General features: G+C 60.9%; 2 protein-coding genes across 16 annotated transcripts in view; both read left to right on the plus strand.

The window, feature by feature from the left end:
- Nucleotides 1–32,413: 32,413 nt before the first annotated feature.
- ANO1 (anoctamin 1) lies at nucleotides 32,414–117,061 on the plus strand. Of its 14 annotated transcripts, XR_006714345.1 has the most exons (28): nucleotides 32,416–32,606; nucleotides 39,762–40,094; nucleotides 51,525–51,623; nucleotides 52,414–52,565; nucleotides 54,102–54,156; nucleotides 57,058–57,109; nucleotides 59,411–59,476; nucleotides 59,966–60,021; nucleotides 63,240–63,281; nucleotides 69,678–69,742; nucleotides 70,354–70,488; nucleotides 73,202–73,362; nucleotides 84,166–84,248; nucleotides 86,104–86,115; nucleotides 86,698–86,769; nucleotides 88,749–88,826; nucleotides 89,828–89,902; nucleotides 95,137–95,338; nucleotides 95,467–95,578; nucleotides 96,891–96,948; nucleotides 99,086–99,186; nucleotides 99,895–100,040; nucleotides 102,774–102,926; nucleotides 107,218–107,270; nucleotides 109,147–109,331; nucleotides 113,617–113,722; nucleotides 115,337–116,054; nucleotides 116,572–116,684. XR_006714345.1 is itself a non-coding variant. In XM_045486236.1 (27 exons), the coding sequence occupies exons 1-27, from the start codon at nucleotides 32,499–32,501 to the stop codon at nucleotides 115,577–115,579; spliced, it is 3,003 nt and encodes a 1,000-aa protein (XP_045342192.1). In that variant the 5' UTR covers nucleotides 32,414–32,498; the 3' UTR covers nucleotides 115,580–116,546. The 14 variants fall into 14 exon arrangements, 13 of the variants coding, with proteins under 13 accessions (XP_045342192.1, XP_045342182.1, XP_045342189.1 ...); XM_045486236.1 differs by lacking the exon at nucleotides 116,572–116,684 and having other exon boundaries at nucleotides 32,414–32,606; nucleotides 115,337–116,546; XM_045486233.1 differs by lacking the exon at nucleotides 115,337–116,054 and having other exon boundaries at nucleotides 116,572–117,061.
- Nucleotides 117,062–129,843: 12,782 nt separating this feature from the next.
- The window catches only part of FADD (Fas associated via death domain), a 14,190-nt gene continuing 6,204 nt past the window's right edge, over nucleotides 129,844–137,829 (plus strand). The window contains exons 1-2 of one of the 2 annotated variants that reach the window (XM_045486253.1): nucleotides 129,844–130,273; nucleotides 132,181–133,401. In XM_045486253.1, the coding sequence (XP_045342209.1) occupies nucleotides 129,988–130,273; nucleotides 132,181–132,542 (648 nt within the window). In that variant the 5' untranslated portion in view covers nucleotides 129,844–129,987 and the 3' untranslated portion in view covers nucleotides 132,543–133,401. Of the gene's footprint in view, nucleotides 130,274–132,180; nucleotides 133,402–137,829 lie in introns of those variants that run through there. The other variant, XR_006714349.1, reaches the window with a different exon arrangement.

Here is a 137,829-nt window from a genome sequence, read left to right on the forward strand (position 1 = left end):
GAATCGAGGGGGTCAAGGCCCAGCCCGGGCTGGCTGCGCCCTGGACACCGAGGGCAGCGGAGGGATGGAACGAGGCAGCTTCTGGCGTGTCCTCTCAGCCATCGGGCCATCTCCGGGCCTCCCCCGCCCACGGCCGCCCTCCGCCCCCACGCCCCCACCCTGCAGTGTGACTGCTCCTCCCACCTTACGCCTCGTTTCCGCACCTTTCTTCCCCTCGGGGAGGCAGGCCGCTGCGGGCCGGGATTTTTGTCTGTTTTGTTCACTGCCCGTTTCCCCAGGAAGATGCCAGGCTGGGGGGACTGTTCCTCGGGTCCTCATCCGGCGAATGAGCCAACACGTCGTGTGCGTCGTAGGTCCTGATGCGGGTGGATGGGGGGCTCGCCGGCCGCACCACCGTGTTCTCTGGGCTGCGCCTCCTCCCCCCACCCCCCTGCGGCCGCACCACATCACCTACGCGGTGAATCGTAAAGGCAAACTCTTGGGGGGCAGGTGGGAGTCTTTGAAAGCCGGAGTCGGTGTCCCCGAAGGCTTCTCTGTGCAGGAGCGCGTGGCCGCGCCCAGCCTCTCTGGGTGCTTCACGTCCCTCGTGAGACGCCAGCTCCAGAACCCACGCCACCCGGGTCACGCTGTGCGAGCGCCTCCGGCCCGTGCGTGGGCTCGAACCCGCCGCTCTGCCTGCGTCAGGAACAAGCGAGGGCGGCCCGTGACGCCGCTCACCGACCACTTCCGGGTCCCCCTCCTTCCAGGGACACGCGTGGATGGCGCCACCCGGCTCCCCGCGGGCTTCCCGGAGGAGGTGTGCCCGTCACGCATTTCTTCATTCGTTTGGCAAACACCGAGAGCCTGTTTGGAGACGGGCCTGTGCAGGCTTGTGCCGCGGAGGTTAAGCGGTGGTCGACACGGTGTGCCTGTTCTGCACCAGGAGGCTCAGAGGACGACGGAAGAGGCACACACGTGTGCAAATGTGAGGAGAGTGCTCCCAAGGACACTACGGCAGGGAAACCGTCACGTTAAAGAAGCCGAACTCCAGAGGTTCACCCACCCACCCCTGGAGCGGGTGCCTCCCAGCCCCGGGGTGCTTCCAGAGCAGGCCCTGTGACTTTCGGGTCACTGTCGTGATAAAAGCTTCCCCAGCCGCGTTCGGTCACAAAATCTGGTCTCGTCTACTCCCACGTAAGACTTCGCTGCAGCCGCCGTTTCCCTTCTCCAGCCCAGCCAGCCTCGGGCTGGAGGCCTGGGTGTGGGAGTGGCGGTGCTCCTTCCCGCCCTTCCCCTGCCCTGCTTCTCGCCCTCTCCCCGCCCCGCTCCGAGGCCCCGGGGCCCTCCAGGGCTGGGGTGAGTGGGGCGGGCGGGCTTGTATCCCCAGGCCAGCGCGCACGCTTGAAGCTGACTGTTTCGAGGATGCTTTTGCGGGTTTTTTAGACCCTGCTGTGACGAAAACATCCCACCCGGACCCCCACCCCCTCCCCGAGCCTCCGAGGCTGACGGGAACCCACAGGATCCCTTTGGTCTGCGTGGGGCCCCTCCCGAAGGCCCACTTCCTGCCCACGGGAACCTGGCACCCTTGTCCCCTCTGCGCCCGTGTTCCCACTGCTGGTGGAGGACAGTCCCCCCTCAGCAAAGCCAATTTCAAAGCGCAAGTTGGTCTCTGGTCCGCTGTCACCCCAGGCCCCCCGAGACTCCTTGAGTCTCCCCCTGGGCCTTGGGCGAGGAGAGGCACCCCTCACTCAGAGCACTTTCTCCCAAGAAACGTTCTCTCTTTGTCCAATGTGACCTCATCCCCGTTGCGATCTTGAGGATGGTGTCCAGCTCAGGGTCACCGAAACGGTGCTGGCCACCTTCTCGGCAAGTGGATCAGAACTAGCCAGCAAAAGAAATCACCACCTTAACCACCTACGAGCGTACGAGTTCAGTGGCACCAAGCACGTTCACGGTGTTGGGTAACTATCACCGCTATCTGCCTCTAGAACTTTTTCATCATCCCAAACAGAAACTCTGTACTCATTAAGCAATGACTCTCCATTCCCCTCCCCCCGCCCCTGGCGACCTCGACCCAACTTTCCATCTCTATGAATTTGCCTGTTCTAGACACGGTGGAATCTAAGTAGAACCACACAATACGTGTCCTTGCATTTCTCATTTCAGTCATCTGTTCTTTTTGTTGCCTTAATCTGGCTGAATGTCTGCAATTCTGTCGATCTTTCAAAGAGCCTATTCCTGGTTTCATGGATTTCCTCCATTGTGCTCCCCTCTGTTCTAATCCTTACTACGTCCCTTTCTTCTGCTGGCTTTGGGCTTGCTTTTCTCTTCTTTTTCTAGTTCTTTAAGGCCTATGGCTAGTTTACTGATTGGAGATCCTTCTTCCTTTTTTTTTTTTTTTTTCAACGTTTATTTATTTTTGGGACCCTTCTTCCTTTTTTGATACAGTCATTTACTGCTGTGGATGTCCCTCCTGGGACATCACCTGGGATGTCACCTCCTGGTGCCCATCTCTGATTTCCCTTGTGATGGCTTCTTTGTCCGATTGATTGTTTAAGAGTGCATTGTTTGGGGGGCGCCTGGGTGGCTCGGTTGGTTAAGCGTCCGACTCCTGATTTCAATTCAGGTCACGACCTCACGGTTTCCTGGGTTCAAGCCCCGCATCAGGCTCTAAGCTGACAGCTTGGAGCCTGCTTGGGATTCTCTCTCTGTCTCTCTCTCTCTCTCCTCCTCTCTCTCTGCCCACCCCCCCCCCCAACCCCGCTTGTTCTCTCTGTCTCTCAAAATAGACTTCAGAAAAAAATTCAAAGAAAAACAAAGACAATGGAACTTTTAAATGTGCCAATGCTGTTGTCCCCCTCGGGGCCGGGGCTCTGGACATTTTGAGTGTCTGTTTGCCCTGTCAGACCCGACCGTGGCAAGGCCCCGTGGTCCTCGCAGGGCGCTGTTTTGACCTATATTTTAGCCCCCCCCCATTTCTTTTTTAAGATCTGTATAAATTTCAGTTTTTAGAATAAGGAGGGCTATTTTTTTTTTTTTTTTAGCTCTATCAGAAGAGATTAAGCAGAGGCAGAATGGAAAATAAAGTATATTTTAAAATAAACCAACAGCTTGGTTCACATTCTCCCTCGGAACCTCTGTCCATTTAAAGCAGCCTCGTTATTTTTAATGCGTCTGTTTCCTCGGCCCCCGTCCTCGGTTTTCCCATGTTATTCGGCCGAGAAACCCCAGCGGTGAGATCCATCCCATGTGGGCCAGGCTCTTGCCCGGAAGGCCCCAGGGACGCCAAGTGAGAGCCCGTGAATCCGTGACCCTGAGCCCCGCAGACCGTCCAGCCCCGGTCGCTGTCGGAGCCCCGCTGCATCCCACCGCGGTGACCTGGAAAGTCAGGAGCGTGTGAACTGAATCTCGAAAAGCACTCAGAGTATTTTAAAACCGAGCCGCCATCACATGACAGCTTGTTGTCCCAAAGACGCGAGCGTCAGAAAAACAAAACGGGGAGACGGAACTGAGAACAGGCGTGCTGCTGTGTGTTCTTATCAACCCAACCTGAGAGATCCTGCTTCTCCCCAGAAAACTCCCCTCCCCCTCCTCCTCCTCCTCCTCCCCCTCCTCCCCCTCCTCCTCCTCCTCCCCTCTCTCTGCTTCCTGGCCCTTTGACATTCCCCTTTGCAGCAGAACTCCCAGAGAAAAACAAGGTTTTCCGAGACGGGTGGGTGTGTGGCCTGGGGAGGGGGTGGGGAGACACCAGCTCACCCTCTGGGACCCACTCAGACCGGCTCATCACCTCCCTCAGCCTCTCTGTTTTCACTAACAGACTATCTTCAGTTAAAAAACAAAAAGAAGGGGCACCTGGGGGGCTCAGTCGGTGAAGCGTCCGACTTCGGCTCAGGTCACGATCTCGAAGTTCACGAGTTCGAGCCCCGCGTCGGGCTCTGTGCTGACAGCTCAGAGCCCGGAGCCTGCTTTGGATTCTGTGTCTCTCTCTCTCTCTCTCTGCCCCTCCTCCGCTCAGACACACACACACACACACACACACACACACACTCCCTCCCTCTCTGAAAAATAAAAGCATTTAAAAAATTAAAAACAAAACCAAAAAAGACCCCCTGAAGGTAGGGACTTGGTCTGGCCTCCTGGATGCTGTTTCCCCAGCAGCCGTAACAGAGCCTGGTACACAGTAGGTGCTCAATAAACATCAGTGAACCGGCGCCCGGGTGGCTCAGTCAGTTAAGCGTCCGACTTTGGCTCAGGTCATGATCTCGCTCGTGGTCCGTGAGTTCGAGTCCCGCGTCAGGCTCTGTGCCGACCGCCGGCTCAGAGCCCTGGAGCCTGCCTCGGATTCTGTGTCTCCCTCTCTCTCTCTGACCCTCCCCCACTCACGCTCTGTCTCTCTCTGTCTCTCAAAAATAAACACGTGTTAAAACAAAATTTTTTTTTTTTAAATATCAGTGACTGCACGAGCGCATGAGTGGCAGGTTAGGTGCTTTTCTCCAGTTCCTCTCCCCCCACGCTGGGACCCGTTCACACCCAGGGTGCAGCAGGGCAGAGTGATGGCCTCCCCAAGAGGCCCACGTCCTGACCCCTAGGACCTGTGAAAATCTTACGTTACGAGTCAAGGAGAAATTAAGTTTGCAGGTGGAACGAAGGCTACTGAGCAGCTGACCTCGAGAGGGGAGATTATTCTGGGTGATGCGGGTGGCTTCGCGGGGTCGCTGAACTTGGAAGAGGGAGGCAGGGAGGCCAGAGGAGACGGGAGGCAGAGGTCACGGCGATGGGCTGCTGGCTGTGACGATGGGGTAGGAGCCCCGAGTGGAGAGGAAAGCTGTTCCAGTGCCCCGTGGTTCTGTGCCTTTCGGGGCGGATTTCCTGCCCTGGGGGTCCATCAGTGCCAGCCCCTGCCCTCTGGAGCCGACCAGCTCGGGGGAGCCTGGGTTAAACCAAGTGGAGTCGATTTCTCCCAACCCGTCTTCTCGGATGCGGCCGTGCGCGGGGGATGCCCAGAGGAAGGGGCGGGGTACAGCTTTCCCGAGGCTTCAGGTCGGGGGAGGGATCGTTCAGTCTGCCTCCAGGGGTGGGACTGGACCCGGCACTGAGATGGCCCGGCCACCAGCAACGGCAAGGCTTAGGGAGGCTGGCTTCTGTTCTGTTCTGATTTCGGACTCCCAGACTCGCGCCCAGACTGCAAGACGACCCATGTGAGAAGATCTGTTTATTTTAAGAAATGCCAAATATTCAAACCATCGCTAAATGGCTTGAGATAATAGAGGCTCTGTTAATGAACTCACGGAGAAGTTTCCTTCCCAGAGTGGGCCTAGGAGCGTGTGCCTATCCCAGGCCGTCTGGGAGCGTCTGAGAGGAAGACAAAGGAAGGACACCGGCTTTCAGTTACCGGTGGTGCTTTAAATCTGGGAGAGCTCACCACATAGACGCGGAGTGAGAATTCAGGCGGTTCAGCACAACCCCTCCATTTGACTCAGGAGCATCCGGGTTGCAAGTGACAGAAAACACCATCCAGCTTCCGTCATAGCTGGACCCGGGGACTCAAGGTCTGCAGAGTTCCGTCTTCCTCCGTCTCGTGGCTCTACTGTCGTTCGAGCGGGGCCCACCCTCAGGAGAGTTCTTTCTTGGTGGCCAGGTGACAGGTGTGCCTCCTACTCTGCACCCTATGCAGCCTCCGGGGACAGAGAGCACTCGTCCCCTGGGCCCTGCAAACAAGAGTTCCAAGGTCAGCTCTGATTGTCCTGACGTGGGTCCGTGAGCGTCTCTAAAAGTGAGTCACCGTGGCCCGGGGAAGGCTAAGCTGGGACTGACCAGAAGCAGCCCCCGCGGCCGCTGTTAGAGCCGGGGGGTGGGGTGGGTGGGCATCCACTGCTTCTGAACCGTGTGGGCTAAGACAGGACGCTGGTCGGTCCTCCAGGTAAACCGGAGTGCCGAGAACAAACGTCGGGAACGGAAGCTGGGCAGAGGACTCCACGCTGTGGGCTCCCCCACCCCCTAGAGAGTATCTCCTCTTCAAGGGGTTCCTCAGACGTCGTGAAGAAGACTGTAATGGTCCAGGTTTCTCATACCCGGCGGGTCTGGCACCGTGGCCGAAGCATCATCTGCTTTCGTTCCTGGAACATCGCTGGGAGGTCAGGGCTGACGGTCCTCTTCTCCGTTCGTAGAGGAGGAAACTGAGGCTTAGGAGCCACAGCCCCTTGTGGGAGGTGCGTCTGTCCAGGGTGATGCGCGGAAACCCGGGCGGAGCTCAGGGTCTCCTGATGCACCTCTGGAGGGACTCGTCTGGTCCTGCCGCCAGCCGTGAGCTCTGGAGGCAGAGGCCACGAGGGGCCAGCAGCGACCTTCACAGGCACGCAGGGGTCAGCAGGCAGGGGACGGCCAGCTCCAAGGACTCGGCGCTGACATGCTGGGCTCCCGTGACAGCGGGAGGCCATCGGATGGTCTTCGCGGAGGGAAAGACAGGCAGCGAAAATAAAGGCTTCTCCAGGGCCGCTCAGGGAACCGTAGAATCACAGCTGGTGAAAAGTTACCAGCCGTCACCATTGCTGTGCCTGGGAGTAACCCCGAAGACAGAGCCGGGCAGGATACACCTGCAGGGGTCGGGCCAGTCCCAGGGATGCTTTGGGTGCAGGCGGACTTCTCCTTCGGGGAAGATGCGGGCTCCTGCTCAACTTTCGTTCAAAGCGGCTAACCCACCACCGTTGATGGCACAGCGGGAAAACCCTCGTCTCTGTTGTTCTGGCATTCTTGTTGTCTCGGGTCATCTGTGGTTGAACCTCGGTGTTTTTCCTTTGTATTTAAAATAATTAAGTTAGGGGCGCCCGGGTGGCTCAGTCGGTTCAGCGTCCGACTTCGGCTCAGGTCCTGATCTCACCGTTCGTGAGTTCGAGCCCCGAGTCGGGCTCTGTGCTGACGGCTCGGAGCCTGGAGCCTGCTTCGGATTCTGTGTCTCCTTCTCCCTCTCTGACCCTCCCCTACTCGCGCTCTGCGTCTCTCTCTCTCTCTCTCTCAAAAGTCAACATCAAAAAACAAAATAATTAAGTGAAATTCACCCATGGGGTTTTAAAAAGAAAGGTAGGCAGTATTTCTGTCTTCTTAAAAAATAGATTTTTTCGTTATCAGTTAGGTACCACGGGTTCCCCCCAGAAGAAACGCGTCTGAAGAAACAGCAACCCTGTTCCCCAAGGGCAGATGGGTAGGTTTTAAAACCTGTTGGGTGTAGAAATGAAACGTCTTTAAAGGCAGGTCTGGCTCATTTAAGCCTTAGTAACGTTTGAAAACGAACAGACCGTTGCCTGTGGTTTTAGCGTTTATCTTACAGGTGCCTGTCAGGTCCACTCTCCCTTTCCAGACGTGATCCTTCTCCTTTCTCGTTTCCAAAATGCGGAGCTAAGATCACAGGCAGGCGTGTGTGCATTTCGCGTGCATGTGCAGAAGGTTTCCGTGTTCCGGGACAGCTGGAGCCCATCAGGGTCCCCCCACGGCTTTGCCTTAGTTCGGGTTGTTCCAGAAGTTTGCAAGACTCAATAGGATCCAGAGTTTCATCAAGTCCAAAGTCCTTCATCGGTGCAGTGATGTTTTTTTAAAAAAAAAACAGGTTGGTTGTGAGACCTCTCGTTTTGTGCCCCAACCAGAGGAGCGAAGGCCTTCCTGTCCGCGTAGGGCCCTACGTTTTGCAAAGGCGGGCTGGCGCTGGCCCTCCCGGCAGCCCTGGTGGGTGCCGCGTCACGGGGCTTGAGGCTCGGACTCTGGCGGATGCGTGACCGGGAAGGAGCACCCAAGGTGCCGTCTGCATCCCCCTCCTCCAGAGTCAGAGGGTGGTGCTCCCCTCGCTGTCCGCAGACCGCTGGCTCCTGGTGCTGAGTCAACACCACGACCCGGGCCCGGCTGAAGGTGGGGAGAGGGACCACCCCGCGGCCCGTGCGTATCACGGCCCCCGGCGGCCGCTTCCGTGGCTCATGGCACCCACCGCCCCGGGTCAGGGCTTCGTCGAGCCGAGAAGCCGCAGGACACGAGGTCAGCTCAGGCCGCGCCGTGCCAGGGGGCAGTCAGCTTCTCTCCCGGTCGATGCAGTGTCGGACACGAGCATAAATTCCTCATCGTAAAAGAAAAAGGGAGGCATCGGGTGGCCCCCCCCCCGCCCCATCTGGCGTTCATTTTGCCGTCTCGGCCACAAGGTCGGGGGTGGGGCCGGTCCGCCGCAGGAGGGGGGCTGCTGACACACTAAGGACGTACCTGGACAAAGGTTGCACGTCCGAAGGGGAAGCAACTCGAGAAGATGAGCCGGGGCAGAGAGGCTCTTTCCAAACCATACACAGAACAAGATAGACTTTTGGCAGAAGCAACCGTTTGAAGCGTCGGGGCTTTGGCACCGAACAGGGAGGCAGTTCAAAGAGGTGGGGGCAGCACCAGCGAAGCCCAAGCAGTGGGCGGGGGCCCCGGGGCTCAGCAGGTGGGACTGGCTGAGTTGACAGATGTGAGGTTCTCGCTGCATCCAGGAAGGGGCGGGGCCCCAGGGAGTGTGTCTTCCCAGGTAAAACACCTGTGGGGGGGGTGCACAGCGGTCCTGGGTAGTGTCTGGGGAGCCCTCACGAGCGCCGGGGCTCCGCGTGTCATAACCCGACACTCAGGTCCACCCCGAGATGAGCACGGTCCCGCCCACGGGCCCCGGAGGAAACTGGGCAGTCGTGAGTGGTTAAGCCACTCGTCTGCCGTCACAGAGCTCATTCTGTGGCTGTGTCTCGGATTCCAGCCCCGGGAGAAAGCAGGGAACCCCTCTCGTGTTGCAAAAGCAGAGGCGGGGAGACTAGGATCTGAATGTGCCTGCCCGGGGCAGCCGCCCAGAGCCCGGCTGGATGACAGCGGGACGTGCGAGGTGGACGCAGAACCGTGTTCCGGGGAGACCCGTCAGGAGAAGCGAGCGGAGCAGATCGAAGCCGCGTGGAGAACAGAGGCTCCGAGGGAGTCATGAGACTCCGTGGCCTCAGCATCATGCAGTGGAGCCGGTGAGAGCTTTAAGAAGCGTCAGCAAATATTTGAACGGAGAAAAGCGCTTTCTAAACGTCCCAATGCGGGGGGCTCCGTCGGGGGAGCGGGGGGCCGGGGGGACGTCTGCAGAATACACACGCGTCTCTGGCCAAGCGCTGAGACGTGTCTGCCCAGACACGAGACAAAACTACCCAAGGCTGGGGCACGAGCCACCAGAACGCACGCACTTCTGAGGACGCACAGATGTGTGGCAACAGCTTGTGTGCCCACGGGCGGAGGTGGGGGGTCCCGTGATACGTGGGGCATCACGTCGCAGGGTCCCCTGAAGCGTGTCGGACTGCTGTCCCTGCGCCCGCACTGTCAAAGCACGAGAGGGCCCTTGAGGACATTGCGGGGACTCCGGGCAGCTTTCAGCGTGCCAGCGCAGAGCCGAACACTAATCAGAGGAATAAAGAACAAAATCCAGCATCCGGCATCAGGGAACGTCTGACATCCCTTCAGAAGGTACCAGGCGAGGGCGCCCGGGTGGCTCAGTCGGTCCGGTGTCCGACTTGGACTCGGGTCACGATCTCAGTCCCTGAGTTCGAGCCTCGCATCGGGTGAGCTCCATTTGTCTCTCTCCCTGTCTGTCTGACCCTCGCTCACTTGTGCCCTGTCTCTCAAAAAATAAATAAGCAAAAATAAAATGAAAAGCAAAGAATAAAGAACTTTTTTTTAAAAAAAAGTTACCAGGCAAACAAGGAAGCAGGAAAATGTGACCCGTAACTAGGGGGAAAGTCAATCAATAAAAACAGACCCAGAAATGGTAAGATGACGAGGTCAGAGGATTCGAATGTTGAAGCAATAATTAACGATATGCTCTGTGTGCCCAAGATGGGACAGGGCATCATGAAAGATAAGGGATGCAGAAGAGAGAAAAAAAAAAGCCCCCGATGGGATGTCTGTGGTTGGAAAACACACAGAATGGGGTTAACGACAAATCAAACGGCCCAGAAGAAAAGATCAGTGAACTTGAAGACGCCCCAATAGAAACTTTAAGGCACAGAAAAGGAGAAGAGGGAGAAAAAGACAGAACATCCACGTCTTGGGGGGCGACCTCAGGTGGCCCCGCGTACATGTTCTAGAAGCCCAAGAAACGGAGGGAGAGGGGACAGAGAAAACTTTCGAAGAAATAGTGACCAGGAATTTTCCGTTATGAGTGTGAACTATAAGCCCACGGACTTAGAAGGTTAATAAACCCCAAGCAGGAGAAACGTGAAGAAAACACAAAGGCACGTCGTCATCAGACTGCTGAACACAGTGGTGATGAGAGCATCTTAATTTTTTTTTTTTTTCAACGTTTATTTATTTTTGGGACAGAGAGAGACAGAGCATGAACGGGGGAGGGGCAGAGAGAGAGGGAGACACAGAATCGGAAGCAGGCTCCAGGCTCCGAGCCATCAGCCCAGAGCCCGACGCGGGGCTCGAACTCACGGACCGCGAGATCGTGACCTGGCTGAAGTCGGACGCTTAACCGACTGCGCCACCCAGGCGCCCCTGAGAGCATCTTAAATGCAGCCAGAGGGGAGGCCCCGGGTGACACCTAGCAGACTTGCCCCAAAACACACGCGTTCAGGAGACAGAGGGGCGACGTCTTGAGGTATTGGGAGAAATTCCAACCTACGGTTTTCATCCAGCAACAATGTATCTCGGCGTGAAGGTGAAAGACAGACGTTCTCGGAATAACGAAAGCAAACCTGTTCCACGAGGAAGTTCCTCAAGCAGAAGGAAAATGGAGACACGAAATTCAGAAGGACACACAGGGATGGAAAGTATGGTGATTAACAAATAAATAATAACCAGGGGCGCCTGGGGGGCTCCGTCGGTGGGGCGTCCGACTTCGGCTGAGGTCACGATCTCACGGTTCGTGGGTTCGAGCCCCGTGTTGGGCTCTTTGCTGACGGCTCGGAGCCTGGAGCCTGCTTCGGATTCGGTGAAATAAATAAACGTTAAAAAAAAAATAAAAGCAAATAACCAGTACGTGGGTGAACATTGGAGCATTTTCTTATTTTTTACCTCTCCTTACAAGATAATTGACTGTCATCGCAAAAAAGAATAGTAATAGTTGGATAAAGACGCACGGAGAGCGGGAGGAGTGTGTGAAAGTATGTGGCCACGAGGTTCTGAAACGATACGTGAAGCAGAGAGATAGTATCTGAAGGGACACTGGGCGGGGGGCACGTGCGTGAGTGGGGAAGGGGGGACGTAGAGAGAATCCCAAGCAGGCTCCACACTCAGAGTGGACACGGGGCTCGACCTCACAACCATGAGGTCCAGATCCGGCTCCTGGTGCCGGCTGGAAAGGCGTGTTCCTGCAGGAAGAGAGCAAATCTGAAGAATGAGGCTCTTTTAGAGCAAAAGCTTCAGCAGTCTCGCCCTGGCCCCAAAATGTCGTGATGGGGACACCAACGATCACCAGCAAACATTCCAGGCCAGGCTCCCGGGGCAGGTGTTCCAACAGCAGCCAATGGGTGCAGCTTTTTTTTTTGTTTGTTTTAATGTTTATTCATTTTTTGAGAGAGAGAGAGAGAGAGAGCGCGCGCGCATAAGCGGGGGAGGGGCAGAGAGAGAGAGAGAGAGGGAGACCCAGAATCGGAAGCGGGCTCCAGGCTCCAAGCCATCAGCACAGAGCCCGACGCGGGGCTTGAACTCACGGACCGCGAGATCGTGACCTGAGCCGAAGTCGGATGCCCCACCGACGGAGCCCCCCCAGGCGCCCCTCGCGAGTGGGAGTTTTAAGGGAAGCTCTACGCTTTCCGCATCCCTGTCCCCACACCTGTTGATGCTCTAGGCTCGCCCCACAAGGAGCAGAGCTGGGCACGCGCTGGTTCAGACTGGAAAGGGGGCTCCTACAGGTGTGCTGCAGATATCCGGAGGTACAGGGGTGCGAGGCGGTAAGACCTGTTCATTCGGGGACTGGCCCCTGGAGAGAAGGCGGCGCTCCCTCCCCGGCCGTCCCGTCTTTTCTTGCTCTGCACTTTGTGACGTCTCCTCTGACGACCGTTCAGAAGCCAGGTTCAGGAGAGGGATGGGGAGTTCGGTTCCCGGATCACGGCCGATGGCCCACAGGCCAGCTAGCCCGCCAGGCGGAAGAGCCCGAGAGCTAAATGGACGCGAGAGGCGTGACGAATAACCGGGAAGACACGAGAACGACGTGGAAGTCATCGGCTTCCCCGCAAAACAGCCGGTGCGGGCCACCTGCTGTGCCAAACTTCTGTGCTTTGAAACGATGCGAGAGCACCCGTGGGCCCCTGTGACGAGGTTTTGCGAGGCTCTTTTTGTTTGTTCGGGCGTGGGCATGCCAAGCGTAAGCGTGACACAGACAGTAGCTGGTTGTCACCTGACAGGCACCCCAGAGGCCATCCCCGGGAACACTTTTAACAGGGCCTGCAGCCGGGGACCGCTGGATTCCGGAGGGCTTAGCAGAACTTCCCCGGGCAAAACGACACAGAGGAAAGGCTGTGGATGTCACAAAAGCAGGTCAGATGCCAACACAACGTGGCTCGTTGTGATCTCCAGCTTTTCCAGGAGGGCGGCAAATTGAGATAAAGGACCCGCCTGGGGTCCCGTGAGAGCTGGCTGATGCCAGGTCCCAGAGTAGGAAAGGACCATCTCGTTGCGCTGGGCGGGCTGAGCGGAGATGAGGCCACCAGAGCCTCAGAAAAGAATAACGATGTCATGCGATGCCCTCGATGGGATTCTGGAATAGAAAACGGACGTTAAGTGAAAACTAAGACAATCTGAATAAAGTGCGTACTCTGTTCAGTAATAACGTATCGGGGCACCCGCGTGGCTCAGTCGGTTGGGCATCTGACTCCGGCTCAGGTCACGATCTCACGGTTTGTGGGTTCGATCCCCGCGTCGGGCTCCGTGCTGTCAGTGGGGAGGCTGCTTGGGAACTTCTGTCCCCCCCCCACCCCTCCACCCCTCCCCAGCTCGCACTCTCTCTCTCTCTCTCTCTCTCTCAAAAATAAGCATTTAAAATAATAATAATAATAATAGCATATCGAAGTGGGTTCATTAACCAGAGCAAGTGTACCCCCAGGTGTAAGATGTTAGTAAGAGGGGCAACTAGACGCCGGACATTTGGGGAACCCTGTAGCACCTTCTCAATTTTTCTGTAAATCTGAGACTATCCCAGAAGCAACAGCCACAAAAGCAACTATATGAAACACCAGGAATAATGGCCGCAGTCCTGAGGACCCGTCAAAGTTGCAAGAATCCTCGAGTGGTCAGGAGGAGAGAGAACGCCAGCGTGGGAGAGGCCTCGATTTCACAGCGCGCCAAGAAGGCAGAAACCCGGTCAAAAGAGCCCCGGCCCTGCAGTGCGGGCAGAGATAGTAGACCAGAGAAGGACGTTCTACTAAGAATAACTTCTGTTTACTTTTTGGGTCTCTGAAGACTGTCGTCTCAGCCGAAAACAAAGAGAGGAGACAACATTTTCTATGTACTTGTTCGAATTCTAATGACCTTTGTCCTTCGGCATCCCCGCGACCCCCCTGCAAATGACTTTGAGGGTTGCGTGTAAAACCGTCGTCCGCAAAAGCTCCAGAAGACAAAACGTCTCCGCCAGGAAGGCGGGAGGGACTGGACACGATCGGAGGGTCGCCCTAGGTGTGCAGGCTCACAAGGGCTGTGCTTTGTCACCTGACTTGCCGCCAAATAAAAAGAAGCAGGGAATTTCCCCTGGAGCCGCTAGGATTTTACAAGCCTGCGTTTACAGGCAGTTTCTGGCCGGAACGACACTTTTAGAAATAAATTGTATCTCCGTGGAATGAATGTTTTAAATAATAAGCCCAGCCAGTTTCCAGATACTGTAGCTCACAGGATTCAGCTGAGGACCTCCATAGCAGAAGTTACGTTGAATCTAGGTATCCAAATTAAGAATAAAATAACTTTTCCAAATATTTTGGTGAAAATAGAAACTTTCCGTTTTATGAGCTATTATTTTTGTCGTCCATCTGTACTCAAAGTAAAACAAAATATTAACGCTTAATTCCATTTTATTTCAACAGTTTAACTTTGCCCCTGAACTTTGAGATAAACATTTACCCAGTGGATGAACTGGTGATTCGAATTTTTGAAACATAGTAAACATTTTCCTGTTTGATCATCTATCTAGTTTCTATAAACCGTATCAATCTATTAGATGTTTCAGCGTCTTTTAAGGTTGACTAAAGTTTAAGGTTCAGGTGGCGTGTGTTTTTTTTCCTTTAATATTCGTGGATGTTCTTTTCTCCCCCATCTCGTTTCCAAAGCGGTTACGGATGTCCCCTCTGCTCGTGTATAATCAAGTTTTTGAGGTGAGGCAATGAGTGGGGGTGTGGTTTATTGATTAGGTGTGAGAGTGGAGCTCAGGAAATCCAAGCTTTGAAATAAACCTTGTCCTGGGTTCTCGCTCCCTCCCTCCGCTCCACCCCCCCCCCCCCCGCCCCCCACCAGGTGGAAAGAGGGAAACGCAGTTAACCTCTCCGGCCACTAGGTGCTGTGTGGCACCTGCTAGACCTCTCCCAATTGTCACTTGGCTTCTGCTCACCAGGAAATGATCAACCTGGGGCCTCACCGCCACCAGAAAGTGGGCCGATGGGATTCTGGGCTCTGTGCTTGCCAGAGGAAACAGGTTCTACTCGAATGTGCAGGGCTCTGCCTTGTTTCTTCGTGTTTTTGTGTGTGTCCTGGGTGAACACCTGGGCATATGCTTCCCGGACGAGCAGGATGTTTTCTTCCTGGACCGCCACTGCTTTTCACGGCAATTGCCGCTGGCGATGGCCTCTGACCGATTTCTGGTGGCTCAGGTCGGGAGCTGGCCGCGACACCCAGGAGGTGGAGGTCCGAGGTTCAAAAGGGGCCAGAGCCCAGCTCAGCAGAGAAAGCCGTGGCCCGCGTGAAGTAAGACCGAGACCTCAGCCTCCACTGCCTGTGCCTTCCCACCCCTGCCTGTGTCACCAGCGGAAGCAGCAGGTGTCCCGGGGGCCTCTTGGCTTGGAACTCTGGCTCGGCAGTTTTGAGCCCTGACCCGGCTCCTGACAGCCTGGTGCGCTTGGCCAAGTTACCTTGCCTCTCTCTGCCTCGGTCACTCATCCGGCAGGTGGGGGAAACAGTCCCCGCCTAAAGGTTTTCTCGAAGATGACCAACGTAGCGGGTGTGACGTGAAACACCCGCCACCTAGTTGGTGTCAAATAAATGGTGGTTTGTTCATTCCATCAGCCGGTGGTGCGTTGAGCACCTGCTATGTTCCGGGCGTTGTTATGGGCCCTGGGGCTAGATCGTTAAAACATTCGTGTTGCATTTACCTCATCAGACAAAAGCCAAAATGCAACGATAGAACTTGTCCAGGAAGTGAATGGGTGGATGGACGGACGGATGGATGAGTGAACGAATCAACGGATGAGTGAGTGAATGATGTGCCCACCCTAGTCCTCTACAAACGTCCGTCCATCTGTGTTTTAAGGAGCAGATGTGGCCCCTGGGCGCGTTGAGGTGAGATCATGCCATCCCTGCGGAGGACAGACGGCGTTCTGGGGCAGTCTCTTGAGTGTTACCTGGAGATTTTCCTCCTGGACCCAGTCCCTTAACGTGGAAGCCAGTACCCCTCGTGGGTGAGGCCGCACCGTGACAAAGCTAGCCTGATGCGCGAGCCCATAGCTGCTGTGATCAGGCAACTGTTTCTGCGCCTGTGACAGGCAGACGGGGTCTCAACTGTGGAGGCTGCTGACGTAGCAGGGCTGTTGGCATCGGGGGGGCCTCGGCTCCTACTCGCCCCTCACAGACCCCCCCCCCACTCCTCCTCCGGTCCCTCGTCGGCCCCGAGCCCAGCCCCCTGTCTCCTTCCAGAGCCTTCTTTGACTCTCCCCAACCCCGGTGCTCCTCCCCTTTCTCCGCTGACCTCCGCCCCTGCCCCCCACCCACCCCCACTCGGCCCCTGCCCCCACTGAGGCAAGGTGCCTCAGTGCCCACCTGACTCCTTGCGGGGAAGTCGCTGCCCGGCCGCTGTGGGCCTGAGTCCTCTCTCCCGGGACTCTCCTCGGGGCGAGGCCCACGCCTGCACCTTCCCCACACCCGGAACATCGGTCCCATCGGGACCCAAGGGTGCCTTACAGAAGGTTGGTACTCAAATTAATGTACGCCTGGGGGTCACGGCTCTTTGGCCTCCCCTCAGGGTCGGCGAACTTTGGAAAGGCAGAAGGGACGAGGAGTTTGTAGCCGGGAGACCTGGGCTCGAATCTTCGGGTGCGCTCACGGCTGCATGGCCCCCGGCAGTTCCTTCACACCTCTGACCTCGCTCTCCTCATCTGTAAGATGGCGGTGCCAGCGGGGTTCGGGGGAGCCGGAGGGGGGTGTCCAGAAGTGGTCAGGAGGATAGACAAGGCCCACGTGGCTGAGAAGCAGAGAGGACCGTCCACAGCCGCCCCTTCTCCTGCTGAGCCTGTCGGCGTTGTTTCCAGCTGGGGCTGTGATTAGCAACGAGCCGGTCTCCGGGTGAACTTGAGCATGCCCTTGCACGGGGCCCCCGCCTGGGAGAGGTGCCGCAGGGCCGAGGACACGCTCGTGTGCCCCTTCGGTCCTTGCCGCCCGCTTTCCAACGTGGTCGTCCCGGCAGGACTTCCGCGGACAGGCGTGAGCCGCCCCGTCCCCCGCGTGTGGGTTGTGAGGTTTGAGTGCTTTGTTCTGTTTTGCTTTGCCCCCCACGTTCCGGTGAGTACAAAGTGGGGTCTCCCCAGCTTTTAAGTAGCCTTTCTCTGTGGAGCGATGGTGGCAGTCACCACGTCGTGTGCATAATGGGGCCGCTGGGAGTGGCTCTTTTAAGGAAATACTTTTATTTGTGTTAAATCTTTATTTTTGAGAGAGAGAGAGAGACAGACACAAAGTGAGTGGAGGAGGGGCAGAGAGAGCCAGAGACACAGAATCCGAAGCAGCTCCAGGCTCCGAGCCGTCAGCACAGACCCCGACGCGGGGCTCGAACTTGTGATCTGTGAGATCGTGACCTGAGCCGAAGTCGGACGCTCAACCGACTGAGCCCCCCGGGCGCCCCTAGGGTGCATTTTTTTAGCCATGTATTGTTATTGGTCTCTATTTGCTTCCACTGCTCCCAGAGGACGGGAGTTCACTTCAACACGTCTCGAGACTGTCTTTGTGGCCCAGCCCAGCCCAGGCCATTGAGGCGCATGGCCCGGGGGCCCTTGGAAAGTCCGTACTCGGTAGTTCCGATGGAGTCTCCGCTCTGCCGAAAGCCTTAAAAAAATCTCCCGGTGACTGAGGATTGATTTCTTATTTCAGCTCTGTCAGCTCTGGTTTCCCGTAGTGTGAGATTAATTAACGTACTCTACAGTTGCTACATCTTCCTGCTGAGTTGATTTATGGTACGAAACATCCCTTTTGGTCTCTGGGAAGACATCTCGCGTCTCGCTTTGAAATCCAGCCTCTTCCGTATTAGGACAGCGGCACCTGCTTCATTTTGATCGCGCTCGCGTGGCCTGTATTTCTCCCGTGTTTCAACGTGTGAGCATCCGGGGTCTTTATACCAAAGTGCGTCCTCTGTAAATAGTACAGAGCTGAAGTTTTAAAAAATCTAGCCTGACGACGTTGCCATTTGATCGGAGTATTTAGTCCATTTGTACTTAATGTAATCATCGATGCACGTGTCTGGATTTGCACCCACTGCCTTACTCTTTGCTTTCTATTTGTCCTGTTTGGTTTTGGGGGCCTTTTCGTTTTAACCTCCTCTTTGACTAATAAATTCTTATTTAATTCCAGTTGCTTTTTGATTAGCTGCTTAACCGTACATGCCTCTATTTCGCTTCAAGAGGTTTCACCGGAAATTACGAAATGCATCCTGGCATTTTAGAGTCTGCCTCAAAATAGCACTGTTACCCCTCTTGAGCCCAGTAGAAACTTAAATGCCTTTCCCTTCATGTAGCCCTCTTCCCTTTGGTTCGTTTTTGTCACGGATGAACTCTATTTATATCTTAATCCCACGGGACGTTATCATTCTGGCTTCAGCAGTGGTTTGCCCACACGTTTGCCCTTCCCAGCATCCATCCGTTTGCTTGGAGTTATCTCCCTTCCGTCTGAAAAACTCCCTTTGCTGTTTCCCTTAGCGCAGGCCTGGGCAGCGAGTCCCCTTAGATTTCCTTCGTCTGAAAAATCTCTTTCGCCTTCATTTCTGAAAGATCTTTCCCCTCCATACAGAACCCGAAGTGGGTGGTGGTTTTTCCCAGCAATTCAATTGTGCCCTTTTATTGTCCCACCTCTTAACGTCCCACCGTTTTCTGTGGGAAAGTCAGCCATTGGCCGTATGATCGATCTTTCGAACACGGTGCTTCCCCCACCCCCTCTGGCTGTGTGGTCCCCAAAACGTGTGAGTCTCTCACGGTCTTTTCTGTTTCGCGTCCCTTCCTGTCCCTCTGCTCCAAGCTGAGTATTTTCTACTGGCCCACCTCTCCGTTCACGGACCTCGTCCGCTCTCCAGTTTGGTGCTCCACCCCCCTTCTGAATTCTCCTTTGGGGTTTTAGAGTCTCCGATGCCCTTTGCAGATGCCAGCCCTTCTATGACATTCTCCCCGTTTTCTGCAGCAGGTTAACACCCGTGTCTGATGACCCCCAACATCTGGGGCTGCCGTTGGACCATGTCTGTTGTCAAGGGAGTGTGTGTGTGTGTGTGTGTGTGTGTTTTGCTTGAGTTTTAACTATTTGACCCTTCCTCCTGGCACCTGCTGTAATTTTCCTCGGCGACTTGGATGCCGTGTGTGAAAAGGGGGCAGCCCTGGCAGACGCTCGCCTCTTCCAGAGAGGATTTTTGTGTCTTTGGTGGGCATGTCCACTCATTTCTCTCAGGGCTGCCGAGGACTTGCGGCTAGATGTCCTGATTCGGGGAGGCTGGGCTCTGGGAACGTAGATTTTCCAGGCTCGATTGAGAGCCGGTGAGTTTACGAGGACCCCCGCCTCCTGATGGGCCCCGGATTTCGTGTCCCCAGCGTCAGGGGTCCTGCTGGGGTCTCCGACCGGCCGCCTGTTTCTCAGCCCGTTGGTCTGTGCACCTGCAGCTGTCTGACCAGCTGAGCAGAGTGTTGGACCCATTTCTCGGGGGTCCCCTTCTCTCTGGGGTCTCAGCCCCCGAGTCCTGTCTGCCTCGGCCACCCTCCAGGCCCTCCCAACACTCGGGCCCTTCTGTTTCCGTTTTTGCTTCTCTCCAGCTTCTGTGGTTGCTCTTGGCAGAAAGGCTCCTCTGACACGGTCACGCTGTGCCATGGCCGGAAGCGGGCTCCCCGTTATGCATCGTAAAAGCTGGCCCCTACGGGCCCCCGTATGCCTTCGAGGGGTGTAGGCGCAGAGGGGCGGGCGGAGGTGGGACTTCAGACCAACAGCAGAGGAAGAGCCTGCCCCCCAGGTCACGTAGTTAGGGGAGAGACCCCCCTCTCTTGCTTCCAACACCGTGACCTTGAGCAAGCCCCCGCATCTGTGCGCGGGCCTCACTTTTCTTACCTGCGACATGGTCTAACGATGCCCCTGCCGTGTATTTCAGAGACTTTGTGGGAGGAGGAGCCATAGGGAGTGTAGCCACAGGCAGTCTGAGAATAATGACTTCTTTTCTTAATAAAGATGCAGAGATGGGGCGCCTGGGTGGCGCAGTCGGTTAAGCGTCCGACTTCAGCCAGGTCACGATCTCGCAGTCCGTGAGTTCGAGCCCCGCGTCGGGCTCTGGGCTGATGGCTCAGAGCCTGGAGCCTGTTTCCGATTCTGTGTCTCCCTCTCTCTCTGCCCCTCCCCCATTCGTGCTCTGTCTCTCTCTGTCCCAAAAATAAATAAACATTGAAAAAAAAAAAATTTAAAAAGACTTCTTTTCTTAATAAAGATGCAGAGAGCCCCGGTCCAGATGGGACCGTCTCTCGTCAGCCTGGTGCAGCAGCCCCTCCTCGGGGCATCCGTGGGCTCTGTGCCCGATCGATAAGGGGTTACTGGTCCAGCGGCATCATGGTCACCTGTGTGCATGCCCGTCGTCCTGAGATTAGGGGGCGCCCCAACCCCAGCTGCCCTCCGAGCCCCTCGGAGCGGTTGAAATCTCTGCACGTGAAGACTTCCATCTGGCATTTTCTAAAGCAGTGACTACCCAGACCTTCGCTCGGTAAACATTGGCCGAGACGCTGAACTTTGCTGGGGCAGGAAAGTGCCGTCGGCTCCAGGGTGCTGGCACTCGCTCTGTGCTTGTTGAAAGAAGGCAGGGAGGGGAGGGAAGCATTCCCTCGGAGAGCGGGTCCAGCTCCCAGCGCCCAGTCCCCCGTCCCACGGCAGACCCAGCTCCCGGCGTGCTCCGGCGACCAGCCGCCTTGCAACGAGAGCGGGCGTTTTAGCCGAGCGGTTTCTGCCTTTCTTCAAGATGACAGCGCATTTATGCTAACGTGGGTCTTATCACTGAGGCATTACACTTCCCTGGGAGTCCAGCCTTCCCGAGGTCTCAGCGCTGTCTTCTTGGCATCCACGAGGAGAGTGCCGTCACCTCAGAGCACGTTGTGACCCTCAGCCACCCACCGGCCGCCCCAGAGCCCCATTTGTCCCTTCTTTTGGTCATTTTTTGATGAATCAAGACCAGCCCCCCCCACCCCCCCGAGACAAAGGCAGGACCTTGCCTGGCTCTGGGCCGGCGTCTCGGGCTTTCCCCACCAGCCTTTCCTCCCTCCGTGAGCCAGCTGGAGTCGCCCCCCCGCCCCGCCCCTGCCGGTTTCTTTCCCTTCTCTTCTCTTCTTCGATTCCTTTTTTTTTTTTCTCAATGTGGAAGCAAAAAGCTTCACTCTGGCCTCCCCCCCCGACCTGCCCCACTGCAGAGGCTGTTTCCACGGTGGGTACGGCCGAGGGGTTCTCCTGGCACGCTGGCAGGGTCGTGGCTCGTGGAGGGGGGGGGGGCACTGATGAAATACCACCCAGGGTCCTCCCTCCTGCCTCCGGGGCTCCCTGCATCGCGTTGATGGGGCTGGAGCCTCAGCCCGCAGGGGCAGGTCCGTGGGGCCTCGCAGCCTGTGCCCGGGGAGCCGGGGCCCGGGTCTGCACACAGGCGCCGACTATCGGGAAGAACCCCATGCCCCCCTCCCCTCCCCCCCGTGCTGGTTCCCTGGCCTCAGCCCCACAGACGAGAAGGAAAACTTCTCCGAAGGCCAGATGCTTATCTGAAAAACAGGTTTCTCGGTCCCCATGTTGCCCTTTGTTTCTCTGAACCATTTTTTCTCCTTTGTTCTTGGTTCTATTTTTGCAGTGGAGAAACTTTTCAGATGGACACCTTGGACTAGGATGAACTTTAAAATCTCCCCCCTGGGGATCAGGCAGGTGCTGGCCCCTTCCCTGCTTGTGCTGGTGGCCAAAGTCAAGGCACTGGGCAGCGAAGGCCTGAGCTCGTCCAGGCCAGCCCAGCAAGAAACAACAGTTTTCCTTGTCCCTGTTCCTCCTTCCCTGTCCCTTTGCTGTGGAAAGTTCTTTCCCTTTCTTCACATCCCGCATCCCCACGAATCTGTGGGCCTGTGGCCGGTTGCCCTGTTCACCTACTAAAATGATTTGGGAGGGGAAAGTCATTTACACCTTAGTATGAATTTGATTGGTAGTTGGCCCTCTTCTCAGCATGTTTGCTCTCGGGGCCAGTGAAAAGCTTAGTGCCGCAACGTAGACATCTGGGGTGGTTACAGGAAACCGGGGTTAAGGACGGAGGGCCTCCCGCAGAGCCCGGGCACTCATACACGCAAGCCGCTCACCCTGAGTCCCGGCTGAGTCTGCGTACTACCCATGCTGCGGGACAAAGGGGCCCAGGGCGGTCCCAGGGTGCAGGGTGCTTTGTGGCATAACCGAGGAGAGGGTGCGGAGAGAGCGGGGGGCTGCCGGGCTGGGCAAGGAAGGGACGCACGGAGCGCAGGACGGCCGACTCCAGTCTGTGTGGGGCCCACGCGTGGAAGCAGCTGCTTTTGTGGAGCAGACGCCCTCCGAGACAGGCAGGGCTGCCCCGCGGACAATCAGCCGCCTCTGGGATCTTTGAGATCTCGGTTCGCCATCATCAGAGGAGGCCTCACGCGTTGTTGGCGGCCCTTGGCTGAAACTTCAGCACAGCCTGCTGAACCCCTACCTCTAAGCTCCTCTCCAGCCCAGCAGGGTCGGAGCCCCTGCAGCCTGACCCCCCTCTCCCTGCCGGACCCCCTCCCTCGGGGCTGGCTCCTGCTGTGGCCTCTGCTCAGTGGACACCTGCCCAGAGGGGCCGCACGACCATCCCTACGTCCCCGTCGCCACGGCGGCCCGCTGACGCTCCTGCTTGCTCTTTGCCTCCCGCGCTGGGGTGTCGGCCCCGCGGGCGCAGGGGGCACAGCGGCCGGGCACGCGGGGGCGTCCAGTGGGTGGCTGTGACCGGTGGCCGAGAGGCAGGTCCCGGGCGGCTGAGTGCTCTTCCGTTCAGGGCCCTCCGGATCCGAGACAATTGTGACGATCGGCGGCTGTCACGAGCAGACGGCCAGGCGCGGAGCTCCGCCCGCGTCGTCACAGCCCTGACCGGCGGGGTCCGGGCGCGAGGCTTGCGTCACGTGTGGGAACTGTGCTGGGCGTCTTGGGTCCCTTCCCGCCATCCCAACAGCCTGTTATTGGGAGCCAGGGGGAAACAGAGACCCCAGAGCCAAGGGAATTTGCCCAAGGTCGCCCTGAAGGCGGATGGGGACTTGGCGGGATTCTCGGGGAAGTTCCGTCCCAAAGGAGGACTTAAGGCTTCTGGAAGCCTCCTGGGCCAGTGTCTCCCAGGCTCTTGGAGCACCTGCTGTGTGTCAAGTGATTCAGGGCGGGGCTGGCAGGGGCGCCCTGACCTTGGCCTTCGCCCTGGTGGCTGCCGAGCCGGCTGCTCCCCCGAGGACTTTTGAATCCGTCCAGGAGCATGGACGCAGGCCAGGCCACCATTGTGACCTTCCAGGCCACGGAGGGTCGGAGGACCCCAGGGCCACCCCCTTATAGTTCGGCGAGGAAGTGCCCGCCCGCCCCGACGAACGTGCAGAAGGGCCCAGAAGCAAGGAAAGGCCGTCCCGAGGCCCGAGCGAGGCCAGTCTGTGGCCCGTGCCCAGGCTGACAACCAGCACCGCCCATGTCGGTCACCCTCGTCCCCAAGGACATTGCTCTGCAGGGGTCACCCTTGCTGGCGAAAAGAAAGTGCCAACGTACATCATTAAAAATCCTTGTGTTGGGGGCGCCTGGGTGGCTCGGTCGGTTGAGCGTCTGACTTCGGCTCAGGTCGCCATCTCACGGTTCGTGAGTTCGAGCCCCGCGTCGGGCTCTGTGCTGACAGCTCGGAGCCTGGAGCCTGTTTCAGATTCCGTCTCCCTCTCTCTGCCCGTCTCCCGCTCCCACTGTGTCTCTTTCTCTCAAAAATAAATAAACCTTTTATCTATAAACATCCTCGTGTTTGGGGCTCCTGGGTGGCTCAGTGGGTTGAGCATCCGACTCTCGATCTTGGCTCAGGTCATGATCTGACCATTCATGGGATCGAGCCCAGAGTCGAGCTCCGTGCTGAGCACAGACCCTGCTTCGGATTCTTTCTCTCTCCCTCTCTCTCTGCTGCTCCTTCCCCGCTTGTGCATGCTCTCTCTCTCTCTCTCTCTCTCTCGCTCTCTCTCTAAAAAAAAAAAAAAAAAGCCTCCCTTCAAATACTATTTGAAAACTATTGGTCCTGGCGCCTGGTCAGCCGTGTCATGCTGTGTTCCGGGCAGCAGTGAGATGGATGAGCCCACCGTCCTGCCCTCCCCTGCCACCCCTCTGTCTCCCCTGCGCCCTGCCGGCCCCACTCAGGCCTCCTCCGGGCTCCTGCAGGCCTTCCCCCTGCTTTGGAACAACGTCCCCTCCTCTGCCGCTTCCTGTCCCCGGGGAGTTCTTAGGGCTCCGCTGAGAAGCCACGCCCTCGGGAGAACCTTCCTGAACTTTCTTTCCCAGATCTGTCTCTACTTCTGTAGCCCATGGGTTTTTCTTTTTTACTTTCCCGGGCAGCTGTGAGCTGCGTCCTTCTGTGTCCCTTTGTGTCTGTGGCCCGCAGCTCCGAGGCAGCTCTTGGTAGGACCCCAGTAAATCCGCCGATGGCCCCTGCGGGGGGCGGGGGGGGGGGTGCCGTCCTGCCTGGAGAGCCCAGCCCTGCCCCCTCCCCTGGCAGGGGCTTGTCAATGGCGCTTTTGTGGCAGCTGGACCAGTGGCCTCCAGAACGTTCCCTAGCTGCTGCATCAGCTTGAAAATGTTAAGACAACAACCTCGTCCTCCTCGTTCCCGGAAAGAACCCGTTCGTAAAGATCTCCCGGCGTCCCGTGACAGGCAGGCCGCGCAGATGAAAACGGGCCTGTGGGTGCCAGTTCTCGCTCCGCATGGCGCTGGGGTGTGTGGACGCTGATGGAGTGCATGTTATTCGTTCGTTCGTGCTTCGGAAAAAGACCTCTGCAGCCTGCCGAGTGCCAGGCTCCACTGGGTGCTGAGAAGACATCAGACAGCAGGACGGACAGCAGCCCCCTCTCGTAGCACAGAGAGGAAATACTTGGCCAGGGGACAAGTGACAGAGGCCAGATCGGAGCTCGGGAGCGAGGGCCGGGGGACGCGCTCTGGAAAGGCGCTATCTGAGCCTAAGGGGAAGAAGCGAACTCCTGTGAGGGCGTTAGCAAGAGGCTGCTCCTTGGTGAGGGGGTCCCAGGAGTCATTTAAGGGAGAACAGTCCCCTTGCTCTGGTCCCCAAGGCCGTGACCTGGGGCCGTAGGACTGGAAGCACCTGGGCCCCACACGTCCCGGGGCTGCAGACGGCCGTCCAGCACCGAGGGCTGGAGGCCGTGCTGTCCTTTCTGAGGCGCGTTCACAGAGGCGGGGCAGGGCCCGTTCGGTGTCCGCCTGGACAGCGGGATGTCCCCCCAACAGACTTGCCTCACAAAATGGTTTCAGTGCATCTGCTCACACAGGACCCGGCCCACCTCTGGGCACCGTCCAGAGTTTCCCCTTCCCTTTGTTCTCCTTTTGGGAGGAACTGGGCGCTCCGACGTCCTCCCTGAGCACGGATAGGATGGGCTTTCTATCCTTTCGGAAAGGTGGCAGGAAGGAGCCGGGGCCAGCAGGGGACTTGGGCTTTGTACCCAGAGCTGAGGTCAGAGGTCGGGCTCTCCAGCAAACGGGGAAGAAAGCAGGGAGGAGGCGTGATGCTTAAGAAAATCTCAAGGTCTTTGCGCCGAGAATCCAAGCATGAAATAAAAAACCGACACGTTACCTGTCCAAGGGATTCTCTAGCTTCTTAAGGGTGGGTGGGAGGGGCAAGAAAGGGGAAAGAAAGCAGAGACATTTGGTTTTCCAGAGAGTCTGATTTCAGAGGTAACAGTCCACACACAGGGAGTGGGGAGGCCGAGTCGTGCAGGGTCGAGGGGTGCGGGCGCCTCGAAGGGGGCCGCCGATGTCCGCGGACCTGGGCAGTGCTGGGCTGTAGCCGGGCTGAGCTTCTGGATGGATTTCAGGGCCACTAATTATATCGACGGGAGAGGGGAGGTCAGACGCTTTGGGTCCCTTTTGGGCCCCGTAGGGATCAGCTGGTCTCCCCGCATACATGTGTGTGCCCATGTGTGTGCATACGTGCACACGTGTGTGTGCCTTTCTCCTGAGTGCCCACAGCTACTGCCGGTGTCATTTTCAGGCATGAAAATCTAGAGCCAGTGACTCGGGACAAAGTAGCCTGAAGCCGACGTTGTAGCCAAGGGGGAGGGGCAAGACAGCAAACAAGACAAGGGCCCCAAAGTCTGGGGAGGGAAACAAAGCCAGGGGAGGGAGAGGAGGGCAGAGGTGATAGGATGGTGGGAGGGGGAGGGAGCAAATACCAGAACACCTGCCGATAAGCCAGTGCGGTGGGAGGGAATGAACAGGGTAGATGAATGAATGAATGAGTGAGGGAGGGAATGAGTGAGTGAATCCTGGGTAAACAAGTGAATGAGCTCCCCCTCCCCCAACCAGACATCCCTGGTGCAGAAGAGCCTGAGACACCTCCTCCAGGGGGCCCGCCACCTCCTGAGCATCGGCCTGAGGCCAGGGCTCCCCAGGGGAGGCGGTTGGGTCCGACGCCCCCAGCCCTGTGCATGCGGTCGGGCGGTGGTGAGGCTGACACGGAGGACCCGGGGGCCCTCGGGGAGCCCTGGTGGGCTTGCTTTCGGGGCCGGCTGGAGAGCTCCGCCCCCTCCACCCAAAGCCCGTGTGACCTGCTCTGCGTGATCCGTCTCGTGAGTGTCAGAACCTCGAGGAATGTGCTCCGTCGGCTCTGAGGCAAAGGGGGCCTTCTCTCAAGTGGTGCCGGAGAGAGAAAAGTTCAGCAGGTGGGTCACTTTCCCTTAAACGATAAAAGGGCCCAGCGGAAGCCCGTAGACCCCACGGGAGGTCAATGGCGTCCGAAACCGTCACGCGTTTCCTGGTGAAGAAACTAATTCGGGTTCCTTGCGGAAGCTTCCGGAAACGCAGAAGGATACACGGCAGAAAGCTTTGTAGCCAAGCTCTCCGACACCTCGTCCCTGACCCCGCGCGGCCCGAGCCCCGGGAACGTGGCCTGTCTGAGCTGGGACGTACCGTTGGGGCAAAAGGCACCCCAGGTCTCGAACACGCGGTAAGGGAAAGAAACGTAAAATATCTCATTAGTAACTTTTGTATTGATCACCTATGGAAAAGATGTTACTTTTCTGTGAAATTGGCTGCATGAAGTCTTTTATTAACTCCTCCCGATTATTTTACGCTTGGGATGTGGCTACTGGAATATGTCAGGTTACCTGCGCGGCTCACATCACGTTCCCGTCGGCCAGTGCCGTTCACTAGGGTCCAGGAAATCCCTCCTTTCAGAGGAGTTCCTTCCGGAGGATGAGGTCTGCGGTTCATATTCTGATCGCCGGGGTTGGGTCGGGGAGACGGGCTGACTTGTTGCTGAGGCCCCTGCTTTCCGTGCTCGTTCGTATGTCCCGCAAACATCGTGGGCAATTGTGCCCGGCCGGGCCGGCCCCGGGGGATACCCCGGGGTGTCCGCCCGAGAGAGGCTTGTGGCCCAGCAGCTCGGCGCAGGACGGAGACCCTGGCCCGTACCGAAGTCACGTACATGGGAAGGGCGTGACCAAGCGAACGTCAGGGTTTCCAGGGGAAGGCCATTCCGGGCCCCGCGAAAACCTGGAAAGGTCGCTTATTCCTGTCCCTTATTTCCAGTCCCCCAGGAAAGCATCGGAATCATCCCATAAAGATCCCTAAGCCTGGTCATCTGTCCAGGGGGCTCTGGGTCTGCTCGATCCTTGGGGAAACTCTATGAAGCCACCACACACGTCCAAGGGGATTGGCTCCAGCCGTAGCCAGAGCCCGTGACGTCAGGGTCCAGCCTCCCTGGAGATGGGGCCTTAGGGAAATTAAAGGGCAGCGTGGGGCCACTGACCCCAGGGGAACGACCGTGCAGGTGTGATGCATTTACTCTCCCAACACACACGCGCGCACACACATGCACACACGCGTGCCCCCCGACACACGTGGAGGATGCAGGGCTGCGTGGGGCGGGGGGGATGTTCACACGCTCTCAGCAGGGCAGGGGCCCCGGCTCGCCCCCCAGCTCCGCAGCCCGGAGGCCTCCCTGCCCTCACCCCGAGCGAGCACCCCATCCTTGTCTGTCAGAGCCTCCCATCCACCTGGAAGGCAGCACGCGATCGGGAGGCAGGCTCCGCGTGTGCGGAGTGGTTTAGGCTCAGGGGACGGCAGTTCAATTCATGTGGGTGAGACGGGCGTCCTTTGTCTTCGCCGGGAGCTTTGGTGCAAGGGACTCCCCCCTGCCCCGAGCAGGGCAGTCTGAAGCTCTTCTCTTCTTTCAAATCCCGGGGAGAACAGTTAAAGCAGAAAAGGAGCTTCTGAGGCTTTGCTTTTGAGAAGCAGGGGCTGGCGGGCCATGACGCGGAGTTTCCACACCGCTGGGCAGGGGGGTCTGGCGGCTGGCTCGGGCCTCGGCAGGGAGGGGGGCTGTCCCTGTCCCCAAGCCCCCAGAGCGGGGAGGGGGGGCGGGGTTTCTGAGGCCCAGGCATCTGTCGTGAGGATTAACGCTGTGATTCCCAAAGGGGCGCTGGGGAGGAAGGAGACTCAGGCTGGACTTCCCCCGACGCTTCCGAAGGAAGGACCCCGGGGTTGGAGGGTAGGGGACGGCTGTGCCAATCTCCTTGCAGACGGCTGTATTGACCGTAAGAGCTCGAGCTGATGTCTGTAGAGGGCTCAGCATGGTGCGGGCTCACAGCAAGCCCTGTGCCACTGCTTGTTAAATAAATAAACACCAACAGGGAAATCTGTGATGTGCTGAGGACCGGAAGGGGGTGAAGGGTGGAAAGAGAGCAGAAACGAGCCCGAGTGCCGGGACGGAGCTGGGAGCGGGGCCAGGAGAGGAGGGTAGCACCAACCGAGCCGGACCAGAGAGGCTTCCGGGAGGAGGCGGCGGCCGGCTGAGCTGGCCGGGCTCTAACCCAGCCGGGCGTGCTCGCGGGGTTCTTAGGAATTCTCAGAAGGCAGGCACGGGTTAGCAAAACACACGAGGCGTCTGAAAACGCCTGGTCCAGGGATCAGACAGAACTTCATGCCCTGGCCGTGCTCCAGAGCTCGGGCCTGGCGGGGTCTGTGCCCGCGGAGTCTCCCTCGCCGCCGCTCGGGGCTCTGACATCATGCGAGGGAAGGAAGTGACAATAGCCCCGTCTCCTGCCCACCCTATCTCAGCTGTCAGCTCCCGGGCACGTCTTCCCCGGGGGAAATGACACCCCGAGGCGCATTTAGCGCGTGAGGTCATACACCTGTTTGGCGCGTGTCTTTCTGGCGGTCGCCCACCGGACCCTGGAAGGGGCGTGGGGCCGGCGCGGGAGCGGGACGGGGCCGTTGGGCTCACAATAGCCCTGACTCATGAGTGGCTCACTCCTTCCATGCTGTCTTCCCCACCCGGCTGCCTGCGTGAGTCAACAGCATTTATTTAGCACCGCTGAGTGCAGAGACGGGTCCTGGGGCGAGGGCTGTCCTGCTGCGGGGACGGCCAGAGCCAGTACGACCCCCTCCACCGGCTGCGGGCAGCCCGAGGGCCACGTGTGCATTTTGTGAAAACAAACTGAATCTCCTGCTTCATCGGTCTAGTCCCGTGTGTGCGTATTGAATTCACAGAACGAGCCCTGGTTTGCGGGGTCAGGAGACCTAGATGGAAAGGCAGATCTGCCTCCTGGCCGGGGCCTGAAGCCAAGGACATCACCTCTCCTGGCCTCTGCCCTCCCATCCGAGGACGTGGGTGGTAAGATCAGCCTTGCGGGTCTTGAGAGGCAGGCAGGGGCCAACGGGGAGCCTGGGGACAGCGGTTCTCACCTTGGGGGCGGGGGTTGCCCCCCACCCGCCCCGCCCAGGGACATCTGACAATGTCTGGAGACACTTGTTGTTGTCACACTGGGAGGGAGGCTGCTATCGGCATCTAGTGGGCAGAGGCCAGGGATGTCGCTGACCTTCCTACGGGGCACAGCCTGGCCCCCCCGGGACAAACAGCGAGCCAGCCCAGATGTCAGCAGCGCCTCCGAGAAGCCCAGCCCGAGGGCGCCCCGTTAGGAGAGGCCATCGCTCGAATAACCCTTGACCTGGGGCTCACCAGGGCCTGGACGGGTGACCCGGGGCTCACCTGACCTGCCTCACTTTCTAAAGCTTGGCCTGTTTACTTTTTCCGCTAGGCTGCTGACGGCCGGCCGGGGGGGAGTGCCCTGGCAGGTGCAGCTGGGCAGGGACAGAGCAAGGTGTCCCTTCTCGTGGGCAATGGCAAGGAGGGGAAATAAATGTCGCTGGCCGGCCCCCTGAGCCTCTTAAAAGGGAGCTTGTCTTGCAGCTGAACTGCGAGCTCAGCCCCCTGCCCGGCTGCCCTGTCACCCCGTGCTTGTGCTCCTGGCGATCACTCAAATGTCGGCAAAGACGTGACAGCATGACAACAGTGCACATCACAACAGCCCGAGAGGGTAGCGTCGCGGCAAAGTAGGGCGAGCGGTGACGCCCGGAACTTCCCATAATAAAATGCACCATTTAGACTAATGAGGCTGGGTGTTTACTAATTCATGAGCGGGGACTTAATCCGGCTGGCGAGATCTGTCCCTCTGGGTTTTGAACGATGAGAATCCCTGAGGCAAAAGGCAGAAAGTGCGAAACCAACGCACCAGTGTTTCCAGAGGTCCGGTTTACGAGCAGTTGGCGGCTCAGGGTAGAGACCCAGTCCCAGCAGGACAGCCGAGGCGGGAAGCTGGGGAGGGAGGCCTTCCGAGTCCCAACTTGGAGGAGAGCTGTCGGTGGAAGAACCCCGTTGCCCTCCCTGGTTTGGGGGCAGGGGGCGGGGAATGCTGGTTTTCGCTTTGGATCCCCGAGATCCCCAGACCCACAAAGTCCCGGCCCAGGCCACGAGCGGCCCTGGGGACGGAACGAATCCTTGCTGGCCTGTCCTCGCCGCCCTGCACAGAGGCCACCTTGCACGCCCCCCTCCGTCTGCTCGAGCGTTTCCACAGCCCGGGGGTCGGGAGAGGGCGCAGAATGCAAGGCCAGGGGCAGAGCAAGGAAATCGGCCGACGTGTGGCCGAGAAACGTGATGCCCGGCGAGCGCACCCGTGTCCGGACCCGGCCACGTCATCAACCGCGGACACAGGTGAAGCCCAGCTTCTTGGGCAGAGCCACAGAGGGGAGGCGGGCACGGCCTCGCCTGACAGACTGTGCCCCACCCGGCATCTCCCAGAAGCGCCCAGCCGCTGCGCCCCAGAGCGCTCTCGGGCCGCAGTCGGGTGCCACTTCCCAGGCGTTGGGGACTCTCCGTGTACCCAAAATGGAGGCATTCTACTTTTGCTCCTTTCTCCCAAATCATACCTCGTGGACGTTCACCTCTCCGAGTTCAAGAAATTCACAAACCCGAGCCTAAATGGGGGTGAGGGGTGAGGGAGCAGGGACGGGCACGACAGTGGCAAGACCAGCCTCCCCGTGCCAGGTGCTGAGCCGAACACAGCGTCACGCACACGTGACTTTCACGGGACGGAGCCTCTGTGAGGCTGAGGGGGCCTGACGGAGATCACAGGGCCGGAAAGTGCTGGAGCTGGAACCGGACCCCACCCCATCCCCCCACCCCGTCCTCTGTGATTCCAGAATCCACCCTGGGCATCAAAGCGTGCCGGTGACATCACCACCTCGGAGGACAGCTTTCTGGTCACTTCTGTAGGCCCTGGATGTTCCTCGGTGGCCGGCCAGCAGCTGTTGAGCATTGATTGTATGGAATAAACCTGGCGTAAAGTGAGGTGGAGGAAAGGGAGTGCTGTAGTCGAGGTGCAGAGTGGGTCTTAGGCTCGAGCGCTTGGGCGAGGAGCAATCCAGAAGGACTTCCCGGAGGAGGTGGCGCTCGGTACACACACACCCCCCCCCCCCCCCCCGAGGAACTAACAAGACGTGGGGAGGCAGAGGAAAAGGAGACTTCATTCCCCTGGGCAGGGTTGCCAGCATGGCCCCTGGGCCTGGGGGTGGGGGTGGGGGCCGAACCCAAGCACGGCTGCTCCTGGAGACCTGTGTCATCCTCTTGACGGGAGGGAGGATTAGAAACATGTCCTGAGAAGCACCTACCTGCCTGCCTACCTACCGTGTGCGCCCGTCCCGGTCCCTGCTAATCCCCGGATGAGAGCCATCTAAGTCACCGTCCCTCCCTCGGGGAGGCAGCAGAGTGTCATGCAGGGACTCCAGGCCCCTTCCCTGGCCCTGGGAAGCCCTCCCCCCCCCCCCCCCCCCCCCCCCCCCGCTGCAAAGTGAGGACCAGACTGTGCCCGGTCACGGGACACTAAGCCTCCCGTAAATGGGGGCTCAGAGAGATGCTTACCCCGGAGGAGGGAGCCGCAGAGGGAGCCAGGGCCAGCTGGAGAGGGTGGGCCCACAGGAAGCAGGGGAGGCTCCCCGGAGGAGGTGTCTGAGTGGTAGCAAAAGTCCCCCAGGGCGGGCATTCCCGCTTCAACCCCAGGAGCCCCTCCCTCTCCCCCAGGCAAGGCGACCCCGCCGCTGAGCTGGGCGAGGTTTGGAGACTTTTCCTGAAGGTGGGGGCTGTTGGGAGCCTCCCCGCCCCCCCCCCCGGGGGACGAGAGCGCCGCCACCCTCCAAAACTGCACGGGGCGCCCTCGCGGGTGAAAAGAACGCTTGGAGGGGGCCCAGGGACGGAGCGCTTTCTTCCTGTGTTTAAATTTCTTCGGAAACTCTGACCGCGCGGCCGCCGCCCCTGCCCCAGCGCGGCCCCGGCAGCCGCCGCAGCAGCAGCCGCAGCAGCGCGCGGGGCCCGCAGGGGGGCGGCCGCAGCGCACGGGGCGCGGGCAGGGCAGGGCAGGGCGGGCGGCGGGCGGGGCGGGAGGCCCGGCCCCCTGCGAGCGCGCCAACGCTGCCCCGTCCGCCCCGCAGAGGCCGCCGGGGCCGTGGATGCGGAGGGCGCGCCGCCCGGCCGGCCGGGCGCACAGGCGGCCGCGATGAGGGTCAACGAGAAGTACTCGACGCTCCCGGCCGAGGACCGCAGCGTCCACATCATCAACATCTGCGCCATCGAGGACATCGGCTACCTGCCGTCCGAGGGCACGGTGAGTGCGGGCGGCCGCGCCCCAGAGGGAGGGCCGCTCACCTGCGCCGCGTCCGGGGAGGGGGGGGCGCGCCGGGGCTCGTGGGGGGGGGCGGCGGCCCCCCCCCCCCCCGCGGAGCCGGCCTCCCCCGCCCCGCCCCCCCCCCGGGGCACGGCTGGGCCCCCCCTGCCGTGGGGGCCGCCGGGGGCAGCGCCGTGGGGGAGGGGGGGAGCCGCCTCGCCGCGCCGCCGGAGGGTGGCAGCCTCCGGGCCCCCCCGCCCCGGGTGGCGACAGCCGCGCCCTTCTGGGGTTGGACCCTCCGGCGAGTCGCTCACCTGCTGGGGCACGCGGAATCCCCGGGACGCGCCGTGCCCCGCTCGGAGCGCTCAACGCCCGGGCAGCCAGCGAGGGGACGCCGGTGGAACCGGACTTCTTTCCGCGCCGGTCCCGTCCCCGGTCCCGTCCCCGGTCCCGTCCCCAGCCGGCGCCTGGTGGGAGTGGAAGCCGGCCGCGTAGGCTAGCGCCAGCTGGCCACGTGCTTGGGGACCCCTCTCTGGGGCCTGCTACCCCCACCGCTCCCTCTGGGGCCAGATCCAGAGGTCACGGGGACCCCTGGAGGGCAGAACTCGCCAGTGAGGGGGTTTGGTTTAAAGTTAGAAGGAAGTTTGCCCCGAGAGGGGAGGGCTGAGAGGGGCCCTCAGTGAGAGCAGAGGGGACCCCGAGGTGCTCACTCCGGACCAGAGATCAGACTCTCCTTCCCCCGCTCTTCCCTACAGCGGCTGCCGCTGAGGCCCCAGCCTTGTTTCTTGGCTCTGACCTCGCGGGGATGCAGGCCTGCCTCCCTAGTCCCGGACTGGAGAGCCCGGCCGGCGTTCAGGGAGGCGCCTGTGGGATGGGATCCTGGCAGGGCGGCTCTCAGTGTTTCAGGGACTGCAGACACCCTCAGGCCCTGCGCCCTCTCTGCACTGGGGTTTGCACAGAGATGCAGGGGGCATTGGGAGCGGGTGTTGATGGAGAGAGAGGTGTCTGCTTGGGATAAATACCACTGGCCTCAGAAGCTCAGAGCCATCGTTTCGGCAAACACCGTGTGCCCACATCGGGTCGGGCGGCGGGCACCCCCGGGGAATGAGACGGGGAACGGCACCCGTCTGGGGCTCTGTGAGTGGTGACGGAGCGTGGCCCAGGACAGTGGCGGAGGGACCCTTCCGTAGAAGGGGCCGGAGCTGAGAATTAGCCCACTTAATCTTGACGACTCTGGAGGGTAGGCGCTGTTACTACGACCCGTGGGCACACGGGGGCCGGGAGTGGGGTCACCCAGCAGCTGGGAGGAGAGCTAACTGGGACCCAGGCACAGAGGCGGGTGTCATGGACAGCCTGCCAGAGGAACAAACGTCCTGGGGAAGGAGCTGGTTACACCCGTAATGGGGGTCGGGTGGGGCCTTCCAGACAAAGAGGTCTCTCTCCTGTGGCAACACCCAGAGGCGGGAGTGTGTGGGCACCAGTGAGAAGGCACCAGAGATGATGCCAGCCAAAGAGGTGGAGAGGAGTGGACATTCCAGGGGAAGACCGAATTCCCCTTGATGATGGGCTGGGTCTGAAACAGGGAGCAGAGCCCTTAACAATGGCCCTGGGCTCCGGAGTTGTACTTCAGGGGCCTGTTGCTTATCTGGATTCAGAAGCTCTCTGTCTGCCCCCGACCCTGGCGGGGCCACGAAATCTGTAAAGACTTGGCCCTTCGTTAGAGGTCTTCACGGTCTGGGAAGGCGTAGACAAGCCCCAATGAGACTGTCGCCTCTTAATCTGCCCACGGCTCTTCCTATGGGCAGGTTTCGGGGCAGTCCCTGGGCTCGGAGGGCCGTGAATCAGGGGCACCGACCCCACGAGCAGTGTCCTGCCGGTGAAATGTCTACGGGGCGGGCTGGAAGCTCGACGGGGAGAGCCTCCAAGGGCATCCCCAGCACAGCTCAAGCCAGTGATGGTTGCTCGGTGATTACCCTGAGTCATCCGGTGAAGGCCGGAGGGCGTGGGCTGGTCACAGAGTTCCTATCCAGTTCCCAGACGAGCTTGCATACGTGCAGCTGCAGCACGGACGGAGTTTAACTTGGCCGTCGGGACTCCCCTCCCGTGCAGGCTCCACTTCCCAGCCGGAGTCCCCGGGCCTCTACTTTTCCTGCCATTCCCAGGTTCCAGGATAAGAGTCAGCTCGTTGTTTCTGTACCAAGAGGCGCCAGAAACGACTCAAGAGCCAGAGGCCAAGTTGAACGCAGTTTATTTCGCTAAGTTTTCTTTGTGTTTATCTTTGAGAGTTTCTGCTTTCGTCCCGCTGGCTGTCGGCGGCCCCGGATCTGTATGCCCCGACGAGCCCAGACAGCCCCAGAGAGAAGTGCCCGGGCCTGGTATCGACCTGCCTGCAAAATGAGACGGCTTCTCTGTCGGCGACCGGGGGCGGTCCGTGTGGAGGCGGCGGGGAGCGCCCGACGGTCATTTGTCGCGCGGGTGATCTAAGCTTTAGCGTTTGGGGAAGCCAAGTGAAGTTCGCAAGTGAACGCGGGAAGAGTCCCAGAACCGAAAGACACTTTGCAGGTGGCTGCTTTCCTTTTCCCCGTTTTAGGAACAAGGGAACGTAGCAGCTTCTCTTTGCCCCCTGTTAGACCTGCCCCGGCTTCGGCCATGTCACACGAACATGTGACTTCGGCTCCTGGAGCTCCGGTTCCAAGTGAGAAGCCAAATAAACAAATTCTGGTCCTAGGCCAGCTCGCCTCTTCTGCCATCGGAGTTCGGGGAGAGAGTTTAGAGAGGCAGGTGCGGACCGGATGTAGGCTGCCCTCCCGCTGTCTGTGCTGCTTGGGGCAGGCCTGCCGTGGGGGGAACCCCGGTCCCCTGACGTCCTCCGGTGTGACCTCAGGAAGTCGTTTCTTTTCCGCCATGTTTACCGTCCTCCTCAGGGAAGCTCCTTCCGGGAGCGCTTCCTGCCAGGCGCTCTGGGGACGATCCTCAGAATACTTTCAGGTCTCCCGTGACGCGTGTCCGCGTAAGAATCCCGTGACTTAGGCCAAGGGGATGTTTCTGTCCCCACCTTACAGATGGAAAAACTGAGGCTCGGGGCTGGGGAGCGTGGTGTTACCGTTGCTGGCCCGGCTGGGTCTCAGCTCCGGTATCCTTGACCTGGCGACGCCCGCCGGGAATTGTGCAGAGGCCCAGCTCCGGTGGCCCTTTATGTGTGCGTGCGCTCGCTCATTCCTTAACCGCGCATTCGGCGCCAGGCGTCAAAAAGATGAATGACAGATCCCCCGCCTTCAAGAAAGGTGTGCCGAGGGGCCACCTGCCCCTCTCTCGAGGATCCGGAGAGGAGAAGGTCTTGAGGCTTTTTTCAAGCTTTTTTCGCACTGGAAAGTTGCACATACGGTCTAACCCGTGACCTTCCTGCTGCAACTTAAATCTTCACCGCTTCGTCCCGTCCTGCACGAGAAAAGCACCCACTGCCCCGCTTCACGGAAGGGCCCCACGGAGACACATGGCCACCACGGCCGCCCCCGTGGCCTTACTCTGCGACTCCCTCTCCAGCTCCTTCCATACCCAGCTCAGCATCGCTCTCTGATCTGCATACAGTGTGGTAGGAAGGGAACCCACACCTTTTGTGTAAAGGTTGCTAAGCCCTTACGCTTACTCAGATGGGACCGCCCCCATTTCATAAAACTAAGACCCAAACAGAGAACGCCCCTGGTCCACAACAAATCAGTGACCAGGCCAGGCCCTGAGGGAGATCAGGGACTCTCACACCAGTGCTTTGGGCTGTCTCCCGCCCGTCCCCACGGTGCAGCCCACCGCCTTTCACTTGTGGTCCACTTGGACCATGGGATTGTTTTTCCCCTGCCCTCCCCTATTTCTTTATCTGTTCTCGCCTCAGTTTCCACTTACAGCAAACTCCTCTTGTGGGTTCTTTATATGCCGGGGCCTGGTGTGAACTCTTTGTGTATAGACATGTTTAATCCTTCCAGTAACCCTTTGAGGGAAGTCGTGTTCTATGAGGGGGGTTTTATTATTCCCCCTGACCCTCATTTTGCGAGGAAGGTTCCAGAAGGAGCTACCTGGGGTAGCACAGCTAAGTGCACAGCTGGTCTTGGGATGCAGGTAGAAGGGACAGTCGTTCCTGACGAGGCCTCCGTGCCGCTCCCCCCAGGTGGGGGGGGAGATGTTTCAGGGATATTTTTTCTCTCCCCCAGAATACAAAGGCCCTGAAAGGTCACGATCGGGCCCCAGCAGACAGATGGTTAGTGTTCAGTTTTGAACCCGGTTAACTTTTCCCTGTCTCGTGTTGGTGGGGGATTCTTGGATGTCTCCAGACCCACTTCCCTGCCCTCTGACCCGATGGGCTCACTCTGAATTTCCTTCCCATTCACTACAGCATTTTTTTTTTTTTGTCCACTTTGTTCAATACTAGCCATTATCCCAGCCACCCAGGAGCATTTGCAGGGCCCCCGGCAGGTGCCAAGCCCCTTGTGTGTGTAGCTGGTTCCAGACGGAGTCGTGTGAAGGGGGGTCCCTGGCCCGGCTTTGGGGATCCCACCACCCTGCTCCTGGGAGTTAACACCTCGTGAGTAGATGGTCCCAAGACAGCCCCAGCCCAAGAGACTCCACTGGCTGGAGTGACCGGGGGCCCCCGGAGCACTGGGGATGGGGATGGGCCCCACGTCCGGGAAGCAGGGAGGCACCTGCAGGGAGGGAATACGGGCGTGTGCGGAGGCGAGGACGGGGGAGACGGATGTCCCGACTCGGGCGGAGCCTGCGGGAGTGGGGAGAGGAAGCTAGGGAAGTTGGCAAAGGCAGGTTAGAGAAGGCGATCGGCCCCGGCAGCGTGGGCTGACCTCCTCCCGCTGGTGGGTGAGCCTCCGCCCGCTGTGTGGGAAATAGTCCTGCCCATGGTACCACGGTGCTCCCTCATCGGGTCGGGACTCAGTGAGAGGACGTGTCCTGGGCTGAGGAAGAGTGTCGCCCCTGTCCCAGTTACTGGGGGCGGGAGGGTGCCCCGGGTGGGCTCAGCCTCCCCACCTGTGCCGTATCCCCCCCTGCCTCCCAGAGGAGAGGAGGAGAGCCGCTCTTTCCTGCGTCTCAGGACCCTGAAAAGAGGCCGGGGTCTTTGGCGGACGTGTCCCGTGCGGGGCTTGGCGGGGCTGGGGCTCCCTTCTCCCCTCCTCCTCCCACCCTGCCCGCGCAGGTGGGGCCCTGGCCCTTGCTCACCCACAAGTCTCCGGATGGACACCCGTGAGAGCAAGCCCGCTGGGCATCCACGCTGCCAGGTCCCGTGAAGGCCGCCTGAGTGGCCCTAGATTCCCAGTCACTGCGGGTGGAAGTCGACCACTCACGTCCAGCCACCTGCCGGCCCTGGGTGCAGGCCGCGCCCTGTCGGGCTGTGAGCATCCTGACACCAGCCAGGGAGCCTACGACTGCGGGGCGGGGCGGGGGGGGGGGGGGCGTGACGCCCCCCTCCCTAACCAGGGGTGAGGCCCAAACGCCCCTCTCCCTCCAGGCGTGCATCCGTCACTTTGCCTCTCTCCCTCTCCTCTCTCCCCGCTGCCCCCGAGCCGGACATTTGGAAGGAAACCTGGTCACGCGGGGGCCCCCGCCCTCCAGATGTCCTTGTTGTACCTCGGACCTAACACAGACCATCAGCCCCGAAATTCGGGACTCCCACGGCTTCTCCTGACCACGTGCACGGCCCGTTGGAGCCCGGTGCGGGGGTCGGGGGGCATCCTGGGTCTCCAGGCGACCCTGTGGGGAGACTCTGAGCACAGCTCTGTCCTCGAGCCATGGGGCCCGGGGCCTGCCTTCAGCCACGTGCCAGGCTCCCGCCCTGGAGGGGCCTCATTCTTGGATGAAGGTGCGCGTCTAGGACTGATGGCAGGAATGGGGTGAAAGCCGGGAGGTCGGGTTGCAGGACTGAGGCTCGGCTCTGAGGAGAGCTGCTCCTGAGGCTACTACCAGCGTGATTTTCTTTCTTTTCCTTCTTGCCGAAGACCCGTTTGCTGATTAACCTGTCTGCCCTCAGCAACCAGCGAAATCCCACGGGAGTTCTAGAAATCCGCGTTGAGTGTTAGTGGCCGTGCAGCTGTGCCGAGGTTTTTCATGTGTTTCTAACGTTTATTCCTTTTTGAGAGAGACAGAGCGTGAGCGGGGAGGGGCAGAGAGAGGGAGACCCAGAATCCGAAGCGGGCTCCAGGCTCCGAGCCGTCGGCACAGAGCCCGACGCGGGGCTCGAACCCACGAACCGTGAGATCGTGATCTGAGCTGAAGTCACACGTTTAACTGACTGAGTCACCCAGGCGCCTGGAGGTTTTAATTTTTACTCCTCGGACCCCCATTTCTGTCTCGTTGGCCCCCTAGAGCCCCTCAGGCAGACAGGGAAACCGGGGCAAGCAAATCCATGCAGAGCAGCCCCTGTCAGGGCCCTGCCCCGACCCCTCGGCCCACCCCAGGGCACCCAGGGAAGGGGAATTAATGCCCAGGAGTGGGTAGATAACCACCCAGGATGGAGACCGGCTGCCCCAGGCCGTGACCCTGCCCGCAGCCCGCCTCTCTCGGCCCCTCCCTCCGTGCCCGCCTCCCCTCACCCTCACTCTGGCCCCCGAGACGACCTCTCGGGTAAACCTCTGAACCCACGCGCTCAACTCAGGCTCTGCCCTTGGGGGACCCAGACTAACACACAGCTAACTGGCGTCAGAGATGGAACCGGGCCGGGGGGGGGCGGGGCCCACGGCCATGCTGCCGGGAAGTTACCCTGCACGCCAGCCATCAAAGGCTGAGATCTGTAGGCGCGGGACCCGAGCGCCCCGGCCGGGGACCCTGGGGAAGCGAATAAAGGTCACTTCCCCGGGTTGGAGGGGGTGGGTGGTCTTACACTTTTTCTGGCCGCCTTTGCAAGCAGGCCGGGCCCTCCCAGCAAGCCCGCTCCACCTCCGCAGACCGGGAGGCCTCCCGAGGGAGGGGAGGGGGGTCCGGCCCGGCCTCCCTGCATCAGTGACAGCGAGCGTCTCCTCGAACGCCGGCTCCACGGAGACGGGGCCGCCGTGCGCCCACCCTGCCGGCCGCAGGGTGGGCGCTCGGGCGGTTAGGACCCCGCTCCCCTCCACGGGCCGGCCCCTGACGGTCTGACAGGGGTGATCTGTCCTCCCCTCGCAGCTGCTGAACTCGCTGTCCGTGGACCCCGACGCCGAGTGCAAGCATGGCCTCTACCTCCGGGACGGCAGACGCAAGGTGGACTACATCCTGGTGTACCACCCCAAGAGGCCCTCGGGCAGCAGGACCCTGGCCAGGAGGGTGCAGCACGGCGACGCGGCCCCCGCAGCCCGCGGCACCAGGCAGGACCAGCCGCTGCCGGGCAAGGGGGACGTGGGGGCGGCGGGGGGGCCCGAGCCCCCGATGGACTACCATGAGGACGACAAGCGTTTCCGCAGGGAGGAGTACGAGGGGAACCTCCTGGAGGCCGGCCTGGAGCTGGAGCGGGACGAGGAGGTAACTGTCCCCGCTTCCTGTGGGCGCGCGGGGTGCGCAGGCCGGCCGGGGCCCCGGCGCCGTGTCCAGAAGGCGGTGCGGCGAGGGGTCCTTCTGGCTTTAGCCTGCTCTCCTACGAGGGCCGCCGCAAAGGCCGCTCCTGTTAAGGTTGGGCAGAAATCGCTTGTTCGGGTTTGGGGGAGACCCCCCAGCCAGCAGCCCACACCCACCAGCCCCAGAGACACCTGCTCTCGGGGAGGGGCTGGCCTTCGGGGTCAGGGCGTTTCCTGCTCTGGTCACGTCCTTCCCCAAGGAAGACGTGCCCCTCCCCAGGGACTGAGGATGAAGCTCTCCTGGAGACGGACCTTGGCCCTTCTGGGGCCTCAGTTTCTCAATCTGTCAAGTGGGGAGGTCAGTCTGGCTTGATCTCTGCGGGCTCTGGTGCTCTGAAATCCCCCGACCATAAAACCGTTTTCTGGAGCGCCTGTCCCTGGCGAAGCCTGAGCGTCTTTCGAAGGAAAGCGTTCTGGGGAGAATGAAAGGCTGAGTCTCCCGGGGTGCAGGGCCGCCCCGGTGGCGGGAGGCTGGGCAGCGGCCGGGAGCGGGGCCTTGGCAGCCCTTGGGACAGTCGGTGCTTCCCTCCACTTCTCGGCAAGCTTGCCGTGCCCTCCCCTGCCGGCTGCTTAACCTCTCTGTGCACAGGGTGGTCGGGGGTTCCTTCCGTGAGCACTGGGGGGACAGGCCCCTCGCCCACAGCGCTGTCACCGTGCAGACTGGCCGAGAATGAGCAAAAGTCTCTGCGACACGCTAAGAACAGCGCGAGTAGTCAGCAGGCGGCCTGAGGGAGTCGTGAGCCAACGGTGCGTGTTTAAAAGTTGGTTTCAGTTGGCCGCGTATCATCGAGAACCACCGCGTCCTTAAATGATGGATGCTTTGGGTCTGGCGAGAGGGACGCCTTTGGGGTCCTCCGACCAGCAAGCCAGTCGGCGAGTCAGCTGGTGTGAACGCCCTTTCCCGACACGCTCAGAGTGCTGGCCCCGAACGCGTCCGGAAATGCGTGGTGGGGCCTGTCTCTCCCCTGACCTAGCGGTCGAGGGATCTCGTGCTGCACACAGAGCATTTCTCTGGGTGACTTTCTCCTTCGGAGGCTCGGCTCCCTGGCGGGGGTTGATTTCTGCGGCTGGAGTGGTTCCCGTCAGAGGGGCGTGTGAGCTTTGATGTTCGCGGTCCTAAGGAGACTGCAGAGGGCTCTCTCGAGGGCAGGGCGCGCGTGTGCCCGTCCCCTGGGATTTTCTGTCTCCTCACTTTGTCTGAGACCTGAGCCCTGGGCCGCTCAGAAGAGGGGAGCCGTTGGTGCGCTGACTTCTGGCACGTTCCGCCCGGCCAGCCCCGGGCTGTTGTCCGAACAACGTGGCCACTACGCGGCCTCAGGTCTGACGTGGCGCTTCGTAGCTGGAGGAGACAACGGGCTCCGTCGGAGGCAGGAGAGGCTGCTGGGGGCTGCGCACGGAGCGGCGAGCTTGGGCTCCGAGCGACCTGTGCCTGGTCCGTCCGCTAAGGGATGCGCTCCCTGTTCCCATCATTCTTTCCCGACGACGGCTTCAGAGTCTTGCGCCCGGAAGCCCCCCACCCCCCCCCCCCGAGGTGTGGCAATGTGCACTGACCCCGGCCAGATCCCAGAGCCTTGGCCTGCCCTTCGCAAGGCTTACGGGGTTGCGTGGGCCTCAGTTTCTCCGTCTGTAACGTGGAATGGCAGTCGTGTTTGTATCACTGGGTGATCGTGAGCAAAGGGAAGGGGCTTAACTCGAGTCTGGCACGAGGCAAATCCTGGGCTGTCGTTAACGTTAAATCACGTGTTATGGTTCATCTGGAGGGGGGGGAGGAGCCTTTCCAAGTCCAGTCAACTGCAACACACACGCCTTTCTTGCAACTTCATAGGATGTGATCGTGACTTTGAAGTAGAAAGCAAACACAGAAGGGCGCCTGGGAGGCTCAGCCAGTTGAGCGTCCGACTTTGGCTCTGGTCGTGATCTCACGGCTCGTGGGTTTGAGCCCTGCTTTGGGCTCTGTGCTGACGGCTCGGAGCCTGGATCCTGCTTTGGATTCTGTGTCTCCCTCTCTCTCTGCTCCTCCCCCACTGACGAAAGCTCTCTCTCTCTCTCCCTCTCTCTCTCAAAAGTGAAAAAAAAATTTTTTTAAATAATAATAAAAAAAAGGAAACGGAGAGATGGTAGGCACTATCCCACAAAAGATCTGGTTTTCCCAATAAGACCTAAGAATTTCATTGAAAGTTTTGCCCTATGGCTAAAAGAGGTTTTTCAGCCGTGGATTTGGGTCGTTTTAAAAGCGAAAGCAGCACGGGGCGGCTCCAGGCTCCAGCGGCTGAAGCCAGGCCGTGTCGTCTCCCTCCCGGGGTCCCTCGAGTCATAAACTGTGCTCTACGAGGGCCCCTCTCCCCCTCCCGGGCTTTCATCGGAGACGGCCAGGGCCCAAGGCGGTTGGCAAAACCATCCGCCCGCCGCAGCCTGGTGCCTCCCCCCGCCCTGCTGGACACGGGCAGACCCAGAATCTGTTCAGAGACCGTCCGGGCGCACGCGGCCGCTGAGGTGTGCCCGGGCCCCTGCCAGCGTGATTAGCAGATCGCGGCTGTCGCCTCGATTTCAAGGAGAGACGTCTTGGCTAATGAATCACTCCCGGGGGGGTGGTGTGCTCCGATTACAAGGAGCGAAGGGTGGCAGTTTTGGAAATAGGATAGCCCCCAGGAGAGCCCAGTTGTGCAAGCCGACCCGATTGGAAGCAGCACCGGCGCTTAGGTGCGCTTTCCTGGTGAGAAAAACCCGTGCGTTCCACAAGATACTCAAACGCTCGCAAGGTGGGGAGTCACTCTTTAAGGAGGGGCTTTTGCCACGCCCCGGTGGCGCCCCCGGGTCCCGATCACCAAAAGGCTTCAGAGGTTTCCAGACGTCCTCAGGAGCCAGTATCACTCCTGGTGGAGAAACCCGGCATTCGATAGCCTGGATGAGGAGGCAGAGGAAAAGAGGGAGGGAGAGAAATGGGGCGGGGGGCGGGGGGCAGGGAGAGAGAACCTCAAGCAGGCTTCCCAGCACGGAGCCCTACGCGGGGCTTGATCCCACGACCCCTGGATCATGACCTGAGCCGAAACCAAGAGTGGGACCCTCAACCGACTGAGCCGCCCAGGTGCCCCGGATGAGGGCCCCTCTTGCACTCTGCTGGCCCAGCCTTCTGCGGCCACGACCGGGCAGCCGTCCAGAGGTCACCAGGGCACGGACGCGACCTGCCTTTGCTCTGCGAGAGGCCAGCAGGCGTGCAAGGCCGCGCTGCTCCTGGGCAGAATGTGCACCCCGACGGGGCCTTTCTCCCGAGTCAGGAGGTTTATTGCTTTGAAGACGTCCTGGGATGACGTCCTAGGGACGCGGACCGGTTGGTGCCCTGGGGCAGCCCGAACAAATGACCACGGATTGAGTCTCACGGTTTGGGGGACCAGATGTCCAAAATCCAGGATTCGGCAGGGCTGTGCTCCCTCTGAAGGTTTCAAGCGCAGGGTCCTTCCTGCCTCTGTCAGCTTAGGGCCCCCCCCCCCCCGGCATCCCTGGGCTGTGGCCGCGCCCCTCCAGCTTCCGCTGGGCCGCCTTCCGTGTGTCTCCTTTGCTTGTAAGGGCCTGCCCTCCCGCGCTGTGACCACATCTTAACTTGAGCGCACTTATACCCAAATAAGCTCCCGTTCTGAGATTCTGGGGTTAGGACGTGGACGTCTCTTTGGGGGGACGCCACCCACCCACTGCAACAGCTGAGGCTGCGCTGGAGCGGGCATCTCAGGGGTGGCGCGGTGCCCCCGGTGGGCAGGAGAGGTGTGGCTCGTGGTCGGGGGCAGATCGGGGCAGGTGGTCTGGAGGGCGGGGTCCGGCCTCGGGCAGGTTGTCCGGCTGCAGGGCCTGGAGACGCACAGGAATGCTGGGGGGGGGGGGGGGGTCCCGTAGGGATGCTCACTCCGGCTCAGCAGGCCGGGGGCGGGCCTGATCGGCGTCTCCAACCAGCTCCCAGGGTGCACGGTGGCCGAGGAGCCCGGAATGTACTTGGAGTTGTGAGGAGCTGCAGGCCTTTTCCTCCATGAGCCAGCAGAAGCATCCCCCGAGATGGGCCCCCCAGTGTCCACGCGAGCCCCCCGCCGTGCACTGTTCAGTCCCCCAGAGGCAGCCCCAGACAGAGACCCCAGCAGTGGCTATGCTGGGCCGAGGGCGCACGGGGCACGGGAGACACGCTGTCCCTCACACCCCGCCCCCCACCCCGGGTACGGGACAGGAAAGGTGAAGCCTGTGGCCGGGGGTCCCCCATCTTTCCCCTCCGCACTGCCCTCCCCCAGGCGCCGTAGGCTCCGAGGAACCCCATTTGAAAACCACGTCCCAGACGCCTGGAAGGGAGAGACCCCGGGGCGGACAGGCCTCGGTGCTGCGATCCGGAGGGTGGCCCCACACGTCCGTTTTGGACACGAGGTCCAGGAGGGCGCCCGTGTCAGAGGCCCCAGGACGGCATGACAGGAAGTGGCGGGAAGGGAGGGCGGTGTCCGCCCCCTCCCCACCCACCGCAGCGGGGCCAGCGTCCGGGCTTCCCACCAAACGGAGGACAACGTTTCCTTGCCACTGAAACCCGTCAGCATTTTTCAAGTCTGGCCTCAAAGCCTGCCGGACATTATTTATGTCCGCGGGTCACTGCCGAGAAGGCCACGCGCTCAAGTCCCGGCTGTGTGTGCTGGGGTGGCTGGGGCCCATCCTGCCCCGGGGTTGAACTTGACCCTGGTTTTGGTAGAGCTGTGGAGGCCACGGACGCAGGAACCCTGTCACGTCTGTTTGCTTTCATGCTGCTGACGGGGGCTCACCTCTGCACCCAGGCCGGCCGGCCGGCGCTTCTCGGCCTGCCTGCCCCGGAGCTGACGTGGCCCCCGAGGCAAGGGTTTCCCATCTTTGTTAGCGTGGATGTTGCTTTTCAGAAGCGAGTCAGGAGGAGTGGCTGCTGTTTCCAGAAGAGCTTCGGGAGTGCGGCGGGGAGGTCGGCCTCCGAGCTCCCAGTGAGGTTCAGACCCGCTCGGCCAGGGCAGCCGGGGGGCTTCTCCTCTCTGGGCCTCAGTTTTCCCGCCTGTGAAATGGGGACGATGGCCCTTCCCTCCTCGCTGAGTGCTGGGGGGGAAGGCTGGAAAGCAAACAGCTCCTTGCCCACAGCCCCCCGGGACCCCTCCCGCCCGACGGGAATCAGAAGGCATATCTGGGCAGGGCAGGGTCCTCTGGTGCGTGGGGACCCCTCGTGCACCACACTGACACGAGGTGACCATGGCTGGTGGTGGGAAGGGTTGCCGTGGTCCCGGGAGAGAGAGGTGGGGGGGACAGAGGATCCCAAGCAGGCTCTGAGCTGTCAGCACAGAGCCCGACGCGGGGCTCGAACCCATGCGCCGTGAGATCGTGACCGGAGCCGAAGTCGGACGCTTCTCCGACTCCTCTGACCCTCCCCTTGCAGGCAGGGAGGATCTTCAAACACGTTTGCTGAGCGTTAGGGCTCCTTACGACACATTTTTGTTTCTGGAAGTTCTGCTGGGTTCTTTCCCAAATTGGCTGTGTCACTTTTTCCGTGGTTTCCTGTCCTTCGCGGGACCTTTCTGACTTGACGTTTATTTCTTTGAACGAGGTAAACGTGGCTGCTTTGTGATCCATGTAACCCTTTCTGTGTCCCCTGGGGGGGGGGGGCGGGGGAGAGGGGGCCCTGTGCACGTTCTCCCCGGCCGCCTCTCATCCTGGCGCCTGGCCCTCTCACCCGCCGGCCCCTGCCCTTTACATGCCCGGGGGTCCCCAAGGCCTGGGAGGAAGGGGCCCTCGTCCCGAGAGGCTTGGGGCTTGTCTGCATCACCCATCTGAGGGCATTACAGCTGGAACCACCTTGAACCAAGGTCACAGGCTGAGGTCCCCGGATGCACTGGATCCGAGGAGTTTGGGGGCCAGGACTTTTCAGGGCGATCTCCGCCTCCTCCCTTCCCCCTTCTCCTGCTCTGCCCGGCACCACGACCGCCTTCCCTGCAATTGCCCGTGTGTGGAGGGGGAGGGCCCTTCCTGGGGGTCTCCAGGGGTGTCCAGCTCCCTAGGGGGTGGGCCTGGGGCACCCTGGGAACGGCCCAGCCTTGGTCAGCGTTCTGAGCCCACCAGTGCCCTGCTCTTACCCCTTGAGCTCCTTTGAGGCTGTGACGTTCATTTTATTTACTGTTTTGCCTTTCACAGAACAAGGGCCGCGAAAGACTATTTTTGGTGATTTATTTATCACTTATTCCCTCAGCACACCAGGCCTGGGGGCAGAGCCCGTGGCAGGGACTGGGGGGTACAGATGCCCCCCGCCCTGTCCTCGCTCCCGTTCTCGGCCTCCCCCCGGCTCACCTGAGCCTTGACTCTGGCGACAGCGGTGTGATGGTGTAGGAGGCGTGACTGCCTCCGTGCACGACGTGACCGCTCCTCCTGGACATGGTCGGCAGAGACTGTGACGCGGGGAATGCCCGTTAGCGGACCACACGCCTGGCGACGGAGGGTGACTCCGGGACGCCATGTGGGTGGGGGGCAGGTGTGAACCCATCAGGGTCGAGCTGCCCCGAGCCAGGGCACGGCGGTACCTGCCAGCGGGTCGGGGAGGGGGCCGCCCCAGGCTGCGCCCAGCGGGTGCTCGGCAGGGGTGGCCTCGCCCTCCTCCCCCCGGCCCACTCGGCGAGCGTCATCGGGCACCTGCTCCAGGGACCCAGGGCACCAGGCACCCTCTCCATCCCTAGGATCAGGGGATCCGTGGTCAGCCAAACGGACATCTCTGGCCCAGAACCAGTGTTCCAGGTCACATCCGTGCGGGACACTGGTGCCGACCAGAAGAGCAGACAGACACCCGTGCCGCGGAAAATGGCGCCTGGCGGAACACGCGGCACCGGGCGTCGCGGGCCACGAAAACCTATTTGTGGCAGAGAACGGGACCCCTCCCCGAGGGCGGGCCCGGCACTCCGAGGGCAGGGTCTGGAGGGGGCCTGTGCCAGGTGGGCGTCGCGAGGTCCTCGTCGGGAGCTGAGGCCCGGGTGGTGGTCGGGGGTCCGGCCTGAGCCCCTCCTGGGCTTCCCCTTCCGGACTGAGCTCAGGCGTCCCTGCTGGGGACAGCAGAGCCAGCGCCCGTGGAGCCGGGGCAGGGTCAGCACACAGGGCGGGAGCTGCCGCGGAGACCTTCCTGGTGCCACCAGCACCCTGGGGACCCTCAGTTCCCTCAGTCAGGACCCCGCGGCAGCCAGAAAGGTGCCTGCGGGGCGTGAAGCGGCCTGGAGGCCAGAGGGGGGCGAGGAGACAGTGCTGCCCGGAGCGCCCTGGGGAGCCAAGGGCAACCAGAAACCGCCCATGCCTGGTCCTTGCCGCCGAGAACCTTCCAGCAATCCCCGAGCCCTCAGCTGCCGGAGGAGGCCGCGACCAGATGGCGGCCGTGGGGACGTGGGGGGAGCCCTTGCGGCGCTCAACCTCCGCGAGTCCCCTGTGGGGATGTTATTTTGTTTGGTTTGTGACTTTCTGCTTCCTTCTGAAAGGAAAGTGCTGGAAACAGTTCTGGCGAGGTCACAGTTTTTGCGAGTTTGGCTCAGAACAGAGACTTGAACGTGCTTAGTTTGCGCCCGGAGAGCTCCTGGCCAGGTGGGCATGTCCTCGGCTTGGGCGCCGGGGGCCCTGCCCCTGCCCCTGCCCCTGCCCCTGCCCAGGACAGCGCCAGGGGCCTGCGGGCGCTCCCGCCCCTCGCTGCTCCGGGCATCCGGCTGGGGAAACGGGGACCCGGCCCTCTCGCGCTTTCTTCCCGCTGGGGGCGGACTGCGGTCAGGCCGGGCACCACGTCCGAGAACATCCCGCATGTGTTTTGTCCGAACTGGTCCCACGGCCCCTTTCCCAAATCCCGCCAGATGTTTCCTGGGAGAGACCTCGTTGCTCACGTAAACAGAGGACAGTGCTTTCCCGGGCAGGCCGGCCACAGGCACCAGCTCCTTCGTCGTCATCCGCACAAATCTCCGTGGGACTCTGGAGGGTGGATTTCGGGTCTTTGTGGGTGGGTGAGTAGTGCCCGGAAATAGACCCGGGTCTGTGACACGGGAAGACAGCCTCCTGCTGCGTGTGGGCTGTTGACGGTCACTCATCCCCGCCCCGGGTGCCCCGCGGGGTCAGCCTGTGTCCGTGAGTCACCGGGACCCGGGGCCCTGCGGCCTCTCAGATCTCGGTGCCCGCCGGGGCTTCCCGGGCTTGCTGGCCAAGGGCGCCCGTGCACGTTAGCCGCATGGCCTCGGCTGCCCCGTGGCCAGGGGGAGGCGTTCCTGAGCAGAAGTAACAGAGTGACCTCTCCTGCCCGCCGGGGGGGCTGGGTGGGGACGCCAGGGGCACCAGGGACTGCCCTGAGGATGCGGCAAGTCTTACGCTGCAGAGATTTGCAGATGGGGAAACGGGCTCAGAGAGGTTGAATCACTCGCCAGAGACACACAGGGTTGGGCAGGGTGCTGACTCGGGCCACCCAACCTCAGGACCTTATCCGGTGCCTGCCGGGCCCGCCGGCCCTGGAGGAGGATGGGGGCTCCGCGCCCCAGAGCCCCCTGCGCTGGGTACGGCACTCCGGGGCCCCTGAGGCCCTCACCCGTCGGGCCTCTGTCCCGAGCACCCTGGTCCTGGCTGGTCCCTCTGAGGCAACTTCAGGCCCCAGCTCCTGGGCCCGGGCTTCTTGGAAGCTCCTCTGACCACGTAGACAGGCTCCCTGCACAAAGCCCTGCGGGGCTCAGAGCTGCAGCTGTACGACCCGCGTGGCGGGCTGAACGGTGGCCCCCAAAGCTGCGTCCACCTGGCACCTGCAAATGTGACTTTGCTTGGAAGAAAGGTCTTTGTGGATGGAGTTCAGGGTCTCTGGGCAAGACGACCCGGGATTTAGGGCGGGCCCTCCGTCCAATGACAGGTGTCCTTAGAAGAGAAAGGAGGGGTTTGAAACGTAGAGGCACACAGGTGAGGCCACGTGGTGGCGGAGGCGGGGGCTGGAGGGACGCCTGGAGCCCCCAGCGGCTGGAAGAGCCAGGCAGGACCTTCCCGCTCGAGCCTCCAGGCGGACTGTGGCCGCGAGGGCAGCTCGGTTTAGACTTCCGGCCCCGGAGCCGTGAGAGAACGAATCCGCGTCGTTTTAAGCCGCGCGGTGCGTGTCGTGAGCCTGCACGGGGTCCCCAGCTCCCAGACGAGGACGGCAGTGAGGCCCAGCCCCACCCCCCAGGCTTGTGTTCGGGCCGAGTCCATGCACGCCCGTGCGCCAAGCGGGTCTCAGCACCGTCACGGTCGTTCCTCCTGTGTCTGGCTTTCGTCCCCTCACTGGACGAGCACGTGTGGGGCAGTGGGGCCGGGAGGCCGAGGCCCCTGAGCGGGACCGGCCCTCGTGCTGGGGCAGCGCAGAGGAGGCATGTGAGGTGGCACTGAGGCCAGGGTCCCGGACAGGACGACTCCCCTGGCCCCCGAGGGGAGTGGGGGCTCTGGCAGAGGAGGGGCGGGCTGGGATTCCGCCAGAGGGCATTTGCCCCCCTCTCTTGGGGTGGGGAGGAAGCCCCAGTTGGGGCTCGGCGTCGGGGAGGGCCCCCTTCCCCGGGCCGGGTGCAGGTGGGGTCCGCCTGTCACTCTCTGTGCCAACCTGGAGGCTTTGCCTCCCGCCGCCCAGCTGCCCGCGTTCTCCTGGGTTCCTGTGAATTTCGGCTTCGCGGGCTGGTGGGCGGGTGTATTTGGCCCACGGAGGATGTTCCTCTTAGCATCCCTCCCCACGTGACTTTGGCCCCATTGTTCCTCCCCCCCGGACCTGCAACGAAGCCACGCGCTGTGCCCACTCCCGGGCTGGGGACGCGACACAGAGCCTGGGCCCGAGTCTGGGTGCCGGGCTCACGTGGGCGACACCCTCCCTTCCACAGCCTGGGCCCCTTTAGCCAAGACTCCCGGTCGATCCCCTTACGCCTCAGGACCGTGAAAGGAAAGCCGGGCGGGACCTCTGTCTGGGGCAGCCCGGCCTTCAAGCCCGGGGCGGGGGGACGCCTCGAGGAGTCGGGTGGGCTGCAGGCCCCTCTGCCGTAGGCGCCTCTGGCTTGGAGCCACCAAGGGAATCGAGACCCAGAATTCAGGGGCTCGGAGACAGGTTGAGGGGTGTCGGAGGCTTCACGTGTCTCACCCGCCGGGGGGGGGGGGGCGGCGGTGGCCCGGGGGGGGGGGCGGCGGTGGCCCAGGTGAGATCTCGGACGCGGCCGCCGCGGAGGATCTCCGCAGTGTGGGCGTCGCCGTGCTGCGCGGGGACCCCAGAGCCCGGCTTCCTTTAACGCCAGCTTGTAGGCTCTGACCCACCTCCCTTGGCAGCCAGCGGTCGATTCTCCGCTTCTGTGAAACCCGCCGTCGAAGATCCCGCGTGTCGGGGGTCCCCACGGGGTGTTTTCTTTCTCCGCCTTGTCTCCTGGAGCAGAAGGCACAGGTCCGCCCACGCTGTGGCAGATGGCGGGATTTCTGCCACGTCGTGGCCGGTGATCCTCCTTTGTGTGCACACACCGCGTCTTCTGCCCGCTCGTCCATCTTTGGACGCGGCGGTTCCCCTGTCTTGGCCGGCGTGAAGGGCGCTCGTGAGGGTGGGATGCACGTATCTTTCCAAGGTCCAGGCTTTTTCCCTTTGGGTATGCAGCCGGGGCCGGGGGGCGGGGGCGTTGAGGCACCGTGTGCTGCTTTTATTCTGGGGAGAGGCGGGGCCGTGACTCTACTCGCCGAGCCCCGTGTTCCCCCCGTGAAGGGCCGTGGTGTCCACGCTGATAAAGCCCCTGGCCGTGCAGCTCCCGGCCGGCCAGTCCCCGTAGCCCTGGGCCGTTCCTCGCTGTCCCTCAGACCCGCTGGCCCAGGGGGAAGCGACTCCCCCTCCAAGCTCTCAGAAGTTTTGGGGGTGCCAGGCTCCAACAGGCCCGCCCTCGAGCCCCTGTACCGGGCTGTCCGCTCACGTGAGTGTGGAGGCAGGGGCCGCAGAGGGACTGCAGGGGTCTGCTGGGCACAGGTGGAGGCGTGCCCTGGCCCCACGGAGGGAAGACATCCAGCCGGGGGGTGGGGACGCCTCCACTTTGCCCGTCCCTGCTCGGGGACACCAGGCGGCTCGTGTATCCCCCGGGTCCAACGGGCCCAAGCTCCCTTGTGAAAGGTCCTCTTTTGCGGCCCTGCCGCTTGGAGTCCCTGAAAATGCCCCAGGTGTCCCGGAGTCCGGGACCCCGGTCCAGGCCCTTCTGGCTGCCGGGCGCCCTGCAGGGGTGGGGGGCCAGGAGGAGTGAGCGAGCACCCCAGCAGCCGCGGTCGTGCCCCCGGGGGAAGACGGTCCCCGATCCCGGGGCTCTCCGCGCTGACCGAGCACTTCTCTCCTCCCTAGACTAAAATTCACGGGGTCGGATTTGTAAAAATCCACGCGCCCTGGAACGTGCTGTGCAGAGAAGCCGAGTTTTTGAAACTGAAGATGCCGACGAAGAAGGTTGGTGCTGACGTTCCTGCCCCGAGGTCTGAGTGTTGCAGGGGCACGTGGCGGGGGAAATGCCACCCGGGGGGAGGGGGTCGGGATGGGGGGGGGGGGGTTCCTCGGCTGTGGTGAGAAGCCGAGCGAGGGCCGTGGGCTCCCGTGTCCTGACTGTGGGGGGTGCGGGGCGGCCCCGGGGGGCCCTTTAGAGACCCCAGACCAAACCCCAGCAAGAGATTGGCGTGAGCAGAGGGGTCAGAGGAACCTGCTATAAACACAAACACAGGCTTCTCGGTCTTGCTTTTCCTGCTTGCGGTGTTTCGGCTAATTCATCAGACTCCTCTTAATTATGTTTCCTAGCTTGCTGGGATTTTTCTTTGTCATCTCTAAAAACTTCCGGCCGGGAATCGGCCTGACAGCGTGTTCCTGAAGCTTAGCGAGGCGTCCCTGTTTACCTTCGCGTGCAGAGAGGGAGGCAGGAAGCGAAGCTGTCCTCGGGCGTAAATCAGCCCCCGGCTTCTCGGGTCCACTGAGACCGTCTGGGTTACCTCTTTTGAAATGAAGGAAAGGCCACAGGCAGGTTTTCTGGAGGGTGTGTGCTTTCGGGGCTCTCCTCGGACTCCGCCGGGCCCGCTGGGTTTGTCTGGAAAGCAGGCGTGGAGGGAGCCTCCTGGCCCATCCCGGAGCTCTGTTCCCAGGACCTGCCATCTCGGTGGGGAGGGACAGTTCTGTGACCTTCTGAGAACAGACTGCGAGGGTCACGGCTCAGCAGATGACGCAGACTCCCCCTTCCCGGTCTGCTCTGCAGCTGTATCACATTAACGAGACCCGTGGCCTCCTGAAAAAGATCAACTCCGTGCTCCAGAAAATCACGGACCCCATCCAGCCCAAGGTGGCAGGGCACAGACCCCAGACCACAAAGAGACTGTCCTACCCCTTCTCCCGGGAGAAGCAGCACCTGTAAGTGGGGAAACACCCCTCCCCCCGCCCGCTCGCCCCTTCCCAGAGGGCCCTGCCGGGTGGCCCCCGCAGCATGGTGGGTGACCTGACAGACGCAGGTTGTAGGACAGTCCCCTGGGGCCGAAGGAAGCTCCCCGTCACCCAAGGCTGTGGGAGTTTCGGCCCCAGAAGCACGTCCTCCTAAGAGCCTATGGTTCTCAAGCACAGAAGAGGTTCAAGAGTGCTTTCCAAGGTCACCGTCCATGGAGGAGTTGCGAGGCGAAGAGTCTTGTCCTTCTGCCGGGGGACACTTAGGACAAATCGGGTGGGCTCGAGTGAGAGCATGCTTGCACCTTGGCCCGAAGCCCCAAAGCGGTGATCTGGGCACCTCCTCCCTCCCGCCCCGCTCCGTCCCTCTCCGTCCCTCTCGGGACGTGTTCCAGTGGGAGGGTCCGGTTGACCGTGCCTCCTGAAGGCTGCCGAGCTCCATCCGGGAGGCAGGAGCTGAAAAGCAGCCCCAGCTGGAGTCCTGACGCCCCAGGGACTCGCGGCCAGCAGGCTTGCCTGGCACCTGTCCTGGAACCTTCCCTCCTACTCGGCTCCCGGGGGGCAGCGGGGCATAGCCCCCTGGGTCGCTGGTGGCTGCGGCTTCCGTGGGGCCTCGCAGGACACAGCTGGAGTGTGAGCAGTGGTGGGAACAGAGAGGGCTCGGGCTCTGGGCCCAGTGGGACGTGGATTTCAAGCTCGGGGCGGGGGCGGGGGCGTCACCAAGATGCCACTGGTCTCCCGGGGCGTGGAGAACTGTTTCTCGGTTCAGAACTGGGGCTCCTGCTCGGGCAGATGTATTAGTCACAGGGCAAGGACCACGTGCTGCACTCCGCTGTATTTCTCGATCCTGCCAGGGATAGGAAGTTTTTAAAAAGTGGCCCCCAGCCCAGCTCTTTCCAGGAGGGGGGCTCCAGGACGGGGGCGCCCCGGGTTTTGAGGGAGATGCCCTCCTCCTAGGACCCCACCCCCACCCCACGCCCCAGCCTCCCTCGGCTCTGCCCTGGCTGACACCCTTGGCCAAGCCCAGCTTGCTTGCAGGCTCCATGGGGACAAAGCCACCCTCCCCGGCTGTACCCTGAGTGCCTGGGGGAGCGGGTAACACATCCCAGAGACATTGCTCTGCCCTCAGGAAACTTCAGGAAAGCTCTGTGGGGGCCAAGACCTCAGGGCTAAAAACCATTTGTAAAGAACAGGGAGACTGCCATAGATACTAGACTTGTCTGACGGTGGGTTGGCATCATCGGTTGAAGCAGAGACTGGGGGTGTCGTCAGAAGGAAGCAGATCCTTAGGAGGGAGGCGTGGGTGTGCGGGCCTCCCGGAGGGGGGCAGAGGGACGAAACGGACCGTTCCAGACGCCCAGGGCTGGCTCACCCCTGGCGTTCGAAGGGAGCTTGCCCAATTTCACGGTCACGGCTCCTGGGGACGGCGTGGCCTCCCAGGGCCTTGGAAACCGGGAGAGCCGCGACCCCAGCGAACTGTGTGTCTGTTTCTGCCCAATGTTTCAACAGATTTGACCTGTCTGACAAGGATTCCTTTTTCGACAGCAAAACCCGGAGCACGATAGTAAGTATTGCCGTGGGAACCACTGGCTCACCAGCAGGGGGGCCCCGGGGACACACGGGTGATGATTCCATTTCGGCAGAACGCCTCGGGGGGAGGGCCGCTCTAATTGCCTGCGACAGCAATAATTAGAATAATGAGACGGAGAGGCTTCAGGGGCCCAGGGGGAGCCCCCGCCCCTCCTCGGGAGGAGGAGAGCCTCTAGACCCCTCGGCGTCTCTCCCCCGCCTCCCTGCCCTTGCCCTTAGTGGAGATCGTGGGGCCCCAGGCCCGGAGGGTTCCAGGCAGGCAGTCCCAGCAGGAGCGACGGCAGGGGGGGCAAAGCTGTGCGGGCCGGGGTAGATTGCGGGGGCTGTGCCAGAGGAATGCGCTGCAGTTGGAGATCTGACCAGGCCACCCTGCCCTCTTCAAGGTATCGGTTTAATGTTTATGCATCAGCCACCGGCTTGTCTGCCAGCCAGGCTGGGCCACGCACGGCTCGGGACCTGACTTTCCTCTACACCAGAAATGAACCTCGCAGCCAGGCCACCGCCGCTGCCTCCCCTGCCCAGAAAGCCCAGCCTGGAGGGGAGACGTGCAGGGCTGGGGGGCGGGGGGAGCAGCCATTGGCCTTGAACAGATAACTGCCGGGTTAACTGATTGAAGATAACTGCTCGAACAGCAGGTGGCCGGGCGCGGGACAGCGGTGCCGGTCGCGTTGGCGAGGGTGGCTCGGGAAGGCAGATCTGGGTGCCATCCGCCCTCGGTCCCCTCCCAGCCTTGTGACCTCAGGAGACACCGAGCCTGTGTCAGAACGAGGATGATTCTGGCTTCCTGCTCGAAGGGCGGTGGTTCACCTCCACGCGGGGTGACCTGGGCACAGCATGATTTTCACTCAGCGTGTTACTGATTGATCCTGGCAATGAAGTCTCATTACAATAAACGAGAAGGAACTCGTTTATGCAAGGACATCGGCCCTCTGGCATAGCTGGGGGCCGCCACGTAGCCATCAGGGGTGCGTCTCCCTCCGACTTCGAGCACGGGAGAGGAGGAGGACCAGCCACGGTTCTTTGTCACCATGAAATGGGCGAGAGTCGGGACGGCCAGCTAGGGAGACTGAGTCACGTGTCGGCTTCAGTATGTGCGCGTGCCCCCGCTTTTTGCATGATCTGGGGTTGCCAGGATGCCCCCAGAAGTACAGGGCAGCGTGCAAATTCGTGAATTCACACTGCTGAGGAAGGGGGAACATAGGTGAACGGAGAGCTCTAGACCCCATCTCATTAGGGGTCTCTGTAATAGAGCTCCGCCCCTGACCCCCAGGTCACAGGTGCTAAATACTGACGGAACGGCCCATTTTACCTCCAGGCTGGGGGTGGCCTCTCCCAGAGACCTCGAAGGCCAGTTTGTAAACCGCCAGCCCCCAGAGAAACTGGCCGTCCAGAACTTTGCCCTTGGTTAGTCCGGCCCCATGGTCTTTGAGACCTGACGGTCTCCAGCGTTGGGGGAAGGTCATTCTAGGCAAAGGTATGGCGGTCAACAGCCCCTCCCGCCTTCCTCCCACCCCCCGTGCTCCTGGCATCAGGGTCGCCCAGTGTGCACGTGGGTAGGAGTCAGGATCAGCAGGAAAGGCCAGACGTGTCAAATCTTGGGACTCGGGCTTTCAGCCTCTGGCACTAGGGAGCCACAGAAGGCTGCAGAGCAAGGTTTGGGTTGTGATCAGGTCTGTCCTTAGAAAGATGACAGCCAGTGGAGGCGGATGTGGTTATGAGGGGGGCCGTGACCCCAGATGGATGGGGAGGAGGTACTTAGGGGAGAATCGGCGAGGTCAGGACGGGGCCACCAGTTAGATTCGGGAGGTGACAGGGAGGGGGCCACCCTGAGTGGTTTGTTCATGTATCCATGGGTGGTGTGGGAGCACCTGGTGTGTGCCCAGCACCGGCGGGAGGAGAGAGGCGACAGGCACATCTTTGGCAGGTGGCAGGGAGCACCCCGGGACAAGAGCAGAGTGAGGAGGCAGAGCAACAGAGTGGCAGTTGCCCCGTAGCCTCAGGTCTCCGGCCACAAGTGCTTCTGGCAGAAGGAACAGTGACAGCGAAGGGCCTGGGCCTCGGGAGAGGGTTTGCTGAGGCCAGGTTGCTGGGCCGGGGCTGGGACAGGTGGGGACGCAGGACAGGGGTGAACGGAGCAGGGCCTGGGGGCGGCCGGCAGCCGTGGGAGAGCCCTGTGCGCCCCCGCTCTCACTTCTGTGGCCTCGGGCCGGTCATTTCAGCCCATTTTGCAGGTGGGGAAACTGAGGCACGGGGTGGTGAGGTAGTTTGCCCTTCACATCTACACGTGAAGCCAGGCCCAGACCCGGGCAGGCTCCCAAGCCTGGGCTCTCGAGGCCACCGGGTGAAACCTTTCGTTAGTGAAGACAGCCCAGAGCTGGGCTGGTGCGGGACCTTCCAGACGGCCTCCGCCGGGCACCCCACGCCCTGCTGCCTCGTGACGCACGGTGGCATGGAACCCCGAGACCTGCCCCCGCCTCGGGCTTCTAGAAGATCCAGGGCTACACCCGGGAGGGGTGCTGTTGCTTGGGTCCCTGTGGCTCCGAATGCCAACTCCCTTCCCAGCCCAAAGGGAGGACGGCCCGTCCCCCAGGGCGCCGGGGACAACCCTCAACCCTGAACAGCACCACACAGCCGGTGCCTCCACGGAGGGAAGCGCGACACGGGACCCCTCGGTCACACGCATCCCTGAGAACGCCACGCCCTTGGCCCTGTTCTTGTGCACCCTCACGAAGGCTGCCGTCGGTCCTCAGAGAGCGGTGGGGGGGTCGTTGCCCGTAACGCTCGGCCACGTCCCTCTTGAGCCACCGCCTGGCAGGTTCTGCGTGCCGTTGCCGCCTGGATGACCGTCTGCCCCTCCCTCTTGTCTCTGCAACAGGTCTATGAAATCCTGAAAAGAACGACATGTACCAAGGCCAAGTACAGCATGGGTGAGGACATTGCTGGGGCCTGAGCTCAGCGCTCCCCTCCCCGGGCTAATCTTGCCTCCATCGTCTCCGTGGGGGGCGGGCTGCCGGGTTGGGGGTTTTGAGCGTGTTTTGGTTTCAGCTGGTCTAACCGTTTCCGACGGGAGGGCCGCTCTGGGACCGCGGGGCCCGGTGCTCAGGATGCCTTCTCTCTGCTCGAGGCTTCCGTGGTGCCGTTCGGAGCCTCCCGCTGGCCTCTGGACGCAACAGGGGTGGCCGAGGCCCTGTCCCCTGCCATTGACCTTCACGGTCCAGCGGGAAGTAGGATTCCGGCCGGGGGCGGAAGGCACCCCACCAGGGACCCACATGGCCCCACACCAAGCCTCGCCGGAAGGCGCGTGCTTGACATGCGCCCCAGGTTCCGAACCTGCCGCGGAACCAGCCCGGCTGGGCGCCTCGGGTGCCGGTTTATAGGACACCTCAAGGCACAGATGCAGACGTTTCCTGACCGAGGTGTGCAGAGTTGAACCCCCGGCCCCACCCCAGCGCAGGCCCCTTGCTCGCAGCGGCAGGCTGAGGTCCCCAGAACGAGAGACTTCGGAGCCAAGGAACGTCCTTGCCTGGTGCTCCCCCTTCTCCTTAAGCTGTCCTTCGCCCCGCTGAGAGCTGTGTGCACAACGCCCTCCAGGGGTACAGGGCAGTGCTGGCTGGCACAGAGACTGCCAGGACAGGGAACCCTCGCACACGTGGCTTCCCGCAGAGGGGAGAGTACCGCCGGAAGCAAGCGGAGAGCAGGAGCGTGGGGGCTTGCTGGGGGACGGTCCAGGATGCAGGGAGGGAAGGCCGGACCCTCCGGAGTCAGAGGGAGGGGAGGCCGGGCCCTCCGGAGTCCGAGGGAGGGGAGGCCGGGCCCTCCGGAGTCCGAGGGAGGGGAGGCCGGGCCCTCCGGGCTGACGTGTCCTGCTGGGATGCCCGATGGCCAGTCACGGGGACTCCTTCTGGGCCTGGAGTCTCTAAGCCCGTGTCCTAAGTCCGTGGGAGCGGGGGCCCCTTCGCGGGTCAAGGAGGAGCCCAGGAGACCTGTCCCCGGAGGCCCAGCCCACCTCGGGGGGAACAGGAGCTTCCACGGTGGCCCGGGTCACCAAAAATGGGAGAAAGTGTGGCTGCCATCCCTGCACTGTGTCCCAGACCTCAGTCTGCCTGTCGGGTCCCTGTCGGGTCCCTTCCAGCACAAACCTGCGTGGTTGCTACGAAGGTCTGTAGGCGGTCCCGGGCCTGGGGGCTTCTCAGCTGGAGTTGATCTCTGTTCTGGGTCTTCCCCGGGGTGGACGTCTCTGAGTGTTCCTGTCGGTTCTCTGGCAAACCCGGTGGCAGAGCAGATAGGCGAGGGGTCCCTGCTGCAGCCCGTTTCACCTCGGTCCCTTGTCTGAAAGCCCTGCCGACCTCCGAGGTCACACATTCACCTTGCAGCGAGTAGTGATGGGTTCTGTTGCCCTCGGGGGATTTGCATTCTGGGGGACGAAATAGATAATAAATAATCAGAAAAGCCAGAACACCGTCTTGCTGCGGTCGGAAGGGATGCCAGGAGGACTTAGGACCAATGACCAGAAAGGCCTTTCGGAGATCTGAAGAAAATGAGGGGTCCAGACAGAGGGAGCAGTCTGTGCAAAGGCCCTGTGGCAACGCCACGTTGAGAGTGTTCTAGGAACAGTAAAGGGCCAATGAACCTGAATCAGACCCACGTCCGCTTTCATTACAGATGAATTCTCACGCAGGTGGGCGTTAGCCGTATGCTTCCGCCTCTCGCTGGCTTGGGTTTCCAAGCATCCCTCAGGCACCCCGAGCATTCCAGATCACTGACCGGAGAGGCGGTCTCTTTTTAAGTGGATTTCAGGAAGACACTTTCCCACCGGTTTCCCGTGGAGTAGTACAGGATGGGCCGGCCAGGCCACTGCAAACCCTGACCCACTGACCCCCTACAAAGCCCCTTCGGCCAGGCAGAGGGTTCTGTGACCAGGAAAGGGCTCCTGGAGACTCGTGTGCCGCGCCGGCCCCCGAGGATGTGCGCGAGATCAGAGTTCCGGCTCCCCGTGCGTGGCCGGCTCTGCCTTTCCGTCCACGGCACTGTCTCCAGGGGCGGGGCGCCGAATGCACACCTCCGGGCCCTGGGAGGTGCAGGTATGATGACTCTCGTGACACGCCCAGCACAGGGCCTGGGGCAGCCGTGGAGGCCCGGCCACCGCCCCTCCGAGCCCTTTCTCCCCCGAATGCAGCTTTGGTCCTTTCAGGCGTTTTCATGTAACTAATAGCCCGATGTACAAACAGGGCAAGGAGAGGGAAGAAAGAAGGACTCTGCCCTTTTAAGTAAGAGGCGAAAATGTAGTAAATACGGTAAGTGCCTCCGCCCCCACGCGGGGCCCACAGGCCTCCCCTCCGGCTTCTCCCAATCAACCTAAAATCTAATTGCAAATTGTATGTGTGTTTTCTGACACCATCAATTTTCCCGTCCGTATTTTTCTCGTGATTCAGCTTTGCTAACCACTTACAATCCACCTTTCTTGTCTGTAGACTGGCCCTCCGGCAGCTGTGGGTAGTTGGTGGATTGGCACGTTCGGGGAACCTCCTTCCTCCCAGATGGAACTTTCTCTCGGGGTGTCCTCTCTGTCTTCCTAATTCTGCCGATAGAGCATGTTTTTTACCGTCTCCTGGTCGAACCCGGGGAGGAAACGCCAGAAAGGCGGCCTGGCTCTGGGCAGCCAGGTGCAGTAGGCTTCGAGAAAATTCTCGGCGACTGAGTCAGTCCTGGGACTGTTCTGTTTGCAAAGAGAGAAGCAGGAGACAGACCTGGTCCCTAATCCTCGCTCTGCCTTTGTCTTTAAGGTATCACCAGCCTGCTGGCCAATGGCGTTTACTCGGCCGCCTACCCCCTGCACGATGTAAGTAACCTTGACGGAGTTTGCCCCTGCGTCATTGGCCGCCCCAAATCCCCGCGGGCCACACCCCCGGGGAGCTCTAATTATCCTGCGGTCTTGGCTTCCTGCTTTGGCTCTCCTGTAAATGTCAGCTGCACGCAGCCCTTCCCTGCTCCCCCGGTGGGGGCCTTGCTGTTATACCCCGAGCATCTCTTCTCGCAGAACGAGCCCACCGAGGCAGGGGCGTTTGTGGCCGACACCCTGTCCCAGTGGCCGGCTGGTCCTTGAGATGCTGCCCCTGCCTGGGTCTCCCCGGCCACCCCGCCCCCGCTCTGGCAGAACGACCCGGGCTCTGTGTGTGTCTGTTTCTGCAGAGCAAGTGGCCAGCTTCCTGAGCTGGATCTCCAAATCCCTCCGGTATCCCCCGACAAATATAGCCCATGGCCACGGCCGTGCATTGGCTTGGCTGGAGAGGGATGAGTCTCTTCTTGTTGTCTCTATGGAGACCGGGGCTAGGGTTCAGCAGGGTACTGGGAATGCACCGTGGGGCCCCAGCAGTGTGGGAAGCCCGGACAGAGGGCCTCTGGAACTTTCCAAACGTGCGTGGCTACGGGGACTGGGGGCCACGAGGCGGGAGCCGGACAGGGAGGCGGGGCCCCCAGAGTCTCGTCCTGGCCGCTCTCTTCCGCAGCCCTGAGCGGAGGCAGCCCCTGTCCTCTCGCTGAGCCTCAGTGTCCCCATCTGCAAGTGGGAGTGGTTCCCAGCAGTGTCAGAGGGAACACAGAAGCAGAAGGGCCTCCAGTGAAACGCTGGATCGGAGAAACCCAATCTCCGCGAGAGCAAAGGGCCGCCCCTCCCCCCCGCCCTGCCTGACCGCTGCCTCCAAGAGACACGCAGCTGCCAGCCTCGCGTCACTCCCTGTGGGGAGGTGGGGTCACCTGAGCCGCTTTGTGCCTTCGGGGATGCTGTCCCTTCTGTCTGCAAGCTCTTCTTGGCAGCCGCCCTCCCCGGGACAGACCATGCACCCAAAGCCTTCCTTCTCCCCCTCCTCCTGCCCCTGCCCCGTTGATGTCTCCCTGCTTCCCCCCATCCCCCTGGCTTCCAATGCTCCCTGTCCCACAGAGACACCGCCGTCTGCCTGCTGGTCCTCGCCCACGGGTCTCAGGACAGGCGCAGCACTCGGCACGTAGGTGCTCACCGAGCGCCGTGTTGATTTGGGTCGCGTGGGTCGGTTGCCTTGGCCGGCGACCTGTGGCGTGTTTCAAGGGCAGGGCTCAGACCTCCCGGGTCCTGGCCGGTGGTCCTGGCTGAAGGGGCCTCAATCACCGTCCTCGTCAGTGGGTGCTCACCCCGCTGGCTCCCGGAATACGGCCCCGCCCCGCAGCCCTGCGCCAGTTCACAAACTGCTGGGCCCTTGATCTCACCCCTGCTGAGATGCCAGGGCCTGTTCTGGGCCATCCAGACCTGTTTGGAGTCAGCCCTCTAAGGCTTGAAAGGGAAAGGGGAGACGTCAACATTTCTGGGCGCCCGTTGTACGCGGAGAGCTGTGTTTAGTGGGAGCTCTGTCTCCTTTGATCTGGTGCAGACGTGGAGACTCGGGCTGAATGACGTGCTCTGGGTCGCAACAGCTTCTGCGGGGGGAGCTGGGCCCAACGTTGAACCTCACACGGCAGTGGAGAGGCCCTCCGTGGGGGGCCCGCTCCCGCTTTACAGACGGGAAAACTGAGGCTGCAGTTGCCCAAGCAGCTTGTCCAGGGGCACACAGCCTCCAGCTCTACCCGCGGGGTTCTTTCCAGCCGGAGTAAGGACTCTGGGCGTCTTGAGGGACTACGGAATTTTACAGCGATGAATTTTCCCCACAATTGAAGGGCACCCACCCCCGTAGGTACCACAGCTGATGTTGGAACGTTTGGGGACATAAATCGCTCTGAACTGGTCCAAACGTACCCCGCATGCTCAAGCAGGGGGCGGGACCGTGAAGCCACACACCCAGGCTCAGGTGCCCGGCTCTTGGCCGCATGCTGGGTGGTCCTTGCTCCAAATCCGCCGTCGTCCTGCGTCACGGCTTGCTGCCCTCAGTGCGTCGCCCGCGGCATCGCCACCCCCTTGCAAGGCCTCGTTTACCGTGCTCATTCGTTCATCCGGTCATTCATTCCACAAGAATACCCATCAGGCAAGGCGCTGGATGCCACGGCAACCAGAGAGCCACTGTGAGAATGGTGTGTGGAGTAGGGGTCTGCCCTGAGCGAGACCCTAAGGAGGGCTCCTGGAATTCGTGCGTCAAATACAGGGACGGGACTAACATTTCAGGTGGCGGCTTGGCGGCCTCCCTCCTGGATGGCACCTGTCACCCTCGAGGTCCCGAATAGATGAGATGCTGCTGGAGTGTGTGGCTGTCTGGGCCATGGAGAGAAACACCCAGAAAGCCTCCGGGGTTGGGCTGGGGCGGGGGAGGGTGCCCTGAAGACTCAGGGGGAAACATTAATGACACTGGTCTCAGGGCACCTCTGTTCAGAGAGCGTGAGGCCAAGTGCTCCCTGCCTGGAGGGGGCGGGAGGGTCATAGAAGGATCTGGTGAATGCAGCAGGTACCCGGCAGACCTCCGGGAGGCCTCAGAGCTTCCTCCCGGCCATCTTCAAGTCCGCTTGGCCAGGCCAGCCCCGCGGGGGGCCACGCTCCCTCTGCTGCTTCCCCTGAGTCCCTGGTTCCAGCTGTTGATATGCTGGGCAGGCTTCTGACTTTCAGGTCCCCCCTCCCTGGCGTTGGATTTAAAGACTCGGAACCGGGTCCCAGCTTAGCAGTCTGTCCCGGAAAAGTCACCTTGCTTCTCTGAGCCTCAGCGTTACCAGTGTGAAATGCGAGTGTGGGGCTCACTGATCTGTCTTCAGTGACCGTGTAGCTTCCTGTCCTCCCAGCACTTGCAGGGCAAGGCACTGGGACTGTCCCGCCCGCGCCCCACCCCCCACCCCCCAACGGCCACGCAAAGCCCCTTTCTTGCATGCTGCTGGTTCCTAGCAAGTGGCCCTGGGTCCTTTCCGGGACGTGGCCTCTGTGACAGGGGGCGAGGGCAGGAGGGCTGCCCGGAGGAGGTGCCGGGCCAGGCCAGCCTTCCCTCTCCTGCGATGCGCCATCTGGCCTTCACTGTGTCTGCGAGCTCTGCAAGAGCTCGCGTTTGGACGCGGATTTGCGCTACTCGAAAGCTGCATCCGGTGGCGAGAGTTCTCTTTCCTCCTTTTGAACAGGGAGACTACGAAGGGGAAAACGTGGAGTTCAACGACAGAAAAGTAAGTGGACGTGGCGCGGACGCCGTGCTGCTCGGCCCTGGGGGCCCCGGGTGGGGCGGGGCTGCTCCGAGGCCCCCGCGGGAGCCCCCACGCCTGGGGGGAAGGCACTGAACCCTGCCCGCTGCCTTGCTCCCCTCCCGCTGATGCTGACAAGTGTCCGGGGCGCGTTGCGGGGGTTGCACAAAGGCAAGGGTGTGCCGTTCCACCTGGACCTTCCCCGCGGGCCCCCAAACCTGTATCTCACCCGGGTGTTCAGTCTGCCGCGCTCCCTGCGGACGCTGGGCCTGATCCTGCACGGCTCCTGGGTGAGGAAGTTTGGGCCCCGCTGTGGCCAGGCCCCCTCCGCACACCGGCGAGTCTGGTGGACGCGTTCAGCCGGTGTTTCTCAAGCTTATTCGGCCTGGAAGCCTTTCTCATGGAAAAGTTACTGTTCCTGGGGTCACACGTCGGGAGACACCGAGTATTCCTTTTATTCTTCAGTGTTCTCCCTGCTTCCCCCCCCCCCCCCCGCCACCGTGGCCCTTTCTCTTCCATCCCCCATGCTCCGGAAGGTTCTTCCCAGACGTCCAGCGCCCAAACCCATGCCTGGCGTCCAGCCTCCTCCCCGTGTCCACCGCAGCCCCTCCCGGTTCCCAACCCAATGCAAACTTCGTTCACCTCGGGGAACAGTCCTCGCCAGACCTGTGTTTGTCCCCCAAGAGCAGATCCTTCCGGAGGCAGTGGGTGGAGGTACTTCCCTGAGAACCTCACAATGGTGGCCTTGTCCCAAGTCTCGGGCTGGGAACCTCTGTGCGAGGAATGTTCTCCATTCCTGCCTCCCTCCAGCCCCCCGTACATGTTTTTAAACCTTTGGTACTGGATACAACTTGCCCGCCCGGGAATCCAGCTGAAGATACTATCTGATTTAGCTCAAAAATTACATATTTGGTTATTTTTAGTGGGACATCTGGCATTTGTCTGTGACCCTGTGACTTGCAGAACTCCCCCATTCGATCCCGTTGGAGAAGCACCGTCCCCTCCCCAGGCCTGCCTGCGCCAGCTCTGGCCTCAGAATTCCCCCCCCCACCTTCATCTTTTTGTGCCCCTGGGTCGCTTGTCTGATGCCCTTCCTCCACCTAGGGAAGCTTCCTCCTTGGGCCCCGGGGACCCCCTTCAGGCCTAATTCAGTCCTCCTGTGGCTTCTCCCCACTGCCTTCCTGTGCACCAGCCACGCTGGCCACCTCGCTAATCTGAGACTCCGCAGCCTGTGGCCACCTGGCACCAAAAGTGTCTCATTCAGTTACCTACTCGGGAGCTGCTTGGCATCACTGGGCACCAGGCCCAGCAAATGTGATTCCAGGTTTGTTCAGATCTATCTGTTCCTTCTGCTTAGAATGCTGTCCACCCTCCACTCCCCTCGCCCCCACTGAATTTAGCGTCCCAGCAGTGAGTACCAGGCCCGGCCCATGGGGGTAGTCTGGTAGTATTGGATGGACGGATGATGGGTGGATGGGGGGGTGAGTGGGTGGAGGGATGGAGGGATTGAGGGATGGGATGGATGATAGATGGATGGATGGTGGGTAGTTGGATGGATGATGGATGGGATGGAGGGATGGGTAGATGGATGGAGGGATGGATGGATGATGGATGGATGGATGATGGGTAGTTGGATGGATGGATGATGGATGGGTGGATGATGGGTAGTTGGATGAATGATGAGTAGTTGGATGGATGATGGGAAGTTGGATGGATGATGAATGGGATGGATGATGGGTAGTTGGATGGATGATGGATGGGTGGATGGATGATGGATAGTTGGATGATGGATGGGATGGAGGGATGGGTGGATGGATGATGGATGATGGATGGATGGATGATGGGTAGTTGGATGGATGATGGATGGGATGGAGGGATGGATGGATGATGGATGGGATGGATGATGGGTAGTTGGATGGATGTTGGGTAGTTGGATGGATGATGGATGGGATGGAGGGATGGGTAGATGGATGATGGATGGGTGGATGATGGGTAGTTGGATGAATGATGAGTAGTTGGATGGATGATGGGAAGTTGGATGGATGATGGATGGGAGGGAGGGAGGGATGGATGGTTGCATGGGTAGTTGGATGGATGATGGATGGGAGGGAGGGAGGGATGGATGGTTGCATGGGTAGTTGGATGGATGATGGATGGGAGGGAGGGGTGGGTAGATGGATGATGGATGGATGGATGGATGATGGATGGGTAGTTGGATGGATGATGGAAGGGAGGGAGGGAGGGATGGATGGATGATGGGTAGTTGGATGGATGATGGGTAGTTGGATGGATGATGGATGGGATGGAGGGATAGGTGGGTGGATGGATGGATGATGGGTGGGATGGATGGAGAGATGCGTGGGTAGTTGGATGGATAGATGGATGATGAGTGGGGATGCTTGGGTGGGTGGACAGGTGGAAGGGACGGAGGGTGGGAGGAATGTCCCAGATAAGTGTTTGGGTCCTAACTCAGCTTTGGAGAACTTCTCCTTCTCCCGTGTGGCTTCATTTTAAGCAACCTGGTTCTGAGTGTGTTGCCTTTCCAGTGACAAAGTCTGTGGTTCCCCCATGATTGGTCCCGTCAGTATCAATAGCCCCAAGTGCCTGATCCAAGATACCTCACAGGATGGAAAGGGGGTTGCAATCTAGCTAAGGCCGTTTTTCCATGCTGAGCTGGAGGAGCAGGGGCACAGTAGGGGTGTTTGAGCAGGAGGCAGGCTAGACCCAAGGCTGAGCACGGCTCTAACTGTCAGCTTGATCCTCAGGGCCCTTGGGAGCGAGCGTTCCTTCATCCGGGGACACGGGGCAGGGCAGTTGCTCCAGATGTCAACTGAGTTGTCTCCATCCCTTTGCTGGACTGAGAGCCACAGGACCCTGACCTATTATTCCCTCTTTCCTTCCCTCCCTTCTTCCTTCCTTCCCCAGTTACTTACTAGGACCCTGTTATCTGCCCCAGGCCCTGTTAGAGGCTCTGGGGATAACATGAACCAGACAAACCTGGCCTTCCTGGGCCTTCGTGCTAGAGGGAGACAGCAAGGGACAAATTAAGGACAGCGTTAGTGCCCTAACGGGCCTGCCCAGCCACATGGGCCCAGGAGGGAGGTCTGAGCAGGAGAGATGCCAGTGGGTTGAGCCGGGCTCCTTCTGAGGCCCGGGCTCCGGGAGGCTCTTAGGTCACTGTGACTGGGCCCACCAGCCCCCAGCCGGCGGACCCCAGGGCCCTGACACCTCCCACCCTGCTCGCAAGGCTGAGGTGCACCCTTGGAGCTCTGCCAACCGTGACAGGGAAATCTCGAGTTCGATTTCTCTACGCTGACAGCTGCAGGGTGATTGATATTCTTTTCTTGGCAGGAAGAGAGTCACGTGGAGGTAAAGTGGTCACGTAGGAAGCCACCGTGTACCACACGTACCAGTGAAGGGTGGCCGGCCTGCTGCAGGCCGGTGTCACCGGGCAGGCCAGGGAGCACGGGGACCGGTGTGACGTGGCCGGCCATGCCTTTGAGAGGGCCTTCCGTCCCCCGGCAAAATCCTCGTCCCTCTCTTTCCCTCCCTCCTCCCTCTGGCCCCATCTCTGGTGTGCCCCCCCAGCCTGCGTGTGGCCCGCGCGGCGGCAGCTTGATCTCGGCTCGGGGAGGAAGCCACCCGGGTCACTGGTGGCCGTGTCGCTTCTCCGGAGGTGCCCTGCGCCCTCGTCAAAGTTGGCGCTTTGCAGGGTGAAACTGGGGGGGCCTTCGCGTTCTTTTCTGCATACCTGGGCCTGCTGAGACACGGAAGGCCCCAGCTCTCTGGCCTAAGCCCGTGGGGATCCCCCCAGACCAGGGAGGAAGGACAGCCTGTCATGCACTCAGAGGGGGGTGTCTGTCCTGGACAGGGCTCAGAGGGGAGGGGGCCCCCCCAGACCCCTACCTGGCGCTCGGGACTCAGACTCAGTGCCCAGGACGCCCACCAGGGGCCCAGCAGAGCCCGCATCTCGGCACGGGAGTGGGGCTTCTAGCTCCTGGGGGGACCCCATGCACCCCAGTTCCGTAGGGGGCTGCAGAGGCCGCCCACCAGCCGGCCTGGCCCCTAGTCCTCCAGAACGTGGACCCGGCTGAACACAGTGTGTAGCACCTAGAGGAAGCCTTAAAATCTAAAGAGAGCTCCTCTTACAAAGATCAGAGCAGGCAAAGCCCAGGGTTCTGACAGCGAGGTTTGCCTGCACTTGCCTGAGGATGCATTTTGCTTCTCTGATATTTGCCTCCCCGCTCTGAAGAGAGAACTTACGTTCTCCCCTGAGTCCTGTTCCTCAGAGCTGCAAAGGATCCCGAGGACATGGAGAGTTGGAGGGTCATTTCTAGGGACCGCTGGCTCCCTGGTCCGTGGAAACAGGTCCCCTCCCCGCGAACCGTTTGCACACGGTTGGTTTTCAGAGAATTACTTGAAGGTGTCTCGTGCACGTAAAGGTCACGTCTGTCAGCTCCGGCCTGTGGGGCAGTGGGGGCAGGCGTATCCGTCAGGGCTGGCCACCGACAGCAGAACCCCAGACGTTCATGGCCTCCCGGTTCTGGAGGCTGGAGGTCCCAAGATCCTGGGGTCAGCAGGGCCGAGTTCAGGGGAGGGCCCTCTTCCTGGCTCGCGGCCGGCTGCCGTCTCACAGTGTTCTCCACGCGGACGTGGTGAAAGAAAGCTCTTGTGTCTCTCTCTCTCTCTTTTTTTTTTTAAGTTTATTCATTTTGAGAGAGACAGAGAAAGTGCGAGTGGGGGAGGGGCAGGGAGCGAGGGAGACAGAAAGCCCCAAGCACTGTCGGCACAGAGCCCCACGCGGGGCTCGAACACGAAACCGCGAGATCGTGACCTGAGCCGAAACCAACAGTAGGACGCTTCACCGACTGAGCCACCCAGGCGCCCCTCTAGTGTCTCTTTTTAGAAGGACACCGGTCCCTTCAGATCAGACCCCCACCCGCACAACGTCATTTAACCGGAATCACTTCCGCAAAATCCCCATCTCCAGATACAGGCACAGTGGGATTAAGGCTTCGACATGACGAATTGGGGCGGGGAGGGTGGGGGGACACCCATGCGGTCCCTAGGACGGCGTGTTTGTGGTGGGGACGTGGCATAGTGTGCTTCCCAGGGACCAGCGCACGATGTGAGTCTGGGAAACCCACCCCCCAAAATGTTAAACTTAAGTGTTGAGAGATGGGAGGAGGTCACAAGGCAAGCCGTGTCACACGGAAGGGAGCAGGGGGCCCCTGGGGCCGTGCTCACACCTGCCTCGCTCCTCCTTCCTGCCTGGTGCCAGCCGAACGCAGAGGGTCCAGCCCACGCAGAGGGTCCTGGCCGTGGGACTTCGGCTCTGCGTTAAGGTTGGAAAAGCATCGAGTAGCCACAGGAGTGGGGTTTCTTTTCTAAAACCTGCAGCCCTACCCTGGTGTCTTTCCTAGGACGCTCTCTACGTGTTCATACAAGGCCTTCCAGCTTCCAAGCTCATTACCATCCCTGCCCAAAGCCCGGGGGGGCAACGGGGTGTGTGCTGATTTTCACGAAGCCATGTTAATCAGACAGCCCATCTCAGGAGACGAACGTCGAGCTCTCTCTACATCCCGTGAGGTTTTTCAAAATCTTGCCACTGGTATTTCTCTGCTCCCAGAGCCTGGTGGTTTCTGTCCTTTATGAAGAATGACATGGTGTCTGACTGGGACCACCAAGAACCCTGAAGGGAAAAGCCTCACAGGATTGGGCTGTTTTAGATCAATTCCGGATCAAATCATGCAGAGTCAGGGTTCCATAGGGATTCTAGAAGCTTCTCTCCCATCCTCACCCGCACTTAAAGAAGTAGCCCGTTCTTGCTGAGGAGCACACCCCCCCCCCAAGCTGGGGGTCCCCGGGGGGCTCAGTCAGTTAAGCGTCTGACTTCGGCTCAGGTCATGATCTCCCAGTTCGTGAGTTCGAGCCCCGCGTGGGGCTCTGTGCTGACAGCTCAGAGCCCGGAGCCTGCTTCGGATTCTGTGTCTCCCCCTCTCTCTTCCCCTCCCCTGCTCACACTCTGTGTCCCTCTGTCTCTCAATAACAAATAAATGTTAAAAAAAAAGAAGAAGAAGAAATTAAAAAGGAGGCCCCTACCGGCCTCCCCTGCCAGCTCAGCTCCCACGGCGGTGGGTTCTTTGAGAGCCTCGTGGGAGCCGAAGGGTTTGTGTGGGTCTCCGCCCTGCCGGAACGGGAGCCCCGGGGCTCAGGGCTGCGTCCGCCGTGCTCCCCTCCGAAAGCCCGGTGCCCAGCCCCGTTCCCGGCATGTGGCCGGCTCTCGAGGGGTTTTGTTGAACGAATGGACAGCGCACCATAAGCCAAGACTAGGAAGCAAAGTTACGTCTCCACTGGCCCTCACTGCTTGCTCTCCCCCAGCTCCTGTACCAAGAGTGGGCGAGTTACGGGGTCTTCTACAAGTACCAGCCCATCGACCTGGTCAGGTGAGAGGGGGTCGCCGGGTGCGAGCAGGCCCGGCCGCTCGGAAGGAGGCGGTGGGAGGCGAGTCCCTGGTGGGCAGCCGCACTGCACTGACTGTTCCACACCCGGGAGCCTGTCTGAACTTGAGCTTGGGTAGGGGGCCCGAGGTCCCCCACGGGCCCACAGATTCTTCTCCGTCCTGTTCACCCCCTCCTCCCCAACCCGCAGCCCGGGCCCCACCCCGCCGAGTGGTGAGGCTTCTCGAGTCTGTGGGTCGGGAGGAAGACGAGAGCCGTCCTCTCTCCCGGGGCGGGCAGGGGAGCGGAGTAGGCGACGGATGTCCTGTGGGGACTTGTAGACTGGAGTCCAGCCCGTCGAAACTCATAGAAGCCCCTCTAGGAGCCAGAGACCCTGAATACGTTGGCTTCTCGCGCTCACGCTGACCGGGACCGGGGACAGCCCCCCGGGTAGCCCCCTGCCCCCCCGCCAGCAGCACCCCACCTTCCCAGGGCCCCCACCCACCCTCCGAGTCCTGCTCGGGAGAAGCCGGGGCCCCAGTTGGAGCCGCTCCTTTGCGGGGTGGGCAGGGGCGTGGGGCGAGCGCAAGCCGGTCTCTGTTTGCCCCGCGGCGCAGGAAGTACTTCGGGGAGAAGATCGGCCTGTACTTTGCCTGGCTGGGCGTGTACACCCAGATGCTCATCCCCGCGTCCGTGGTGGGGATCATCGTCTTCCTGTACGGATGTGCCACCGTCAACGAGAACATCCCCAGGTAGGCGGGCGCCACACCCCTCGTCCTGGCACTCAGCCCCCCGGGAAGCCGCGGCCGCGGGTTCGAGCGCTGAGCGCGGGCGTCCTTTCCGAGCACAGACGCCCTGGGAGGCGCTCTCCCGTCCGGAGGAAGACGTCCCTGAGCATCCGACTCCTTCTCGCCCTTTGGAGGGTTTTTCCCCCGCTTTGAGCTTTCAGTCCCTATGTGATGAGAACATCCACTGCCTCCCGGTGAGCTCCGGGAAGGGGACAAACCACCGTGCCTGGGCTCAGCCCCCGGGTCCCTCTCTTCTTGGTTCCAGCTTCCCTTGTCCCCGGGGCTCTGGGACGTGGTGCAGGGGCAGACCCAGGTCTTTGAGCTCAGAGCCGACGTTCCCGCTGCCGTCCCCCGACGGGCACGTCAGGCATGGGGAGCTCGTGGAAGAAGGCCGGGGTCCCCGAGGCGGCCTGGCCTCGTGCCGGGGTGTGGCTCTCCCCACGTGGCAGCCAGAACATGAGTCCAGTGGTGGGAGCCTGGAGGCCGCTGGCCCCCCCTTCCACGAGCTTGCAGTCCCTCGGGGAAAGTCCTAGAACATCACTTGCTTCGGCTGTATTCCTTACGACTTGGCCCAGTGTCTCCAAAGCAGGGCTGTGGCTTGGAAAATTCATCTGTAGTTCCCGTCAGGGAAGATCCAATGAGCCTCTACCTGGGCAAGAAAGTGGCTCATTACGACTCAGCAGTGCAGAAAGGCCATATCCGGCAAATTTTTGTATAAATGGTGCTGTGATGCATGAGTAACACCTAAAGTATTCCACCCACCCGGAATCAAAACGGTAAAGGAATCTGGCTTATGTCCCCTCCAGGGTTATTTTGGGCACAGACAGGCCAGAGGAAGCTTGTGCCTTTGTTGGCTAATGTGACATGAGGTCACCGTGCTTGGGTCTGACTGTGGCCGTCAGAGTAGCCTAGGTGTGGCGGGGATTTAACCCCAGGGCCCCGAGGGACTTGGCCAGTGTCCGGGACCCCTGGGGACTTCTCCACCTCCTTTCCTCCCTCCCCTGGAGGGCAGCACCACCGGCTGCAGCCTCAGCCAGGAGGCTCTGCCCTGGCAGGCGTGTGCGCTCCCCCACAGGGATGCCGAGGTCCCCTCGGCCAGGCCCACACCCCCGCCCCCTGACACGGCAAGAGAGGCGAACAGCATTTCCTGAGGATTCCAGAGGAATCTCGGAGATTCTCGGCCTCTGCCCGCTTGGTGCCGTGTGCGAAGCAGGAGGCGTGTGTCCCCTTTGGAGTCCGATCCGCCCTGCCCCTAGAGGAGCCGCCTGCCCGCCCCACCGCACCCATCCACTCCAAAGAACAGACCTTCCCGTTCCTTGTCTTTATTTTGGCTGCAGGTGATGAAGGGTGCGGCACAGGGTTTAAAACCAGCAGAAAAAGGCTTTTTGTCTGGCTGGCCTTGTTTATGCCAACGCGGAGGAGGCCTGCCGCCCGGCCCTCCGTGCCCCCACCCCCACCCCCAGGCCAGGTCGCCGTGGCCCCGGGCGGCCTCTATCAGCAGGAAGGCAAGGGTGGGACGTCCCACCCCCTCTCACACCTGCCACCCAGCGAGGGCCTTCAGCAGAGAGGAGGTTCAGCCAGGGCGCACACAGCCGTCTGGGCTTGGTTACCGCCGTGATACTAACGATGGGCACCACCGTTCCAGGGCCTTCCTGTGCTTTCCCGTTGAATCCTCTCGACAGCCGACTGCGGGGACAGCTTCATTCCCAGCACCCCCCCCCCCCCGATACGGGTGGGGAAACTGAGGCCCAAGGAGTTCGAGTAACCTGCCCCAGGCCGCACAGATGACAAACGCTAGAGGCTAGGCTGGCTCGGGGGGCCACGCTGCCCAGCGCCTGCGTGTGCCGTCCCCCCCTGCCCCCCACGCACGCGCGCTCGCTCCCCCAGGTGCCCCGAGGCAGCAGCCTTGCTCTGATTCATCTTTGCATCTGCGGTGCCTCGTACGTGCCTGGCACACACATTGTATTCACGCTGTTTTCCCAGCTGCTGAGGGTAACTGAGAAGTGAGCCAGAAGGCCCCCCGCGCGCCGGGCAGAGGAGGGTCGACGGGAGCCTTCCGGCGGGTGTTGATTAAACACCGACTGCTGTGGGCCGGGCACGATTCTGCACACGAGTCTGGGTGCCGCCAGAAACAAAACACTAAAACCGCCCTCCAGTTCAGCCCCTGGGGATGAGCGCTCCCGCCCGGTGTCTGTTCCTGGCTCGGTGCCTCGTCCAGGCCGGCAGGGAGGAGAAAGTTCGGGGCAGGCCAGAGCCGGGAGGGCCTTACTCCGGCCCCTCTCCTCATCTTCCCGAAGGAGAAACTGAGTCTGGGGCTGGATGGCCTGGCCAGGGGCACAGAGGGCGGGCATAGTCAAAGGAGGACCCGGGAGCAGGAGGCGAGAGCCGGGCACGGCACGGGCTCTATGGACAGAGACCGGGACCCCGTCCCCGCTCTGCGGTGTGGCCCAAAGCAAGTGCCGTCCCTTCTCTGGACTCCTTCCTCCGTCAGTGGACGCGGGAGAGTCTCATCGTCCCCAGAGCCGGTCTGGGCCAGACGACACTCTTGCAGCTTCCGGCTCACGCGGCCGATGGCCTTCGAATATCGTATCTCGGCGTGAGCAGGCGTCCGGCCCGCGCGGGCAGAGGCCCTGTGCGGCCCGGCCCGGGGACTGGCAGCCTGTTCCCTCTCTTCCAGCATGGAGATGTGTGACCAGAGGCACAACATCACCATGTGCCCGCTGTGCGACAAGACCTGCAGCTACTGGAAGATGAGCTCGGCGTGCGCCACGGCCCGGGCCAGCCACCTCTTCGACAACCCCGCCACGGTGTTCTTCTCCGTCTTCATGGCCCTCTGGGGTGAGCAGAGAGCCGCCGCCCGGCTCCGGGGGGGCAGGGGCACTCTGGACGGGCCCCTCCGTTTCCTTCCTTCTCCTTGAGATCATCGAACGTGGGAGGGAGAGTCGGGGGAGATGACGCCCCGTGTTGGGCTGCGTCCCAGAGGCAGACTGGTTCTCCCGACCCAGCCACCAGCCCCTTGTGCAAAGCTGAGGAAGGTGCTCTGCTCTTGGAAGCAGCCCTCTCGCCCGGGACCGGGATCATTGGCCCAGGAAGGCAGGTGCCTCAGAACCCGGAGTGCCAGGGGATGCTGGGAAGGCTGACGGGGCCAGGCGCTGGGGCACATCGCTCGTTAGACCCTCAAAGCCTCCCTGCAGGGTCCGCGTGCCCACCCAACAGGGAAGGACGCCAAGGCTTAGAGACACTTGGTGCTGCTTTCCCAAGATCACTGAGCTCCTGAGCGTCCAAGGGGTGTATCTGTCCTGTTTCCAGAGCCTGTGCCCTCTGGACTCCGGTGCCACCCGAGTCCAGGGCACTCAGCTCCTCCTCCGGGATGCTTCGTGGCGGTTGGGTGCATTTGGGCAGGCGGTTTTGGATTAGCAGACTGGCCCGTTCGCTTCTCTGTGGCCCTGTGTTACAGCTTTGCCAGTGGAGGATCGGGATTGGAGATTGGGATTCGGGCCCTGGGCAGCAGCGTGCTGACCTGTCCCCCGGGTGCCGGAGCCCCGGTCCTCGCCTCCAGGGGCTCCCATCTAGTAGGGGATGGAGCTGGGCACAGGAGCTACGGGTCCAGAGGCCTGGAGGAGGAAGTCAGGACAGACTTCCTGGAAGAGGTGTGAGCCCCTCGAGCTGGGTTCTAAAGACGCTGAGGGCAGAGATGCTGAGCACCTGTGGTGCGGGGACTCGGCGTAGAGACAGGGAGGCCTGGGGACAGCCCGGCCGGTGCCTCCCGGAGCCTCACGTTGCTGCTGAAGGGCCGCCTCCGGGGCTCCGCACACTCGGTATTGTCCCCGTGCACGGTGGGCAGGCGAGGGGCAGGGATGGGCTGAGAAGCTGCTTATTATGCACGTGGGGACAGAGGCTGCCGCCGGCCAGCCAGGCGTGCGGTTTTTACCCGTCAGCGTGACCTAGATCCGCAAGGATCGGTCAGACGGAGAATCCGGTGCAGGCGGTTCATTGCTGCAGCGGAATGGGTCGTCGCAGACGCACCGGAGCCCTCCATTCGGGAGGATTCTTCGGAATCTCGGAATCCTCGAAGGCGGGACCTGTGCTTCCCGACTCGGCAGCTGCCCCGGGGCTGCCTGGGGAGGTCTGTCGTGGCAGGAGAGAAGGGACGACAGGCGGAGCCAGCCTCCGCGGCAGAGCAGAGCCGGTGCCCGGGCTGCACGTTGCCGAAATCCTCACCGGGCCTGAACCCGCCCCTGCATGGCCCGGCAGCCTCCTCCCCTGCCCATGAGAGTCTGTTCAAACCCAAGGTGGGGTTTGAGAGAATCCTCGGCGAGGTCCGGGAGCGCCGGGTGTCCGGGGGCGGGGAAGGGAGGGGGACAGGCTGAGAGGCGTCTCGGGGGAGGCCCGGGAGCAGAAGGCTGGGCATCGGGCCCGGTTCCTCTGGTACATTTCTGCATTTGCTGGAAACGGGGTCGGGGCGCCTGGAGTGGCCGCCAGCTGTGGGATGGGTCCCGGTGAGGATGTGAACTGGACCGTCTCCCCTTGGGTGCTGTGTAGACCCCCCACCCACCCTCGAATCTAGAGAGCCGTTTGGTGGCCTTAGCAGGAGCCCCTGTCCAGGGGCCTCCCTCCCCAAGACCTCGTGCCTCGTGCCCCAGGCCCGACGCTGCAGCCCCCACCTCTGCCTGCTTGGTCAGGGGGTGGTTCCCAACAAGCACCCTCCACGTGGGCCCCTGGCTCTACTCACCCGTCCGGGGTGCCCAGGCCGGCACCCCCCCAGTGGTCCATAGGGTGACCCGTGAGCAGTGCCCAGCTCCTGAGCTGCTCGGACGTGGCTTAGTGCCCCTCTGACTGTCGGCCCATGCTGCCCAGCGGGCATTTAAACCCCTCGGGACTGGGACTCCAGCCCCACCTCTTCCCCACCTTGCCCCGGAAGCCACGTGGCACAGGTCAGAGGCACTGGCTGCGGAGCCTCGGCCGATGCTGAGCGCGTAGCTGAGCCAGTGGGGGTCCTGCCGCCGGCCTCGCACCCGCTGGGGGTGCTTACCACGCGGGGCAGTGTGAGAAGTAGGGAAGATGTGTTGTGACGGTGCCTGGCCGAGGGGGGCTGCCCGTGTTCGGGGAAGCCTGGGAGGCAAAACTGATGCGTCCGCTGCCCTTGAAAGGTTACGATCGAGGAGGCAAGTGGCAGCAGCGTGTGCAAAGGCCCTGTGGCGGGGGTGCGGGGCCGGGTGAAGGGGTCTGCCAGGGGCAGGGAGCAAGCGGGAAGGGTGCAGGAGGATCCCAGAAGCCCAGCCGGGGCCCGTGTCCTCACAGGGACGGATCAGAAGCCAGTGCCGTCGGCCTGCTGTGCCAAAGGTGTGCCTGTGTCCCATTCTGGAGTCCAAGCAGCAGATATCAGGACGGCTTGGAAAAAAGTGAAGGGAGGGCCAACCCAGCTGCAGTGGGGACAGCGTGCGGTCACGCTCGTCACCACAGCGAGCTCCGCGGCAGGTGCTTGGGCCAATGGTGAGAAGCCGGGTTATCCTGAGGGAGGCACAGCACGGCCGAGCAGGCAGGGGGCCTGTAGGAAGGGTCAGCAGCCGTCGGGAGACTGTGTCGCCTCCCTCCCCAGCCCCGGGCTGCCGGTGCTGTCCCACCCAACTCACTTCCCTCGACGGGCGCTCTAAGAGGAGCCCAGCCCCCAGACTCCAGGTGACTCTGCAGAGAAAGGACTCGGGCCTTTGTTTCCTCTCTCACGCGGGCCGTTCCCGACGGTTGAGGAGAAGCCGGCAGGCGTGGCTGGGCTGGTTTCTTGTGACGCACGAGCGGTACAGTTAGAGCGTCCCCCCCTCTACTCGTGACAAGGCCTGTAAGGGCGTCGGCCTCCTGGGTTTTGCCTGTCCCGGGCGTGGCCTCTGGATGGGGAGCAAGCAGGCCCCCCGGGTTCCTGGAGCACGGACATCGGAGGCCAGCCCGCGAACACGCCTGCTTCCGCGAGCCTCTCGGAACAGATCGTGGAACAGATGGTGATTTATAGGTGGCGGCCTTTCTCCTCGGCAAAGCAGCCCTTCGTGTCCATTTTCTCCCTGCCCGGTGAGAGACCGTTCCCAGGCAGGGGGCGGGAGCAGAGGTCCCGGGCGCTCGGTGCAGAAATGAACCGTCTTGAGCCGTAACGCCCGTGTTTCCGGCCGAAAGGTGTCGGTACCAGGTGTTCAGAGACGGGCTCCTGCCCAAAACTCCCCGAGAGCTCCGTTGGCTTCCTGGCATCGCAGGCGTCGTCTTACGCGTACCAGCGCCTCCACGGCCGCCCGCGGGAACACGCGCAAACGTGCCAACGTGCCGCGCCCGAGTCCGGGAAGGGTGGGCCAGCCAGCGCCCGGCGGTCAGACTCGTCCCTCGCTCGCTGGGCACCTGCAGCCCGTGCACACTCGGGCAACTGTCCATCCACCCTGGCTCCCGGGCGCCCCCGCCCAGGCCCAGCCCGGCCCTGCTCCCCGAGCGGCAGCGGCCCTGGGCTCGTCTGTCCCGCATGCCTGAGCCGAGGGTCTCGGCCTGAAACAGCCTCCCCGTGGTTCTCACGCTGGGCTCCCTCCAGACCTCAGCGCTGGGCCGCTCCCCCACCACCCCCCACCGCCCCCCGCCTCTCTGGTCTGGTCCCAGGAAGCCCCAGACGGAGCCTGGGACACCGGCTGGCTGGGCGCACGGCCTCCCGGGCCTGCTGCGAGCTGGGAAGGTGCCCCTGGCAGGTGCATCTGGCGGTGCCCCCCCCCCCCCGCCCAAACCCGGTGGAGCAGAGCTTGCACAGGCTTGACGCTTGGGTCCCATCCCACACTCAGCCGGCTCGGCCCTGCACCGGGCTGGTCGCATACAGCCGAGCGCTTAACGGCACCACTTCCCGGGCCAGACCCGGGGTCGGGTCTCTCCGCTCAGTCAGCCACCAGCTGTGTGACCTCAGGCAAGTTGCTTCTGCTCTCTGGGCCCCAGGCTCCGTAAAATGGGGATCGTGATGCAAGCCACCCTGGGGGTCGCTGGGAGCGTTGGGTGCATCATTCCTGGTGACACAGTCGGGCCCGTGCCTGGTGCTGGCTGTCGCGTTGTGTCAGCTGTTACGTGGGCTCAGCGAACACTTGGTTTTTGAAACCCTGGCAGGCTGGAGCTCCGGTGTGATCCCTCACCCCGTGCCTGGGGGCCTCTGTCAAACACGTCACTTTACCCCGTTCGGGGGAGACCTGCTCTCCACCAGGCACTGTGCAAGCAGCTTAGCTGCTGTGCTCAGTAATGCCCCCCGTGGCCGTAGCAGGTAGGCGGCTTGATGACCCCATTTGACAGATGAGCACAATTGAGGCCGCTGTCCCAGGCTTTCTGGCGAACCAGAAAGAAGAGGCAGGTGCAGAACCTGAGCCCTCGCCTCCTGATTCTCCAGCCCCTTCCTTGGCCCCTCCTCCCTCCTCCCTCCTCCCTCTGCCTGCACCGTGAACCCTCTCCCACCGACACGCGTGCTCCACACGGGCCTTCCTCATTCCCGATGGCATTGCCCCAGATTTGCTCTCACCTGGACAGCTTCCCCATCTGCCCCCAAATATGCCTCCCTCCCCTCAGAACCTGCCCCGAGGGCCAGACCCCGGGAGAGGGCCCTGCTGTGGGTGACCTCAGTGCCGTCCCAACAGCCCTGGAGCAGGGCGGGGGCAGGGGTCGGTGGTTACTCTCTGATGGGGACGCTGCAGCACAGAGAGGGCGTGATTGGCCCCATCAGCCGGCCGGCCCTGCGGGGATCTCGTGAGGCCACACCACTCCCTTGGAGCACTTACTTTAGGAAAAAAGGAGCTTATTGTGAATTGAGACAGAAGCCACAGGAAAGAGCCGGGGCGGGGGGGGGGGGGGGGGGGGGGGGGTGGGGAGGGCTGGGGCACGGGAGGTGCGGTCCAGCCCCCGCTGGCGCAGGGAGGCAGAAGGGGACGCCCCCTCGGCCCTGGCCTCTGCACAGTCGCCGTCACGCGTAATTGGCCGAGACCGCGAGGTTCGTTTTCTTTAAATCCCCCGTTCAGCCGTTTGTTCGTTTCCCGCTAGGGGATCGTTTTCCCACCGGTGCGTCTTCTTTCTTGTGTCCTTTCTTCTGTCCCCCGGCTGCTGACGTTTCTGCTGGCACAATGGCAGAGCCACCAGACCTGCCACCGCCCGTGGCGGGAGCCGGGCCGTGTCACCTCCCGCTGCTCTAACTTCACGTCCACTCCGCAGTGGGGTCCGCGTGCCCCTGCGCTGACACGCCGGGCCCAGAGGCGTCAGCTCCCTGCCGCCTGGGATTTGTGACATTTCAAAGCCTCCGATAAGGTGCCCCACCAAGCAGCTCGGAGCCCCACTTAGCTACTAGCTGGGATCAATTTTCTGGAATTACGGCATAATGATGGGGTTTTAACTGCTCGTCAGTTCCGTGCAGAACAAAGCAGGTTGTTTGATTTGCGCCCCGGCTGCAAGAAGGCTCAGAAAGGTGGCCCTGACCTTAATGAAATGGCGGAGATGTGATTGACATCCCTCCGGGGGCTGGGCTGGGCCCGGTCAAGCCCCCCAAGCCAGCAGGGAGGGGGTGTCGGGAGAGCTGTACGGCCAGTGGCCGCTCACGAGTCAACCCTTGTTCGGGGCGAGCAAGGGCTGGGGGCCTTCGCGCCCGAGCCCCGTCCCCCACTGAGCGGTCACGGGCGTTTTCAAGGTCCATCTGCCGGACCCGCAGCTCTCAGGGGGGTGCGTCTCTGGTCCCCACGCGGAGGAGTTCCTGTGGGTGGCATTTCAAGGAGGACGCGCCCCTGGGCTGACGCGGAGCCCTGCCTGCCCCCAGGGCCCCGGGGACTGACACCCCAGGGATGGGCTGGGGAGCAGGTGGCAAAGGTTTGGGAGGACAGACGGACGGGTCGGCGCTGCAGACCCTCGCCTGCCTGCATACGGGCGGCCTGCTGGGCTTGTTCAGAATGCAGATTCCGTGGTGCCCTGGAATCTGAGTTTTAACAAGCTCCCCATGGGGCGCCTGGGTGGCTCAGTCGGTTGAGCGTCCGACTTCGCTCAGGTCACGATCTCACGGTCCGTGGGTTCGAGCCCCGCGTCGGGCTCTGTGCTGACAGCTCAGAGCCTGGAGCCTGCTTCAGATTCTGTGTCTCCCTCTCTCTCTGGCCCTCCCCCCGTTCATGCTCTGTCTCTCTCTGTCTCAAAAATAAATAAATGTTAAAAAAAAAAAAAAAACAAGCTCCCCTTCTGCCTCCCCACCCTTGGCAACCACCGATCCGCCGTCTGTCTCTACGGGTTTACCAGTAAATACTCTGGGTGTTTCCTGTAAGTGAAACTATACCATATGTGGCCATTTATCCTACCCAGACAGGGCGGCGATCCTTCCACGAGAGCCAGGTCCTAGGAACGATCCTCAGGGGGGTCGTGAGGCCCCCAGAGTAGGCTCTGTGAGCGAGCCCCCAGTGTAGACGGGGGGGAGGGGGTGCCGCAGGGGGCAGGGGCGGGGTGGTCATGTGCCCAGGGTGGCTCCCGGGTCCCGCGCTCACCTGCTGCCTCCGGGCTCCCCTACAAGCATGTGTTTGTCGACCATTGTGTCACAAAGACAAATGTTTGAAGAAAGAAGAATTATAGCTCGAGCGCCTGCTTCCATCCTGGCCTGACTCCCTCTTAGGCGTCTGTCTTCGTGCTCTGCTGTCCTCCGGGCTCTGGATTTCGGGGACCTGGGCTTGTCTCTTGGGCCCGCTGGCCGTGGTGCTGAGGCCACGTGGCCATCCTTTTGCGCCCTGACCACGTTCAGCACACGGCTTGCCCTCAGATGGGGGGGGGGGGGGTTGGGGGAGGCCGCCAGCCCGACCCGGCCCATCTTGGCATCTGTTCTGGGTCCGGTTTTCTGCCCCTTATGAACCAGTCACCGGATGGCTCAGAGCCTCAGTTGGGGCGCCCGTAAAGAGGGGTGTGTTATCCCCGCCTGGAGGCCTTGAGGCTGGGGTGGGAAGAGATGGGGCGTGCAGACACTGGCGGGGCTCACATCACGTCTGTGCGACGTGACCCCCTTGTCACGCTGGCACAAACCTCGCGGGAAGCGAGGGAACCTCGCGAGACCCACTGCTGTCTGCGTGGTCGGGGTGGGGGCGGGGCTCAGAGCACAGTTGAGAAGGACGGGCACTCGCCTGTGAGCCCAGTCGCTCACAGCGTCCCTTGAGCTGAGACCCCGGGACTGCCCCCGGGCGCAGCGTGAGCCCTCACGTCCCCTGCCGCCGGCCAGGCCTGAAGTCCGCAATGACTCTACCCCTTGGCTCCAAAGCTAGAGAGACAGCCTCAGCGCCAGGGTCCAGCAGCGGGGCCTGGTGGGGTCTGTGGCCAAGTGGAGAAGGTGCCCCCAGCCTTTGACGAACGATGGTCTCCGCACAGCTCCAGCCTCCTGGTGCCAATGCTTCCGAGGTTTAAAGAAGCAGGAAATTCATTATTTTATGTGAAATGTTTTTATCTCTTAGACATAAGAGAAGCCACATGAGGCTGGTCTGTATACCAAACGCACTCCTGGCCGTCGGGCTCCAGTCTTGGTCCTTGACCCAGATACCTCTGGGAGAGGGTCCTAGTATCTGTCCTAAGATGTCACAGCACGGTCTCAGCTCAGGTCATGATCTGACATCATGGATCCTGCTTGGAATTCTCTCTCCCCGTCTCTCTCTGCCCTTCCCACTCACTCGCTCGCTCTCTCCAAATAAATAAGGAAACATTAAAAAAAAAATGATCGGGGGCGCCTGGGTGGCTCCGTCGGTGAAGCGTCCGACTTCGGCTCAGGTCATGATCCCACGGTTTGTGAGTTCGGGCCCCACGTGGGGCTCTGTGCTGACAGCTCGGAGCCTGGAGCTGCTTCGGATTCTGTGTCTCTCCCTCTCTCTGCCCCTCCCCTGCTCTCACTCTGTCTCTCTTCTCAAAAATAAGTAAAGATTTTTAAAAAATTAAAAAAAAAAAAAGATTTCAGGCACAAATTCTAAGCAAGAGTGCCTGGGATCAGATACCAGGTGACCTGGGGCAAAGGCGTTAAACTCTCTGTGCCTTTGTTTCCTCATCCATAAAACGACAGTACAAGTTTGGCCAATTATCAGACTTCTTTTCGCTGTGATTATTATTCCCTTTAAAGACAAGCAAGTGTCCGTACAGAGGGCTGGTCAGGTTTAAGTGTAGATGCTGGGGCCAAACAGGATCGGGTTCAAATCCCAGCCCTGCTGTTGTCCCGCAGTTGACCTTGGGCATGGCATGCAACCTCCTGCGTCTGTGTGGTCGTTGGTAAATCCGTGGACAGAAATCCTTCCTACTGCGTGGCGTGGGTTGCGAGGGCCGGGCTAACCCGCCGGTGACTTCCGAGCACAGGGCGCAGTAGAGGGGAGTCCCCCTGAACCCGTGGTGGTGTTAGCACACGGGCGGGTGGGGCCCCAGAGGCGGAGGTGGGGAGGGCCAGCCCGGGGACGGGGAGGACACGGGAGGCCGGACGGGGTGGGTCAACAGGCCCACCCTCGGGGTGCGCCGTCAGCCCTTCTGCACGTTCCCACGCTCGCTCGGCCTGAGCGCTGAGAGGAGGGGTTGCCACGGGCCGGCGGGCAGGACAGAGGAGTGAGGTGCCTTCCAGAACGGGCGTCGGGTGGAGAAACCCCCTCGTGTCTTCCTTCCTGGGAGACAGTGCGGCCTCAGCCTGGCCCGCCCGGCCCAGCTTTCTCCCAGCGGCCACGGCCACGGCCACGCTGCTCAGCATGTGGTTGCTGGACGCGCCTCGGTAGCCCGCGGGGCCGTCTCTGCAGCTCCCTTGCTTTCCCGTGCCCCGTATCGCCAACGGGAAGGCCCTGGAGGTCAGAAGGCGGGCCGAGGGAGGGATGGGTACTTCTGCCCGCGTCCCCTGCTTCCCCGGGGCATCTCCGGCAGAGGCTTTTGCCGGCTGCGTGGCTCTGACACCCACGGGAAGCCCCTCCCCCCCACACACTGTGACGCTGGCTGCTTGGGGGTGGCCCAGCGGGGCTCTGACAGCACAGCCTCTCGTCCCCCCCTCCCTGACCTGCCCGGCCAGCGGCCTCCTGTTGCTGAGTTCCGGCCGCTCACCTCCGCCCTTGTCTCCTGGGCTCTCCCGCTGGCTGGGCGGCCGGCTCCCACGATGAAATCACCCCCATTCGAAAGACCTGGAGAGGTTCCTGGTTCCTGGCTGGGCCCGGCTGGTTCAGCAGCTCATACCGAAAGCACACCCACTGTGCACAGACATGTGCAAACTCAGAGGCCCTGTTCTGACGCCTCCTTAATGCAGGGGGGGGGTACTTCTGGACGGAGGGGGGGTGCTTGTGGACAGAGAGGGGAGCTTGTGGACAGAGAGCGGCGCTTCTGGACAGAGGGGGGCGCTTCTAGATGAATGAAAGCCCTCTGAACCTGAAGCTGATTCAGACTCAGACCCCCTCCTTGCCTGTTCCGAGGCCGCATCCCTTCCTGGTGACAGAGCTCACTGCTGGGGGCTCGCCCAGAGGTTCCGAGCGGCACACCTCACTTTATTTCTACTTGACCCTGCCGCTTACCAGACAAGCCATTTGAGTTCCTCTGGGCCTCCGTTTCCTCCTCTGGAAACCCAGAGAAGGAATAGCACCTCCTTCCTCTGATGACTGTGGGAGGGTTTGGGGTTTTCTTGTTTCTTGGGGGGGGGGGCTTTAAGTTCATTTATGTATTTGGGGAGAGGGGAGAGAGCGTGTCCAAGTCAGGGAGGCACAGAGAGAGAGAGAGAGAGAGAGAATGAGAATCCCAAGCAGGCTCTGCACCATTAGCGAGGAGCCCAATGTGGGGCTCGAACTCATCAGCCATGAGATCATGACCTGAGCCAAAGTCGGACATTTGAGCCACCCAGGCACCCCCGGGAGGTTTAAATAAGGTCACTACTTCCTGTGACAGGTCTCAAGACAGTGCCGGGCACCCGCGAGCTCAGAGCTCGGATTGACGTGATGACCGCCCTTATCACCCCTCCAGCCCTCAGCCTCCGCTGACTGTCGTTCGGGGAGGAGGGTCGTTGATAATAGATGATTCTCCACTATTATGCGCTAAGAGCCATTCATTCACCGAGTGCCACTCCGCGGAAGGGCCCCCGTCCCGGGATAGGGATCATATGGAAGGTGGTGTGGACACCGTGAGCAAGAGAGGTCCCGAGAGGAGTCGGGTTTTCTCTGACACTGAGGGGGATGATCAGGGGCTTCCTGGAGGAGGCAGCGTTTGAACTGTGTCTAGTCTGTTGGGATTACAGCTAAGAGTGCAGCTCAGCAGTCAGACCGTCTACGCGGCCGTGAAGCTGGAGTGAGTGACCTTGGCCCACGCTGCGCCCTTTGTGACCTCAAGACACCCACCTGTGACCCGGGGTCCTCAGGATTGACAGAGCAGGATGTTAGGAGCACAGGCTCTGGGACCAGCCTGCCTGGCCCCTCCCTGGCTGGCTGAGTAACCTTGGCCGGGACTTGATCTCCTGCGCCTCGGTTTTTCCATCTGTAAAATGGGAGAGTGAGCGTCCCTGTCCTGTGGGGTCTGAGGGAAGGCAGAACAGGTGAAGTCGCGTGAAGGTCTCGGTCCAGAATGTCGTCACCCTCGCTGGCCAGATGGTGCAGAGGACGAGAGTGCCCTTGTGTCGTCGATGACTCTGCCTTCCCTCCCTGCCTGCAGCCGCCACCTTCATGGAGCACTGGAAGCGGAAACAGATGCGGCTCAATTACCGCTGGGACCTCACCGGCTTCGAGGAAGAGGAGGTGAGCGGGTTTGTCCCTGCGACCCCCACGCCCCACCCCTGCCCCCAGCCGGTCGCCTCCTGGGGACTCACAGGGGAGCCTGAGATCGCGGGGCCTGCTCGAGTCTGTGATCTCGAAGCTCCCGTGGACGTGCCCAGGCTCCCCGCACTGACCCCGTCACGTCTGGGGCGGCCTGGAGGGTCCGGGAGGGCCGGCCGGCCCCTTTGCCTGCAGTCAGGCCTGGCTGGGGAGACCCCTGCCCCAAAGCCCCTGGCCACTGCCCCACCCCGGATCAGTAGCTCCGGCCAGAATTCCCTGGGGGCGGTGGGAGGGACTAAAGAGGAAAGCGGCCCCCACACACAGCTGCAGCACAGGACAGAGCTTCATCGTGTGGCCCCACGACCACGACTTCCTTTTATAAAACACATTCCTGTTTTTTAGTTTTTATGGGTTTTGTTGATGTTTCTATTTTATTTTATTTTATGTTATTTTAAGAGAGACAGAGTGCAAGCAGGGGAGGGGCAGGGAGAGGGGAGACACAGAATCAGAAGCAGGCTCCAGGCTCTGAGCCATCAGCACAGAGCCCGACGCGGGGCTCGAACCCGTGAACCACGAGATCATGACCTGAGCGGAAGTCGGACGCTTAACCGACTGAGCCCCGCGGGCGCCCCTATGTTATTTTATCTTTAAAGTAAACTCTGCCCGCAGCATGGGGCTCGAACTCACGACCCCAAGTTCAAGAGTCATGTGCTCTTCTGACTGAGGCAACCAGGCGGCCCCACGTGCTTCTTTTTTTTTTTTAAAGAAGCCTCTCCTGCACTTTCACTGTGACGGGGAAATCCCTTCCACTGATTTTGTTAACATCCCTCTTGTGTTTTTCCACACACCGCGCTCCCTCCTGGGACTGAAGGGCCCACCGCCGGTCAGCCGGGGAGGCCGGTGCCGCCTCTGTGCCGACTGTGCCGTCAGTCGACAAGGGGGTGACGGAACCACGGCGGCTTAGAGAGACAAGATCGCCCTCTCGGGCCGGGCTACTGGGTCCCGTCCCGATGCGGCACCGCCCTCGCCCTGTGACCTGGGGCGAGTCTCTGTGCCTCAGTGTCCTCGCCTCTCAAATACAGATTGAGGAATGGTCCTCACTCGGTGGGGTTCGAGGGGATCTTGAAGGCTCAGCAGATCTGGAGCGGGGCCCAGCCACGGGAAAGGCCCCAGAACCGGGCCCCCAGCTAGCCACCACCGGCGGGCAGTTCTTTAGGGGTGCTGCCCCACATGGAACCCAGCACGCTGCCCCCACGGCCCGGCCATCCACCTGGACGTCCGTCGGGCAAGCTGCCTTCCTTGTAACTTTCTATAGAAATACTCGAGTAGCACAGAAAGCAGTCTTCTTCTTTAAGAAGATTTAGAATGACGTGCCTGTGGTGGAAGGAGAGTGGGGTCCGGGGTGAGGGGCAGCCCCCCTTGTTCTACCCCTCGGGGACGTTGGACACGGGTCCCCAGCCCGAATGAGTTCCCCGAAGTGAGCCTCCCGCCCCCCCCACAGCTGGCCGGGAGCTGGTCACTGGTGGGAAGGCAGTTCCTCTGTGGGGGTCTGAGCCCTGGGCCGGCAGCCGGCGCAGTTGGCTGGCCCGCATGCCCTTCCCCCCGGTCTCCGACATCCGGCCCTCGGGGGCCCCCAAAACCCCACGAACTGCAGGAGCCACCCGGGCGGCCACGGCTACGGCCGGTCCCACCCCCGCGCCCGCCTCGCCCACGGTGCGTACCTGCCTCCTTCCCAGCTCTTGAGAAAACGATCTCGAGAGGACGCGGCCTATCTTAGAAAACAGCACAAAGTAACGCGATCTTTCTGTCTTTGTTTTTACGTCCTGGTGCCCCGAAGGAGGCCGTCAAGGTTTGGATTTTTTGTCACTCCACTGTCTGCCCGCGGCCTGTCTTCCTGGGAGAGGGACCTTCTCGCACACTGACGCGTCTGTGCTGCCCAGCTCCCGGCTTCCACCGTGGGCAGGGGTCTCTGCTTCCTCCCCCTCCTCCGGGCCTCTCTTAACCCTCGTTCTTCCTTCCAGCACCCCCTTCGCTGACCTGCTCTGGGCTCGCCTGAGGCCCGGCGCCTCTCGTCTGCCCGCACTCGCTGATGCTCACTGCCGTCTCTTCCGACCCCCACGGCTCCTGCCAGAACCATCTCGGGGGCCAGTTCGTGGCTGGGTGCTCGCAACGGGAACGTGGGGTGGGGGGGGGGGTGGGGCTGGGCGGGCCGCAGCCTCGCACACACGACCTGCCTCCCGGACGCGGACGCCAGGGGGCCGGGGTTCCCAGCGAGGGGGAGAGTCCTGGGTGGGCACAGGGCAGCAGCCAGCTACGAACTGCCCCCACGGGGCGCCCGAGGCCAAGGGCTGAGTTTGTCTTGTGGGCTCGTGCCGAGGCGCTCAAACTCACAGTTAACGAGGCCCCGCGTGGATTTGGTTTTCTTCCACAGGACCATCCCAGAGCCGAATACGAAGCCAGAGTTTTGGAGAAGTCACTTAGGACAGAATGCAAAAGCAAAGAGGTATGGCGGCCACTGCCCAGGTGGCTTTCCCAGTAACAAAACACTGTGCGCCCGTCGGCGGTGGAGACCAGGGCCCGGACCCCAGACAGGGGCCAGAGAGCAAACACCTTAGGCTCCGCAGACCTCGGTCACAACCACTCAGTTCTTCTGTCTGTAGGCGAACCGCAGCCATAGACAAGAGGTAGACAAGTGAGCCAGTGAAACCTCATCTGGAAAAACAAGCAAGGGGCCAGGTTTGGCCTACAGGCTGAAGTTTTCCGAACTCTGCTGTGGGTCCCCCTCCTTGATCTATCCTAGGGGCGTCTCGGACCTCAGCCAACACGTCCACACCAGGAGCCAGGGAGCCGTGGAGCTTTTTCACAGGACGCTTGACATTCAGTGTGTCCAGCCCTTGTGTTCCGTGTTGAATGATCGATAGAAGGGGTTGCCCAGCCAGCACCCTTGAGCACACGGCCAATTCCCTGTTTCCCCCCCAGACGTGGGGGCAAGAGAGAAGTGCTCCACACTGGTCTCAAGATGACGACCTGTTGATAATCAGGGACTTTGCTTCTCCCTGAACCTCTCATTCAAATGGGCTGTCTCGTGTTTGCAGACTGATTTCTGGCCCACCTCTAGAGGCGTGTGGCTGTTTTCTTAGGAAGGTGTTTTACGTGCCCTGGAACAAGCCCGGAGGGCAGGGCGCTGGCCCCCATCAGCCTCCGCCTGCGGCTGGGGAAGTTTGTGTCTGTCCTTGAAGGGTGGGAGACAGACGCTCCCTGAGCCCCGCGGTCCACACTCACAACCCCCAGCCTCTGGGGCTGCTGAGGCGGACCCCTGGGTTTATCTTACTACTGAGGCACGCGGACGGGGTTTGCTCGCTCCGAGCGGCCAGAGGTGGCAGTTGGCACGGTCCCCTCTGGGGGATAAAGTGAGTGCACCAGAACCCTGGTCTCGGGCCACAGCTCCCGGAACGTGGCAGAAATCCGGCTTAGTCCTGCTGCACCCAGGAAGGGGGTGCGCGCTCTTGGGGTTTGAGTGGGACTCCAGTCTGCAAATAGCCACGCGGGCGTGAGTCGTCACCCCAAATGAGGTCATCGTTCCAGTTAAATCAGAACGAATGCACATCCCCGTGCACGCTGTGTCTGGAGCAGGTGCCCAGCAGCTTTGATCAGCCCCGTCAGGCTCTCTCGACCTCATTTCCCTCTCCTAAAGGGAGAGGCCTGGACACCGCTGTCCAGGAAGCCCTGCAGACCTCACTGTGGGCCTCCAAGACCCGTGTTCCGTGCAGCATCCCCCACCCCCAGCCTGTGTCAGATGTGCGGCCCCCGAGACAGTCCACCCCATGGCTTCACGGTGGCACCTCTTAGCAATAGGCTCTGTGGCACCCGTGACATCCGTTGAGGTCGCGGGACTTAACCAAGCCCCAACAGCGGATCTGGGCAGCCGTGCCAGGGGTGCCTCCCGGACCCTGTCACTCTGCCTCTTGGCTGTGATCGTGAGAACAGCAAAGGTACCTGGTTCCTTCGCGCAGGGCTCTGGTGGCGACCCCAGGGCCCGTATGCTCCTGGCGGGCACACCCCAGATTTTCTCCTCGGTTTCCTTGGGCCCCTAGCGGCTACTTTATGGTTGTAATTGTGCCCCAGCTCTGGCACCAGATTCAGTTACCAGAGAAAAAGAGACCCGCCCCTTACTTGGCCTATGAACTTGCACTTCTGGGCGTGGCTTCCTTCGCCGCCGTAAACCGCTCAGAGTAACCTGTCTTTGCATGCTGCGCGCCGTGGAGATGACAGTGGCCACGTCCCCAGCGGGCGCTTCAGAGCCTTGCCAGCCTTTCCCCGCTGAGGCCATCGCGAAAGCCCGGTCTCCCGTTCCCCGACCTTTGCGGCCATCTCTTACTGGTTGCAAACGCTCAGAACCCGAATCGGCCTGGCCCCCGCGGCCTCCGAGCCTCGTCACGCTTCACCCCACGGTGCTCTCTTGTTCCCTCCACCCGCCCCCAGAAGCGCCGGCATATTCCAGAGGAGTCAACAAACAAATGGAAGCAGAGGGTTAAGACAGCCATGGCGGGGGTGAAATTGGTACTTTTCTGTTTCGGGGGCAACGCGAGTCTTGACTTGTTTGCCGACGACCAAAGTCCGTTGTGTGTTTCCTCCACGAAGTCTGTTGTGTTCTTTTCTTTAACACTCACGTTCACGCCTCTTTGCCTTCCTTCCACACCCGTCGAGCCGTGCCCATGTGTGTTGAGATGTCACTGCATGGCTCCAGTGGGTCTGCGTGGGGGGGGGAGGGGCGGGGGGCGGGGAGAGGGCTCCGGCCTTGCCTGGAGCTCGTGAGTCCTGCTTGTCACAGCTGCCTGCCAGCGGTTGTCGCATTTCCATTAACACGCATGCCACCCGGCCCCGGAGCGCACGGCGTCCCGTGCGGCGCCCTCGCCAGCGTCGTCTGACCTGATACGTGCGTGTCCCCGTCCCGAAACCCGCCCCCGTTCTCGGAACCTCGTGGGTTGGTGACCAGCTGCTGCTACTCACAGGCCCGCCAGACGGGGCCGTCCCTGAGCCAGGGAGCCTTGGGGCCACGAGTCGCCGCGGTTCGCCATTGCTACGCGGCAACAAGCGTTTTTACCTTGGAATGCTAGTTGCCTGTTTCGGCTTGCCCTGCAGAGGGAAAAATAACTATTATGGTCTTGGTGGCAGAGGGCAAGACGTCTTAGATCTTCTCGCCTTCCACGGGAGACTTTGGCCGCAGACGCAGGCTTCTTCTCCCAGACGTGGGCCTAAGCGCCTCCTTTAGAAAGGTGTTTGGGTCTGTTACGCCCTGGACGCAGACGACCCACGTTTTTAAACGCTATTTTTTTCTGTCACGTGACATCGTCTGATAGGTGGTAAGACCCCAGGCCCCTCCTTGGACGCTAGGCGTCTGCTTTCATGCATCACCCGCGAGCGTTTTTGTTTTTTTTTCAAAGGTGTTCTGAGTATTTCTGTCTGTCCAAGTCGTTCACCCATGCCCCACCGCGCGCGCACAGACTTCTCTCCTCCGCGACGGTTCCCACCAGGTGACCCAACATTGTTTCCTGTTGTAGACAGACAAGGTGAAGCTGACCTGGAGAGATCGGTTCCCAGCCTACGTCACCAACTTGGTCTCCATTGTCTTCATGGTAAGTTCCGGAAGGCTGAGGCGGGAGAGGTCAGGGAGGCCCACGGGGAGAGGTGTGTGCTCGCCCAGACCAGAGCCGGCTATCAAGGTGACATTTGCTCCCGTCCCAGGGTGCAGGGTGGGGGGAGGCCCCGAACGATGGGAGGGGACCAGGATGCCGCAGAGACCCCAGGGGACCCACGGGCCCCAGGGTACACGGGCCCCGGCACACGGCTTTCGCTCCCAGAGTGACACGTTTACGCCATTAGTCGTTCAAACCTAAAATTTTACCCATGTGGAGACAAAACTGGGTGGGGTTTTTTGGGGTTTTTTTTTTAAGAAAATCATGAAATAAATAATGCACAGCCAGAACAAGAATCAGAACAGTGCTGTTGAAGCAGCTACGTCTTGGCCAGAGTCCTCCCGCCTCCCAGGCAGCCACCTCGCCAAGGGGTCTGTCACTCCAGGCTCATCAACGCTGCTGATTTAAATCAGCCAACACCCTGGCTCTCTTTGGGGGTTTTCGCCCCACATGAGTTGGGTCTCATCCCTGGAAGGCCTCGGCCCCCTGCTAGCTGCTCTTTGATCCTCCCCGAGAGGTCAGGGCCACCTGCGGGCACTGTACAAAGGACCGGCCCCTTGCCCAGCTTTACATTAGAGTCTCACACGGCCCCCAGCCCTGTGGGCTGATACCCAGGGGCCTGGGGTTGGCCGCCGTGGACCGGACCGGTGCTGAGTGCGTATCCAGCGGCCTGAGGGCCTTGCGGGCGTCTCTCACTGAGTCCTGGAAACCTGCCTGGCCTGATACCTCCCCCTCCTGCTGATGAGGACACAGGCCACGGGGCTCGTCCCTCCCCCCAGGCCACCGGGCAGGAGGTGGTAGGCCCAGGTGCCACTGAGGCATCCTGCCCCCGGAGCCCCCCTGCTCTGTGTGAACCCAACTGGAGGCGGGGGGCGTGCCTTTGTCCCTCATGGATGAATCAGTCACGGCTCTGTCCCCCGCCCAGGAGCTTCATTCACCGAGCACACGCTGGTTGAGTGCGCCCCCACGTTCCCGGTCCCGGGAAGGCCAGTGTGAACACGCCGGCTAGACCCCCGTGGCCCTTTTGACCCAGAGGGGGGATCGCCCGCGGGCAGTGAGACCGTTGTGGGGGCGCACAGCCCCTTGGCGGGGAGAGGGGGACACCCTCCCCACTGAGTCATCCTGCGGGCCAGCCGCCCTGTCCCCACCTCCACGTGCTGGGGCCAGGGTGGTGCCCTCCCCTGGGTGGGGCCCTTTGGCAGGAGAGAGGGAGTTTCCGAGGAAAGCCCTCATTCCCGGGGCTGGCCGGGGAACTCGGTCAGGGTGTGGCGTGGGCTGCAGAAGCTTCCTGAGCGGGGCGTGGTCACCACCGGGCACCCACAGATGTGTGCAGAGCGAAGTTTAAAATAGGAGCTTTCCTGGATTTCTGATGGCTGCAGCCTTGCTCGGGGGGGGGGGGGGCCCACAAACTTTCCAGGCTGTGACCTGAGACACAGAGGACAGCCCCACGCCTCTGCAGCACAAGGTCCCGGTCCCGGGAGCCATGAGGGACCAGCCTAGCCGGGCAGGGCCTGCCCTCCCCACCCTTAACGGGAAGAAGTGACACGGGTCACACAGAAGGGAACGGAAAAAGCACAGAGCCTGGCCCACAGGTGGAGTTGGCCTTGGTCCACAGCCGGGCTCAGCCACCCTCATTCTCAGTGCGTCCCTGGGGTGGGGGGGGATCCTCAGTGCGTCCCTGGGGTGGGGGGATCCTCAGTGCGTCCCTGGGGTGGGGGGGGATCCTGAGTGCGTCCCTGGGGTGGGGGGGATCCTGAGTGCGTCCCTGGGGTGGGGGGGGATCCTCAGTGCGTCCCTGGGGTGGGGGGGGATCCTCAGTGCGTCCCTGGGGTGGGGGGGGATCCTCAGTGCGTCCCTGGGGTGGGGGGGGATCCTCAGTGCGTCCCTGGGGTGGGGGGATCCTCAGTGCGTCCCTGGGGTGGGGGGGGATCCTGAGTGCGTCCCTGGGGTGGGGGGGGATCCTCAGTGCGTCCCTGGGGTGGGGGGGGATCCTCAGTGCGTCCCTGGGGTGGGGGGGGATCCTCAGTGCGTCCCTGGGGTGGGGGGGGATCCTCAGTGCGTCCCTGGGGTGCGGGGGATCCTCAGTGCGTCCCTGGGGTGGGGGGGGATCCTCAGTGCGTCCCTGGGGTGGGGGGGATCCTCAGTGCGTCCCTGGGGTGGGGGGGGGATCCTCAGTGCGTCCCTGGGGTGGGGGGGGATCCTCAGTGCGTCCCTGGGGTGGGGGGGGATCCTCAGTGCGTCCCTGGGGTGGGGGGGGATCCTCAGTGCGTCCCTGGGGTGGGGGGGGATCCTCAGTGCGTCCCTGGGGTGGGGGGATCCTCAGTGCGTCCCTGGGGTGGGGGGGATCCTCAGTGCGTCCCTGGGGTGCGGGGGATCCTCAGTGCGTCCCTGGGGTGCGGGGGATCCTCAGTGCGTCCCTGGGGTGGGGGGGGATCCTCAGTGCGTCCCTGGGGTGGGGGGATCCTCAGTGCGTCCCTGGGGTGCGGGGGATCCTCAGTGCGTCCCTGGGGTGGGGGGGGATCCTCAGTGCGTCCCTGGGGTGGGGGGATCCTCAGTGCGCCCCTGGGGTGGGGGGGATCCTCAGTGCGTCCCTGGGGTGCGGGGGATCCTCAGTGCGTCCCTGGGGTGCGGGGGATCCTCAGTGCGTCCCTGGGGTGGGGGGGGATCCTCAGTGCGTCCCTGGGGTGGGGGGATTCTCAGTGCGTCCCTGGGGTGGGGGGGGATCCTCAGTGCGTCCCTGGGGTGCGGGGGATCCTCAGTGCGTCCCTGGGGTGCGGGGGATCCTCAGTGCGTCCCTGGGGTGGGGGGGGATCCTCAGTGCGTCCCTGGGGTGGGGGGGATCCTCAGTGCGTCCCTGGGGTGGGGGGGGATCCTCAGTGCGTCCCTGGGGTGGGGGGGGATCCTCAGTGCGTCCCTGGGGTGGGGGGATCCTCAGTGCGTCCCTGGGGTGGGGGGGATCCTCAGTGCGTCCCTGGGGTGCGGGGGATCCTCAGTGCGTCCCTGGGGTGCGGGGGATCCTCAGTGCGTCCCTGGGGTGGGGGGGGATCCTCAGTGCGTCCCTGGGGTGGGGGGATCCTCAGTGCGTCCCTGGGGTGCGGGGGATCCTCAGTGCGTCCCTGGGGTGGGGGGGGATCCTCAGTGCGTCCCTGGGGTGGGGGGATCCTCAGTGCGCCCCTGGGGTGGGGGGGATCCTCAGTGCGTCCCTGGGGTGCGGGGGATCCTCAGTGCGTCCCTGGGGTGCGGGGGATCCTCAGTGCGTCCCTGGGGTGGGGGGGGATCCTCAGTGCGTCCCTGGGGTGGGGGGATTCTCAGTGCGTCCCTGGGGTGGGGGGGGATCCTCAGTGCGTCCCTGGGGTGCGGGGGATCCTCAGTGCGTCCCTGGGGTGCGGGGGATCCTCAGTGCGTCCCTGGGGTGGGGGGGGATCCTCAGTGCGTCCCTGGGGTGGGGGGGATCCTCAGTGCGTCCCTGGGGTGGGGGGGGATCCTCAGTGCGTCCCTGGGGTGGGGGGGGATCCTCAGTGCGTCCCTGGGGTGCGGGGGATCCTCAGTGCGTCCCTGGGGTGGGGGGGGATCCTCAGTGCGTCCCTGGGGTGGGGGGGGATCCTCAGTGCGTCCCTGGGGTGGGGGGGGATCCTCAGTGCGTCCCTGGGGTGGGGGGGGATCCTCAGTGCGTCCCTGGGGTGGGGGGGGATCCTCAGTGCGTCCCTGGGGTGGGGGGATCCTCAGTGCGTCCCTGGGGTGGGGGGGATCCTCAGTGCGTCCCTGGGGTGCGGGGGATCCTCAGTGCGTCCCTGGGGTGCGGGGGATCCTCAGTGCGTCCCTGGGGTGGGGGGGGATCCTCAGTGCGTCCCTGGGGTGGGGGGATTCTCAGTGCGTCCCTGGGGTGGGGGGGGATCCTCAGTGCGTCCCTGGGGTGCGGGGGATCCTCAGTGCGTCCCTGGGGTGCGGGGGATCCTCAGTGCGTCCCTGGGGTGGGGGGGATCCTCAGTGCGTCCCTGGGGTGGGGGGGGATCCTCAGTGCGTCCCTGGGGTGGGGGGGGATCCTCAGTGCGTCCCTGGGGTGGGGGGGGATCCTCAGTGCGTCCCTGGGGTGCGGGGGATCCTCAGTGCGTCCCTGGGGTGGGGGGGGATCCTCAGTGCGTCCCTGGGGTGGGGGGGGATCCTCAGTGCGTCCCTGGGGTGCGGGGGATCCTCAGTGCGTCCCTGGGGTGGGGGGGGATCCTCAGTGCGTCCCTGGGGTGCGGGGGATCCTCAGTGCGTCCCTGGGGTGGGGGGGGATCCTCAGTGCGTCCCTGGGGTGGGGGGGGATCCTCAGTGCGTCCCTGGGGTGCGGGGGATCCTCAGTGCGTCCCTGGGGTGGGGGGGGATCCTCAGTGCGTCCCTGGGGTGCGGGGGATCCTCAGTGCGTCCCTGGGGTGGGGGGGGATCCTCAGTGCGTCCCTGGGGTGGGGGGGGATCCTCAGTGCGTCCCTGGGGTGGGGGGATCCTCAGTGCGTCCCTGGGGTGCGGGGGATCCTCAGTGCGTCCCTGGGGTGGGGGGATCCTCAGTGCGTCCCTGGGGTCGGTGGGGGGAGCTGCCTGTGTCCTCCTGCCAGTGCAGGACAGCTTGAGAGTAAAGAAGGAATCATCCGTGGGGAGTTAGGGCCTCTGAGGAAAAGGAAGAGGAACCCAGAGCTCCACACGGACTAAAGTCACCATCCCAGCCAGCACAGCCCCCCCCTCGCCCCCGCTCGGTTACTGAGCGCCTCCTGCTCAGAGCCACGCTGTGGGCAGAACCTCCCCCCCCAAGTCAGCCTGGCTCGCACACACCAGGCCAGCCCCTGGGGTTCCAAGCACCCTGTGCCCTGTTGGGGTCCGTGGGTGGGGAAGGAGGCACGGTGCCCCACGGCAGGTGGCAGAGAGACCCCGTGAACGTCAGGCTGGGTGGACTCACCTGGTGAATCCCGGCTCGAGCTGGGTGACCTGGCCTGCTTACCTAGCCTCTCCGAACTCAGTGCCTTTTTTCAGAAAACAGAAACCAGTCCCTCGTTCAACTGTCCGTGAAGGTTTGCCAGCCTAGAGCCCTGGCATTGAGAGGGTGACAGGAGCCCATGTCTGTATCGAACCTGAATTGCTGTAGGCTTGGGGGTGGAGCTAGGCGTGTGGGGGTCTGACGGGACCTCCTCCCCCCGCAGATTGCCGTGACCTTCGCCATCGTCCTGGGAGTCATCATCTACAGGATCTCCACCGCAGCCGCCTTAGCCATGAACTCCTCCCCGTCCGTGCGGTCCAACATCCGGGTCACGGTCACGGCCACCGCGGTCATCATCAACCTGGTGGTCATCATCCTCCTGGACGAGGTCTACGGCTGCATAGCCAGGTGGCTCACCAAGATTGGTGAGTGCGCGCCCCAGGCGACCGTGGCCGCCTTCCCGCTGTGGGGCCTTGGGCTGGCCCCTCACCCTCTCTGGGCTTCACTCACGTGAGAGGGGAATACGTGGTCACGTGCGTCTCACCCCTTCTAGAAGTCCCAAAGACAGAGAAGAGCTTCGAGGAGAGGCTGATCTTCAAGGCTTTCCTGCTGAAGTTCGTGAATTCCTACACCCCCATCTTTTACGTGGCTTTCTTCAAAGGCAGGTAGGGACTTCAGTTACTGAAACTCACGGTCTCTCCCAACACGGTCCTCCCGGTGCAGGAGAGACTCTCCTCCCCATCTCCCTGCAGGCCGGAGGCCAAGGCCCAGGGCAGAGCGGTCAGTGTGGTTCTCACTGCCACCGAGCCCGTGGAGAGGCCTGGCTTCTACAGGGGTGCCACAGCAGCAGGGACCCCAGACAGCAGGGACCCGGGACAGGAGGGACCCCAGACAGGAGGGACCCCAGACACCAGGGACCCCGGGCAGGAGGGACCCCAGACGGGAGGGACCCCAGACAGCAGGGACCGTGGGAAGCAGGGACCCCGGGCAGCAGCGATCCCAGACAGGAGGGACCCCAGGCAGCAGGGACCCCAGACACCAGGGACCCCAGACAGGAGGGACCCCGGGCAGGAGGAACCCCAGACACCAGGGACCCTGGGCAGGAGGGACCCCAGGCAGCAGGGACCCCAGACAGCAGGGACCTGGGACAGGAGGGACCCCAGACAGGAGGGACCCCAGGCAGCAGGGACCCCCGACAGGAGGGACCCCGGGAACCAGGGACCCCCGGCAGCGGGGACCCTCGACAACAGGACCCCAGGCAGCAGAGCCCTGGGCAGTGAGCTCCAGGTGCCCCCACAGGGGGGCGGGATGACTGGAGAGGATTAGGGTTGCAGGAGAAGGTAGGAGAAGGGCAGTCATGCCAGCTTGCTGTTCCAGCTAGTGGTGTGGCAAACCCTGTGCCGGGACCCTCTGAGCCACCCTGGGCTTGGAGGGGCTTGTGGCCCACCCCCCAAGACTCCCCAGCACCCCTCCTGCCAGGAGCTAGTGGGTGTGATCCCAGAACTCCTCCAAAGTCTTCTTCCTCAGCCTCGTGTGATTTAGTGGCCACCGTCCCATGCCAGAGCCCAGCCAAGGGGTCCAGGCTCCCCTGAGATCATGCATGACAACGGGGCCGGACCTGAGAGGTCCCCGCCCTGAACGTCCTGCAGGAGGCAGAGAAGCTGCCTCAGGGACCTCCCCTCCGCCACCTGACTTGACTGTGGCAGGTGGAACGGTCTGCCCTCCAGCTGCTTCGCCTCAGTTCCCCACCCCCACCCTGCTGCCCCGGGGGCCGGGGGGGGGGGACCTTCCCTCTCGGTTTCCCTCTGAAGTTCCATCTCGTCTCCCCCCCCCCCCCCCCCGTGGGTTTGGGAGTAATACACAGCACGGCGGTCCTGGCTCAGCCTGGGGGTGTGCTCGGGGGGGGGTGGGATCCAGCCCCCTCCTCGGGGTCTCCCCGCGCTGCCCCTCCTCTCCCACTGCCCCCCCTCGTTGCAGGTTTGTCGGCCGCCCGGGTGACTACGTGTACATTTTCCGTTCTTTCCGGATGGAGGAGGTAACTGACCCCGTGTTCTGTTCTGCCTCCCCGGTTGTGTCCCCACGGCAGACTCGGCAGAAGCAGATGTCGTCAAGTAGCGTTTTCCCTCCTTCTCGGGGGAGTCCGTTTCTGCTGTCCGGCTGCTGGGGTGGGGTTCTGATCTCACTTGGTGTGTCCATGTAGGATTACCCTCAAAGGAGAAACCAAAGAACAACGCCAGTTGTATTTTTCACCCCCTTTTCTAGTATCTAGAATGTTTTTGTCTCTGGTTAGAATGGATTCGTGGGGGAGAAACAGAACTCAGCTTCATTGTTGGACTTTAACATAGAAAGGCCCACCTGTCTCCCCTAAATCTGTGCTGGTGACCTTTGGCTTTTGCTTGGCCGATCCAGCCACTCTGGGTCTGACCTGCCACTCAGTTGGCTCCTGTAGCCCCGTCAGACCAAGCCGGGGCCCCAGGGCCGCCCGTGGCTCGGGCCTCGGGAACAGTCAGCCAGTTTAGTGCCCAGGATAATTCAGCTTATGGGAAAACAAGGGATAGGTCTTCTTTTTTTTTAAATTTTTTTTTTTCAACGTTTATTTATTTTTTGGGGGACAGAGAGAAACAGAGCATGAACGGGGGAGGGGCAGAGAGAGAGGGAGACACAGAATCGGAAACAGGCTCCAGGCTCTGAGCCATCAGCCCAGAGCCGGACGCGGGGCTCGAACTCACAGACCGAGAGATCGTGACCTGGCTGAAGTCGGACGCTTAACCGACTGAGCCACCCAGGCGCCCCAAGGGATAGGTCTTCTGATAAAGACCCTGTGAAACACGGTAGAGAGCATGGGGTGGGCTTCAGGTACAGGGTGATCTGGCTGCCCAGGGCACAGCCTAGAGGTTCAACCCCCTGAGTGCCGGCTCCTGAACATCCCAAGACGTGGGCCTCACCCGCAGTAACATGTTTGCAAAAGGACCGTGAAGCGATCTCCCCTTCTATGACTCGTTCTTTACGTAAAAGATACCCTGCCAAATTCTTTAATAGTTGCAGGAATTGGAGAAATGCCTTTGTAAAATAAATAAAGCCAAGGACATCATTTTTTAAATGAAATTGTGGCTCTCCAACGTAAATTCTGTGGTAACAGTGTAAAAAATGTTGTCCTGGGCCTATAGAGGGGTCAGCTCTGCCCCAGAGGGCCACCCAGTGTCCCGTGAGCTCTCTTCACTTGGACAAGTGAAGCTTCTGGTCCGTCACCTGCCTGCCCATCACCCAGCCTAAGGCGGTTGGTGCAGGTCCAGCAAGGACAGGGGACAGGGACGTTAGACCTCAGAGGGGTGGCCAGCTGCCTCACCACGTGGCTTGCAGCTACACAGGCCCCGGCCTGCCGTGGCCATACGGGGACTGTAGATGGACAGTGGTTCGTGGGACCAGGCCGCTGTAGCGAAAGACCACAGATCAGGTGGCCCCGAAACAACAGGAATGTATATTCTCTTACGGTTCTAGAGGCCAGAAGCCCAAAATCAAGGAGCCAACAGGGCTGTGCTCCCTTTGAAGGCTCGGGAGCGGGTTCTTCAGGGCTCTGTCCTGACTTCTGGGGGCCGCTGGCATCCTCGGCTGGCCCTCCAATCTCTGTCTGTGTCTTCAGACAGGCTTCTGTGTATCTGTGTGTTTTCTCTTCTCATGAGGACACCAGTGACGGGATCAGGGCCCACCCTACTACAGTGTGACCTCGTCTTAAGTCGGTCACGTCTACAAAGACCCTTTTTCCAACTAAGGTCATACTCTGTGGTTCTGGGGATTAGGATGCGGACATATCTCTGTGAAAGACACATTCAACCCACAACATGAGGGCTGACCTCCCCTCGCTGGGGGCTGTGGCCGTCTCTCCAGGATGGGCAGGGGAAGGGGGGCCTGATGCCCCTGCTGTCTGTCCTGCAGTTGAGGGGGGAGGGCTGATGTACCTGCTCTCTGTCCCCCAGTGGGGGAGGGGCTAATGCACCTGCTGTCTGTCCGGCAGTTGGGGGGGGGGGGTCTGATGTACCTGCTCTCTGTCCCCCAGTGGGGGAGGGGCTAATGCACCTGCTGTCTGTCCGGCAGTGGGGGTGGGAGGGCCTGATGTACCTCCTCTCTGTCCCCCAGTGGGGGAGGGGCTAACGCACCTGCTCTCTGTCCCGCAGTGTGCCCCAGGGGGCTGCCTGATGGAGCTCTGTATCCAGCTCAGCATCATCATGCTGGGCAAGCAGCTCATTCAAAACAACCTGTTTGAGATCGGCATCCCGTGAGTAGTGTGTGGCCTCGGGTCCCAGTAGAGCGGGGGGCGGGGGATGGGGCCCTATGGGGCCCCGGGGTGGCTCTGGGGTGGTCTGAGTGGGTGACAGGTGGCGTGGGGTCTGGACCAGGATGGGGCACCAGGAACAGGGAGATGGGGAGGGCGGGCGGGGGGAGGCAGGGCAGAGCCACCCCGTGGGGGACGAGGAGGGGGTGGAGGCCGAGATGACCCCGTGCCCCCCAGCGGGCTGAGGATTCGGGGCGCTGACAGGCTCCCTCAGACACGCGAGCCAGCTCCCTGTGGTCAGCAGGTGGACCCCCTGGAGGCTCTGTGTCCTTACCTCGTGCCCTTTGAGAGTCGCGCCCCGCTGCCTCTCCACGGCCGCCTGCCCTCTGGCATCAGGGACGCTGGACGCTTTTCAGTGACCCACGCCCCGCCCCCACCGCGCTGTCCCCTGACCCCTGCCGGGCCCTTCCTGGGGCTTCAGGTGGCTGTGTGCCCTCCCTGCACCCGTTGCCCTCTGTCCAAAACCAAGCCCGGACACTCGACCCCTGCCTCTGGGGGGAGGGCAGGGGAAATCCCGGACGGAGAGGCGCTCCCAGCGCGTTAGGGCTTAAAGCGCACACCGGCTCCGAGAATTAGAGACGCGGCTCGCAGGGGACGGGCCCCGAGCCGTCTTCCCAGACACCTGGCCGCAGTGACGCCGTGTCCCCTCAGGAAGATGAAGAAGTTCATCCGCTACCTGCGGCTCAGGCGCCAGAGCCCCCCCGACCACGACGAGCACGGGAAGAAGCGGCAGCGGTACGAGGCGGATTACACGCTGGAGCCTTTCGCCGGCCTCACCCCGGAGTACATGGAGATGAGTGAGTGGGGGCGGGGCGCCTGGGGGGGGGTGGGGGGGCTCCCGCAGCCCCGTGCACCAGAGAGGCCCCCGGGGGGCTCAGCGGCTTGAGCGGGCGACCCTCGATCTCGGGCCGGGTCGTGACCCCCCCGGCTCGTGAGCCGAGCCCCGCGTGGGGCGCAGAGCCTGCCTGGGATTTCCTCTCCCGCTCTGCCCCGCCCCTCCTCGGGCTCTCGCTCAAGATAAAGAAGGAAACTGGAAAATAAAAGGAGATGACGCAGGGGCGGAGCCATGTCACCAAGCAGCCGTGTCTCTGGACGGGAGGATACTCAGAGGTGGCACAGCACTCTGAGCGGGGCAAGAGAGAGAAGTGGGGACAGGGCGGGTGCAGCCTGCACGGCCACCTGGAGCCCCTCGGCCCCACCTCCCCCCTCCATTCCCGCCAGACCGGCCCCCTCGCCGTTAACCCAAACACTCATGCCTGCCACGGGGCCTTTGCACTAGCCGTGCCCTGCCTCCCTGATACCTGCGTGACTTACTCTCTCCCTTCAGACCCCACCACAGGGGTCTTCCTGACCACATGTTTAAAGGGGCAGCCCCTGCCCTGCCAGCTGTGACCCTGGGCCTCCTCCCCTGCTCTGACACCTGGCACCAGCCGGCCTCTCAAGTCCCCGTCGTGCCTTCGCCTCTATCTCCCGGCGGAGTGAAGGAAGTCCTGTGACAGCAGGACCCCTTTTTCTCTTCACGGCCGTACCCCCTACACCTAGAACGGATCCCGGCAGGCAGGGGTGACCCTCCTCCCGGACCCCAGGGCTGAGACTACACAGCCAGGGAGGGAGCAGGCCCACGGCGGTCCTCCGAGGTGTATGGTGGGCACTCGTACGTGTGCGTTTGGAGAACAGACAAGCAAAGGTGGTCAGGGAGACCCCGGCGGAGGGGTCCCAGAGTGGAGGGCCCCTGGCCACCACGGACAGCACGTTTTAAATGCCGGCTCCGGGACCAGGTCTGTGCAGGGTGGGACCTGGGACCTAGCCTTGGTAACAGATACCCGAACAAGGCAGCGTGGCCCCCTCGAGTGCCCCTCTCCTGCTAGCTCAGTGTCCTACCCAGCTTCCCTGACGATTTGTCAAGAAGCACCTCGCCGTTGACTCAGAAGGAAAAGCGCGTTAATTTAAGACTTTGAAAACTGGAGACGGTGCCGTGTTCAGATTTCGTTCTCTTTTCTCCTGCAACGAAATCCAAGATGAACCAGAGATGGTCGGGGGGCTCCCTCGCCCTCGTGGACCTCCGTGGAGCCCCATGGGCCTGCTCCCTCCCTGGCTGTCTAGTCTCAGCCCTGGGGTCCGGGAGGAGGGTCACCCCTGCCTGCCTGAGGCCAGCGGGAGACCAGGCAGCGAGAAAAGTGGCCCGTCACCGGCTGGGAGACAGGCGCCCCCCCAGATTTGGATTCCTGGGGCGGCCGGAGGTTACGTCCCTCTTTCCTGTTGGGTACGGTAAGACCCTGGGGCAGGCCCCTGCCCGCCCGGGGAGCGGCCCACCCTGTGGCCCACGCCGTACCCGCTGCCGGTCTCCTCCTGGAGGACGGACCCCCCTGAACGCCTGTGGCACACCATGCCCGAGACCGGAAAGAAGGCGTCGCTGGGAGCCCAGCCCCAAGCCATCACCGGCTCCCCTGCCCGCTTCGAGATCCACCAACAGGAGGCAGCCCCGGGCGGGAGCGGGGACCCCACGGCCTCGGGCACCAGCAGCCCACACGGGGCCCACAGCCAAGCTCGTCTGAGGCCTCCATCACCTCTAGAGCCGCCTTCAGGCGAGACCACATCCATACAAGCGTCCCGCGGAGGCCCCCGGGCCCAGGGAGAAGCCAGCGGCCCGGTTCCCAGACGGAGGCTCCCCCGGGGCCCCCACCTGCGGCGCTAACAATGGCCACACTCAGCCTGCCGGGCACACGGTGACATTCTGCCGGCTTCCTTGTTTACCGCCTGGCAGCCAGGGCCCTTGGACATACTGTACAGTTCCTGAACCGGCCTCCTCCGTTCGGTTCCGTGCAGCAACCTTTACCTGACCTCTCCCCGGAGCCCGGCCCCGCACTGGCCGTGGCGCCCGAGGGCGAAGCCCCACCGCCGGCTTGCTGACCGTGAGGATGATGGGCAAGAGGAGGGACACGAGGCGGACCGTCCTGGACAGTGGGCCCCGCCGGCTCCCCGAGGCCCCATGGGAGGGGACGACGGGGCTCTGGGAGACCAGGGACGGTGGCGGGACCCCTGGCTGCTCAGGGCTGCCCCCGCCAGGCCCTTGCCAGCCCAGGCACGGCAAGGGCACCGAGGCTGGGCCTTCCTGCGCACAGGGCCTTTTCCCCGTGATCTGTTAGGATGAGATGTTCGATAAGCGAGTGCATACCCGTTATTCTGGGGTCAACACTGAGGGCCAGAGCAAAATGTGGAATCTTCCCTACAGCCCCCTCCTAGCCCGGGGTCACCCAGGGTTGCAGTGGGTGTGTCCCCAGGGCCCTTCTTATGTGGGTGCAGGGGCCACGTCAGAGGCAGGACGCGAGCCAGACCCAGCCCACACAGTTCAGCTTGTGGCACGTGGGACTGTGCATCCTGCCGTGGGGTCCCACCGTGGGGTTCTGGCCGTGGGGACCACTGCCATGGGGTCCCACTCTAGAGATCCGCCTTGGGGGCCGCCACCATGGGGTCCCACTGTGGGGGCCGAGGGGCACAGCAACGAGCTAATTGTCCTGCTCTCCTTACAGTAATCCAGTTTGGCTTTGTCACCTTGTTCGTCGCGTCCTTCCCCCTGGCCCCACTGTTCGCGCTGCTGAATAACATCATCGAGATCCGCCTGGACGCCAAAAAGTTTGTCACCGAGCTCCGCAGGCCGGTGGCTGTCAGAGCCAAAGACATCGGTGAGTGACCCTCGGGAGCTGGCTCTCAGGGCACGCCGGGTTTGGGGCGGGAGTCCTGCTCCCCAGGAGCCTGACCTAGAGCCAGAGGAGTGGGGTCAGGCACGTGTCCCCCTGGGCTCCTTGCCGCGCCTGTCCTGGATGGAGACTCGGGGGCCGGGTGTGGGGGGCTCGAGACGTCGAGGCCCCTGCACGCCCCCGCCCCAGCCCCGGGCCTCCTGAGGGCGTCAGTGCCTCGGATGTGTGCGTGTCCCCACAGCCTGCTGCACGAGGAGGTCCCCGAGGTGCACGTGCTCTCCCAGGCCCTCCGCACCACCCCTCTCCTGTCCGTGTGGCCCCCGGAGCACAGACAGAGCTAGACAGACGGGCAGTCTGTAGCGTGTCGTGTATTCAGTCAGCATTCACAAACAGGAAAGGGGAGGCGGGAAGGGGCCCCTCCCACTGACGCACGAAGGGCACTGCATGGCTTGCCTGTGGGGTCAGGGCCCACGGGGTGTGAGCCCCAAGTCACTAAGGGTTCCTCGTGGGGGCGCAGGAGAGAGGCTGAGGGTTTCGGGAGGCCGCGCCTGCGGGGATCGTAGGAACTGACCACAGGGTTACCCGTGAGGATGATTCTCTCCACGTGAGTCGACTTAACTAAACCAGGACCCCGTTTTCAAGGCGAAGGCAAGGAAGGTCCCACTGTATCTTGAAATGAGATGGAAAATCACAAAGATGCATCGAAGTCCCGTTTCACACAACTTTAGTTAGAACGGCCCGTCTGTGCTCAGTGACAGAAGACACAAAGGTTGAGTGGCCTGTTAGGCAAGTTGTCACTTTCCTGAGACCAGGGCGGGACGCCATCAGGGCAGACGTAATCTTGCTGAGCTGTGGGGGCTTCTCCGGCGCCTGGCCCTGGATCATCCTTGTGGGAAACGCCTGTCACCCATGTGGACGACTCAGACAGTGCCACGCTTTGAGGATGAACCCCGGAGGGTTACGCCGGGTTTGGGGGAGGGGCCTTGACCACTTCCTGGGGCCTTCAGGGTCGGGTCCTCCCAGGAACCTCTCGAGGAAGCTTGGGGAAATCCTCAGTCCCGTTTACCGGATGGGGAGACTGAGGCCAGGTAGTTAACAACGCTGAGCGGGAACCAGAGACGGGAAGCCCCCAGCGCCCCCCACCCCTGCCCCGGTCTCCCATTCCTGTGCACATCCGTGAGAAGAGGCTTTGCCTGGAAAAGCTTACGTTGCACACCAAAGTCCCCAGAAGGAAAGGGCCGCTTGCCAGGCGCTCCCTGGACAGCCCTTGGGAATTCTGGAGCCCTGTGGCGGTAAAGACAAGAGTGTGGCCTCCCCGACAAAGGCCTGATTCTCAGGCGCCCAAAGGCCCCGGGCGAGCCCACAGCGGGTGTGTGTTTGCTTTGGCCCCTTGGCTTGTCAGTGCTTCCCCTGCGGCCGCGTCCTGGAACTCGCCAACCCATCGGGCTGAGAGGGAGCGCCTGGGCCACCTCCCCTCCCTGCCCGCCGCCGGTGAGGCTGGGATGCCCGTCTTCATCCTTTTGCCCTCAGCTCCCCTTTTCTCCCCGTTCTTACGGGTCAGCTGCTCACTTCCTGGTTCCTGTCTGCTTGGTTGGAGGCATAAGCTGCCGGGTTTTCACGGGGTGTTTATGGGCTGCTTCACCGTAACCTTTCCTCGAACAGGCCTCTGTGTTGCTCCTGTGATCTGTGTGCGCCCCGAGGGGACATGTGGCCCCAGGGGCCCCCACGGCCTGCGCCCAGGCGCCAGGGGCGGCTCCGAGGGGAGGCGCTGCGGGGACCCAGCTCCCTGCCAGGGGGAACCCGGCCCCAGCTTCCCAGCCCTGACCTGGGAAGGCTCTTTGGAGCCTTCCTGGCGAACAGCCGCTGCCCGCGTTCAGCTCCTGGGCACCGCGTGTGGTCGGGCAAGACTGAACACCTGCCCATCTCGTTCTCGGAAATGGGGTTTAGCGTCCCCCGGTGCGGCGGGGACACCTTGAAGACTGAGACCGCGCCCCCCCCCCCCCGCGCCAAGATTCTCAAGGAGCCGGAAGGTTTTCGTCTTGTATCTGGAGCTCATTGGAGCATCGTGTGCTCTCTACAGCGTGTGGCCGAGTAGCTCAGAGGGACGGTCAAGACGCAGACAGAGACTGACCCTGCGGGCGGGGCTGGCGTCCTGGGTTTGAACAAGACCTGGGTCTTGAACAAGACCCCGTGATTTCGGCACGGGGTCCCCCAGCAGATCTCGGGTCTAGACACACAGAGACATCCTGGGGCCCGTGGGCCGGGCTCCTCAACACTCCCATTGCCCAGGCTTGCCTCCTGTGGCCCGTTGGCCTGTCACCTGTCTCCTTTCCCCGCACTGCGCTCGGGTGGGTCCGCCTCCCCCGGGAGTGCCAGGCTTACCCATGGCCCAGCGCCTCGTCTGCGAGGTCTCAAACCCAGAGCCCGCGGGGCCAGGCGGCCACGTGAAGGAGTGAACAGCAGGCCCAGAGGATGCTCTCGTGGCACAGAGCAGCGGGCACTCCCTTCGTCCGTGACCCGTCCTCCCGCTCAGCGGGGACTGGACTTGGGAGGCTTCCGTGGTGGCTCCGGCCTGCAGAGAACAGAACCGCAGTGTGTGGCCCGGCCGGGAGGGGGCGCCCCCACAGCCATGAAGCCGTGCCAGCCCCCGCGGACCAGAGCGGGGCTCTCTCTCTCTCAGGGGCTGTGGGTCCAGGTTTTTAAAAACAATCATCCTGCTTTGCAAGCACCAATGTTTTTTAAGTCACACGTGAGCGAGCTCGACGAAACCCCCCCGTGCCAGGATGTGAAGGGCTCTCCGCCCTCTTGCGGGCACTCGGCAAACGTGGACCCGGGAGCGCCGAGCCCCCAGGTGCCAGACAGCACGCTGGACGCCAGGAGAGACACAGCGAGGAGCAGCTCGCGGCCCGCAGCCTGCCCGGGAGCCCGGAGCCTGCAGAAGGGTCTCCCAGCCCCGAGCAGCAGGCAGGAAGCACCGGCAGCTGACCTCGCGGGGACGCGTCACCCCTGCCAGGGCCGCGGCCCGCTCACCCCATCCCCGCCGGCCCCCATGAGTGGAGACAGGCAGGGTGCATGCCCACCCGTGCTGTTCCGGCGGAAGGCGCCTTGAGAGCCGCCCCGGTCGTGGAGAAGGTCCGGTCCTGGCTCCCTCGGGTGCTGGAGCTGCTCGCCGGAGGCGGGGAGGCCACCCTCGCTTCCCACGCGGCCTGGCGGAGTTGGGTCTGCGGCACGGAGCTCAGCGGCCGCGTCTGAGCCTGCGGCCTCCACTTCTGGGCCCCACAGGCCTGCAGTCTTGCTGTCTTTGCAGACACCACGGGCCCGGGTGGCCCCCCAGCGCCCCCCGCGAGGGCAGAAATGCCCACGTGTAGCTCTCCCTGGCCATGCCTGCAGCGGTCTCCGCCCTGGGTGCAGGAACCCCACCCCGCCGTCCTCTTGCACGACGACAGGAGCACCAGACCTCTGTCCCCATCTCAGATGGGTCCGGGACAGGGAGGGACCACCGGGACTGGGCTCTGAGCCCACCAGCTGCCCATGACACGTGCCTGGCCCGATAGGGCCCCGCTAGGCTGGAGGAGGAGGGGGGCAGTCAGGGGCCTAAGGGGCAAGGCCGCCCGGGGCCCTCAGACAGGGCACTTCCTCCCCGGGCCCTGCTCCCCTCACCTCTGCTGGGGAGGCCGGCAGAGGAACATGCGTTTGTCCGGTGCTGGGCAGGGCCCCCTCTGCTCAGCCGTGATTAGGTACAGGACAACCCCGGGCTGGCGGAAACCGGGGCTCCCGGACGGGAAGCGTCTCGCACCTCGCTGCTGTCACGTGAAACTCAGGTCGTGAGGCCGGCGTCGCCAGCCAGGGGCCCCGGTACCGCTCGTTGGCCCAGACACGTCTGGTCTGTCGCTAGACACAGTCCTAGGACCACAGCTGCGCAACGGGTCTAGGACACCCGAACCTCGCGGGCTTGGACCCTTAGGGGCAGGAACCGCACCCAAAGTGAGTCTTTGTCTCTCTAGAAGGAAGGGCTTTATCCACGCCAGTTAGCAGTGAGAACAGGTTCACGGGAGAGGCAGCAGCTGATTTGAAGCACCTCTTTCAGAAGCTACAACTTGCAGATTACAAACAGCTCTGTCGTCAGCCAGGGCCCCCCCGCCCCGACCCCCCGCCCAGAGCTCCAGAACATCTCACCACCACCATGCATCACAGCGGGCCCACTGGCCGGCAAGCCCGAGTCACTGAGATCCGGGTGCAAGGGGGGGGTCTTGAAACCGCTGCTCTCCTCCCCCAGGAATCTGGTACAATATTCTCCGAGGTGTCGGGAAGCTGGCGGTCATCATCAACGTAAGTGACGCCGGGGACGTCTGCTGAGTGGAGGCCCCGGCCGAGCCGACGCGCGGCGGGGCGCCCTTCGCAGGGAAGCTGGGTGGGGTCCCTGCCTCCGACTCCGGTGCGGCCCCAGCCTGGCGGAAGCATCTCCTGTCTAGACACGTCCCTTGGTCGTATTGAGGGGTTGGGACGAGCGGTGGATGGGAATGGCACGTTCTTCTCGACCTTGTTCTATAACCTTGAGCCAAATTCTCCGTATGTCCACCCTGGCTCTTAGGTCCACTCTCTCCCCAGCGTCCTGAGAATATGAGAGAGAGAGAAAGAGAGAGAGAAGACAGAAATTACTCCGTAGCAATCGTTCTGTTCCTCTTTTAAAAACTTAGCTTTTCCCCTTTATATAAAATGCATGTCTATTCTTCAGAGGTTCCGGAAACGCAGAAACATGCAGATAAGGGGGCGAAGCCTGCCATCCCCCCACACCCCCACCCCCCCCACACACACACCTGGAGCTCGCAAAGCATTTTGCTTTCCCCACCAGACTCCTGCCCGGGCAGCCCTCCTCCCCAGAATCTCATCCACACCTTCCTGCCCCATGGTGCCGCCCACCCTCCTGCCCTCTCCCGCCTCTGAGCCTACAGGTTACAAGGGCAGTGGCCCCTCTGTCATGCCAACCAGCCCTCAGTCTCCCCTGCAGCCGCCCGTCTAGGTCCACGTGACCGTGCTGGGGCCAGGACCGCCCTGGGCTGAGCTGTCCGGTGGTCCCTAACACATGCTTCCACGCCCAAGGCTGAACCCCAGGCCTGCAAACCCCAGACAGCCTCACGGGTCCACCACCCTGGGACCCTCGGCCCTCCGCCTGCTGGCCACGCCCGAGCCCCCAGAGGCTGCCTGTTTGCACACAGGCGACTGCTCTCAGGAGTAGGCACAGCCTGGGGCCTGCACCATGCTGGGTCGGGGTCAGGGTCAGGGTCAGGGCAAGGCCTGGGGATCGGGCCCCCACAGCACAGGAAGTAAAACTCAGTCCCGGAGAAGGGACCCTCAGAGTCCTCCGACGCTGCTTCCCCTGCTGATGGCCGCCCCCCTGCCCAGTCGAGGCTTTGAAACCCCTCGTTAAAGGGCCACGGCGGGCAGAGCGGGCACCCTGGACAGCGACGGCCCCTCATCCTGACCTGGGTGGCTGAGCACAGGGCTCTGAGGCGGAGGGTGGTGCTGGAAGAGGGGACAGTCTCCCTGGGGCACAGGGGTGCTGCGAGCGGCTGGAAACATCTCATGGGAACAACCAACAGCAGTAGTAATGGCAGCTAACATTTATCGAGCATCTAGAATGCTCCAGGCCCTTCCAGGCTCTTTGCACACATCCACCCATTCACACACACGACCTTCAGGGCGGGGGCTGTCATGGCCCACCTTACGTGCGAGACAACAGAGGCACAGAGAGGTCAGGCGACTTGCCCACCACCACACAGCCAGAAAGAGGCCGGGCTGGACCTCACCTGAGGCTGTCAGGCTCCGGGGCCCTGCCCTGCCCTTGGCACCACACGGGCTGCCCCCAGAGACGGCTCTGGAATACATGGCCGTTTACAAAGACCTTTCTACTCCCACGTTCCCTCTCAAGCGAGCCAGGAAGGCGAAGCACGCGGAGCACAGAGAGGTTAGGTGACCCACCCAAGGCCACACAGCCGGTGAGAGGCAGCATTTGTCCCCGGGCCTTCTTGCTCGGGGTGTCCTGCTCCCTGCCCCCAGGCCCTCCCCTTCGGCTGCCAGGGGGTCCTCCACGCTGCTCACATGGCCAGCTCGTGGGCAGAGGGTCACATGGCCAGGCCCGCTCGGGGCGAGGCCCCCCCCCCACGCAGCCGGGGGTCCGCGCTCACCCCGCTGTCCCCTGGCCCAGGCGTTCGTGATCTCCTTCACGTCCGACTTCATCCCTCGCCTGGTGTACCTGTATGTGTACAGCCAGAACGGGACCATGCACGGCTTCGTCAACCACACCCTCTCCTCCTTCAACGTCAGCGACTTCCAGAACGGCACGGCCCCCAACGACCCCCTGGATCTGGGCTACGAGGTGCAGATCTGCAGGTACGGCTCTCGGCATCTCTCTCGGGGCGCTTCCGGGCAAACCCCAGTTCGAGGGAGGGCTCTTTCAGGGGCAAGCCCCAGAATGGTGGCACCAGGAGGGGCTTTATTGGTTCCTTTGGTCGTTGAGCAATTGCTTTCGTGTTTATTTAGTATTTTGAGAGAGAGAGAGAACATGAGCAGGGGAGGGCCAGAGAGAAAGGGCCAGAGAGGATCCCAAGCAGGCCCCGCATTGTCAGTGCAGAACCAGATACGGAGCTCGGACTCATGAACTGTGAGATCATGACCAGAGGTGAAATCAAGAGTCAGACGGTTACCGACTGGGCCACCCAGGTGCCCCCTGTGAGCTCCTTTAACTAAGAAGGCCATGACAGCTTCAGGCATGGCTGGATCCAGGGGTCACAGCTTGCCATCCGGCCCCCCCCTCTGGCACTGCCTCCCAGCTTTGCCTTACTCCGTGGTGGTATTGTGTTCTGGCAGGCAGTGAAGACGCCCTCTCTGCTCAGCCAGGCCAGGGGCAGAACGTCTTTCTCAAGAGTCGGGGTTGAGTCTCGCTGGCCTGCCCATCCCTAAGTGAAGCACTGTGGCCAGAGGGTAGAGGCTCGACCTGGGTCATGTGCCAGGGTGTGGGGTCGTGGCTAGAGAATTGAGAAGCCCTAAGGAAGACTGGGCGCGCTGACTTGGAGAAGAAGTCATGGATGAGACGGCCAGACCTGGGGGGGGGGCCCCCCATGGCCAGACACTGGGGGGTGTGCAAGGAGCACCCCAGGAAAGATGGAGACAGGATCCGGCATGGGAGGCAGAGCTGAGACCTGGCCATTCCCTGGGCCTCTTCCACGCCTGGGTTAGGGTCTGCGGACCCGGGAGCGGGTGGCACGGTCCCAGCTATCCAGGGACCTCGCTGCAGATCAGTGTAGAGGGGAGGCAGGTGAAGGGTGGATGGGGGGGGGGGCGGGGGTGGTAAGTGCAGGGGCGGGGCAATGCGGACAAAAGCAGGGAGGAGGGAACCAGTGTGCGCTCGTCTAACTCAGCTGAGATTCAGAAACGCGAGACCTCAGAGGCCAAAAGCCCAGCCACGGAGCCCGTGCGGTGGAGCTCGGTGGGTCCTTGCCCCGCTTTACACATAGTCCGATAGACTCGTTCATACGTCTCCATCACCTTGACCAACTGAAGGGGAGTTGGGGTGGGGGTGGGGGGCGACTGCCAGGCTCTAGGGTACCGACGGCAGCAAGAAAAAACAGGCCCAGGAACTGGAAAACCAGCAGCACCGGGGCCTTTGGAAAAGGGAAGCAGGCCTGCCTGGCTTCGGGGCTCCGGAGGTCCTGTGGACAGCAGGCGCTCGCGGCTGGCCCTGCGTGACGACAGCCAGGGCGGGGACGGCAGCGGAAAGGAGCGAGTGAGAGCGAGGCCGGCCAGGTAGAGAAGGTGCGTAACACAAGCCAGTCCCGCGACATAGCCCGGTTCCCAGAAGCCCACCCACCGACTCGCTTCGGCGGGCTCGGAACCGGGCACGGAAATCCCAGGAAAGGCCCGGAATGGTCTGCTGCCAGCTCCGGGGTGGTGACCTGGGGAGGGGATGGCGTGGGGGGCTGGAAGTGCAGGGAAGGGGGCCTCCGGCCCCCTGGGTTTCCTCTCCACCAGCGCCTCGTCTGTGTTGTCTGAAGGCTGCACGCTAAGCACACAGGCTTGACCCACGTTGCTAAGGGTCCGTTTTAGAGCAAGAATAATAACGAACAGAGAAGGCACGGAGATGTGCTCACGTTATCAGAAATTCCCTCTGAAATGTCAGTGTTGCCATTTACGAGGTTAGCCTCGGTTTTCCGGAACCGGGCGTTGGGTCCCAGACACTGGCTGAGGAAGCAGCTCCGTCCCATGCATCAGCCCAGGGTCCTGGCCACGTGGGGGAGGGGCCAGGGACACAGGGCCGGGACCCGTTTGTAAGTGTCTTGTATTTTCCCCCATGGACTCAGAAGACCGTGGGTCAGACCGCTCCGCTCCCTGGGATTCAGGCCCCAGCCAGGCCTTACCCCCCCCAACCCTTGGCCAAGATCCTGCACCGCAGGCCTGGGAGCTCCGGGCCTCTGCCAGCCACACCCACGCACGCTGCCTCTCACAGGAATTGGTGGCAGGGGGTGCGCCAGCCTGGGGCGGTGGGTGTGGAGAGATGCAGGGCAGCACTGAGAACTGTCATGGCTGCTGGCTAACATTTATGCCTGCACCAAGACAGGCACTGTCCCATCTGATCGTCACAGCCACCCCCAGAGAGAGCGTTAGTATCCTCCCCGTGGGGGCTGGCAGGCAGAGCTGGGAAGGGGAGAGTAAGACCATCTCTGACAGAGGTCGGTGCCAATGGCAGCAGGTGGCATCGGGACAGGTCTGTAAGTGGGCTTTGAGGGATGCGTAGGAGTTTGCCAGGGGGGCCCAAACATACTTTGCAGCACAGAAAGGAAAGGGAGGAGCACGTGTGTGTGGCCTCTGACGCTGGAAGAACAGGGGCTGCCTGTTCCCATCAGAGAGCAGGTCGAGCGAGTCCTGTGTCACCGTGCAGCTGGCACCCAAGTGCGCGTTCCCCCGCCCGGTCCTGTCTCTGGGTTTGGCAGCTCAGTGCCGAGTGGTTCCTCAGAGACTCCCATCCAGCTCGCTCCAGAAATAAAGCTCCGTGGGTGAGGGGCCCTGTCTGTAGTGGGTTCCTGAGTGGCCACCCCTGAAACGGGGGCTGGAATGTAGTAGCTGTTCAATAAACGCTTCTAGTGTGACTGAGGAGATGGCGACTGAGGCCCAGAGGGGCCAGGCCGTTGCTCGGGAACACACAGCAAGGCGGTCACTGGTTCTGGATGCAGGCCAGGGCTGTGCCCGCACAGCCAGGTGCTTGTTCTTCTGGTCCCCTCCACTGGACCTCAGCTTTTCGGTGCCCAGCAGGTGTGCCTACGGCCCGGCCCCCGGAAACCGCCCCCGCCACAGCTCTGATGGCTTTGGGGAAGCCTTTGCCACGCATAGCACAGGGTCAGTGCCATTGAAGCCAACAGCACCCCCTGAAATTGGAGGGCCTGGGTGGAGGCGGGACCCTGGGTTGTCATTCTCACCCCGCCTCCGGAGACTGGTCATCTCAGGACTCAGGACCTCTGAGAACAAGAGGGCGGGCCGGGCCCTCTCAAGCGGGGAGGGGGGGGGGGCAGTGCGCGATGGCAGGGCGGTGACAGGCAGGCAGTGAGGACGGTGCTCCGTGGAACGAGGGTCAGTGGGGGAGAGGGTGTCCGCCCAGGCAGGGGGCAGCGGGCAGCGTCTACACCTGGTAACCCAGGGAGGGGGATGGGCCGGTGTCATGTGGAGATAAGGAGGGGACAGCCAAGAAGCTTCAGCTGGAAGAGAGGAAGGAGGTGCCCCTGCGGTGCTGGGTCCCGTGGGGCCGGCAGGCAGGGGGACAGTTGACTGGCGGGTCCTGTCCCCACCAGTCGCGTTTGACCTCATACTTGGGCTGCTTTTGGAGAATTGTGTTGGTCTCGTTTCCAGCAGTCTCCTCAGTAGACAGGAGAGCCTGGAGAGGCGGGTTTCAAACCTGGGGTTCATGGAACCCAGCGGGATTTTGTGGACGGTGGGCATTGGGCTGCGGTTGGGGGGGCTCCAGGCTTGGGAAACCAGGCGCCCCCACTTGCTCTGTGTGGCCCACTAGAGTCTCAGGTGAGATTCCTGTTAGGAAGAAGGGCTTTGCTGCCTTTAAAAGTCTGGAACCTCATGGGGCCCCCCCCGGGGGGCTCAGTCCGTTCAGCGTCCGACTTCGGCTCAGGTCATGATCTCGAAGTTAGTGGGTTTGAGCCCCGCATCGGGCTCTGTGCGGACAGCTCAGAGCCTGCAGCCTGCTTCGGATTCTGTGTCTCCCTCTCTCTCTGCCCCTCCCCTGCTCGTACTCTGTCTCTCTCTCTCTCTCTCTCAAAAATAAACAAACATTACAAAATAAAAAAGTTTGGAACCCCAGGACCGGATGGTCCCAGAGTCGCCTGCTGTGAGCTCATGGATGGGCCCGTGGGGCCACGTTGCAGCGTCTGCGTTTTGCACGAAGCCCCTCGGGCCCTGCCCAGCCCTCGGGGGTCCAGACCCCGCCCTCCAACACCGAGAGTGACTCGCCCACCGTGTGAGCGGCTGGTCTGGAGCCTCTTCCGCCAGAGATGGCCGCCCGCCCACGGTGGTGGTGGCTCGAGAGCTGGCGGAGGCCTTCCTGAGGCCGCAGGGCGCCGGCCGGAATCCCGGCTCCTGCTCGAAGACCCACACTGATGCCTGGCCATCTCTGCAGGTACAAGGACTACCGGGAGCCCCCGTGGTCGGAGCACAAGTATGACATCTCCAAGGACTTCTGGGCCGTGCTGGCGGCCCGGCTGGCCTTTGTCATCGTCTTCCAGGTGCGGAAGGTCCCCGTTTCCAGAAGGTTTGAGGATTGGGCACTGAGGAAGCACCGTGAGCCCAGGACAGGGTCGGAAGGCAGGAGCTGGCCAGCCATGGGGACGTTTAGAGGCCTGGGGAACTTACTCGGAGGCCCCCGAGGAAGGGACCTGAGGTCACCATAGCTCCATCTAAGTGGCTGTTATTGAAGGAGACAGTCTCCCCTCTCGGCCTCGCACTGTCTCTGTGTATCAGGAGACATGCCCAGAGGACAGGACCGGTACAGGCAGGAGGCCAGTGCGTTCCCCGCTGACTGCAGACCCCAGCCAGGAGCCGGGGGACCCAGCCCCACCTGGTCTCTAGGGAGGAGACAGCTTAACTCCGAGGCCGAAGTGATTCCCAGTGGATGGGACCCCAGACTGGGGACCACACTGGTACACACAGCACCTGAGGTCCCAGAGATGGGGGAGCATCCTTAGCCACGTGGGCCCAGCCACGGTTCCATTCACGTGTGTCCCACTAGCATCTGGAATCCCAAGAACTGGGTTCAAGCCTCCGCTCTGCCTTTTACACACAATGCGGCTGCGGGCGGGACTTCTGCCCCCCCCCCGCCCCCTTCCTTGAGGCTGTGCTGCCTCACCTGTCAGCTTTCCAGAACACTCTGCAATAGGAATAAGTAGTGTCTGGGGCTGAGTTTACCAGAAGCAGAGCCTGAGACAAGGATTCTGTGCAAGTGGGTTACTGGAGGAAGCCTCCCAGGAGAGGGGAAGGGAGTGCAGCGGAGAGGGAGTCTCAGCGGGAGACAGCCTCACCTGATCTCGCGAGAGCTCCAGAGCATGAGCCCCAGCACACGTGGGCCCACCTTGAGGCAAGAGAGCGACTTTTGTCCGCCCGTGTTGGCTGGTCATTGGCCGCAGGCCGTTCAGGCCGGGAAGAGGCAGACAGGAGGGGGCGGTTCCCTGGAGAGGAGGCAGGTGTGAGCGTCAGCAGCCAGCACTGGCCGCAGCTGGGGGCTGGGGGCACCACCCAGGAAAGGCAAGAGGGTGAGGGAGGGCGCCAGCACCATCCACAAGGTGTCTCACTCGGCCGGATGTGCTGACAAACGATCACCGGACAAGAGTTTTAAAAACAGATTTCGGTTTTTCTGTGAAAGCCCATCATTTGCTTTCTGCGCACCAGAAACTTCCCCAGGGAGGGAGCGGACTTTTCGGGTAGCCCTGGGAGGCCTTGCGAGGTGAAGAAGGGGCTGTGGAATCATCAGAGACTTAGGTTCCATCCCCTTTTGTCCTATTTCTATTTTACCTACTCTCCTTAAAGCCTGACGCTCGTTATAGGCCGATCGTATCCTTTCTTGAGCTTCCCAGCCCCGCGAGTCAGAACCACTCAGAAACTTGCTGTGTCCTGAGCTCAGGTCCCTTATAGGCGTCAGCCACCATTCCCGGATGGCCCTCTGGCTGGTTTCCTGCCTCGTTTATACCTTGTGGGAAACCGAGGCCCCGGGGAGCCCAAAGTATGTGTCTGAGGTGGGCTGGGAGCGGCAGGGTGGGCGCAGGTGGAGGCGGGGGCGGTGGAGGGGGGCGGGGTGCAGGCGGGGGCCCTCCTCCCCACCCCCCACACACCGCCTGTCCTTGCAGAACCTGGTCATGTTCATGAGTGACTTTGTGGACTGGGTCATCCCAGACATCCCCAAGGACATCAGCCAGCAGATCCACAAGGAGAAGGTCCTCATGGTGGAGCTGTTCATGAGGGAGGAGCAGGGCAAGCAGCGGCTGCTGGGCACGTGGATGGAGAAGGACCGGAAGAAGGATGAGCCCTGCAACAGTCACGGCCCCAAAGCCGGCCTGGACAGCCCCGAGTACCCCGGGGGCGCCCCGTAGCTGCCCCTGGCCTCCAGGCCGCCGGGCCCCCTCCGCCGGGCCCCGGGGCTCTTGGAAGCCCACCTTCTGATAGGACAGCCTCTTCCTGTCTTCTTCTTCTGTTGTTTTTTTTTTTCTCCTCGTTTTTGCACAAAACTGTTACGCAGGGAATTTTTTTTATCTTTAGTATTCAAGGATAATCAAAATGATCGCTGGGGATAGGGTGATAACACGCGGGAATGCGGGCGCTTTGCAGAAACACTTCTTGGGGACCGTGGGTTTCCTTTGCAGCGGGACGTGAGCAGAGGCCTCCAGAAAGCGTCTTTTCTAACCCCGCCTGATGCCTTTAGAGAGGTGAAAAGGTGTCCCAAAGCATCGGGGCAAACGCCGCGCGGTACTGGAGGGAGAATGGAAAAACGAGGTTGACACCAGTCCCAGAAGGCATCACCTGCCTCCGGGTCGGAAAAGTCCGACGGCTTTTCATCTTCTGTTTCCGGTTAGTTCAGAAACCGAGTCACTGTGGCCAGAAAGAGGTGCCTGTGAGTTTAGAATTTGCTCTTGGAGCACAGCAGGGCTCGGGTGTCCCCGAGGAAGCAGGTGACCCGCACCTCTGGGGTCCCCACCCCCACCGCCAGCCACACACCTGCCCCACCACCACGAACCGGCCTCAGAACCCTTGGTGGGACAGAAAGAAAAAGAAAAGAAAAGAAAAGAAAACCGGGTCGACAGGAAATTGAGCAGAGAGAGAGGACCTCGGAGGCACTTCTAAAGACGGCTTCAGGTTTCAAGAAGTCTTAAGGCATCGGGAAAACATTTGCAGCTTTAGAATATTTATTGGGTTTTTAATCAATTCTATGGTGGATGTGAGGGTTTTTTTCTGTAGCTCAAACGTGGAAGGAGTTTATTAGTTAACCAGATATCATTGAGAGGAATTTAAAATACTGTTACTACCAAAGATTTTTATTAATAAAGCCTTCTATTTTGGTAACACTTCTCTATATTTTTACTTACAGGAATGTTACTGTTGGACAGTTACCATTTTAACGCTTGTAAAAACAAGTCTCCTAGATGACATGAGCACTCTAAATTTGCAGCAATTACCCTAACCAATTACCTGAAGTTTCTCAAGCACTGAGAGAAACACAGGAAATGTTTCACCAAAGAAAGGGAAGAAAACGTAAAAGCGTTTGTCTTGAACATGCGGTTGGGTGTGATATGATTCCCTTAAGTCGCCAACTGTGATCGAAGTTCGTAGGTGCCATAGATTTTCGCTATTTGCTAAGCTCGTGCGGTCTGATGCTTCTGTTTTCTCTTGTACAGTGAGTAGCTTGAAATGGGGTTTTTGTATATAAACATTGTATTAAAAATTAGGTGATTACCAAAAATCCTTTTATGGAAACCACTTTTTTTTTTTTTAAAAAAAAAGAGCGTGTACACAAATCCGCAGAGGATCGTGGCTGAAGGTTCACTCAACTAAATAAATTTGGATACACGACCACTTAACTTCAGTTGAGCGCTGTCCGTGCGGCCCCTCGCCCCAGGAAGCCGGGCGGCTGTCCTCAGAGCCCCCGGGTCGAGCTGCACGTTTGGGAGGGATCATAGGCATCCATTTCCTCCCGTGTCAGACACGTGGATTGTTCTAGATGTTCCTGGGACTCCCTCGCCCTGTAAGGGCGTGTGTGCACGTGTGTGGTTTAGCACGTGCTCGTGTCTGCCTGTGCACACGTGTGCATATGTGTTGATGTTTGGGCGGTGTGCACATGTGTGTGTACCTGTGTGTTTGCCTGTGTGTGTGTGTGCACCTGCGTTTATGTTGGGATGGGAGTCGTGGTCACGCCTTCCCAGCAGCCTCTTCCGCCATCGCGATCCTCAAGTTCCCATCCCCGGTCCCGCCAACCCAACACAGCACTGAGGATTCCGCGGACCTAAAGTGTCCCCAACCCTTTCGGGGACCCACCTAGGATTGCCGGTGTTTTCACTGGGGCACGTGTGCACACTTTTTAAAACTACCACCTAGAAACACAACCATTTCACGAAGGAAAGGTATTTTTTCACACCCAAGGCCAGCAAAGCCACACAGCCCTGCTGGCCGGGGACCTTCCTTCCGCCTCACGTGCGTCCGGCACCAGGGAGAGCTTTGAGCGCCCCCTAGTGCTCACGTTCCTGCATCCCCAAGAACATCAGCAAAGCACAAGCTCAATGCCCTGAGCATCCTTCTCAAGCTCTGGAACCGCTTCCTTAGTCTAGACATGAAGGCAACGTCCGGGGACAGCATCTCAAGGACCGTGAGGAGCCCGTGAGGGCTCCTGGTAGGATCTTTAGCCCCGTTTGTCGAATGAAGAAACCGCCTCAGAGTGGGCAAGTGACTGGCCCGAGGTCACAGGGCTCCTTAGCACCTAAGCCGAGACTGGCGCCCGGACCTTGTAGACATTCATTCATGCAGGGTTCAAGCAGACAGCAGTGGACAAAGCAGACCAGTCCTCCCCCCAGGCTATGACTTCTTACAGAAAGTGTGAGACGCTTAACCAGAAAATGGAACCCAGAACCAGAGAGTGTCAGAGGAAGAAAGAGACACCGATGAAATAGAACAGAGCGTGACACGGTTGGTCCGGGAGGCCCCTGGAGGCCTGAGCAACAAGGAGGCAGCAGGACAGTTCAGGTAGCAGAAGGGCAGTGCAAAGGCCCGGAGGCAGCAGGGTGCGGACCGCTGGCCTGAGGGGAGGGGCGGGGCGGGGCGGGGGAGGCGGCAGGAGACAGGGTAGGGGGGGTAGCCACAAGCGACTCACACAGGGCTCCCAGGCGACCCAAGGACCTGGAGCCTGGTGGTAAAAGCCACCGCAGGGGCTGCGTGGTGTTAACCAGCCCAGAGATGGGGTCTGATGCACATTTTGAGGTCTTTGCATTTGTCAGGCGAAGTCTGCAGTGGGACGGGAAGCCAAAGAGAGGCGTTCCAGAGATCCAGGAGGGCGATGGTAGGGTTTGGATGGGGTCGGTAGAGGTGGGTGGAGAAAACCCAAGAGATGATGCCACAAAGACCCGACTTCTGGCCTTGGAAGAGATCGGCCCGTCAGCCGGCACTGTTATCTCAGCAACAATGGGGCCCAGAGAGGGTCAGGGCTCCGCTGCAGTCACACAGCAAGGTAGCAACACAGCCGTCTCTCGAACCCAGGCCCCGTGGCCCCCAACGCTGAATGTTGTCTGCTACTGGTCCTGGAGTGGCGTCGTGCCCGCCCACAGCAGGACAGTGATGGGCAACGGCCCGCAGAGGCCTGAGGTCTGGGGCGGGAAGGGCACTCGTGCTGGCACCTGCTTTGGGGGCTCTGCTCTCCCCCCCCACCCAACAGGCGGAGGCCGCCGTGAGCTACAGCCAGCCCGATACAATATCCGTTTGGCAGGTTCAGCATTTGCTCATTTTTGCAGTTGAGTTAATATGCAAAAAGCAAGTAAACCTACATAAAAACCCAGATTTGCATGTTCTCCTGAAAATTCTCAAGCCGTCTGACAACACAGCCCCATTTTGCAGCCTGTCGCCTCCTCCCAGGTGACCGGAGCCACCGGTGGCTGCCGTGCTTTAGATGGTGCATGCACCCTGCAGTCTCCCCAGCCCCCCTCCCGCCCTCCCAGGTGTGCCTGCCCACTGACTAAGCACACAGCTGCGACGGTGGTTCCGAGGGCCACTGGGGCCAGGCCCAGTCCTGGGATCCCCGACCAGCCGTGAGATTCCCTGGAACAGAGCTTGGCCGGGGTGTGTGCCTGGGACAGGGGTGTCGCCAGCCCAAGACTGGTTTCAGAGCCCCTGCTCCGGGGCACCCACTTCCCCACCACCCCCACACATTCATATGCAGGTCCCCAGGAGTCATTTGCGTGCCCCTTAAAATAACCCCCTACCACAGATGGCGTGTGTCCCCTACTCAGGCAACACTCACTGACCTGTCCGTGTTTTGTCGGAGCCACGGCTAAGTAAAGAGGCGCGAGCTCTTGTCAGAAAACAGGCCAGTAAGGGGAAGTGGTGCCAGGCGCAGAGGAGGCACCAGAAAGTGTTGAATGAATGGATAAGTGAGTGAGGGATGGCCGGACAGATGGATGGATATGGGTGGACGTTTAGATGGATGAACATTTAGATGGTTGATGGATGGATGGAAGGATAGAAGGATGCAAACAGAGAGGTGGATGGTTAGACGGAATGATGGCTATCTGACACATGGGTAGATGGATAGAGAAAGCAACAGACTGACAACTGGGCCTTTCTGCCTTTGGGCTGAGTGGACCTTGGAGTCCAGCTGGCAGACGCATTGGTGGAGGAGGTAAGGGGGTGCCTTCTGGACCACAGGTATGTCCACAGCAAGCAGCCCACTCACTGCTCCTCACACAGCTTTTGGCACAAGACTGTGCTTGCTCAGACGGGCTGGCATCTGCTGCCCCTGCCGGGAGCCGGCCAGGATGCACCCCTGGGGAAAAGGCAACCTTGTAGACGCTGAGGTCTAATTTCCTCTGCTCTACTAAGTAATCGATCTGCTGTGTCCCATTCTCAACCCCCTTTCTTTCGCCCCCTACGTCTACGCCCTCCTGGCTCTCCCCCTACATTTTTACTGAAGGATGACGCACAGAAAACCGTTCAGTTTACATGTGCGATCAACTTCCACAGAAAACACACACGTCTGTAGCCAGGATGCTCCCTTCTGGTCCCCGGTCTTTACCCGGCCGTGAGCGGACCTGACCTGCGGTCCCGGCTTCCGGCCCCAGCGAGGCCTGCCTCGTTCCGCTTGTTGGTGGCTGCTGCCCTCTGCTGGCTGTCTGTGGGGGCTGCACTGGGGGCAGCGAAGCCTGTTAAATTATCACAAACTTCATGGCTTCAAACAACACAAATGTAATCAAGTTCTTGGTTTCTCTTTCTGTTGCTTCATTGTGGATGTATAGAAACGCAACAGATTTCTGTACGCGGATCTCATATCTTGCGACTTTGCTGAATTCATGTATCAGTTCCAGCAGCTTTTTGGTGGAGTCTTTTCAGGTTTTCCATGCAGAGTATCGGAAAGTGAAAGTTTGACTTCTTCTTTGCCAAATTGGATGCCTTTTATTTCATTTTGTTGTCTGCTGATGCGAGGACTTCCAACACCATGTTAAACAACAGTGATGAGAGTGGACATCCCTGTCACGTTCTTGGTCTCAGGGAGAAAGAAATCGATCCCATTTACAATGGTACAAAGAACCACAAGATTCCTAGGAATAAACCTAACCAAAGATGTAAAAGATCTGTAAGCTGAAAACTATAGAAAACTTATGAAAGAAATTGAAGAAGACACAAAGAAATGGAAAAACATTCCACGCTCATTGATGGGAAAAACAAATATTGTTAAAATGTCATTATTACCCAAAGCAATCTACACATTCAATGCAATCCCTATCAAAATAACAGCATTCTTCACAGAACTAGAACAAATAATTCCAAACTTTCTATGGAACCAGAAAAGACCCAGAATAGCCGAAGTAATGTTAAAAAAGGAAGCCAAAGCTGGAGGCATCACAATCCCAGACTTTAGCCCCTACTACAAAGCCGTACTCATCAAGACAGTACGGTACTGGCACAAAAACAGACACATAGACCAATGGAATAGGATAGAGAACCTGGAATTGGACCCACAAATGTGTGGCCAACCAATCTTTGACAAAGCAGGAAAGAGCATCCGGTGGCATAAAGACAGTCTCTTCAGCAAGTGGTGCTGGGAAAACTAGACGGCGACATACATAAAAATGAGCCTGGACCACTTTCTTACAGCAGACACAAAATAAACTCAAAATGGATGAAAGACCTAAATGTGAGACAGGAAGCCATCAGAACCCCAGAGGAGAAAACAGGCAACAACCTCTTTGACCTCAGCTGCCGCAATTTCTTGCTTGACACGTCTCCAAAGGCAAGGGAAATAAAAGCAAAAACGAACTGTTGGGACCTCATCAAGATAAAAAGCTTCCGCACTGCAAAGGAAGCAATCAAAAAACTAAAAGGCAACCAACAGAATGGGAGAAGATATTTGCAAATGACATATCGGATAAAGGGTTAGTATCCAAACCTATATAGAACTTACCAAACTCAACACCCAAAAACCAAACAATCCAGTGAAGAAATGGGCAAAAGACATGAATAGACACTTTTCCAAAGAAGACATCCAGATGGCCAACAGACACGTGAAAAGATGCTCAACGTCACTCCTCATCAGAGAAAAACAAATCAAAACCACACTGAGATACCAACTCACACTGGCCATAGTGGCTAAAATGAACAAATCAGGAGACTCTAGATGCTGGCGAGGATGCAGAGAAACGAGAACCCTCTTGCACTGTTGGTGGGAATGCAAACTGGTGCAGCCGCTCTGGAAAGCAGTGTGGAGGTTCCTCAAAAAATTAAAAATAGATCTACCCTATGACCCAGCAATAGCACTGCTAGGACTTTACCCAAGGGATACAGGAGGGCTGATGCACGGGGGCACTTGTACCCCAATGTTTATAGCAGCACTTTCAACAATAGCCAAATTATGGAAAGAGCCTAAATCTCCATCAAGTGATGAATGGATAAAGAAAGTGTGGTTTATATACACAATGGAATACTACGTGGCAACGAGAAAGAATGAAATCTGGCCATTTGCAGCAACGTGGATGGAACTGGAGGGTATTATGCTAAGTGAAATAAGCCAGTCAAAGAAAGACGATATATGTTTTCACTAATACGTGGAACTTGAGAAACTTAATGGCACACCATGCGGGAAGGGAAGGGGAAAAAACAGTTTCAAACAGAGAGGGAGGCAAACCATTAGAGACTTTTAAATACAGAGAACAAACTGAGGGTTGATGGGAGGGCCGGGGGGAGGGGAAAATGGGACATGGGCATAAACAATGAATCATGGGAATCTACCCCCAAAGCCAAGAGCACAACGTCCACACTGTATATTAGCTAACTTGACAATAAATTTAAAAACACACACATGCGTAAATATATTACCTTACAGTTCCATGGGTGAAATGTCTCTCACAGGCCTCACGGGCTCTACGCTTTCCACCATCTTCAAGGACTAGGTCCCTGGGAAAATCCAGAATCATCTCCCCATCTCAGAAGCTGAATCTTCACCACATATTCTGCTATATATTCTGTGTCTTCCCCATAAACTAACTTACTCACAATCCGGGAATTAGAATGTGGACGTCTTATGGGCCATTCTATAGCCTAGCACATACCCCTTCCCAACAGGAAGGAATCTTTTTCTTTGGAAAAGACTACCCCCAAGCAAAGCCCAGAGCCCCTGGATGTTTGAGAAAAGGCTTCCACACAACTGAGAGAGACCAAAACAAACAGAAAAAGTACCCAGGGGAAACCAAAATGATACAAGGAGAAAAGAAAGGAAATTCTTCTGCTCATCGTCCTCACCAAGACGAGTTTGCCTCCAGGAAACCAGCAAATGCTTTTTTCTTGTTCTAAAAAGACACAACGCTAAGCGAAACAAAATATGTGAAACGGACTTGATCAAAATTTAAAATTTTTGTGCATCAAAGAACACAATCCACAGAGCATCCACCTACAGAATAGGAGAAAACATTTGCAAATTGTATTTTTTCATTTTAAAAAATTGTTTTAATGTTTATTTTTGAGAGAGAGAGAGAGAGAGGTAGAGAGAGAGGGGGACACAGAATCCGAGGCAGGCTCCAGGCTCCGAGCTGTCAGCACAGAGCCCGACGCGGGGCTCGAACTCATGGACCGTGAGATCATGACCTGAGCCGAAGTCAGATGTTTAACCGACTGAGCCACCCAGGTACCCCTCATTTTTTTCATTTTTTAAGTTTATTTATTTATTTTGAGAGGAAGAGAGTGAGCACAAGTAGGGAAGGGGCAGAGGGAATGAGAGACAGAATCCCGAGCAGTCTCCGCACCATCAGCGCAGAGCCCAAAGCGAGGCTCCAATTCACAAGCCCATGAGTACATGACCTGAACTGCAGTCAAGAGTTGGACGCCCGACTGACTGCGTAACCGAGGCGCCCCGCAAATCGTATTTCTGATAAGGGATTCATATCCGGAATATATAAAGACTCTCCTCAACCTGAACAACAAAAACACAAGCAACCCAATGAAAAACGGGCAAAACACTCGAACAGACGTTTCTCAAGAGAGGATACACGAATGGCCAACAGCACATGGACAGAGGCTCAGCATCAAGAGTCGTCAGGGAAATGCAAATTAAAATTAACCCCAGTGAGATACCTTCTCATACCCAGTAGGATGGCGATTATCCAAAAAACAGAAAATAGTCAGTTAGCAAGAATGTGCAGAGGCCGAACCCTCAGGCACTGCTGGCAGGAATGCAAAATGGTGCAGCCGCTGTGGAGAACAGCATGGTTGTTTCTCAGAAACTTAAAAATAGAATTACCATATGACCCAGCAGATGCACTTCTAGGTATATGCACAAAAGAATTGGAGTCAGGGACTCAAAGAGATATTTGTACACCCATGTGCACCTGTGGCCTCGTGGGGAGTCCCCTCTGATCAGTTGACGGGGGAGAGGAGCCCCGGGCCTGGTTTACACACGGCTCTGCCCCCTGCATAGATGCAGACCGCTGCCCCTCTGCCGCTCCTCGCTGGACACCCCTGAAGGGCCCGGGGAAGGGACATCCTCCCGGGGCGCAGAACCGTGGGCAGCACACCCAGCCGTGCCCTCTGCCCGGAAGGAGAAGGGCCGGATGTGAGGTTATGCACCGATTCATGGGCTGCCGATTATGGACCGATTCACCAGTCTGGCTGGACGGTCAGGGACTTGGAAGGACCATGACTGGGAAACTGATAACAAAGGAATCTGGGGAAGAGGCATGTGGCTAGCCACATCTGTGGATATTTGTGCCCCGAGTGAATGCCCACCGAAGCGGGAGCTCGGCAGAGGGTTTCACAATCAGGTGGGTAGGATGACCCACTCCGTGGATGCCAGCCAGCCCTGCCATCGCCCACTGAGCTGTGAACAAAGGGGCCGTGGTGGCAGAGAGGGAGGTGATGCGTGGCTCAGCATCATGGACTTCACCCGCCAAAGCCGACTGGCTCTGGTCACCAGTGCACGTCCAGTGTGCCAGCGGCCAAAACCCACACGGAGCCCTCACACGGCACCATTCCCGGGACGACCGGCCAGCCACCTGCCGGCAGGTGGATTGCATCTCACAGCTTCCGTCACGGAAAGGGCAGGGCTGTCCCTGCTGGAAGAGACACTCTTTCGGGACACAGATTTGCCTTCTGTGTACTCTGTGTTCCACCCAAATGACATCGTGGACTTCTAGGATGCCTCATCCGCCCTCGTGGTGTTCCGCCAGCACAGCTTTGACCCAGAAACTCGCTCCACCGCAAACGAAGCGTGGCCTTGGGTCCACACTCACATGGTGGGTCTCGCCACGGCTCCCGCCAACTGTAGCAGCTGCCATGACAGAACAGTGGCTCCATTACAGCCCCGGTGAGGTGGCAATGCCCGCCAGGGCTGGCACAGGCTTCTCTTGAAGGCCGTGTGTGCTCTGAGTCAGTGTCCAGCATGCGGGGCTGTGTCTCCCAGAGCCAGGATTCAAGGGGTGGAAACGGCAGGGGCCCCACTCACTACCAGGGACCCACGAGCAAAATGTTTGCGTCCCGTCCCCACGACCTTATGCGCACTGCCTAAGGTCTTAGCCGCGGAGGGATGTCTTCCATCAGAAGACACAACAATGGTTCCACTGGACTGGCCGCTCAGACTGCCACCTGGCCACCCTGGGCCCCTCGTGCCCCTGAATCAACAGGCAGGGAAGGGAGGTATGGTGTTGTCGGGAGTGACTGATCCTGACAGCCAGGGGACACGCGATCGCTGCTCCACAGTGGGGGTAAGGAAGGAAGAGCGTGTCTGGAACACAGCAGAGCCTACAGGGCGTCTCTTAGTACCACCCCTGGGATTGAGGTCAATGGAAAACTACGACGGCCCAACCCAGGGAGGACCAGCAATGGTCCAGACCCTCCAGGAAGGAAGCGCCGAGTGGCTCCGGCAGGTTAAGAACCACAACCGTCTGGGGTGCTTGCTGAGGGCGCAGGGAGTGCAGGCGGAGGGGGCAGTGGAAGAAGGGAGCTACAAACACCAGCGATGACCATAGGACCCACTGGTCTTCACAAAAGTGAGGACTGTAATGGTCATGAGTATTTCCTCCTGATTTTTCTATGAATATGTGTGTGTGTGTGTGTGTGTGTGCGCGCGCGTGCACGTGCACGCACTGGTGAAAGAAATCAAAGAAAACCCAAATAAATGGAGAGACACACCATGTTCATGGATTGGAAGATCCAATATGGTAAAAGATGTTAATTCTCCCCAAACTGATCTATAGATTTAACGCAATTCCTATTAAAAAACCCCAGCAAGTTTTCTGGACAGAGACAAGCTTATGTTTGAATTGATATGGAAAGACACAGAACCTAGAATAAAGCAGAATAAAGTCAGAGGAATTGCTCTACACAAAATTAAGGTTTCCCATATAGTAACCACAGAGCATGGTCTTGGTGGGGGATAGAATCGTAGATCAATGAAGCAGAACAGAGAAAATCGAAGGAAAACAAATGTGCTTGATGGAGTTTTGGCAAGAGCATTCCAACAGGGACAAGGATGGCTTTCCAACAGATGGTGCAGAAGTGATTAGACGCCTACAGGCAAAGCAAAACAAAACAACCTAAACACTACGCTTTGTACAAAAACTAACCCAAAATGGATCACAGAATGACACAAAACTAGAACACTTTTAGAAAAAATATATATAGGAGAAATATTTGGGACCCAGGGGTAGGCCAAGGGATCCTAGACTTGATACCAAAAGCATAATCCATAAAAGGAAAATTAAATAAAAGTGAAATCTTCTGCTGTATGAAAGATCGCACAAAGAGAGTAAAGAGACAAGCCTCAGACAGCGAGGCAGTGGGTCAGGCATGGGTATAGTCGTGCCAAGGGAGATTCAAATTAACCACACCTTATGTAAGATTCATTCATTAACATCTTGTGAGCACCTATCAAGCTCCAGCCAGTGTCCTTGGCACTTGGGAGTCCCTGCCTCACATTCTGGCAGGAGAGATGGGGAAAAGCTGCAGAGCAGGAAACCAAGTATATGGTGAATCAGGAGACAAGGGACACGTAAGGAACAAAGAAACCCTAGCAGGGTTCGCAGGCAGGGGTGTCGTTTGACCCTCCTTGGTTCACATCCTGCCTCGAGGGGCTTCCTGGGCTCCTCCACTTCTCCCACACAGCTGGACACCCCAGAGCTCAGCTCTTGACCCTCTATTGTGTCCGCTCTCTTCACATAGGTGACCTCATCTTGCTCTAAATACTATACGAGTCAGGGCTCGCCAGAGAAACAGAACCAGTAGGATATATAGTGATCTATACAAGAGAAGATGTATTACAAAACTGGCTCAAGGAGCACCTGAGTGGCTCAGTCAGTTGGGTATCCAACTCTTCATTTGGGCTCAGTTCATGATCTCAGGGTCGTGGGATCACACCCCACATCAGGCTCTGCACTGACAGTTCAGAGCCTGCTTGGGATTCTCTCTCTCTCCCTCTCTCTCTCTCTCTGTCTCCTTCTCTCTCTGCCCCTCCCTGTTCTCGCTCTTTCTTAAAAAAAAAAAAGGCTCAAGTGGTCATGGAGGCCAAGAAGTCCCATGGGGGACCTAGGAAAGCCAGGGGTGTATTTCAGTCTGAGTGTGAATGCCTGAAAATTGGGCGGGGCGCAGGGGAGTGGCTAGTGCTCAATTCAGAGAATTCAGACAGAGTGAATCCTCCCTTCTTCCTCCTTTTGTTCTATTTGACTCCTTAATGGATTGGATGATTCCCGCCCACCCTGGGGAGGGCCATGTGCTTCACTCAGTGCGCTGACTCACATGCTCCTCTCTAGGGTGCCTCAGTGGCTCAGCCGGTTGAACATCTGACTCTTGGTTTTGGCTCAGGTCATGATTCCAAGCTCCTGGGATCGAGCCCCATATGGGACTCCACCTACTTGGAGCGTGAAGCCTGCTTGGGATTCTCTCTCTCTCTCTCTCTCTCTCTCTCTGCTCCTCTCCCTCACTTGCTCTCTCTAAAATAAAATTTAAATTAAAAAAAAAAAAGCTCATCTGTTACAAAAACACCTTCAGACACACCCAGAATCATGGTTGACCCCTATCCGGACAGCCCTTAGCCCGGCCAAGTTGACACATAAAATTAACTATCATCAACACCATCTGTCTGCTGAATACTCCCAAATCCACATCTCTGTCTGTCTGTTGAGCACCCGACTCTTGACTTCGGCTCAGGTCATGATCCAAGGGTCATGAGATTGAGCCCCGAGTCAGGCTCCACACTGAACACTGTGCCTGCCTAAGATTCTTTCCCTCCCTCTCCTTCTGCCTCTCCTCTGCCTTCTCTCTCTCTCTCAAAAAAACAAACAAGAAACTTATTTTTCTTGTTCTTCTGCCCATAAAAGCCTTCTGTTGTGTATACTCAGCTCCCCAAAGCTCCTTTCTACTTGCTACATTCCTGGCTCACAAACTGTTGAACGAAAGTCAATTCAATCCTCAAATTTACTCAGTTGAATATTGTTTGACAGTGGAAAGAATCGAAATGTCCATGAGCTGATGACGGGATATACAAATGTGGTCTATGCACACAATGGACTGTTGACCCATTAAAAAAGAATGAAGCACTGTCACCTGCTACAACATGGATGGACCTTGAAAACACTTTGTTCAGTGAAAGAAAGCAGGCAGAAAAGGCCACCTAGTGTATGGTCCCATTTCTATGAAATGTCCAGAACAGCCAAATCCAAAAACGCAGAAAATAAAGGAGTGGCTATCAGGGGCTGAGGGGAGGAGGAGGGAAAGGAAGTGATTGCTAATGGGTAGCAGGTTTCTACTGGGACCGATGAAAACGTTCTAAAAGTAGCGAATGGTGAGGTTTGCACAACCGTAGGACTATACTAGAATGTACTCTTTAAACGGGTGAGTTTGTGTGGGTTGTGAATGGTCTCAATTAAATATACGTATATATTTTAAATGCTTATTTAGTTAGTCGAGAGAGGGAGAGGGAGAGAGCGAGAGCGAGAGCGAGAGCGAGAGAGAGAGAGCAAGCCAGGGGAGGGGTAGAGAGAGATCTGAGAGAGACAGAGAATCCCAAGCCGGTTCCTGGAGGGGGCGGGGGGGGGGGGCTCTATCTCACCAAAGGTGAGATCAGGACCTGAGCCGAAATCAAGTATTGGATTGTTAACGACTGAGTCACCCGGCCCCACCCCCCCGCCCCGCCCCACTCCTTTATTTTTTATTTTTTTTTAAGGTAACTCGGATGGCCTCACTCCTCTGCTCACACTGCTGCGGCTCTATCTCAGGGGCAGTAAAGCCTGGTGTGCACCTGGCCCTTGAGGCCCCCTCCTAGTCTGCCCCTCCCCTCTCCCGCACCCCCTGCATCCCCCCCCCCACCCCGCTCTGCTCCAGACCCACGGGTCTCCCAGCTGCTCCTAGAACCTGCACCTTCACCTGCCCCCGCCTGCCCTCTTTCCCCCACACCTGCCTCTGGCCCCCGCACCTGCACCTGCACCTGCGCCCGCACCTGCAAGCCTGTTCTGACCGCCCCCTCTAATCATGTCCCCACCTCGGCACTCCCCATCCCCTTATCCTCTTTGCCCGGGCTCTCATTAACTTCTGGCATACTGCACGACTTTCTTATCTGGATTCTGTCAGCTTGAGAACTAAGGACTTAACTCCAGGCAGAGGGGCACTTCTACTCTTTGTTCCCAAATGTGTCCCCAGCACCCACTGCCTGGCATAGAGTAGGCTTTCCATAAGTACTAGAAACATTAAAAAGCATACATGACCGAAGCTTTCAAAATCAAATATTCACGACATCCAACGTTAGCGCTTCAATAAACCTCTATTTCGAACGCGACCCACAGGGCGCTCCGAAGGACCCGTTCTGACTTGCACTTTCGCAAACGTTGAGGACAAATGCGTGTATTATCGGCATCTGCAGCGCCAACACCGCCCGGGAAACGCGGGCCTACCTTCCCCGCCCTCGCTCAGGTCCGGGAACCGCCCCCCGGACCCCACGCGGCGGGAGAACGGCCGCAGCGCGCAGGCGCAGGCGCCCTCCCGGCCCGGCGCCGCCCGTTCTCCAGGGGCGCCCCCTGGCGGCGGCCGGGCGCCTTCCGGGCGGAAACGGCTACGGTAGGGCCCGGGGCGCATGCGTGGGTCCCGGGGTTCTCGCGAGATTTCGGGGAAGTGGCCTCTGGCGTGGACTTCCGGTGGTGGGGCCCGCGGCGCTGGGCGCGTCAGGGGGAATCCGGGAGCGGTGGGGCCGCGGGGCCGCCGAGAGGGCCGCGGGGCGGAGCGGGGCGCCGCGCGGAGGGCCGGGCTGGGCCGGGCCCCGCCGTGGCCCGCCGCCATGGACCCGTTCCTGGTGCTGCTGCACTCGGTGTCGGCCGGCCTGTCGAGCAGCGAGCTGACCGAGCTCAAGTTCTTGTGCCAGAGCCGAGTGGGCAAGAGGAAGCTGGAGCGCGTGCAGTGCGGCCTCGACCTCTTCTCCGTGCTGCTCGAACAGAACGAGCTGGACCGCGAGCGCACCGGGCTGCTGCGCGAGCTGCTCGCCTCCCTGCGGCGCCAGGACCTGCTGGGGCGCCTGGACAGCTTCGAGGCGAGCGCGGCGGCCGAGGTCTCGTCGGAGGAGCGAGGTGGGCGCGGGGGCCGGGGGGCCCGGAGGCGGGTAACCGGCCCTGGGTGGGGGGGGGGGGGGGGGGGAGCGGGCGAAACGCCCAGTTCGCAGATGGGAGAGCCAAAATCGCAAAAGCTAACGTACTGTGTCTGGTTTGCAAAACGTGAACACATACACACCCCGATTCTTCCGAGTTAATTGGAAGTGACTCCGGTTGAGGAAAGGATGTTGCCCACCTCCTCTGGGTAGAGAGGAGTGGACAGAGAGGGGGGTCAGGAGCCAGAGGAACCTGCCCCGCTGCTTTTGGTTTCATTCTGCCTCTGGGAATGCCCCAGCTGACCCTTTACCGCCGTGTGAGCGCCGGAAAATGGCTCTTGGGCAGGGGTTTAGTGCCCCGGACACTTCACGTACTTAATTTTCGCAGTAGCCCCAGCAGTTAGGTACTGCCGTCTGGTCCTATTCCGGTCTTACAAGCCAGAGGACAGTGGCTGGGACGCGTTAAGTGACTTGCCTAAGATGCACTGCCAATACCTACCAAGGACTCAACTGAGGCGGCCTGGGGTACGCGGGTGGTATTAGAATTCCGTTTCCAGGGACATTCAGTTGAGGAGGAGATCGTTAACCTGATACATCTAAGAAGCAGTCCCCAAAATACCGGTGATCGCATCTTAGATTTACGCGTGTCCGTGTTTGCATGTATGTTGCAGGAGAGCGCGCCAGAGGTGAGCAGGTGTGGGCGGGTTGACACGGGGCGACTCTTCGTCTTTCGAGGATGACAGTGTAGCCTAGCGGTTGGGGTGGACCCTGGCACGAGGCCATCAGGGTTTCACTGTCTGGCTGTGCTGTAGTCTAGCTGTATGACCTCAGGAAAATCGCTGGGCTTCCCTGTGCCTCAGTTTCCTCATCTGCACCAGGAGCGCCCACCTCCCGGGGCTGGAAGAGGCGACGCACGAGCTGCCAGCATCTTGAGGGCTCGTAGCTAAAGACACACATTCGCAGGGGCCTCCGAGCAGCGTTTTGTCCTTCCTCTGCTCACCCTCCATTCCCGAAACAGCCTCTGGCCCGTAGTGGCCCCGCTTGCCCGTCTCCGAAAAGCAGTGACTTTTCAGCAGATGAGGACAGGGTAGCCAGGGACCAAAGACTGGTGGTCAGTCTGGGCAGCTTCCAAAATAAGAACTGGGTTGTCTCCGTTTCCCCGCGGCTGACGTACACACGACCGCACTTGGGGCCTTGAATAGCGGGAAGCAGATTCCCTCCCAGAGTGGAGCCAGGAGTCAGAAATCCAGGTGTCAGCAGGGCCGGGCTTCCTCGGAGGTTCCAAGGTCCTTCCCCCTTCTCCAGCTTCCGGGGGCCGCGGACATTCATTCTTTGGCTCATGGCCACGTCTCTCCAGTCTCCGCCTCCGTGGGCACGTGGCTCCTTCTTCTGTGTGTACTTACAAGGGTTCCTGTCACTGGATTTGGGGCCTACCTGCATAATCCAGGATGATCTCCCAAGATCCTCAACTGAATCCCATCTGCAAAGACCCTTTTCCAAGTAGATTACCGTTCACAGTTCTGGGGATTTGACATGACCTGGGGGCCACCATTCAACCCACGACAGGCCCTCCCTCCGCTTCCCCTGTCCCGAGCAGTTAGCTCCACGACGACCCCTTCCACGACGCCCCAGCCAGCACGTCTTTGGCAGGCCGTACCTCCTGAGTAGCGGTTTGGGAGTGGGGTTGGGACAGGGTTGGAGGCCACCCGTGGGCTTTCCGGGACGTTCTTCCCCCGGCCCCTCCACTCCTGGATGCCTTCAGCCTACACGAGAGGACCTCTTGTCTACCCAGCGCTTAGGTTAGCCCTGAGGAGCCCACCGAGAAAGTAGGGTTACCTGTCTTCTAAAGGGCTCCCCAACTCCTGGTAAATCGTTTTGTTCTTTCCACAGACCTGCGTGCAGCGTTCGACATCATATGTGATCACGTGGGGAAGGACTGGAGAAGGCTGGCCCGCCAGCTTCGAGTGTCTGACGCCATGATCGATGCCATCGAGGAGAAGTATCCCCGCAATCTGACAGAGCAGGTGAGGGAGTCGCTGAGAGTCTGGAAGAACATCCACAAGGAGGACCCGGCTGTGTCCCACCTGGTGAGGGCGCTCAGGGCCTGCCAGCTGAACCTGGTGGCCGACCTCATCGAGGACGATCAGCAGGCCCGGAGCCTCGAGAGCGAGACCAGTCGAGGTGGCGGCACCGGCACCGTGTCCCTGACGTCACGGGACTCAGATAGGCCGTCCTCGGGGGTCCCCTGGTGACCCAGCGGCTCTCCCCCGGGGGCCTGGGGGCATCGGCACAGCCCGAACTTTGGTTCCCCCGCCAAGCTTGACCACGTGCCTTCCGCGTGCCAGTGCCGTGAAGTCCTAGCCGTGAGCCGGGACGAGGGACCCAGCGCTCAAGGCCCAGAGTGGCGTCTCCATCAGAGCTGGCATTCGCTGAGCATTTGCTCTGTGCCAGACGGGACTTGGGCGCGTACAGATGCTTTCATTCGTTCCTCGTGATCGCCCCAGAGAGGGGGAGTCTGTTGTCCCATTAAATGAGGCCCTGCGGGAGGAAGTTTGGGATCCACATCCAGCACACAGAGGGACATAAAAGTCAGCGTTATCACTGTCGTCACCATACAGGTGGGGGGACAGTGCCGAGGCCAGCGGCCGGGCAGTCGGCAGCCGTGGGAAAGCAGGGAGGTGAGCTGGGGCCGTGAGGCTCCAGCGTCCACACGGGCCCACAGGGTCATGCTGTTGCTCCCAGAGCCGGCCAGAGGCTTTGAGGCCGTCAGCGCAGACCCGTGTACCCGGACAGGTGGCGTGGGGAAAGCTGGTGGGCTTGTGGCCCTTGCGTGTGTCAAGGGACAGCAAGGCTGATGAGGACGGCCGGGAATGACACAGTTAAGTGCTCAGGGGTGGTTGGTACAGAGTCCGTGCTCTACAGATGTTAGTTCTTAGAAGTATTATGACTTCAGAATCACGACTATCAAAATCACTGTCTGATAACGGATTTTAGTAAGGGAGCTGGATCCTGTAATTGTAAAGAGCGGTCTTCGTGCTTCGGAGGTAATCCTCTTAAAGCCTGTGCATGTACAGTGAGAAGCTGCGCAATGCAGAGAATTTCCCTCCCTGATGATGATCTCATTTCTCATGTTCTCGAAAGTCCCGTCGGGTCAGTTTCAATACCTCTTGTGGCTTATCTGAGGCTGAACTGGGAACAGCATGGCCGCTCTTCATGACGGTTCCAGGAGCCGCCAGCAAGGGAGCTTTTGCCACCTCTTGCCAGCCCCTGGCCAGAGAGTCGCGTGGCTGTCCCTCGTTCGGGCCTTCTGGCCGCGGCCTTGAGAAAGCCACCCGTGATGTCCCTCCGTGCCACCTTGACCTTAGGCTGGACGAGGCGGCCCGCTCGGCAGACCGCGGACACCTGGCCGGGAGCACAGGCGTTAACCAGTTCACGGGTTCGGGCGCTGCCAGGGGGCTGAGCCAGTCTGGGGCCCGTGCCACCGCGGCCTGGCCCTGCGTCGTGTGCCGGGCGTGTGCCCCACGTGCCAGCGCGCCGGCCTCTTGGAGCCTGTGTCAGAGCGGGATCTGCGGGTAACAGACGTTGTCACGGCCCGTAACTGTCGGCGGCTTTGCTGACGAGTAGCTTTGGGCGGCAGGTTTTCCGGACAATGTGCCCCTACCTGTGGGACAGGCGGACTTCAGAGGTCCTCCGTCCCCTCAAAGCCGCTGAAACGTGCAAGTGCCCAGACACCCTGACATCCACCCTGTGCCCCCCTACGTGCCTCCCACCCCTGGAAGGAGCCCCCGACCCTCCACACCAGGTGCGCTGATAGGGGCCTTGACCTGTGATTCCCGCGCGGGGAGTTTTCCGCGGCTCTGCCGCTGCGTCCCGTCTCAGTCCCGCGCGTGGCGAGTCACCGGGGTGCCCCTGGCACCCCTGCGCATGTGGTGAGTGGGGAGGAGTGCGGGCTCTGGAGCAGCCTCACGGGACCTCCTCTCCAGGCCCGGATCTGAGCTCCGAGACTCGGGGAAGACGGCAGGTGAGGAGAGTCTCCATCCTGCTCTGCGGGGCCGTGCGCGCCACCCGCTCTCCAGGACCCGCCAGCTGGGTGCCGCCGGGACAGAGCCCTGGGGCCCGGTGACAGGGGTGAACCTGCCCGACAAGCTGCCCCCGAGAAATGGTAGCTCAAGGCCAGACGGAAGCACGGGTCCCGCGTCGGTGGCCAGGAGGCCCCTGCCGAAACCAGCGCGGGGCCGGGCATCGAGGGGCCACGGCAGGGCCAGCAGCCTGCCCGCGGGTCCCCTGCCTCGCGGGACGAAGGGAGAGTGTGTGGCTTGTGGCAGAAGCACAGGGCTGTGTGGGCGCGGCGGGTGGGGAGATCCACGGCAGACGCTTGAGAACGGTGGTTTTTTGGGTGATATTTAGACTTCCTGTATCGTCCGCATTTTCTGTACTTGTGTTTTCGTCATCCACCAGATACAGGTAACGGGTGTGCCCTGGGCCGTGAGGCGGGAGAGGCCCCAGAGAGCAGGGGAGCAGGGGGGCTTTCCAGCCTGACCCGGGTCGGGTCCCGGCCTCACCACCTTCAGAAGCGACCGCTAGATAAGTATCAGGCGCTTGCCCAAGTGCGAGGCAGCTTCTTCCTCAGGCACCTTAAACGTGAGCGGTGACATTTCACCCAGAGCCCCACAGGTTTGTCGAGAGGCTCTTCCGGTCCTTGTGACCTCACCGCACTCGAGCCTGGCCTGTGGCCTCTGGTCCTGGGATGTCTTTCCACCACCCCCACCCCCCCCCAACCCCAGGTGATCAGAAACACTGCTTCGGGGTAGAAGGTCCTCTGGGTCTATGGTAACCGCTGCTGGGACAGAGCTGATTGACATCTGATCAGAACCATGACCTTTGTGACGGCAAGCGGCCACCATGTTTAGACGGGAATTTCTCGCAGCAGCTTCACAAAAAAAGACGATCCGTGTTCCATTTATTTGTTGTGTGAATTTTTGGGGGGTGACACGTATGCCTCCAGCGAAGGTGTGCGCAAGCCACGTGGCTGACGTGGAAAGTAAGGTTAGAGCCGCATTTTGCGCCTTGCTTCTTTTTGTCCTGAGAAAGATGCGGGGAAAGGCCCAAACGTATGTGCTTTTGGGGAGATTTCAGGCCGGCGAAAGGGAGTTTGGTCACGTGTTTCCTGGAACGAGGGGTCAACCCCCTAGTCTCACGACCCCGCATTTGTCCCCACAACACCCCCCTCCCCACTTCCCCTTCCGCCCTCGCCGCAGCCGGCCCTGCTGGGTTATGGACGTGGGTGCCCAGGGAGCTCCTTCAGTCACCCCCCTCCAGGCCCTTCCGGACTCTGGCACGGGGACAGGGGTCGAGGCAGACCCTTGCCCATCGCACTTCCGCCTTCCTCTGTCGCGTCTCCCTCCCCAGCAGCCCAGGACCACTCCCCCCGGCCTGAGTGGCACCTGCGAGGTCCCAGGGGCGGCCCACTGAGGCCCCCAGACGCAGTGTCAGCTGCCTGGGGGCCACACCTTCTGCCATGCTAGCGAGCGTTCCCAGGCCCCAGGGGTGAGGTCATGGGCATCATGAGTCAGACATTATTCTGCCCACCACACTCAGACTTGGCATCTGCCCCCACCTGTGCCCAGTTCTGTGCCCGGCACCGTGATCTACCCAGTTGCCCAAAGGAGCGGGCCGGGCCCCCTCCTGCCGGGGGCTCACTCCCACACCAACTCCAGCCTACCTCCCGAGCCTCTCCTTTCCACCCCCCTTCTGGCTCCCCCCACGACGCCCTACCCCTTCCCGGGAAACACCCTCCATCAGCAGCCAGAAACACAAGCAGAATCATACTCCAGACCCCTGACTATTCTTAGAAATGGCAATCTCCCCGCGTATTTTTAGTTTTGTGTTTGTATTTCCATGAGAACTACTCTGAGTCACCTTGCTGACTGCCTTCTAACCACATGACCCTGTGCGCGTCGCGTTCAGAAGCCGCCAGCGTGACCGGGAGCAGCACGTGTGCACGTGAAGGTGGCCGGTCACCCCACATCTGCCGAGGGACAGGCAGAACTTCCACAGGGAAAACGTGCAGTTGAGATCCACTTGCCTCGAAGGAGCCGCCCTCAGCTTCGTAAGTCACCGAGTTAAGACACTGTGGCAAGAGTCACACGTAGGTATCAACCACGTGAATCGTCACCAAGGAACAGAGACCCATTCAGTGCAAGAACGGAGTCCTCCTTGAGCCAGAGCCACCTGACCTGTGGACGAGGCTTTCGTGGCACGGCTGGAGTGGACAACCATCGTGGGCCTTTCGAGTCCCCCGAGGCGTCAGGTGCGAGGCCTCTCGATGTCCCAAACCTGCCTGTAGACACTAGGTGACCATCTTGCTTCAGCAAAACGTGTTTCGTGGGGCAGAGCAGCTGGAGACCGTAGAGGTCTGGACGTGGAGGCTGGGGATGGTCATGCAAGGTCGTGAATGTGCTCGGTGGCACTTAAAAATGGCCGAAAGTGTAAATTTTACGTACATGCTACCATTAAAAATCACATTAAATTAACGATGCATTTAATTACAATATTAGTCCAAATTGTGTGTGCGTTGTGGGCTTCTCTCTCCCTGATTTGTAATTCTGTTGGCATTTTATAGTTCATGAGGACAGAAGCGTGAGCTTCTATCTGACCTTACGTGCGTACGTATTGAGGTAACACGATTATAAATAAAACCTTGCTCATCGCTGGGAGACCGGGTCCCTGCCATTCCTCCCAAAGGGGTTTCTGGCTGGAGAAACCCAGCTCCAAGGGTCCCCAGGCCCCGAGGATCGAGCTCTTCTCTTCTGCAGCATCATGACGCAGGAGGGTTGCCCGGCCCTGCACAGCCCGGCCCTGAACACCCACCCTCATCCGCTGTTTCCTCCACCTCTACCTGTGTCCCTAGTGGGCCTGAGGCCCTGCTCAGACACCCCGTCAGATGGCAGCCTCTCCTGCCTGCAGCCCCCGCTCCCCTGAGCGCGCAGCAGGGAGGCATTCGGGCTGTGACACCGGCCGGGGTGGATGCGGGCTGGCCGGCAGCCTTCTCTCTGGGGCCAGGCCACCCCTCTGTCCATCGCTGATGCCAGTGCCCCCAGCCAGCGTGTCCCAGGGTGACCAAGACCCAGGATTTGCCTAGTCCCATGGAGGTCCGTCCAGGGACCCGAGGAGGTGCCTCCCACGCCCTGAGTCACTGCAGGCCACTCCAAGGGTCCCTCCCGCCAGGCGGGGTTGCAGCCACGTGCATAAGAGCACACACCTCATGGCTGTGGGCTGTCCGCTCCGTTCACGCATCCATTCATCCATGCGTCCGCCCAGTAGATCCCTAGCGAAGGGCTAACGGCTGGGACTCGGCTGTCTGCACGCCCTTGCAGCTGGGTGAGCCCACAGTGGAGCCCCAACTCCACCCTCCCTTCTCACCTGAGAAGCCCTCCCCCCCCCGCCAGCCCAGGGCTTCCGCAAGACTCAGAGACGCGGTGTCGTGTCCGGGAGTGACGGGCACATCGTAAAGGCCACTAAATGCTATTTTCGTTGTTC

Source organism: Leopardus geoffroyi, chromosome D1, assembly GCF_018350155.1.
Source record: "Leopardus geoffroyi isolate Oge1 chromosome D1, O.geoffroyi_Oge1_pat1.0, whole genome shotgun sequence".
NCBI lineage: Eukaryota > Metazoa > Chordata > Mammalia > Carnivora > Felidae > Leopardus > Leopardus geoffroyi.

Coding starts and splice junctions, on each gene's coding strand:
- ANO1 (XM_045486236.1), top strand. CDS start 32,499: ATGAGGGTCAACGAGAAGTACTCGACGCTCCCGGCCGAGGACCGCAGC. Junction 54,157..57,057: donor GCAAAACCCGGAGCACGATA/GTAAGTATTGCC, acceptor TCTCTGCAACAG/GTCTATGAAATCCTGAAAAG. Junction 100,041..102,773: donor CCCGGAGTACATGGAGATGA/GTGAGTGGGGGC, acceptor CTCTCCTTACAG/TAATCCAGTTTGGCTTTGTC.